The sequence below is a fragment of the Anastrepha ludens genome, chromosome 2, assembly GCF_028408465.1.
Source record: "Anastrepha ludens isolate Willacy chromosome 2, idAnaLude1.1, whole genome shotgun sequence".
Lineage (NCBI taxonomy): Eukaryota > Metazoa > Arthropoda > Insecta > Diptera > Tephritidae > Anastrepha > Anastrepha ludens.
This window is the reverse complement of record NC_071498.1, coordinates 18,024,366-18,146,685: the sequence shown is the minus strand read 5'-3', so window position 1 is coordinate 18,146,685 and position 122,320 is coordinate 18,024,366. Positions and strand designations below refer to the sequence as shown.

General features: G+C 36.2%; 1 protein-coding gene across 1 annotated transcript; it reads left to right on the top strand.

Moving 5' to 3' along the window:
• The first annotated feature begins 11,494 nt into the window (after positions 1-11,494).
• Positions 11,495-106,687, top strand: LOC128854707 (uncharacterized). Its single transcript, XM_054089416.1, has 6 exons — positions 11,495-11,530; positions 19,866-20,122; positions 57,746-57,887; positions 63,675-63,785; positions 96,237-96,359; positions 104,824-106,687. The coding sequence occupies exons 1-6, from the start codon at positions 11,495-11,497 to the stop codon at positions 105,502-105,504; spliced, it is 1,350 nt and encodes a 449-aa protein (XP_053945391.1). The 3' UTR covers positions 105,505-106,687.
• Positions 106,688-122,320: the final 15,633 nt, after the last annotated feature.

Below are 122,320 nucleotides of genomic sequence, written 5' to 3'. Positions count from 1 at the left end.
ATAAAGGTGACAAAACACCACCTTGGGGGCATCCTTTTAATGCTTTGACTGAGACTGATACATCTCCTAGAGATGAGCTGATTTCTCTGCTTTCCAGCATTGCCTTTACCCACCCTATGGTCGGCTTGTCAATGTTTTTATTTTGTAATGCTCTATCAATCGAGCGATAATCTGTATTATCAAATGCACCCTCGATATCTAAAAATGCGCATAAGGCGATTTCCTTAGAATAATGAGCTTTCTCTATCTTTGATACGAGAAAGTGAAGAGCTCCTTCTGTAGATTTCCCTTTATTATATGCGTATTGCGATTTATGCAAGGGTGTGTTCTTTTCTAGATTTTCTCTAATGTGAAGATCCACCAATCTTTCCATTGTTTTTAGGAGAAACGAAGTTAAACTAATAGGTCTATATGACTTTGGAAGTTCACTGGACCTCTTGCCCGTTTTTGGAATAAATATCACGTTGACCTTACGCCAAACGTTTGGTATGTATTCCATACTAAAGCTATTCCTAAAAATGGCAACAAGTGGTTTTATTAGTATTTCTATCCCTCGTAAGAGGAGGGCTGGAAAAATACCGTCTACCCCTGGTGCTTTAAATGATTGGAAGGACCCAACGGCCCACCGTACTTTGTTTGGGGTAAAGATACGTCCTGACAGACTCCAGGATTTTTTGTTAGCCACGACCCCTTGGTCTGGTGTTAACTGATCATCCCTCACTGTCGATGACGTATCTATAGATCCCGGGAAGTGTACTTGAAGCATATATTCCAAAGTATCTTTCCGATTTTTTGTATACGACCCATCTGGTCTTTTTAAAGTTGTAACACCGTTTGAGTGTTCCTTGCACAAAGCTTTATGGAGCCTGGCGCCCTCTGGCGCCTCGATAATACTTTCACAGTATCTTCTCCATGACTCGCGTTTAGACTTTCTCAATTCTTTGTTGTAATTTGTTAGAGCAACCCTGTAGTCGTCCCATGTTTACAACGATTGAAAAGTTGTCTTGTTTCTTTACGCATTTTGGCAAGCTTATCATTCCACCATGGGACCTTTCTAGTCACATTACGTGTTTTGACTACGTTGCTTTCGTGGTATGCTGAAATTATTGTATCACTTAGTTGAAACGCTGCCTCATCTAGTTCACCAACAGAACTTATGTTGATAGGCAGTGAATCGACCTTTGATTCTAGTAATTCCTGATATCGTTTCCAAGTTGTTCTTTTAGGATCGAAGACCTCATTTCTGAGATCACTTCTACCTGGTAGATCAAACCTTATGCGATGCCATACGCCCATGTAAAATCAGCACCAGAAGAATTGAAAAACATTTAAATCTGCGCATGCCCTAGGAATCGAAGCATTCACCGTAGTTGGTTCTCGAGAAGCCAATTTTAAAGGTTTCGTACTGTCGGAGTCTCATATTGGGTATATTAAATTGAATTTTACTTAAAAGGGAAGGACAATCAATAGATCCAGAAATGATACGAATAATAAATGAGCACGATAGAATAGATCGTCTGCTATCAAGTGGTTTGGAAACTTGGTATTTATCGAAAATATTATGGACCGATATGGTTATTTAAATATTTTGAAAATAAATTTAAAAGAAAGCGCTACGAAATTAAGCCTTGGAGGAACGCTTATCTTCCAGCAGGATAATGACCCCAAGCACACATCCAACATTGTACGATAGTGGCTGTTATACAAGGTGGCGCAAAAGTAACCTTGCTATGTTTTTTGGCTGTAATTTAAAAAGAATGAAAAACTTTGATCTTCTTATGGAATATTTTTATTTGATCTTTTAATTTTTTTTACATCAAGTCGAGAATATGATGTCATGTAAATGGCCGCCGCCACAGTTGATTGCCATTTGAGCCCTTTTTATGGCATTTTCCATCACTTTGGCCAAACCTTCCGGCGATAAGTGCTCACATTCTTGACGGATATTGTCTTTAAGAGCTGCAAGAGTCTGAGGCTTGTTGACATAAACCCGCGACTTCAAAAAGCCCCACAAAAAGAAGTCTATAGCGGTCAAATCAGGCGATCTTGTTGGCCAGTGCAAATCGCCAAAACGGGAGATTAGGCGGCCGGGAAATGCATTCTTCAGCATATCGGTTGTGGCACGTGCAGTGTGTGCCGTTGCACCGTCCTGTTGGAACCACATGTTTTCCAATCCCAATTCATCAAGTTGCGGCAAAAAGAACTCGTCGATCATTGCTATGTAGCGCTCACCATTCACAGTAACCGTTTGGCCCGCGACGTCTTCGAAGAAAAAAGGTCCGATGACTCCTCCAACGAAAACAGCACACCATACAGTGACTTTGAGCGGGTGTAATGGCTCTTCGTGGGTTACACGCGGATTTTCAGTGCCCCAGAAGCGTAAATTTTCTTTATTTGCGTACCCGCTAAGATGGAAATGGGCCTCATCACTCATGATTATTTTTGATGAAAAATCATCTTCCTCTTGGGGGTGATTAAGGATGGCTTGAGCGTATGTTAGACGCGATTGGCGGTCAGCAGCTAACAGCTGATGCACCGACTGGACTTTGTACGGAAACATCTTCAAATCTTGGACCAAAATTCGCTGTAAAAACCGTCGACTGATACCCATTTGCGTGGCACGTCGTCTGGTCGATGTCGACGGCGCTTCCATGACATCCTCGGCTACAGCAGCAATATTCTCTGCAGAACGGCTACTCCGGGGTCTGCCACGCCTGGCAGCATCTCGTGTTGTGCCAGTCTCTTCGAGGCGAGCGCCTAACGTCGCAGTCTTTCACCAGTAGGCGTTGGACGGCGAGGATATCTGCGACGAAATTCACGTTGTGCCAAAGTCACCGACCGATTATTGGTCAAATAAATAGTCAGCAATATTCCGCGTTCTGGAGCAGTGTAGCGTAAGATTGTTTATTAACGTGTATTTCGCATGTGTTTACTACACAAATGTCAAAACAGAAGTGACATTAGGGGCCAATCGCAAAATGTATAGCATTTTCTGAAAGGAGGATTACTTTAGCGCCACCTGTTATAACGTGCGAAAACAGCTGAAAACACCGCCACAGCCCCCGGATACCAACCCAATCGAACATTTATAGGAACATTTAAAGCGACAAATACATACGTAAACATCCGATTAGGAATAATGAACAACTGAAAAACGTCCTTCAAGAGGAATGGAATAAAATACCACCAGCTGTTACTGAAAACTTGGTGAAATTAATGCCATCACGACTTAGAGCGACTGTAAAGTCTAATGGTTATCCTACCAAATACCAGGATTTGATTTTAATTATGTTTTTGATTTCAGAAATTAATAATATGATGAACTGTATACTTATATTAGTTTGAGACATGAATTTTTATAAAGTTTAATATAAAAAGCTATAATTTTGTTCCTTTTTAAAATTTTGCCATTATTTGGATTAAATATGGTTTTTGTATTGCTTTCATGTAAATAAAACACAATTTTGTTATAACTTAGGTTATTTGAAGGAATCGATTGGGGGGAAATTGAAAACGTATCCGGTGTATACTTACTTCTGTTACTAACTGTAAGTAATATAATTGCGGATTTTTTTTAGAAATTCAAAGACATTTTTTTCATGGAACTAAATAACTGTATTCTGAAATGTATTTCCCATTTTGATCAATGACCTTTTGCCATCTTGCAGACAGCATCATGATCCCACGTTCATAAAACTTCTGGTTTTCATTTGCAAAAAACTGAATCAGGTACGATTTGACATCATCATCATTATAGAAATTTTTACCATTCAAGGAGTTTTGTAAAGATCGTGCATGAAGCTTCTCTGCAATTTCACGTGTTGTACTGTGACGATCCGAATCTATTATTGCTTTGATTAGGGTGTCAACAACTTCAACTGGACGACCAGAGTGTTTTTCATCTTTGAGTTAAAAATCACCAGAACGAAATTTGGCAAACCAATTTTGACACTGTCGTTCTTTTAAGGCTTCGTCACCATAAACAGCACTTAACTTTTTATGAACTTGCGAAATTCAACTGAAGCCGTATTTCACTCATACCGCAATTACTTAGTTGCCAACCCAATAGTAAAGGGTCTCTCAAAAAGGGCGCTTAGATGTCAGTAGTGAATAATTCCCAGACAGTACCAAAAATACCCTCGAATCGCGGATTGTAGGTGCAAAGCCCAGACAAAATGCAAAACTTATCAGAAAGTTGTGGCCCACCTACAACCTCAAGCAATCGTCGACATTAATAAACATGAAACGACGGGACGCCTGGAGGCTAACGGCAGTCATAACTGGCTTTTGGTCTATCGGAGAGCAGGCAGCCAAAATGGGTACACCTCACAATACATACTGTCACAGTTGTAAGCAACCGGAGAAAAAGGAGACAATCTTCCATTTCCTCTGTGAATGCCCTGCCCTATGGAAGGACAGAATGTTAATCCTGGGCCGACCGCTGTTCGAAAATCTCGAACAACTGTCGAGCTTAGACGTCAACAACCTAATAAGGTTCTTAAACCGCACAGACTGGATATAGTCATGCTGTAAATAACCGTTAAGCAAGTTGGTAGCGAGGATGTGGCAACAAAATGTTGCGGAAGCGCTAGTTGGATTCTGGAAGAATCACCACTTTAACGAACCAACCAGCCTTAATTTTACGTAACTTTTGACATTTGCGAAGTAAACAGATGTACAATTTTACACGATAGAGCAGAGCGTTAAAATTATTGAAACTTATTTTAAACATGGTCGATCTTTAAAAACAACTTATCGCAAAATTCGTGACTTTTTTGATGGAAGTAATCATCGGAATGAATCGACAGTTCCAATGATTGGGGAAAACATTTCAAGAAACTGCTTCTGTCGAGCATAGAAAAGGGACTCGGAGACCACACACTGGACGATCTGTTGCGGTTATTGCTGCTGTAGCGCAAAGTGTGACTGATTTACCTTCAACATCTCGACGTTCTCAGCAATTAGGTACTCATGAATCGACAGTTTGGCGGATTTGAGCTGTAGACGCGCTCATTGTCCAAATTTCCATTAAATTTGTTAATCACTATTATATTATTTTCGTGATAGTTTACTTAAGTGGTTTCCCGTTGCCTTCTAAATGGTTTATAGTTTTCCTTCTTCAATGTACTGCCGCTCATTCTGAGTCAGACGCTGACCAACAGCCGCTTATTGTAAGACAGACAGTGAATGGATTTATTTTTTTTTTTTTCAACTCGATGACAAAAATTGCAATATTGCAAGTTGATATTTGCCTGTTTTGGTACGCGGGTAGTATTTTATTTCCCACCTACCCTACATATCTGTCGAGCCACCCGGGGATGCGTCCGATGGGAGACTGGCAACTCCACACGCAAGTTTAAATGATGTATATTAATTTTTCACATATAATTAAGAGCAGTATTTTGAATAAAATTAAAATTAAATAAAATAAAAATTAAATAAAAATAATTGAAAGCTGAAGAATCTAAATTTGTGCATGTTTCATTTTAAAACAGCATCTAGGCGGATCTTTTGGAGTCTTTTTATCTAAATTGATCACGATTCCGGTTTGTTAACATATATACAATATATATATGTGCACATATACACACATGAGTCATATTCTACTTGCATAATAGCAACAACACCTGTCAAAGGACAACAACTACTTGCGCTGTTAACTTGGCCAACTGAATCGGTTTGACGGAACACATCAATCAAAAATTTGCCAAATCTCCCCTGTCACCAATATATAGTGAGCACATATACATACATATGTATACATGAGTGTGTACATATCCATGAGTGTTGATAGAAAACAAACCTAAATCACTAAAAAAATGACACTAAAAAAATGTCAAAACAGACATGGAAAATACCGAAACGCTCACAATTTATGATTTGCAAAACGGACACAAACTCCTAATCACGTCTCCATGCAAGTACGAGTATATCTGCATGTGTACCTATATGTGTGTGCGTTAACGCTTGCATACATGAACAAAAATCATGTGTATTAGTACATAAATAAATCGGCTGCAATTTCTGACAATTTCCCATGTGGGAATTGCTTTGGATTGGCACATAAGCCTAATATAGTGTCACCAGTCTTGTTATTTCAAAAGTCATTGTTGGCTTGGGTGGAGGCATGGGAGGCATGTGGCGTGTTGTAGATCGCTTCTGTCATTAATTGTCAATATTTCTTGTTTGGGTTAAAAATAGCATCTCATAGACTCTGCCATAAAAAGAAGAACCAGCAGCTGGTGCAGCCCATTTCTGTGTGCTCCAGAAGGGATGGGCTTAAAGAGCGTGACTAGTAACACACACAAGCTCCACTACCAACAACATACATACATGCAAATTCATATCATCTTATGTACATATCTATGCGCGTACATGCTTAGCATCCTGAGGGGTAAAATACTATTTCCCGGCTGGTGGGGTTCTAGGGAATTTGGAGACTTAACTAATTTGCGAAACTATTCTTTCTCTTAAAGTGACTGGTGGAAATAACAGTTTTACCACTCTTTGAAAAGTTAGACAATTTGTCAGTTTTTAATTTTATATATTTTCTAGCAAAAATTGGTTTAAATTTTTTTTTATAATTATATTTTATTATAACTATGTAATTCAAAAGTTACAGCCCTAGGTAACTGCCACTGCTCCTTCACAGCTTCTGCAATGGGGGTTAAATGGTAACCCTAGCTATTCCGCGTTTGTGTCGATCGTCCAGTGACCGGTAAACAAAGCCACGAGTTTCAAAATTGCATAGCGAGGAGTCAAAAAGATTTTCAGAGTCCTTCGTACATATGTTGTACTGGTGTCAAAGGGTTTTCGAAATAGCACATGAAGAAATGGAGCTCCATCTTTTCTGCGCTTTCCTGAGAAATAATTTGTGTAGTTCCCCTTTTAACCACTGTCGGGTGATGCCGGTGACTGGTTAGGAGGTTTCTCAAGCAAACTCAGTCCCCTTCCTCGTAAGCTTATCAGCAATTTCACTTCCCTCTATGTGCCTGGGTCCTGGAACCCGGATCAGAGAAATGTTACCTGCTCTCCCAAGAGATTTGATCTCCTCTTTACAGGGCTTAAAGGAGTTTACTAGTTTCGTTCTGCAACATGGCGTCGTCAGAGCCTTAATCGCGGCTTGTCTATCGGAGAAAATTTAATATCTCCCTCGCTCCCGCGTTCTCTAAGCATTTTGCATGTCTGCAGGATCGCAAAGTCTTCTGCTTAAACAACACTAGCAATATTCGGCAGTTGAAAGAAGATAGATAAATTGGCTGATTTAGAGAAACCCCCAGACGCCCGATTTCATCTTAGAACCGTCAGTGAAGACAGTGGTGCAAGCTTTGGGACAGATTTTCCCTTCGATCCAATCCTGTCTACTTGGAAAGATTGCCCTGGCACGACCCACAAACTGCAAAAGGACATTCAGGGCAGCACCGGGGCCAGTTTTACATGCTCCGGTGTTGCCAATGCATGCAGTCCTTTGCACCCTTCCCAGTTTAGTGATATTATAGTCCTTCCGAAGAGCTTCCTATCAAACTAGGCATCAATACGTTAAAATTGGCAAAACCACTGCGTTGTACATCAACAGCCACGACCTGTGGCTTGAGTCCCCATTTTTTACCGAACATAGATTTGCATGAGTACAAGGCTATACTGGCCTTCTTTACCCGATTTTCAATGTGTAGCTTCCAATGGAATTTGGAGTCAAGTATCACTCCAAGATACCTAACTTCCGATGAGAGCGGGCGAACGCGGTTGCTTAATTTGGGAAGTCGAAAGGGTGCTCGTTAATATTATCTGGTAAATAGCACCAGCTCCGTTTTGTCAGAGTTGACTCGGAGGCCGCAAGTGGCATCTCAGCGACTGAGTACAGCCAGTGACCTTTCCAAAATCTTAGCCATGACTGAGGGAAACTGTCCCGATACCATCAGGACCAAGTCATCGGCGTATGCAACTACCTTAACCCCACCCCCATTTAGCATTATCAGAACTTCGTCAATATCAACTGGCCAAAGTAGGGGCGAAAGAACACCCCTACTTACTATATTTTTACTGCGAGAAAACCACATTATCTCTTTATCCAGAAGTGAGAATAGCGATTTTGTGGGTTTACTGCTCTTTGACTTTTCTTTCTTCTTTTCTTTCTAATGCTCACCCAGAAATTCGTATTCATCTTAAGTTTTTCCTACGTGGTACTTCCACAGTAGATGCTTACGATGCAATTGTCTGTTACGATAATTGGGTTAAAGGCAAGTAAAAGGGGTTCTTGATGGATGGCAAAGAAGTCAATTCGAATTTAAGAAAACAATTTTCGGGAGCTATGCCGCACAACTAAGAGGCTTCAAATATGAAATCTATGTCACTTTGACAAGCAAATGTTACTTTAATCAAATATTCGCAACAAATAGAAGAATAGAATAGAAGAATAGATTAGGGAGTTCAATTTCGCAGCACAGATGTGTGCAAATGAAAAGCGGGTTTTAAATTTGAAATGTTGAGATTTTTTGAGCCGATGATGGATGATTAAGTGATCATATTCGATCTGTGTACTATAACTGTTAAGATAATCAATTTTATTTCAATTATTGCATTTAATTAATATTATTCAATTCACTTTTAAAGATATTATCGGCAGAGCCGCCTGTGTAAAAAATATTAAAAATAGGTTCGCCGGAAAAAATTGCTGAATAGTTGCCATACTGAAGGAATTTCATTAACATATGTCAACAATCATTAAAGAGGTCAAGTCTATTTTTGAAAGTACACAAGTCAATGCTCCCCGAATTTAGTGGACTTATTCTGCACCGTTTCTGTGCGCAATTCCTTTCCACAGAAACAGAAATCTCACAATGGATTTTTGTAATAGGACTATGAATAAGTTCGTGCGGTTTTACAACAGATGGCGTAACTTGATTATTATTCCATCGATCCACATTTCCAAACATTCATTGGAGAGCTACTGTCATAAGGCACAAACGTCAGTATAAGTTTTTTATTTGAAGCGTAAACAACAATATTTTTACCACACTTGAAAATGTCGAATTTCGTGCCAAATAATGTGTTTTTGCGGGGAATTCTTCTTCATTATTTTAATATGAAGAAAAAAGCAGCCGAAAGTCATCGTATCTTGGTGGAAGTTTATGGTGAGCATGCTCTATCTGAGCGAACGTGCCAGAAGTGGTTTGCACGCTTTAAAAGTGGTGATTTTGGCTTGGAAGACGAAGAACGCGAGGGTGCGCCGCCAAAGTTCATGGATACCGAATTGGAGGAATTGCTCGATCAAGATCCGGCTCAAACGCAAGAAGAGGTTGCAAAAACTTTGGGAGTTGATCAATCAACCATTTCCAAACGTTTAAAAGCCATGGGAATGATCCGAAAGGTAGGCCATTGGGTGCCGTATGAATTGAAGCCAAGAGACGTTGAACGCCGTTTTATGGCATGCGAACAACTGCTTCAACGGCACAAAAGAAAGGGTTTTTCGCATCGAATTGTGACTGGCGATGAAAAGTGGGTCCATTACGACAATCCAAAACGTCGGGCAACGTATGGATACCCTGGCCATGCTTCAACATCGACGTCGGCGCAGAATATTCATGGCCTGAAGGTTATGCTGTGTATCTGGTGGGACCAGCTGGGTGTTGTGTATTATGAGCTACTGAAACCGAATGAAACGATTACGGGGGATGTCTACCGACGACAATTGATGCGTTTGAGCCGAGCACTGCGAGAAAAACGGCCGCAATACGCCGATAGACACGACAAAGTTATTTTGCAACATGACAATGCTCGGCCACATGTTGCACAAGTGGTCAAAACATACTTAGAAACGCTCAAATGGGATGTCCTACCCCACCCGCCGTATAGTCCAGACCTTGCGCCATCCGATTACTATCTCTTCCGATCGATGCAACATGGCCTGGCTGACCAGCACTTCCGTAATTACGATGAAGTCAAAAAATGGATCGATTCGTGGATTGCGGCAAAACCGACCGAATTTTTCACAAAGGGAATCCGTGAATTGCCAGAAAGATGGGAAAAAGTAGTAGTAAGCGATGGACAATATTTTGAATATTAAATTTGTAACCATTTTACGTCAATAAAGTTTCAAATTTCGAAAAAAAACCGCACGAACTTATTCATAGTCCTATTACATTTTTTCACATTTATTTTTCTATTGCATATCTCCATTAAGAATAAATTTAAATTCTTAAATATTTCCAAAATATTCTCCTAGGAAGACAATACACTTCTGCACTCGCCCGGACCAATTTTCAAAGCACTTTTGCCACTCAGAAGTGAATACTATCAAAACTGTTTTGGAGAGAGGCTTCAATAGCTGCTTCAGGCGCTAAAAAACGTTTCCTACAGCAAATTAAGGAGCTCTCAGACATTGAGATAAAGGAACGATACTGTTATACTTGGACGTCACTAAATGGATCTGACTTGGAAACAAAAAAAAAAAAGACATCATCACACGAGACAGTGGTAGTAAAACGGGGCTGGTCACTAATTAGGAGTTTTTCAGTGGAAATATTCAACCACTTCAACCACAACAACAACAACAACCCATTAATTCGATCTTTTGAGTGCTCAGAAACTCTGTTGTGTAAGCCGATACGTGAGAATTCGCATTATCTTGGCCAAAGAATATTCATCTTCGGCGGTTAGGTTAGGTTGAAGCGGTTGTTCACTGTCCTTCCTTCCCCGAAAACTTCTGGCAAACAAATATTTGTGTAATACTCAGAATTGGCAACTTTAGCGAAGTCCTTAACCATCTGTGCGATCCTTCTGGCTAAAAAATGTAAAACACAGATGGCGCTCCAAGCAGTAAGAAGGCGTTGTTCATAAATTTAGGACTGGTAGCGGCAGGCTAATCACCCACCCCGTCAGAAATCAAAGAGATTAACGTAACCAACGCAAGACAAATATCTCGTCGAGGCTCCCGAGAGAAGTGAACAAGAAAAAAAACCAAACTCAGAATTGGTTATTTAAGTGTCTCTGGCGATACAGTTGCGACATCATCATATTTTCCGAAAAACAGGCGCCCATTTGCTTTGAGGTGCTTCTTTCTCGAACAACTTTAGTTAGATTCAACTCGTCTTGCAATATCCATATAAGCGATTGCTGTTTTGTGTTCAGCTCATATGCAGGGATCCAATATTCGTCACCTGTTGCCACGTCATAGACGTGCTCTCTTTGAACCACGGCTGAATTTCTTCAGCGTTTCTTTACACCAATCGAAATGAGTGCTTTTTTGGGCAATTCCCAAATTATGCGGTATCCAATGAGAACAAATCTTCTTAACGGCTAATGTTGAATGTATGCTGATTCCACTAATACCCAAGAACCACTCTACCTCGCGATGTGTCACGTGACGATCCTGCATTAAAATTGACACACAGCATTGCTTTTTTCTGGCAGAACAACCGTTTTTGCGCGGTCTTTACGAAATTTATCCTGCAAGGATCGACGTACTCGTTTTCACTCGTTGCACCAGCGTTGCGCAATGGCTAAGTGCGGCGTTTCAATGTCAAAAGTCGAAGTAAGTGGATCAATGCACGCTGTCTCGAAAATTTTTACGAACTACAAAGTGAAGTCTAAAACAACCAAGACTGAGCTAAAATAGAAACGACAGGAGCTTTGTTCTTATAACTTCGGGTTTATTTTTTCAAAATAGTCCTCTCTGACCTCGATGCACTGTTTCGAGCGATATGAAAGCTTTTCGAAAGAGTGTTTCAGGTCATTGACCGGAATCCGGAATGTCCTTCAGGATGTCGGTACAAGTCTTTTGGATGGCCTCTATGAACGCAAAACGTTTTCCTTTCATAACCAAATGCAATTTTCCGAATAGGTGCAAGTCACAGAGAGCCATATAAGGCGAATACGGTGAGTGATTGATCGTTAAAATGCGATTTCTAGTCAAAAATTAAGTAACAAGAGTGGATCGATGAGATGGCGCATTGCAATGCAATGAGCGCCAGCTTCCTCCTTCGCGGTATTTAGGGCGAATTTGATAAATGTGATGCCTCAAACACTTCAAAACGTCAAGATAGGAAATTGCATTGACGGTTTGGCCCATTAGCATGAACTCCTTGTGGAAACAAATGAGCATCGACTTGTCTTTTGACTTCTCCAAACGCGATTTTTTGTGTGGTGGCTCGTCTGGGGCCCTCCATTGGGCATTTTTGATGCTTAGTTTCAGGCTCATTTTGGAAACTCCACGTTTCATCATCATTGCACTGTTGTAAAGGAAGTTATCGTCTTATCTCGCCTCTTTAATGAAGTCTTTCGAATGTTGAATTCTGAGCAATTTTTGGTCCTCAGTTAACTTGTGCGGAATGAATCGCGCACAGGCCTTTCGTAAGCGCAAATGACCAGTTAAAATGCGATAAATCGATGTTTTGCTGATATTCCACTCCAATTCCATGAATTTGAACTATGATTTCGGTTCTTTTTTGATGAATTTACAAACAATTTCGATGGAGTTTTCGGTGATTACTGATTTTGGGCGACCCGTATGTTCATTGTCATTTATGCCCGCACAACCAACAACCATCTATGAAACGTGTAAACCACTCATGAACTCTGGCACGAGATAGACAATCATCGCCATAAACTTTTTTCGTCAATTCAAATGTTTCGGTAAACGTTTTACCAGTTTTAAAACAAAATATGGTATTAGCTCTTTGTGCGAAACTCATTTTTGTACCGATGACACAAACACTTTAGACGCAATAACTTCGCTTTCACTCAACCGAATGTCACCAAGCTTTCACTGGAAGTCAGCTAGGGTTGTGTCTTCCAACGCACTAACTCACTAAAAGGATGGCGCCATCAAAAACAATATTACGATGCCCATCTTGTTTATTTTGGACTAAACCTCGTAATTCGATATTTTGGGCGAGCTGAATTCTTCAGCTCACTGAAAAAAGAGCAAATAAAGCTCGTAAATGAAAATGTTACATGTAAGCTTATGCAAAAAATACCAAACTTTGATAAAAATATCGAATTATAGCACATCAAAAGTAATGTTGTAAAGGTGCCAAATATAAAAAGCAGCCCTCGTATTTTGCATTTAAGAATATGTGTTTAAGAGAGCAGCATTCTTCCCAAGTTGGAGTACCCGCAGTATTATAATGTTTTCCTGATCCCTCTCGCCTTCCCTCCTCTTCAAATAATTTGTGTAAAATTTTCTAAGATTTTTGTTTTTTATAATAAGGGTTACATTTTTCACTAATTATGCTCTGGAATTCCCCATCTAAATGGTTATGTCTCTTAACTGAAAATTTATATACCTGGAAATATAAATTTATATTTACAATACATAACGGGTGTTTTCTAAATCTGTTGAATTTGTGTAAATTCCTTACTTCATTCGAGTAAAAATGTGTAAACGAATGTACTTATATATATTTACGTATGTGCAACCAAATTTTTACTTAACTGTCGAATACATGGAAATTTCGCAAACTATTCTATAAGCATATTTTTTAAAGCGTAAAATGAACTATGCGCCCGGAATAGACTAAAATGCCTTAGGAAGAAATAGTTGATGTTGATTTTACTACTTAGCTTTATGATACCCGAGCGCTCAAACTATTCCTTGCATTGTGAATTTTGCACTACGCCAAGTTTTCACATAAATTGTAATATATTGTATTAGCATATTTAAAAAACTTTTCCAACAACCCTTGGCTATTAAACAGTAAACAACAACTTAAGTGAGCGAGAAACGCAATATTTCCCGGACAAAAGCAACTGCCTGCCCCTCTGCTCAACACTTTACTACGCCAACTTATTCCGATGTAAGTATATATATATATGTGGATGTGATTAGAAGATTAGAAGCAGTAAGAAAAAATGTACCAGATGCAATATGAAAATTGTATAATCCAAAACATTATTTCTTTGCTATAATTATGAAAGCATTTTCTTCGCATCTTCATACGCTGCAGCAAGTGAAATATGGAGTGTTTGGTTGTCTCTGATACTAAATAAGTTCACTTTTGCTGATTTTGGTATTAATCATATCATTCAATCAATCATTATTTGTGTATTAATCACAAAATAACTAACTCGCAGGCTATGCTTGCATTTACAGGAAAAAACTCTTCTATTTTCTGAGACCCACATACACTTAAAATGCTACTGCGGCCTTTTTTCGGTCTTAGTTAAAATATTAGAAAGAATGCTACTATTTTCTCGGTAGATGGCTGTAGTGATCGATATCTGGGAAAGTATCGATCAAACAATTTAAAGTTTATGCTCGTTGTCCAAGTAACATTTCACACTAAAAAAATCGTTGCAGTTATTTGTTTCTTCCATTCCGTTGTGAGTTACAGGGTGTCAACAAAGAGAAAAGTCGGTACATTTTACAGTTTTTCTTTGATAAAGGCGAAAATGCAAGGCAGGCCACTGTGAATGGTGTTTATGTCGCCGATACTGTACGGCAAATTGCGTGCACTTTTGGTTTCACCGATTCCGTTCAGGCATTTTTGATGTTAAAGAAAATGTCCGTAATGTCGGAAATATCGGCGGTGTAGCACCGCCCCGAAACCAAAGATCGTCCATAAAACAATTTTAAACTATTTGGAAACCGGCCTCGGTAGTCTAGCATAAATGCACTAGCTTGCCATCCCAGAGGTTGTGGGTTCGAATCCCACGTAAAGCACGGCCCTCGCACTTTTCCAAACTTACCTACTTTCCTAGTTTCTAAATAAAAAACAAAAATTTCATTCCTCAACCCCAAAAAACCTTATCCTTTCCATCCTTACTCCCGGACTATAGTCAGCGCATTATTTGCATTGCGGCTGCTAAAACAAGCAAAACACAAAGAAAATGACACAGTTACACATTGCATCAGTGGCGCCAGCAAGAGAAGCGGGCAATCACACACCAATATTTAGCGAAGTCCTCAACCGTCTGTGCGATCCTTCTGGCAAAAAAATGTGAAACACAGATGACGCTCTAAGCAGTAAGAGGCCGTTATTCCTAAGCAACGACAGGTGGACATTCCCACTATTTAGGGCTGCCAGAAAGCAAAATAGATTAACGAAACCAACGCAAGACAGAGTCTTGTCGAAGTCCTATGCTCCCGAGTGGAGTGAACAAGGGAAAAAAACCATTTGGCCAAAATAAACAATAAAAATAATGGATTTCTTTTTTCCCGAACATGTTAACAAAACAAAAAACAAGATCATATAAAAAAAAAAAAATAAATAATTGACGCGTACACTTCTGTTAGGTGTTTGGCCGAGCTCCTCCTCCTATTTGTGGTGTGCGTCTTGATGTTGTTCCACAAATGGAGGGCCCTACAGTTTCAAGCCGACTCCGAACGGCAGATATTTTTATGAGGAGCTTTTTCATGGCAGAAATACACTCGGAGGTTTGCCATTGCCTGCCGAGGGGCGACCGCTATTAGAAAAATGTTTTTATTAATTTTGCCTTCACCGAGATTCGAACTAACGACCTCTCGGTGAATTCCGAATGGTAATCACGCACCAACCCATTCGGCTACGGCGGCCGCCAAGATCATTTTAGGTTCATAAAATCAGTCAATAAAATGTCCATTACCTGCAGTAACTTCTTCCATCCGGGTCCGGAAACGATTGCATGCCCGAATCAAATACTCCTCATTCATATTAATCATAACGGTATTACTTGCAGCCTTCCGAGAAGAAATGATGTTGTGAGAATGCTTTGTTTTGCGATACACGACGCCCACGTAATAGTCCGGGATACCAAGGTCTGGGGAGTGAGGCGGTCATAAGTTCAGTGTTATGTGCACGAGCAGAGTATTACTGAAAGATGACGGACGGACTATCACCACGTACACTATCGATCCAGGTTTTCACTACTGTCTCCAGAACCTCGACATATGCAGCAGAATTCCTCGAAATTTTTGAGTGAAGTGAAGAAGTGAGGTGCCATGTCCAACATGTCCTTTGTTGCTCACAACACCTAAAGTCATAGCAGTGGCTAAAAACTTTGTGTGCACGACAACAGGAACCTCTATAGGATTGAGATCTAGCCATCTGTTATTCTGTACATTTCTGCCATTGGTCCTTTGGTTTTGGTTAAAATTTCTTTCGTCAGAAATGTAGGCCAAGAACCCTGAGTTGGATGTACATCATGATAATAAGCCCACGGTGACATATTGAGCGGTCGTTTGGGCATCGAACGCTACTCTCTCGACAGTGTGGACAGCGCTAATTAAGCTTCAGCGCTTAGCATACGCATGGGCGACGCGGACCTGCCCTACAGCTGCAATGGCTGCAATGGAGGTGATGCTTGAGCTGACACCGCTTCATATAGTTATTCAACAATCAGCCAAGCGTATCCTGCCGAATATTACCAGGGAAGGCTTTGGTACAGAAAAATGATGCCATCTATAAACATGGAAGTGGTGAGGCTGCAGCTCCCACTTACCCAGCTACCCAGAGATGATCAGTAAGTCATCAAATTAGAAAAGAATTGAACTGGGCGATAAGTTAAACAGGAGTAGACCTGCATTTGAAAGGAAACTTTAGGAGTGTACCCTGCACTGGTACACAGATGGCTCGATCTTACGGCCACACAACCAAACGTTTGGTGCCGATGGTTAGTTTTCCAAGCATCTTCCAAGCGATAATATATAGATGTATTAATTTATTTTTGACAAAACTCTTAAAAAACTATTTACAATATTTTTAAACTTCATTTAAATGAACATACGACAATGGCTTTAAAAATCGTCTGTCGAATAAATTTGATAGATTTTAATTTACAAAAGTATTCATATATATAATAATAAATTGTCTGTATTTTAAAGCACCAGTAAAAAATATATTTATTACTTTTTTCCATTGAAAATCATTTACACCATTTAGAGCTTGAACTCTGTCGGTATTAATAAGGAAAGTCTTACCAAAAAAAGCGCAGCGGTATTGTTTTAATATTGGGCAGCACCCAAGAAAACGTTGAACTGTTTCTTTCTCATTTAAGTTACATAAATAGCAGTTTTTAAATATAGACTTTACTTCTGGCTTTAAAAATCCGTGCAATTTTACATTTTTCTATGTCATCTTTAAAATAACATTGACCTACACTGTGGTCCAGTTCTTTATATTCTCTCCGTACTGCTTAGTGCGCTATTCCACATTTTTTGCCTGTGTCAAGACTCAGTCTTGCGTTGGTTTCGTTACTCTGTTTTGAGTAGTTGATTAGCCTGCCGCTACCAGTCCTAAATAATAGGAATGCCCACCTGCAATTGCTTAGGAATAACGTCTTCTTACTGCTTGGACCCGCCATCTGTGTCTAACATTTTTTTGGCAGAAGGATCGCACAGATGGTTGAGGACTTCGCTAAATTTCGTGTGCCTGCGCTATTACCGCGGTCGCCCGCTTCCTCTTGCTGACGCCACTAATGCAATGTGTAACTGTGTCTTTTTTTTGTTTTTTGTTTGTTTTAGCAGCCACAATGCAAATAATGTGCTGACTTTTTATGCGGGAGTAAGGATGGAAACTGGCATAGACGTCAACAGCCTAATAAGATTCCTAAACCGCACAGATTGGATATAGTCTTGCTGTAAGTAACTGTTAAACAAGTTGGTAACGAGGATGTTATGAATCACCACTCTAACCAACCAAAGGATGGAAAGGTTAAGTTTGTGGGGTTGGGGAATGGAATTGGAGGAACTTTTTTTTTTGTTTTTTGTTTAGAAACAGGGAAAGTAGGTAAATTTGGAAAAGTGCGGGGAGCGTGCTTTACGTGGGATTCGAACCCACCAACCTCTGGGATGGCAGGCTAGACTGCCGAGACCGTGAGTTGATAGAATAGAAGTGTTATACAATTTAAAAATATTTCGCTTTTTTTTCCCACTTGCTTTTTCTAACACCATTTCGTCCCATTTCAAATTGTAAGCCAATCCAATTTGATTTAAAACCTTAACCTAGAAAATATTCCTTTTCAAAACTATTTACGTTAGGAGACATGGGAGTATCAAGGCTTCATATGCAAATATTGTTTTTGGGTATAATTTGAGTGTAATGCCAGGGTGTAAATGTGAGCCACTATAAATATTTGGAAAACTGCTCTCTTAATTCACCTGCGTATTTCGCTGAAGAAATGCGCATAGCAACGGTAGCTAACAGTAACAAATAAAATCAAAATACATATATTCATATTTACCAATACAAAGTCGCATATAAGCATTTTCACAATTCAAAAACTAAGTTTTCCAAATTCTTGGACACTAAAATTGGTAGCAGAAAGTATTTTCATGGCAGAGAGTTTATTGGCAAATTTATCAAAAACAACATTTTAAATGTTTTGACATCTGCTTACAATAAGCCCGTTGAAATCAGATCAGCAGTAATAAAAATTCACCCTCGTGCGCTTCTAATTGCAAAATTAAGGTTGCTTTCTACTGCATTTACTTTTTATTGTCTTTTTGTTCACACAATTCAATTAATAAAGAAACAAACCAGAATAGAGACTCTATGTATAAGAACATACATACAAATTTATACGACTTCTAAGAGTTCCATTAATCTTTTCTTCCTCTATGGACAGAGGTCCTAATTCCTACAAATCACTCAAACTGTGCGCCTTCAGTTAAAGTAACTACACCCAAACTACATATCAATTGAGTTCCAAGCATCTATCAAAATGCATAAATTTGTAAATTGTGGGCGTAAAAACATTATAAGAATATAAAATTTATAATTGTATCGTTACAACTCAAATGGAGCTAAGATTTTAATAGCACCCATAGCTCTTTTTATGCACAAAGCACTTACATACTTAAAATCGTTGGCAACATGCATACATATGCACATAGGCGACAGCAAATCTTCTTCAACCAAATGTATGAGCGATTTTTGACAGCCCTTATTAATGTCGCAGCCGCCATAAAACAAGAATTGCGCGCTGATGAAGCGTTAAATATGCGAAGAGAAATGACGAAAGTCTTGCTGACAGCAACGTAATTAAAAACTCGCCACAATATTGGCGTTTTTTGCGTTGCAAAGAGTGAAGCGCTGTCACTAGTCTGGCTGGACGCCGGGGCGTATGCGAAACATTGTAGCGCTACAGCTCAGTGCGGCGGGGCTTAAGAGAGGAAAGGTTAATTGTGCATAAAAATGAAAGTTAAGCGCATTGAGTTGTTCGTCGAGCTGGTGTCGACTGATTGAGATGGCATGGGAAGCGAGAACAAATTAAATTTTTTAATAATAAATTAAACAAAACGAGTTGCACACACACATGCACATACATACAGACATACATATATACACACATGATGGATGCCTGTACATATGCGCTCAGGTGAGCAACTTGGGCGCTAGATAATCGAAAATGTCAATTCGCATCAATCGCACAACGCTTTGGTAAAATTATTTCCATATGCCAGGGATTTAATTGTTTCTGAGGCGCTTAATAGTAATAAAAAATAAACTTACTTTTAATTGCTTTTTACCGCCTTTTAACGTTTATTTCAACTCATTTGGCTATCCACTCACTGGCACAAATACAAATTAAATTCCAGTACGCGCCTTACCAACCCCTACCCCTCCACAAGGCGCATTCTTCTTAGTGGCTTCTGTAAGCAGGCTATTTCAATAAACAGGAAAAAGCAAAAACATTACCTGCGTAAAGTTTTTTCAAATTGGAATTCCACTGCATTGTGTTACTGTTGCATGCAACAGTCTGCCGGAGTCACCAATTTATCTCCTAACCATGTTGGTTAATGAATCTTTGTGAGCAGCATGGGACGGATGTACGCATGCTCACGTAGGGCAGCAGCCAACAGTTGTAGCGGTACAACTAAACGACCAATGCCAATAACACCAGCCCAGCACCCACACAAACGCATGCACACTGCCGTTGCTTGCGTATAGCGAGACGAAGCGAAGCAACACGATTCCCTACTATCGAGCCGCTCGGCTACCTTCGCGCTGGTCTCGCCCGCTAGCACAGCCGTTGTTGTCACACGTTTTATGGAATATAAAAACCAGCAACAGTCCGCAAGTTGTCCTGAGTTGCTCATACGCCGTCAGCCTGTTGCTTTGGTCGCATCCATTAGCAGCATTTTACTTGAATCATTGAAATTACCACGCAAGGCAACGCAACGCAACGCAAAGCCAAATAACGTAAAGTATTTTCCGTGTCGCGATATCAAATAAAGTACAGTAAATCCGCTCGTCAGACGCGCAACGCCTAATTGAATCGCATTGCATAGTTTTAGGTAATTCATTCAATTTGTGTTTGCAAGTATAACTGAGTTGTCACGAGTGCACCTAACTGTGTGTGAGTGTGTGTGTGTGCATGTGCTATATTACGGTAGAAAATTCGAACATCGAAGTTTCCTTAATCCTTGGATACTGCACAATTCAAATTTAAATTGATTGGAGTCGTAGTAAATTTGCTACGTTACAACCAACCGCACGCGTTTGTCACGTACCGCCGATGCGTTCATCACGTGCGTGTAGGCTGTGTACACAAATTGCGAAACAAATAACGGTTAACACCATTCAATTCAAATTTATTGTGCTGCCAAAATGAAATAATAAATAAATTATAAAAAAAACATCAACGTTTTGCTTTTGCTAACCGCCGCAGTGAAATTGGACGTTGCACCCAAGCTCAAAAATTAAATATAATAAATACATATATTAACACACACATATACATACTCTGTGTTGAAATTCATACTGTTGTGTGTTGACTAGTGAAATATCCACTCGCTGTGAGCTGAGCAAGCAAGCCGCGCTTTTCTCATAGACGCCGCATTAACTAAACTCAAAACTTCTTTTGGATTAAGCAGAACAGCACCAACGAACGGGGTAGGTATACTTCTAGGTGTTGGAAAATATGTAGATATTTAGTTTGAAAACTTTTTTATGCGAGATGTCATTGCTTTAAAGCCAAAGTAGACACAAAGGGAAATGCAAAGTTAACTACTCTTTAAACAAGCGAACAAGAAAACTTGCGCTTCTTAAAGCAACCGAAAAGGGGACCTTGCTAAGAACTTTACACACACTTGTACCCTAAGGCACTTAGCTTATTTGTCCTTAAATCAACTCACAAATATTAATCTTAAAAGGTTGTGTGGTATCAAGTATCAGACAAGGCACCTAATGAATTAATTCTCCTTTAATAGACAATAAATAGAGGCGGCCAATTGGAAGACTGCTTTGTGTTGACAGTGCACAGTTGGGCATGCAAATCCCATGTATGCACAAACAATACAGCAAATGCTTTTATTAAATTAAAAATCTTAAGCCCTTAAGCAAGAACGCTAACTGTTGCGAGCAAGCAGGTGAAGCAGGTGTCTTACATACAGACACACATAGCGGATTTTTAAGAAGAGTCTAGCTAATTGTTTAAGCAATATCACGTCACTCAAGATTTGCATTTCTAGCAGGCTGCAGCTCACGAATAAGCAGCCTGTGGAATTAATCAAAAATTACCATCGAACTTCTGTTTACAATTTTCGGTCAGAGTAATCGTTCTACCAGACAGGCGCTGCATGCGGATGCAAATAAATTCGAGCTAAAATTTTCACTTTGCCATGTTTCTATGGCTGTGAGACAATCGAAATGCACATAATCGAAAAATAGTTATTGAAATTTAAGGGGACAGATACCAGTAAACGGCCATATTTTCCCTGATTTTCATTAAAATTATTTAAAACGAAGAAGTCAATTTTTTTTTCACAATTGGCATACAGTTTATGTATACATTAAAATAAAAAAAATTTTTTTTGAATCATTTAAAATGGCGGATGTACACTCAATTCTTCCAGGAAGGTCGCAACGGGGCTTCTCAATCGGCGGGCATTGTGGCATCCGCATCAGTGACCTGAATTCAAAAAACCAAAATTTGTTTGTTTATTAATGTCATAATTTCTATATGAATTAAAACCAAATGGAAAAAAATTCGCAGCATAAAATGCTTAAAAAAAAATGAATTTTAGGGCGAATTTTTCTACTATTTTTGCTTCGAAAAAATTATTTTTTCGAAAAATGTTCTAAAACTTTAAATTCACATAGAAAGCAATATCGTAAAACAGATGTGTGTACGCCAATTAAAAAAATAAAGTTTTGAGAAAAACGCGTCTGAAGTTTGAATACAACGTATCTATATACCTCTCCCAGCGTTCGAACGCAAGCAATAGAGTCGTCAAGGTTGACGATCTATAATATAAGAAATACTTAAATTTACGTTTTGAAAACTTTTTGACATATTCTTAATGGATTATACTACTGTGGGCAAAAAGTAAGGTCAATTTATTTATCAAACTTCGCGGGATTAATAACATCTGGGTCAACTTTCATGTGAATGTCATTATCAGTAATATATTTACGCTTGTGTTTACCAAACGACCAAGAGTGCATTTTTCGATTTTTACAATGTCTGATTTGATTGAGCAGAGAAGTGCCATCAAATTTTGTTTGCGGAATGAAATTTCGGCTGCGTAAACGTTTAGCATGTTGCAGAAGTCATTTGGTGATTCGACCATGTCGCAGAAAAATGTTTATAAGTGGTACAAAGACTTCAAAGAGGGTCGAGAACGTGTTGATGACTTGGAGCGCTCCGGATGACCATCGACTGTTAAAGACCTTACTGATATGATCGGGATATCAGAAAGATCTGTGAAAACCATTTTGAAAGACCATTTGGGCCTACGAAAAGTCAAATCTCGTTTGGTACCGAAAACTCTCAATTTCTTGGAAAAAAGTCGTCGCGTTGATGTGTGTCAAACAATGCTTTCAGACTATCAGGACAAGCTCAAATGCATCATTACGGGAGATGAGACTTGGATTTATGCTTACGACCCTGAAACAACCGACCAATCAAGCGAATATCGTGCTAAAGGCGAGGCCAGACCGAAAAGAGCACGTCAAAGTCGTTCAAAAATAAAGGTCATGATGACAGTTTTTTTCGATTTTCGTGATGTGGTGCACTATTTATTCCTTCCACCTGGCCAAACTATTAATAAGGAATATTATTTGAGCGTTATGCGTCGTTTACGTGAAGCAATTCGTCTAAAAAGACCAGAATTATGAGACAACAACTCTTGGTTTTTGCATCACGATAATGCACCGTCTCACACTGCACTCGTTCTTCGTGACCATTTCGCCAAAAATTCCACGCATATCGTTCCGCAACCACCGTATTCGCCTGATTTGGCTCCATGCGACTTCTGGCTATTCCCAAAACTCAAGAGACCACTCCGGGGAACGCGTTTCGAGTCGATTGAGGAGATAAAAGCTGAATCGAAGAAGGCTCTGATGGCTATACCGGAAATGGACTATTTGGCATGTTTCGGGGATTGGAAAAAGTGTATTTCATCGAGAGGGGATTATTTTGAAGGGGATGAAAGTGATTTACAAGAATAAATAAAGATTTTTCATTTTACAGCCAAATTCTCCCTACTTTTTGCCCACAGTAGTATATATTAACATTTTATGAAAAAAAAACAAATTTTTTTTCGAAATTTTATAGGTATCTGTGCCCTTAAAAGCGCTTGAACTTAAAATGAATAGAATCAGTCAGTTCCGCAAACTTTGGTTTGTTTCAGTTATCATTGTGACGGCTACTGCATAAATATCTTGGCCCGCACTAACAAGTCATGAAATTGACTCGAGAAAGGGCACCTCTTAATAATTTGAAGCGCCCAAAATTCTTAAATTTGAACCACCCTTTACAAACACATACTCATATATTTTAATATTTAGTTTTTGAACGACTTGGTCTGATTTGTTTGCATTCACTTTGCAACTGAAAGTGTTTCAGTTCATAGGCAAAGCTTCCAATTGCATAGTTTAATTTTAAACCAGACCCCCCCAAGTGTATTTCTATCATGAAAATTATTCTATTCTAATAAAAACTATCTACTTTTATAGGGTACCTTTTTCTAAAGTATTTTTTTTTGTAGACGCTAAGCTAAACATCACAAATATGAGAATCAGCTTCGAATAAATTTCAAGCCCTAATTCTATTATTCCTCATTTTAAGTAGTAGCACTGATGCTTTTGAGCCAATACCACACTTTGAAATATCATACTTTTTGGGTAGTGATTTATTAAGAAGCAAAAGCTTATCGTTTATTCCGTTTGTTAGACAAAAATAGGGCAAAATAGACGCGCTTATAATATTACTTTAGGTTAGTTTAGTTTAGTCAGATTGCTTGTCTAAGACAAGATACTCGGTGGCCTTAAGGTGCCTTGTGATACCTGCACTTTATTTCCATACCCTAAGTAAGTAGCCATTTAGATCTTTTTAAGCAGGTAACCAGTCCCTCTAGTGAGACATTTTGCAAATTTCCCAGGTCTTCAAAGAAATAATCGCCAAGATATTTCACACGATTGCTTTGAAGTGCAGGACATTCACAGAGGAGCTGTTGTAGCGACTCAATTTCTTCTTCATCTTTACAACTTCTGCAAGTAGTCATTGGCAGTTACACCCACTCAACTGGCTAGGGTTCCAATAGCGCAGTGAACCGTTATAACAACTATGCGGATGCTGGTAGCTGATCTATTGAATCCAAACAGACATTTTGTGCTTTTAAGATTTCAGCGCTTTGGAGACACTGCAGTTAGTAGTCAGAGACCTTATATTGGTTTTCGCGAATACGCTCAAGTCAATTGTAATCTACAGTTCGTTTAGAAAAATGCTTATGTCCGCTACCACTCGCTGAAAGTCAAGCTCAGAGCCCTTCCTTACACACTCATCCTTCTTTCATTTTGCCTCCACTCCAAAGTGGCCGTTGGCCCAACAAAGTGGGGTGTTGTTGTGATTTTGGAACTAATTTCAGTTACATTTACAGTGTCGAGTCTAAGTCTTAAATTAATTGTTCACCGCAGAGAAAAGTGTCACTACTTCATTGCTGGATTGCTTCTTGCGTATTTAAATAATAGTCAGTGGGATTTTCTGTTAGTTCCACGCACTTCAGTGACGTCTAGGTATACAGAACGCCATCCCACACAGTGCAAGTCTAAAGCTTTGTGAACTCTAATGAGCTGGCTATGAGTGAGAGTAAAATTAGCTCAAATATAAATCTGATAAAAGTTGGTCGAATTGTACGTTGAAAAATAGCAAATTTGTTGGAATAAGGCACCAAAATTACTTACCTCTTTTTATGTTATCTAACTTGAGCATATGGATGACTTGGACATCTGTTTGGCATTCGATTGAATCGGGGAAGTCGAGTGATTGTCCTTCTCGTTTTCCGTCACGATAATGCACCACCTCACGCCCCAGCAGTTGTAGTCACAAAATTAATGGAAATAGGGTTCCAAATCTTTTCACATCCCCCCTTGGCTCCCTCCCACTACTATTTGTTCGCCAATTCCAAGAAATTATTATTATTTGCTAGAGCGCCGGCCGGGAAAGCGCAAAGTGCCAAAACAAATAAGTTACATGTTGGTCGATTTTCAGCTTTTAAATTTATATGCGGCCACGTGAGCGAATCAACAGTCGTGGTTTCATTAAATAGGCTTTGCCTCCATGTTCCTCTTGGTCGGTTTCTACAACGAGCGCCTTGTGGGTTCCAGTCCAACGACATATTACTGATGTCATTAGAAGGTCTACGGGTTGTGTTACCAATCCATTTCCATTTTCGTTCACGAATCTGATCTTTGACCACTTCGAGCAAGGAGCTCGTCATTCGATATGCAGTTAGCAGGCCACCAGATACGCAGAATGGCTCTAAAGCGGCGATTTATAAAAGTTCGAATTTTTTTTGGAGTATCAGATGCTGCCGTATCTTACTGTAGTGCAGTTGTGAAGGGGGCTCTATATTCCTCTAAATAAAAAACTGCAAGTCGTTGTAAACAGCGATAAGGCGAAATTTTGCCGCCTTTAAGTGAGCATCAAGCCCAAAAGCTTTCCGCAGCGTCTGTTCCATAATGGACGGCTGCAAACCGTGTCTGACTTGTAGCAAGCGGCTGATATGGAAATGCCGCTTCTTCCAGCTAAATCTAAGATGTCAGCCCCATCGAGTGGATTGTGACCCTGGGCTAACAACCTATCGCTCCTCAAATGCCATTGTTACTGAACCGATTCAAGTAGCAGAATATGAGATGCCTCCTGTTTATAATTTCTTTTGTTTTCATATCAAGAAAATAAAATCAAATTATTTACCAAAATTATTTTTTATAAATAAGTTGTCTGCTAACAGTTTAAAGAGTGAAAGCTTCAACTATCTAAAATAACAAATATGCAAATCTTAGCAAACATGATGCACTTCATTTAACTAATAAAATATAAAACATATGTTGAAGCAGGCAGGTGCATGCCACAGAGATGCTCATAAAGTCGAGCTTTCACGCAAAAACTTATGCTATATGAAAATGATATAATAAACCCGCGTCATTTGTGTTAATTTCGCCCTTAAAAGTGAACAGTTTACATTTTTTAAATTTGGTTCCATTTTTAGTGTTTAGTTTCTTATGTAATTTTGCTTAATTTACTTATATTCTATGATCAAAAAGTACCGGGAATGTTTAAATAAAACAAAACAAGTTGAATTTCAGGTAAATTTATTTTATTTCCTTCAAAATATGGCCCGTCAGAAGCAACACACATGTGCCAACGTTTACCCCAGTTCTCCATGCACCCTTGGTAGGCAGACGAAGGAATGGCTTTCAGCTCACTCGCCGCATTCTCTTTGATCTCCTCTATCGAATGAAATCTCCTTCCACGAAGTGGTAATTTCAACTTAGGCAACAAAACGAAGTCGCACGGGGCCATATCAGGTGAATACGGTGCTTGCACGATGGTATTCGGTCAAATAATCCTGCAATTTGGGCTCGGTGCGATGGCGGGTTATCCTCATGCAAAATCCAAGAATTGTTTGCCCACATTTCCGGCCGTTTGCGACGTACAGTATCTCTCAAACGCTTCAAAACGGATACATAATATTCTTTATTGGCTGTCTGGTCCGATGAAAGGTACTCATGGTGCACTACGCCTAGGCAATCGAAGGAAACAGTTATCATCACCTTCCCGGTACTTTTTGATCATAGGGTATATATATATTTGTAGTTATAATTCGCGCTTAAACCTCTTATTGGGTGTTTGGTGGTTTGCGTACGGTACAGAGAGACCTACAGTTAAGCCGACTTCGAACGGCAGATATTTTTTTATGAGGAGTTTTTTCATGGCAGAAATACACTCGGAGGTTTGTCATTGCCTGCCGAAGGCTGACCGCTATTCGAAAATAATCTTTCTATCATTTTGGCGCTTGGTGTTTCAGGCACGGAAATTCGTGTCTATGCACTTCCGAATGGTAGTCGCACACCAACCCAATCGGCTACGGCGGCCGCTATTTGCTTCTATAGTTAAGTGAAATTCAGATATTTAATACGAATTTTCATAATTTGATTAGTCTTCTAGCACCGACAGATTCCGCATTGTAGTTTTGAGCTGCAAAAGAAAGCAGCACAGAAAACTGGTGGAAGTTTTCATTTGGCATTATTTTTATTATTATTAATTCTTTTCTTTTTGTTTATTCAGAAGTTACAAAACAAGTATATTAGGGAACAAAAAAAATCATAAAAACTCCCATTCAACGCTATCAAATTTCAGAGAATAGAAATTGTGACAATTTATGCCTGAATAAATATTGTTTAGTAACAAAAAAATGCCAGTCGATATTCATTTGACACCATCGAATATCTAAATTACTGTCAAAAGTTAAAGTTGCACCAAAATAGAACTTTTGATAAATAAAATATTCGTGTAAAAATGCAGATGAAAAAGAAAGTGTTGAACAAATTAGTTTTTATTTTTTTAAAGGCAGGCTAAAACGGCCTTCAAAGCATACAAATTTCAAATCACGCTCTGGTGTTCGATATTTCTATGCAGAATTGTGAGCTAACAAGCAAAAGGCTGTTTTACTGTATATAGTAAGCCACACAAAGCTCAAGGAAAACTTTATAGTTGATTACGATATTCAATTTCAAACAATTATCAACAATCAGCTAAAACGAAACCAATGGACACACTTCTGCCATAGGCGTGCATTGTATTTGCAGGTACTAGGAAACGTAAATTGTAATTTAGAAGAATTTTATTGCTTGTAATAGACTGACGGCGATGGAACGATGAGCTGTATGAGCTTTACGACGACATAGACATAGCGCAGCGAATAAAGATCCAGTGGCTACGTTGGCTGGGTCATGTCGTCCGAATGAATACAAACGCTCCTGCTCTGAAAGTATTCGATGCGGTACCAGCTGGTGGTAGCAGAGGAAGAGGAAGGCCTCCTCTGCGTTGGAAAGATCAGGTGGAGAAGGACTTGGCTTCACTTGGTGTGCCTAACTGGCGCCGGTTAGCACGAGAAAGAAACGACTTGCGCGCTTTGTTAAACTCGTCCAAAATCGCGTAAGCGGTTTTAGCTCCAATTAAGAAGAAGAAGAATAGACTGTCGTATTTATGCTTTAAATATGTCCAGGCCAACCTGGTTTCGCAATTGGCAATGTACCCCTTGTACCCCCTAAAGTTATATGCCGTCCCCGCGTGGTGGATGATTTTTATAAGAAGTTTTGTAAAGATAGAAATGCAATCGGGAATTTGCAAGAAAATACCGGTATTGGGTTATAAACGGACAAATGGAAGTGAATATTTCTATATGGAAGGCGGGAAAGGTTGCTGTCCAATTTGATGCCCAATATGATGGCCTTTTATCCAAAATGAAATAAGTTCAACACAGTTGGGTAAAGTAATGATGAAGTTCTTTTAGAAGCTCGCACGTTTACTTAAAGATGGGCAGTGCCGCTCTCATTTTACAATATTAAAAAATAATATATTTCTATCTTTGACATCATCACCTATGCAAAATTTAAGCAAATTATTATTATTTGAAAAAGGTGAGCTAAGAAGCTCCGAGAAATTGGTACTTCTTAAACAGTCAGGCTAAAAAGACCATTGTATTCGTGCTCTGAAGGCTAAAAGGGTATAGATAATCAAGAAGGAAAAGAGGAAAGTAACAGGAAGAAAGATATAAAGGGTTTTCCAATAAGAGGTGTTATTTTGATATTTAAAGAAAACTGTTATTTTTTAATATAAATGATCGGATGTTTATTTCATTATAAAGTGGAAGGTATGCCGTTAATAGTGAAAAATAACATTAGGCAAATGACCACCACGACCACGCTTACAGGACAATAACCTTTTCATGAAATTCTCCATAACCGAATTTCAAAGAGGCTGCCCTATGTCCTCGGTAGCCTCACGAATTCCATCTTTGAGGTCTCGAATCGATCCTGGGCTGTTGACGTAGACCTTCTCTTTCAAGTGGTCCCAAAGAAAAAAGTCACAAGGTGTTAAATCAAAAGATGTCGGTGGCCAATTGTGATCACCTCTTCGAGAGATAACTCGGTCCGGAAACTTTTCCCGTAAAAGATCAATGGTTTCGTTGCTTGTGTGGCACGTAGCGCCGTCTTGTTGAACACAAACGGCCAATTCCGGCCATAAAAAATTGTTAATCATCTCGCGATAGCGCAATCCTTTCACCTGTAATACCTGTTATTGGAAAACCCTTTAGAATAGAACAGAGACAGAGATATCTATTCCTGTGAGAATTTTCCAGATTCTTCGGCAAATCTGAAAATATCGTCCAGTTTGAGAGAACAAATATTACGCATTCTCATGACATCGGAACCCAAAATCCGTAGCTGTACTTTATCAAAGATATGACCCTCACGGAGAAAATATTCAATGCTATCCGCCTGCTCTAAACAAGACAGACAAATCGGGTCCTCAATGATTCCAATGGTGGTCATACGAGTATGCTGATATCATGGGTTGTGTCCCGTAACAAAGCCAACCATCAACCGATTGTCTTCTTTACGAAGTTTTAGAAAAAGTTCGACAGTTTTCAATTCGGGGTTGTCACAAAACACTTTGCAGTTCTACAGCGTTCTAGACTGAACCATCGCACTTTATGCAAATTGCATATATTGTATAATCGCTGATGCAATTCATGATTCCTGTAGAACTGATTCCGTTTATTGGCTCTAGTCCATGTGGGGTTACCGCGGCTATACAGTTCGCCAAGTCATCGACAATTTCATTTCCTTGAAGTCATATGTACGCACCCATTATATATAGACGAGTACCTACATATTTTAATGCATACATAGTTTCATTAAATCACCACAATTGTCTGAGCGTCTTCGATTTCCGACTTTCGGTCGTATGTCGCAAATGGTGGAACTGATTTTAATTTGCAATGCTTCAATGGATTTCAGTTGGTTCGTGTGCACCAACAATTTCAAATCGTGAAACAAAAGGTAATCAGCGGCAACAAATTGCATGAGCTTGAAGTCAGAGCACAATCACGAGCTTGTAAGTAATCATTCCTCTAAAAACAGTAATCTTTTGGACGTATCCCCGAAGAAAAAAAAACGTTGAACTTGGCTGCTAAAAATGTAATGTTCTACTTTTTTGATAAAGTGAAACCGAATCCGCCATAGGAACGGGGCCAACCTTCGCGTATGAAAATTTTAATAATATGAAGAGTCATGCAGACTCAGTAAAAAGTTGGTATGAATTGTCAAATTAACTCTCAGTATCTCTTAAAAATTATACACATAAATTAATTATAAGCGTTTTTCACAGTGTTTTTATGACACGCAGTGTTGCGCTTAAATAAGAGAATTAGTACTTAGCGAGGTGATAACCGTCGGCCTTTTGTTTCCCAAATTCTGACATCTGACAACTGACTTAATAATAACCTTAATTCTTAAACGTAAGCTAGCCCTAAGCTCCAAAGTCGCTGGTCTTGCACCTTATTGCAAGGAATCGTATTTGGTCGCGAGGCATAGCTCGCAACATTTTTGTGAGTCGACGTTTCCGTGCCAACTGTTATTTTTTGCTAAGCTAATCACTCGTGTTAACTTATACGTATAAATGCAATCTTAATTATAGCAGCAGAGGAAAGGTAGCTGCTCTCTTTTCTCAATGCATTGCTCACAACAACTTTTAACTCGCATTGTTTGTCAAACTAACAGGAATGTAGATAGCATGCAATATTCAAGCTTCGTTGTTGGTTTTATACTTAAATCGTAGGTTTACATTGTTCTCTAATTTAGATATTTAAATGAGTATGCAAACATACACTCATTTTTTGAATTCTCAAATTACAACAATAAAGCATTGATCCCACGGCAACTTTTACCTAACCAAACAGCATCGAATATTAAATGCCTTAAATTTTGAAGCGAGTCACACCAATAAGTAGACCATCTGCCTGTTACTTTTTGAATGGCATGTTGTTTAACAGCAACACCAACTTCTCTCTTGCGCTCAAAAAAATGGCGGTGCGGTACGAAATTAATCGCTTTGTGCTTAACCAACGTTTCGAATCATTAACAACCTACTTTCAAATTTGATTTGTTAACGCAAATATATTAGCCGCTTAAGACTCTGAGGAAAATTCTGCATAAAGACTTCCACTTATTCACGTATAAGTCGACATTAACTCAGAATTTGGTATTTTCGGCAGCTCACCATCACTGCATTTATCTATTTTTATCGCATGAGACAAATTTTCATATCGGAACCAAATTGCTACATATGTTTGGAGTGTTAATAGTTTTATAGTGTGTTCTCTTCTTGGAAAAAATGCTATCTCATTATAAGTCGACCATACCAAATGATATACAGCCTGTGAAAATGTTTCATATTTCATATGAAAATAGAGCAAAACTATTCAACACCTCCACAAATTATATATTTTACCTTTATAAAATATATGTATATTAGGCCGGGTCGATTTGTGGGAAGGCAAAAAAATCGCCCATTGCTCTGTGAAAATCATATTCTAGGGATCAAAATAAGAAACTTTGCCGAAGGAACCATACCTCTAAAACGAATTTTAATGTCCCCCAATTTGGGTCGAACTTTTTAGTTTCTTTTCTCATGTAAAGGCCAAATGGTGGTATTTTGAAAGGATTGTATGGGGAGCCCCCCAGGGGAGTTCCAGGGGGTGTGCCACTGGCATGGGTGGATCGGCCGTCCAAAGTTAGTGGGTCGGTCATACATTTGGACTCGATTGGAGCACTCTAAATGGGTCAAATTGGGATTTTTCGTTCGACCCAAATTGGGGGACATCAGAATTCGTTTTAGAGGTATGGTTCCTTCGGCAAAGTTTCTTATTTTGATCCCTAGAATACGATTTTCACAGAACAAAGAGCGGTTTTTAAATCAACCCGCCCTAATGTAATATATATAAATATATATGTATATACAGCTTACTTGCATTTTTTTAACAATTGAAGTTTTCGCCCAACTATTTGGACGAACTTATGTACACAGATAAGCAAAAATCCGCAAAAAAAACACGCATTCTCACTTTTTTATAGAGTGCAGAAAATGCCACACATTCGCCTGGTGAGAGTATACATAACAGTTTAAGAACAAAAAATAGGCAGCTCTAGAGCAGGGGTAATGAAGCCAAAGTCTTAGAAGCCAATAAATTTTGAGCAATTTACTGGGGGTGGTGGAGTTTTTAGCGCGGCGGTATTGTTGGCGCATTTTTCTTCGAAAATGAAGGCGCAAACTAATTTGCAGTCAATAGTGAACCACAGAAATATTTACTATAAACTTTTTTCGGCAGTACATTGACGAATTGGTTGTGGGCGAGTTCAGTAAAATAACCTTTTAATGCCAAACAAGTTAATGCCTTTAACATTTAGAGGTAGGAATATGCAAAATTTGAAACCCACTAATTTTTCATAATTTCAATTTTCTCATTAAATCATAATTTTTCGAATTTTCCGACAATTCGTCATTGGTTTATGAAAAAACATGGAATGATGTGGAATTCCGGTAAAACTCAGGCAAAAAAACGCTGCTCATATGCAAAGTATATATTTATACGTGTGTGTGTATATAATATATTAATAATGAAGAGTCATGTAGGCTGAGCATGACAAAACTCAAAGGCAGCGGCACTAGGCCAACAACAACATATTGCAGAGAACTTTAATGAACGTACATACCTACATGAGAATGTCGCGTCAAAGTAGAAAAAGGAGATTAATTTATGGAGAGCGAAAATAGAAAAAAGAAGAATCAATTTATTTGACGTGTTGAAATTTTTTTAAAATGTTCATAATAACTTGTGTATTTAAATTCGTTACAAAATTTTAATTTTCAAATTACAAATTTGAATGTAAGTAATAATTCGTTTCGTAATTCAATTTTGTGCTGACATTCGAACGGACACAGCGAAAGGAAAAAGAAAATAAAACAAATCAGCTCGCCTAGCAGCTTTAATAGACTCGCCTTGAGACTGAGTGAAAAGTTGCTGTGAATTGTCAAATTAACTGTTAAATAGCATAAAACGAACAAAGAGAGAAAATATAAAAGCGAAATTAATGAAATTTTGATAAAAAGCACTTTTAGTATGATGTCAGTTAGCCACCCCAGCATAGATGCTATTTAAAACCATTAGACATTTTTTGTTGATACCCGTAAATATTGGATTTCGGCTAATTATTCAGAAAAGACTCAGAACAATGTATTTAAAATATGATAAGCGCTATTGCTCAAATAGTGATCAAAGCAAGGCGAATCTAGTAAAGGCGATACCACCTCAGCTGATTTGTTTTTTTTTTTTACTTTCGACGCGTCTTTGATTCAATTACTAAAGGTTTGTATACTTATGACATTAGATTTTTGGTAATCCCTTACAAGAGGTTGCATTTGAGAAAGTGGAAAACATTAGAACCTTTTTGTTAAAAATTGTAGCAAAGAAGTATTTTTTTACTTGAATGGAAACAAACTGCGAACGGTTTAAAAAATAAAATTTAATTAATATTTGAATGTAAATAACACATTCTAAGGGCAATGTAAATCTAGATATGTCCATATTTATATGTATTGTATAAATACAAATATGGTAAAAATAGAAGTTATTAGCGGAAATTGCCAAGTCTGACTTTAAAACAAAAAAATTGTGTCTCTTAATCCAAGATTATGTTTATGATTTAATTTTTAGGTTGTCAAGCGGCCGCGAAGTAGCGATATTTCCCCAATATGAAGCTAAAGGGTGATTTTTGGGAGAGCTATAGGAAAGTTTTTCAAAAAACACACGTAAAATTCATAAAATTTGTATTTAAATCGATAGTACAGTCCATATAATTTAATGTTTGAAGATTATTTCATGCAAACGTTGACCGCGATTGCTCTTCAAATGGTCCATCCGCTTAGTCCAATTTTGGCATACTCTTTTCAATGTTTCGGCCGGTATCTCACACATAAATGCTTTAATGTTGCCTTCCACTGCGTTAATTGAAGCAGGCTTGTCTGAATAGACATGAGCTTTAACATAGCCCCACAAAAAATTATCTAAAGGCGTTATATCGCACAATCTGGGTGGCCAATTGACAGGTCCCGAACGTGAAATAAAATGTTCACCGAACTCGCCTCTCAACAAGTCCATTGTTACGCGTGCTGTGTGGCATGTGGCACCGTCTTGCTGAAACCACATGTCATGCAAGTCAAGCTCTTGCAATTTGGGCAAAAAAAAGTTGGATATCATTTCACGGTAGCGCTCACCATTCACAGTTACGTTACGATTCGCAGCATCTTTGAAGAAGTACGGTCCAATGATATCTCCAGCCCATAAACTGCACCAAACTGTGATCTTTTCTGGATACATTGGTAGCTCTTGCAATTCTTCTGGCTGATCTTTACTCCAAAGTCGACAATTCTGCTTATTTACGGACCCATTGATCCAAAAATGAGCTTCGTCGCTGAACACAATTTTTCGATAAAAAAGTGGATCTTAAACTTTCTTAACAGGACACGCATTTTTATAATAAAATTCAATGATTTGCAAGCGATGTTCGTTGGTAAGACTATTCATGGTTAAATTAAAGACCAAACTGAAGATGTTTGACAGTAAAACAAAACACGAAACGTTGGTCAGCTGTTTAAACCAACTGTTCAAAAAGATAATAGCTAAAAAATCACCCTTTATTATGTTAGCTAAGCGAAATAGGGTCATAATGAATTCTTTCATGGAAGAAATGGATTTATCATACATTTATAATAATTGACTAAAACAAACTTTGGACATATTAATACATCATTTTACTACGATTTGTCCACGTAAGCTTGCAGTTTTGACTTCCAAGTCACGATTATTATACTATTATCAATTATATTCCTACATTCCTGTTTTGAGAAAAGCTTTTTGTCAATAAGCTTTCACCAGTAGCTGCCACATGCCGAATTGTTGTAGCTGGTACTATTTTTGTTAAGCCTCCTCTGGACACGTCATCCACCCATGTGAAGGTAGGTTCATCGGAAATAAGTGCCGTTAATCCCAACTTCCTTGTAATGAAGCTTACAATATTATCGATCGCGTCGGGACTATCCAATTATTCTCCCTGCTGTAACTCTTTGAGAAATGCCAACTCTATGCAAAACATGAATTCGTTCAAAATCACCACATCATAAGAAATAAAGCTTTTTAAATTCTCCCTTAATATATGTATGTACATATCTCCTATCATGTCCTGACTTAAACGGTATGTCAGGGTGAATTCCATATCATAATAGTCCGGGACTTACCGATACAATTTCTTGAGCGAGTTGTTGCTCGTAAGTAGACTATTTTGAAAATGAAATGTGTTTTCTACGAATTTTACTTTTCCTCCACTTTTACTCAAAATTTCTAGTGCTAGCAACCCAGTGTCTTGCTAAGGGCGCCAATTTGTCAAGAGGGAACGCGGAAGCTGCTTACTGAGCAAACATTTTATCATTGAATCATGGCCGTGTCCATGTGGCTGTCAGCGCAGAGTGAAACAAGGCGAATTCATTCTTTATTTTCTACTTTGCCTGTACTTTTCTTTAACAATCAAACAAAACATTGTTGTTGGCCTAGTGCAGCCACCTTTAATGAATGCGCCTTGGATCAAAGCAATCAAAAATGTGCGGCAGAGCTTGGCTGGCAGGATTGTCTACCGCTGGGCTAGCCGCGGAAAGCCACGAAAAGGAAGTTATATTCTATAATTAATCGGAATGATTACTTTTTTTAATAAAGAAAAATAAAAAATAAATAATAAATAGAAATAACGCAAAAATCTATGGAAAATAATGTGCGCTTGTTTCACCAACATTTTTTAAACGAAAACCAGCGTAGTCTCCACACTTTGCTTGGAAGCAACTCGTACTTTGGCCTTCCGATATAATTAATTTAACCAAATAGGTACATATATACATACGTATATTTTCAGCGCAGCGGGTGGTAAGAGCAAAATTTATTGCTTGTTAAATTCTTTATATACTAAATTCAGCATCTGCAGCCAACTGTTAGTTGATTTGCAGAATGCATTATTGTCAAGTGCAAAATATGGTACTAAAGTGTTCAGGCAAATATTGGTGTACGCACACACTTATACAACTTAAACAAAATTTCAAATATATAGTGAAAATGAAGGCAACTATACAGCATTCACATATAATTATTATGACTACATTGTTTGCGCAATTAGTTGAAAATGTTTGTATGTATGCGTGTCGCTATAATTTAATGCTTGCATGTTGACTTTTGTATGCGCACACTTTGATCGGCAGCCGGAAGTGCGCCAACTGAGTTGCGTCAGCATTGTCCCTTTGGAACCTGAAGATATGCATTTCATTAACGAGCAACAATTGGCATGCGCTCGGCTGCAGCAAGAAGAGGCTGCATTGAATAAAACGCGCAGAAAGACAGAACAACGGAGGAGAGCGTAAATTTTGCTAAAATTGCAGAAATTGCATTGAAAGAATAGCACAAATAACTATGTACGGGTGCTGTGTAGGCGTACAACTGTACCCAGATTGGGGTTGTACTGCAACTAGCTAATAGCCAGCTTTCAGCTTTTCTTTGAGCAATCAAATTTAACAGTGACGAGCAAGTTTAATATTAAAAGTGAGGGTATTTCATTTTAAAACAGCAACTAGCGCAATTTTATGCAATTATCCGAAGCATAAAGTGTTGTATAATTTCAGGAAATGTTATGTCAACTTGTTGCCAGTAACTTTCAAGCAAAAAAAAAACAACAAAAAAATTGCAAAACCTGGTATTTGCAACTTTTTAATAGCGAGCTGCTCAGCTCATCCAGTGTAGCATTTAATATGCAAAGTTGTTATTCATTAAATTATAATTTAACTATCAAGCGGCTTTGATCGCGAAACGCTACCTCAAACCTACTTACAGTTAGCATAAAATGGTATAAAATCAATTGCGTAGATTTCCCTTAACGTTTGCTAAAGTTTCGGTTTTCGATTGTTCACTCCTTAGAGTTAATGTTTGCAAAACCTGCAACACCAGCAAAGTAAATATATGTAAATGGCACAAAGTGTGAGCACCGCCATTACTGGCGTAACGTGCAGTCAATCACAATTTAATGTTATTTGATTTGCGATTATGCTAATCCCCTTTGGACTTTGAATTCGAAAGGTACAGCCAACCTTTTGGGCAGCACTGCCACTTTGGGCATTCTATCAACCCATAGAGATTTTTCTATCCTCAACTCTGCTGGCTTATCGTTTTCTCCAAACTGGACCACGTATTAATGCCTCTAAGCTAAATGTTACAAGCACTCACACTCATGCGTTACATACGTATGCATGTATGTGTGTATGTATGCACGAAGATCCCTTCAATTACATACATTGAAAAAACGTTGTTTGCATATAATTTTGCTTCATAGGCATAAAGCAATATTTATAAGGGCAGTACCATTTGCATGCTAATAACTGGCGCTTTAAGAATTTTCGTTTGTTTTTGAAAATCAATATTTGTAAAATACACCAAAAGTCTATTATTAGCAAGTGACGCATTGCTTGCTTTTTCGTTTCTTGTCTGTGCCAAAGTATCAACTCTGCCATTAACATGGAAACAACCGCCATAAATATTTAGACATAAATAAAATGAATACAAATATATGCACGTGTATGTGTTTGGTACGTGCCGCCGGCAAAATTTCATGATTCTCAGTTGCCGATTGGTTGCTCTTTTCACTTCCCACGATAGAGCAACTGATTTTTTTTTTAAGCCGCTTACTGAGAGTCAATCTGTTGGAAATTTAACATGCACAGAATTACTGTTGCCATCGCAGTGCAATGAGAGCATAGCGACACAGCTTTGTAAGTATAAAAGAGTTGACAACAAAATTCAAAGTATTAAACATTTGCACGCTCAGTTTTCCCGCCTAAATACTGAAGAAATTTAATATTGCAGCAGAATGAAAATTTAAACAAATTTCAACCCTATTTTACTAGGTTAGGTTAGGTTATGGTGGTAGTCGGTCTACACGACCAACTCACTTAGACCTTACAGGTCCGTTGTGATACCACTGTGCTGCACGGGAACCCCATTTACCTTTCTTCGTGGAACCATTTTGTGGCTCTTATAAGCGTAGAATTGAACCCAACCCCACACCAGACAGCTCTGTGAGAGAATTAAAAAAGGATTTACCTACACAACCTGCTCTGATTTTAGCTAGGGCTGGACAATTGCAAAGGAAGTGCTCAACTGTTTCTTCCTCTTCGCCATCTCTACAACTTCTGCAATATTCATGGGAGAAAACGTCGTCTTGAGGAATGCCTGCCAAATAGCCAATGACCGGTTATATAAGCCACGACCTTCGAGATATCATCTCTTGAGAGACTAAGCAATTCCTTTGTTCTTTTTTTGTTTATTTGCGGCCATTGTAGCCTAGCTTTTACACATGTTTCTTCATCTCTCCATGACCTATTGGCCTCTCGGATTATGTTGTTTTTTATTATTAGTTTACTTGTAGCCATGACCAATTGTACTTTTATCACTGAGCAGTTGGAGAGCAGTACCTTTTCTGGTAGCTCATCAGCTTTACAGTTTCCCTCAATATCTCTGTGCCCCGGAACCCAAATAAGGCAGACCTTGAATACGACACTAATATCATTTAGGGCTGCCCGGCATTCCTATGCAACCTTCGATCTGAGTATAACCGCGTTCATTGATTTGATGGACGAGAATATATTTATAGTCGTTTTTGTTACGTCTGTATAAAAATTTAATTCTCCCCTTCTCCATGACCTTGGTGTCTTCGAAGGTGAGTCTAAGAGTAAAGTAGTCTATTTCTTGTTTGTGACTATTCAGAGAGTGCAAAATGGAAGCGTGGCCAAACCACCGGTCTCTCCATAGCGCCATACTTTTGAGTCTGAGCGCCGAGGCGGCGGCCACATGTTTCCGTACCAGATTTAGGGCAGGTAAATTGATTAGCACTTCCAGCGCTTATTTTTACTAAGATATTATATATTAAATTTCTTTGCAAAACGGATTTTTGTAACGGCCTAAAGAAATTTATGTAGATGTGGTTATGTAGCGGCAAAGTAACGTAAGACTGAGTATTGTCGAGGCCCTATGCTCCCGACAGGAATGAACAAGGAAAAAAGTTTTTGTTAGTTTGTTTGTTAGTGACGATCTCTCATATTCGTTGAACAATCAAATGAGTGGCACTCTACCTTATATTTTTTGACTTTGCAAAATCATTTGATTCCGTAGAACGCAGCTTAATGCGGAAAGCGATGAGATGCAGCGGCAAAGTCATCCCACGCTAGATGGTAAGCGAAAGAATCCCAGTTGAAAAAGACATACGCCAGATACGACCCTTACCACATAACATCGTTCTTCTAGCGGTACTGACATCGGCACTCAAAATGTAGAGAGGTATACGCTGGGATCCAGCAGATCGTCTAGAAGATTTAGACTATGCAGATGATATCTGCTCACCAGCGCATACTCATACTGATGGACAAACGAATTTGAAGGCAGTAAAGTGGATTTGAAAATAGATAACGCAAAAAAACAAATATCAGATGTATTTGATATCTATTGGATGATATTCGTTTTTGGTAAAAAATTCATGAATAATCTTAGAACTGTGCGTCTGTGCGTTATCAGGGTGTAAAATCCATGAGTGGTTTTTCGCAAATCTTTTCTTTTTTGGCGAATTGCTTCACATAAACCTCTCCTATCGCCCACACTTTGTTTATTTATTTAATGATTCGATCCTAACACAGCAAGGATAAAAATTATAATTATTAGCACTAGTCACAATAGGTCACAATTTTCATGGTAAGATTTACAAATAATGGCCTTTATTAACTGTCTGACAGTACTGTCTGTTGTAATCCCCAAAACCGGGAGCACCGTTTTTTTGACTGAAAACGGCATGCTTTTTTAGGTATTGGTTCTTTCGGAGCACTCCACTCACTCGCTTGATGTCTGGATTGCGTGTTGTACTCATAAACCCACGTTTCGTCTCCAGTAATGATAAGTTTGAGGGGTGTTGGGATGGATTCAGCCTTGGAAATCATAAATTTTTTGCATGAAATTCAGGTGCTTTGGGACCAACTTTGCAGCAATATTAAGCAAACCCAAATCATTAACCACAATGTCTTGAAGTTTCCCAATATTTCATTTGATTGAATACGCTTTTAACGAAAAATTTAATTCGAACTCATTGTCAATAGAAATTTCAAGCAATTGCGATAAAATTTGGGAGGAGTGTTAATCACAGACGTGGCAAACCTAACAAAAGGAAAAGAGCACTCAAATCAGTTGACGTAGAGCGTCACCTCACGGTTGCTATGCGAACTTTTTGATCAAGCTGGTGTATGAGTAAGAGAGTATGAGGCAAGAGAGAGAGACTGAATTGGAGGAGGATTGTTGATGAAGCTATGGTCCACCGCAGACGGTAAAGCTAAGAGAGAGAGAGAGAGGTGTATGAGTATATACTTTCATTTACATAGAATAGAATAATATAGAATAGAAATTATGAACTTTAAATTGCCACCATTTTTCCGTTACACAATAATATTTTAACATAAATTCGTTTAATTAATTTTGAGCTCACGACCGATTTAAATTTCTTTGCCTAACACCTTTACGACAAACTTAAATTTTCAAATTTAAATTTCACTTCCATATACAGGCAACTTCGATATGCATTGCAAATGAGTATATGAATGAATTTTCAACACATAAACACCAGTGAACGGTGAAAATATAGTAATACCTACATATGTACTTATGCAACAGGCAAAACAAGCACTGTGTTTGGCTTACCTCTCCGGAAATATCCATAAACAAAACAAAAAATGTTTTATCTTTTAGCCAAAGGCACACTCAAAACTGACAAATAACAACTAATATTTCACTTTCACTTGGAAGGTAAGATAAAACCTGGCATATCCAATCCACTCCCACTGAGCATATGAGTATTCGCTTCTAGATAGTCACACATACGCGTGCAACTACTCATATACATACCTACGTGTGAGTATGTTGTACCTGCAATTATTAAATGCCGACCATGGCGATAAGTATCCGTCTTCCAACCTTTTTCTGAATGAAAAAAGGCGCAAATGAAGTGCTAAGAGAAAACAATTGGAAATGGCCAATAGTTAAACGCACCAAAACGTTTCTAGAAATGACAAGGGTGTCACATTCTCACCTGCAGATACACAATTTTTTCTATATTGTCTATTTATTTTCATGTGGGCTTAACACATTCATACTTGCATACTCACATATACAAATGCAATACGAAATGTTTGTTTAGTGTGTAGAAAAAAGTAACGTCTTGGGTAATTTTGCCACGCATACAGAGCCTACATTTGTCAAAAGAATGAACCAAGACACAAACTACAAGGAGGGCAAGTAAATAAGACATAATAAAATATTGTCATATATCAGGTAAATATGACGTAAATTGGCTTCAGAAAAGGTGTGACCGCGGTTTTTGGTGCAGGCATTAAGATTTGTTCAAATATTCAAGACGAGTCACAACAAAATGCGTAGATGACTCGACGACCCTTCTGTTAATTCATGGTTTTACTTGAACTAAAACCTTACACAACTGAATTAACATTTTCTTGTTCAAAATTTGCTAAAAAGAAATCAAATACCAAATAGTTTGTTTCATAATTAAACTAAAAAAAATCAGTAGTTCTAGGACTCCTCAGTGGTGTGGGCCAATCAGATAAAAATAGTAGTATTTTTACATACATACATACGCCTTACTTTATTAAGTGGTTATATACAGTAAGAAGGCCGAAAAAAGGGAGTAAAAATGTTTATTCGGAAAGGAGCTACAGCTGATTCCAGAAGCTCCTCTCAAAAAAGACGTTTTACGGTGACCGCTATATCTCTGAACTGGATCCTCTGAAATTAAAAAACCAAACAGATTTCGTTAAAGTAATTTTAAATCTAGTACAAATTTTTTTGACAAAATGGCGGTTTCTCAAAACAGAAATCGATTTCTGACCAAAATTTCGACCTTAAATTGTTTATAAAAAAAATATTTATCGGTGCGAAAAAATCTTCTATTAAGGGGGCAGATACCTGTAAACGGGCATATTTTCCCTGAGTTTTATTAAAATTATTTAAAATTAAGAAGTCAATGAATTTTTTTTTTCAAAATTGGTATACAGTTTATTTATTCATTAAAATAATATAAGTTTTCGTTTTTTTTTTAATCATTTAAAATGGCGGATGTACACTCAATTCTTCCAGGAAGGTCGCAGCGGGGCTTCTCAATCGGCGGGCATTGTAGCATCGGCGTCAGTGACCTGAATACAAAAAACCAAACATTTTTTTGTTTATTAATGTCATAGTTTCTATACGAATTAAAAAAAGTGGAAAAAAATTTCGCGGAATAAAATCCTTCAAAAAAAATTAATTATGGGGCGAATTTTCCTACTATTTTTGCTTAGAAAAAAATATTTTTTCGAAAAATTTTCGAAAACTTGTAAATTTACTAAGAAAATAATATCATAAAAAAGATGTATCCAAATTTTAGGGAGATTGGTCAATAACTTTTCAAGTTATCGTTTACGTCAATTCGGAAAATATGGTTTGGAGAAAAAGGCGTCTAAAGTCGGCAACGTAACTATACCTCTCCCAGCGCTCGAACGCAAAGAATAGAGTCGTCACAGTGACGATCTATAATATAAGAAATACTTAAATTTACGTTCTAAAAATTTTGTGACATATTCTTAAAGGATTATATTAAATTAAAAAAAAATTTTTTTTTCGAAATTTGACAGGTATCTGTCCCCTTAATTACTAAAAAATATATTCAAGAAGCTCGTATTAAAATTTTAGACTAATCGGTTTAGTCGTTTTCGAGCAATGTTGGCCACCGACTTTGAAAACACCATTTTGAAAAAAAGTGTTTAAAGTTTGAAAAGCACTTTACATAGGTTAAAACCACCTACATATCTTTCTAATAAATTCTCACTGCTTAGATCTGTATAAATCGGAGGTATAGCCTGAGCAACATCTTCTGGTTATGGCTCATATTCATGTTCCAAAGTGGATAATTGATTGACAGCTGCACCATGAGTCTGAGCACTTATCGTGTTGCGGTTTTTCGTCAGTTGAACAATATATATGTATATATATTTTTGAAGTGAAACTTCTTAGCATCCATGGACCAGCCAGAATGGGGAGTAAAATTTAAAGGCCATGCAACGTTTTAGGCATTTTCGTTCCGCGAGAGAGAAAAAAGATATTGCGTAGAGGAAAAGGAAAGAGAGAGCTATACCTTATATATATATCTTAGATACACCATTCCATTTCTCCTGAGTTGTTCCTTGCGGTTTCTAATTTTTAGTGAAAATAACACTGCCTTCTTTTTGGCGCTTTTTTGTTGGTGCAAACTTGTAGGAAATATATTTTTGGTGCCTACTTTTTGGCGTTATATTTCCTTGATGCCTACTGTTTGGGGCGTTTTAAGGGCCCAAGTTTTTTGGAGTTTTGTTTTTTTGCTGAGTACTTTTTGGCACTTACTTCCGTTTCCTGGCTAGTGCTTGTGCGTACTATAAAATGCTATCCATTCCGGTGTCGAATTTATTGGTATTGCCTTGCGGTAATTTGTGCCGTTGCTGCGGTCCTGGAATCGTTGCGTTTGTGCGGGTAATAAACGCTCGGAGTAGTGCGCGTTGTTGCCACGGCTTGTGTCCGCCGACCCGTTGTTTCCGTTGTTTGTAAATTTTGCCTATTTGTATTCTCTGCAAATGTTGTGAATTTGTTTAGATATATATTCTTTCTCTCTCTCTCCCTCTCATTCTCTCCCGGCTCCCCCTCTTTGTTTATCTGCCTTGAAAGTTTCACTTCTGTTATGTGTACTACGCTACACGCACTTTTTATTTCAACGGAATAACAATTTCTCCTTATTGCTAAGCCATAATAAACTGTCAACTTATCGATCATCTTTCCAGTAAGTTTGCCTTTTCCACCGAGAGTTTTTTTTCCTTTTTTGTTTTCAACTGTTTAAACATTTTTTTTAACACAATCTCGGAGTCGCGTGCCCATTCGTTTCTGTACGTGTCCAATACATTTTTTTTCCCCTGGAGTCACCGTCTACGATCTAATTTTTGTACATGACTCCAAGTTTTTCCAATGAACGTTGGAGCATTTCGACAACTGAATCTACTTCCACTTTCCCAGAAGAACCAGAATGATTTGCAGTAGTTTTATGTTCTGCATATCATTCATCGGTATCGAGTTTCTTCCTCCAAGTTTCCCACTGTTTGCAGTAGGCACTTTTTACAATAATATCAATGATTTGCCAGAATAGTATCCGATCAATGATGTCACACCGTACAAGGAAGTAAACCCTCTCTTTTTCCATGTGTCATCGCCAGATTCAGTTAATTCTGTCGAATGTTCATCACCTTGATGTTCGGAAGTCAAATTCTTTTTCTTCAGCCTGTTGAAAAAGTTTTTCAGTGTCCGTTTTTACACTGCAGTGAATATTATTCATTATTAAATCGTAAGTGGGCTGTGACATAAAAGCTCGAATGTCCATTAATCTACAAAATTTTACTGCACCTTTTAACCCTAATCCGAGAACTCTCATGACTCTCAAAAATCGTCGATGTATTTCATAAGAGTGCTCGACAAAAGGACTATAATTTATGTTACGATCTCCTAACTTATAACACTGCAAAACAATTTTAAAACCAAGTCCTCGTTCAGAAGCAGTTTGAAACTTAACATTTCCGTCAAAGATCTTACATTTCACATATACAGAAATTGCTGCAAACACTGTTATCAAATATAAAATACGATACTCAAGAGACGGATCACGCGGGACTGAGATTGCCGCTTGTTCTTTAAGTTTTTTCGCCGAGGCACTGCTGTTTTTGGATTAAAAATATTTTTGCGCTTTTTTGTTCTCGACTTGCGTATGTTAAGAGATATTCTCATTTATCTAGAAGACTTCATTTTCACGAAAAAATTAAATAAAATAATATGAACGAACTCACAAGTTTACTGCTTGGCTTAGTTGCTTATACCACTACCACTCTCAAATATATTCTAGTTTGGGGAGAGCAAATAAAAAATTTACTTTTCAGGTATAAAAAAAACAATAACACACTGTTGCTTTACGCATCTAAATACATTACAAGGTAACATTACAATAAGCAGGTGCATAAAAGGGACAGCGTTCCAGGTAAGCGCTGGCGCTCTGGCCTTATACTTTCAAGCACTTTTCAAATTTGCGTGTAACTTCGAAAATATCCACTGGAACGATATTAAATTTTCTGTGTGTATTCTTAAATATATGTAACTTAAGAAAAAAAAATAAAAAAAATCGATTTTTTTCATTCTAACTGTACCATATATAACCCCTTAACAGCCCGATTTTTGTATTGTATTGAAAAAAGAAAAATTGTTGCGAAGTAAAAGCAATGTAGTTGTTAGACTTTGGTTGCAGCTAAAATTCATTCATCCACCGATCCCTAACTATGCCACATAAGAGTGCATAGTTAACTTAACCTCTAAAAAAATATTTATGTTTGAAATTATTACCATGCGCTTGTGTTTTTACCCATTAAATGTAGGGTTAAACGCGAAGCAATCCAACCCTTCTTGCACTTTCCCTCCACAAATTACGCTATTTTATTCACTTACCACATTTTCTGTTGACATTCACTAATGCTTCACGGCACTTCACCACCTTTTTTATTAACCAATTTTATATTATTAACATATTTTTCAAGTTTTCCTATACAATTCCATTTAAACAGAAATATCTTCTTACGATAATACACTCCCAACCTCGACATGTGCTATGCGTAGTAGTTGTTTTTTATTATATAAATGCGAACGTGTGCGGGGTGCAAAAAATGTAATCAAAATGTAAGACTTGTGCCACCACCCAATGTGCATTAACTTAGTTCAGTTCATTTCATTCATGAATTCCCGTCTTGCTTTAATGTGCTCACAAATATACAAGGTACAGGGTGGTCCGCATTAAGGAATAAACATTAACGGTATATAAACACATAAAAACCTACTGCAATGGATTCGTGTAGCACTTTTTTTTAATTTTTAAGCTGGATTCAATATCTTTAGTTTTCCTTGTTCACTCCTCTCGGGAGCATTGGGCCTCGACTAGACACTTCCATAGTACTCGTACACGGTTCGGTGCTGTTGTTTTTGCCCCGTCCCGTGAGATGTCGGCATCTGCTAGTTCACGCAGCATCGACCTTCTCCAAGTGCGTTTTGGTCGACCGCCACCTCTGCTCCCTTGCGGGTTCCAGTCCAGTGCCATTCTCGTGATGCTGTCTGGTGGTTTTCTCAATGTGTGACTTATCCTTCGCCACTTTCTGCATTTGATTTGCCTAAGGATGAGTTCCTCGTTCGTTCGTTCGTTAATCTCCACAGTGCGTCGTTACTGACTGTGTTTGGCCAGAATATTCTGCAGATGATGCGAAGGCATTTGTTGATGAAGGATTGTAGCCTCTGTGTGATGGTGTTAGAGACCAGTCATGTTTCGCTTCCGTACAACAATACGGACTTCACGTATGAGCCGAATATTCGTAGTCTAGTGCGCCTGGATACTTGCGAACTCCCCCATACCGTATGCATTCGCCCGCTTTGTTCAGCCTGCAGTTGACATCTTCATCTGCTCCACCATCTGCCGTGATGATGCAGCCGAGGTAGCAGAGGCTTTCGACGAATTCTATCGGTCATCCTTCGACCAATATCTGTCTTGCGTTATTGTGATTAACTCTCAGGGCCTGGGTCTTGGCGATGTTGACCTCCAGTCCGACAGTGCGTGCCAGCGCGACTAGTTTGTCCGCCTTCGCTTACATGCCAGAGAGTTTGTGAGAGAGGAGGCAGATGTCATCGGCGAAGTCGAGGTCCTCAAGACGTCTGGTGAAACTCCATACGATGCCTTTTTTGTGCAGGGTCAGTTGGCTCATGACGTCATCAAGAACGATGGCGAAGAGAAGGGGCGACTTTGCCTTACGCCTGCGTAATATCTTACCACAAACTTAATGTGGCATTTAATAATGCTACGCATTATGTACATGGGATTGGTAGATATGAGCCTATCTGTGTGGCGACCAAAGATACTGTGTTGCAGAAATTGCATATTTATGAGCAAACTTCCTATATTCAAATTACTTGCCTATCTGTTAGAGAAGTTGATACCAGCAAGCTCTCGGAGCTACAACAGTTTCATTGTTCCAAAATTTAATTACCTGAAGTCATCTAGACTATTTTTCATTTACGCTGTTGAAGTATGGAACTCATTACCTGGCACTGGGAAGACTGAACTTAACACATTCAACTACAAGGCACAAGTCCATGATTATCTTAAAAACGTTTGATTGCATGGAATTAGGGAAGTAAATTGTTCTCTTTATTCTCTGATAAATAATTTTGTAATATTTGCCTTCTTAATCTACCTTTTTTTCCAACTATGAAAGCCGTATTTTTATTCTTTATTTTTTTATATTTTATTATTATTATTGTTAAGTTATTTTGTGTTCTGCATCTGGGGATCTCCTTCCGTTTACGGCTTCCCGACTAGTGTAGTGTCTTTCAGACTGAACTGATGTCAATAATGAAAGCCGCCACACTGGTGCGGTGCGAAGCTATACCTGGAGATGATATCTACATTTTCACTGATAGCCACATGGCGATAAAATCCCTCACCAAGCAGTCGACAACCTCCCATGAAATGTCGCACATCTTTGAGCGAGCTGTCTGAGTCATTTCAACTAAAGGTAATATGGGTTCCTCGCCATTGGTACATTGAGGGTAACTGCAGAGCCGATGAAGTAGCGAGACTTGGCGCCAAGCTGACCGAAGCATAAACGAATAATGCCATAAACATACCCTTACAGACGTGTAAGCTACTTTCTTCTTCTATCCTTGAGTAAATCGTAAGAACAGCGAATGAAAGATGGCGTAATGAAACACCTACAGAATCGGCCTACAATTGTGGCTGCCTCTCAATGCTAGACGCACAGAATCTTTGCTAAGCCAAAATAAGCACAGTCTGGGCACACTGATCTCATTTATAATAGGTAATCATAGTTTAAGCAAACACATGACTTCGGCAGAAGCTGTCTGGATGAGGGCTAGGGCCTGCTCTATCCAGACGTAGCGTAACTATTTTAGGTAGACAATTTTTTTATAAATCGGAAGAACTCAGTTCTGCAGAAATCAGGAATATTCTAAGATTTTTGAAAAGCACACACTAGTTTTAGGAGAGACAATGACAAGATTAATTTCACCCCAAATCTCCTGTCTCTCTTTCTCTGTTGTTGTTGTTAAAGCAGCATAAACAATCTCCATACATATACTGTGGATGCTGCTGAAATGACAGTCCTTGGCCGGATATAAATCCGGGTCGTTCCGGTTACGTAGAACCGACTGCCTCTGTCTCTCTCTCTCTCTCTCTCTACCTCTCCCTACGTTTACACTAGTTTCTCGACAGTTACGTCCAAACTGACAGCCGCTTCAATGAAGAACGCCGAACGCATGAATTAGTCTTGAGAGAACAGCTGAGTCCAGACAGCGTAACCAATAACATGTGTGTATCAAAAGACTGTTGGAATGCAGTTAAAAGCTTTGCAAATAGGCTAATGCTGCACCTGCAATGCGCGGAGTGGCAACGCAAAACGCAGAGAAGAACAAATCAGCTCTCGATAGGAGCTGGACTGTCTACGAACTGACGACAAATCACAGACGGTCGAGTCATGTGCTCACAACGGCAAAAGACGGTATAATATTACCGCAATATCTTTGCGGCAGATGTAAAAGAAACCTAGATGGCGTATAACATCCAAACGTCCATGTGAGAGAAACCTGAGAGCATGTCCCACATACGACTGGTATGAGACGAGCCTATAGCATAAAGCTGGCTACAAATATGATGGACCCAGACGTGGGTGAATAATATTGGTCCATTTAATGGACACCATTCTGACGCTTCTCGAACTAATGCAAGGTAGTTCCTTGGAGGGAGTCTCCAGAGAAGAGGAGGAGGGATTGTTTTAGTGCCTACACCATTCGGCGCAGTTGACGACGGTCGCTGTAAGTGCGAAGGCATTTTGACCCACCCACCTCACCCTCCAAAAAACAACTCACAGCTGCAACAGTAAAAATCGCCTCGTGAAATATAATAATTTAAAAAATATATATATTTTTTTGTTATATATTTATGTACCATTATTTTAGGGGAAACATTATTTGGAACTGTTTTATTTAGTGATAGTTTTGGTACCTTCACTGACTTATTTTCCCTCTCTCTATCTCTTTCGCTCTCTCTCTCGCTCTCTGCGTATGCACTAGTTTCTCAACAGTCACGTCCAATCCCAGAGCCGCAAGGATGAAAATCATTTTAAGAAACGTAAAGTTTGAGGAATTTGTAACACCATTCCGTTTTGAAATAAGTTTAGCATTGCCCTCCAACGTGTTTCATTCAATATCAGACTTGGAGCAATATAAAATCTATCAATTATCAAAAAAATTTGACTCAAAGCTACACCTGGATTTGGACTACCCTGTGCATATCTATACGCGCATATAAACGTGAGCTTCACACAGATATTCAGCTTGTGTGTAACCGTGGCATTACCAGAAATGTGAAAGCACTTTGCAACTTGTTCGTTCAGCAATATTCTTATGACAACTCTAAATCCCATCAAAAACGCTATGATTAGGTAGCTGTTTTATCTCTTTCGGTCTGCCAAGTGCGATTCGCTTAAATCTATGTAAGTGCCAAGACTTTTTGCTGTTCTCAATAGCGAAAAATAATTTTACAACAGTAAAATGCATTTCCAATAACTGCGTACGGCAGCAGCTTTAAAATATGCTCAGATATGTAAATATGTAAATGCTTGTAGTTGTGTAACATATATAAGTACGTAGGCATAAAGTCCTTCCATCTGCAGCAAAAGCACTGTCGCCTCATGTACGGAAAACAACCTCAAGCAGCAATTTTTTATGCATTTTTTAGTAGTTCGGACATGCATAATCCTAATTTGAAAAGTACCTACACGAGTGACAACACCAGAATTTACAACACCCGTTCCAACTTTCATCAGACAACACATCTGATACACAAAATACGCATAAATATTTTAGTAAAAATTTTTGACACAAGTAATATTGTAGTTTTGTTGTGGCATTTCTAGTGTGCCTTTTTGCATGTATGTAGGAGTACGAGGTGTGTATCGCGAATTTTGAATTTTCACAGGTCCTCATATCCCTCACAGCCATTTTGAATGTTCAGTTAATGGTTGACAGCTGCTTTGCTTGCACGTGTTTCGGGTCGAGTTCGATTTTTACCTATTCAAAAAGATGGAGCAAAGAACCTGCATCAAATTTTGTGTAAAAACGAATTTAAGTGCGCGGTTGCATTCCGAATGTTGACTCAGTGCAGTGTCATACGGAGAAGATACTTTGGACCAAAGCAACGTTCATCGGTGGTACAAAATGTTCTCTAAAGGCCCAGAAGATGGGAACGACGAAAAGCGTCCCGGACGCCCGAGCATTTCAACAATAGACGAAAAGATTGATAAAGTGTAGAAAATGGTATTGGCCAATCGTCGAATCACCGTTAGAGAAGTTGCTGAGGACTTAGACATATCGATTGGCTCGTGCCATTCGATTTTTTTCAATGATTTGGGCATGACACGGCTCGTCGCAAAATTCGTACCAAAACTGCTCAATTTCGACCAAAAGCAGCATCGCATGAACATTGCTAATGAGATGTTGGTATCTAAACTCTGTCCGCCTCGACCCAAATTTGCTTCAGAGGTTCATAACTGATGACGACTCGTGGGTGTATCTAAACCAAAGCTCAATCATTTCAATGGAAGCTGCCGCACGAACCAAGACCGAAAAAAAACGCGCCAAGTTCGGTCGAATATAAAAGTTTTGATTACCGTTTTCTTCGATTGCAGGGGCTTTGTGCATTTTGAGTTCTTGCCACAGGGTAAAACGGTCAATAAGGAATATTACCTGCAATCCGCCAGAAACGCATCGTTGCTTGTGTGTGACTTTTTGGCCAAAAACAACACACTAATGATGCCACAGCCACCGTATTCCCGTGATCTGGCCCCCTGTGACTTTTTCTTGTTCCCGAAACTGAAGAGACCCATGACAGGACGACGCTACGCTACGTTGACGAGATAAAGACGGCATCGAAGGAGGAGCTGAACAAGATAAAAAAAAAAGATTTTTTGAAGTACTTCACAGATTGGAAACAACGTTGGCAGAAGCGCATAATATCTCATGGGGATTACTTTGAAGGGGACAAAATAGATATTAATGAATAAATAAATAATTTTTGGAAATTCGCGATACTTTTTGAACCCATCTCGTATCTACGCCGAAATTTAGTGGCATGTTCTGGTACGTTTTCTAAAGGGTGGTTGAGTTTCAAGGGCCGGTGTAGATTTTGAATAAAGTACAATTTTTTTAAGAAATTATTGTCATTTTTCTTTATTATGATAATACTGGTACGGCTCAAACACGAGTGTAACAAAATATCGGCAAAATGGCTGTCGCGACTTCGACGGCACACCTCCATCCCATAGTCCAAATTTTTAATGACGCTGAGGCATAATTGAGGTTCTATGCCGTTAATATGCCGAAATATCTCATCCTTTAGCTCTTGAATTGTTGCTGGCTTATCGACGTACACCTTTTCTTTCAAATAACCCCAAAGAAAGAAGTCCAACGGTGTCGTTGACGTTTAGGTGTGGTTCACATTCAACATCGGCAATTGAAATTTAACCACCCTTTATTACATCTGTCGTTAGCAAAAATTGATGAATGCAAAAAAAAAACAAAGAAAAAAGAAACTCACGAAATGGAACATAAATGTGGATGAAAATTGACTTTGAATGTCCAAAAATATTTAATCGTAACAGGAATGCCTACTATGCAGTTACAAATAATATAAATATTAAAGCTAAATAAATATGGCAATTTAACTAACCATCAATAACGGTATATTTATTGCTAAGCAATTATCGTTGATAAACAGAAGCCGATGTATCATAGAAATATAATATTTACCTCGTTTGTATGTACGTACGTGTATATACATATGTATGTAAGTGAATAATCCACGGAGCAACTCACTAAGCAGCCCACGACTTCCGAACTGGTGGCCTTTCAATGAATTAAAGCTATGAGTGCGGAGTTCACAATATTTATTTTTTCTACATAAGGACCACTCTGCCATTCTGCAACCCCCTTTCTTGACAAATATAGCAATCTTTTTGAGTAAAAGAATAAATAAATTATTTAAGAATATTTTCGCATTTATACATAATTTGAACACTTCTACACCTTGCTGTAAATGCAGTCACTACCAAACCAGTTCAAAACGGCCAAATAGTACCGGTTCTCATTTAGAAGTTTGTCTCACTTTTACAGCGCTTTCCTGCGGCGCAATTACCTGGAAAACGATTAAAAGCTAACGGACGTCAACGAATATTTACTGTTGTGTCAATAATAGATACACGCGAAATTTGACAAATCAACTGAAATTTAACAAAACCACAAGCAAAACACAAACCTGTAAGCGCTGTAGTGTAAAATTGGTAAATGTTTCGTATTTGACATGAAAAATTGAGAAAAAAATTCAAATACACTTTTGGCGAGCTCAGGTGCATGTAAGTGCATAAACGTGCATGTGTGCAGTTGTACTGTAAATGGATGCATTGAATGGGAATGAAATTGACAGTACGAATTGTACCAATACTCGTGGCAATTGTGGCCTTAAACACCCTCTTCCCCTTAAACACTTACACAACCCGCTCACACACACGTATGTAGGTGTTTGCGGGTCATCCATCGTCAATGATCAATGCAATATAAAGAGATATTTTTTTTGCACATACACACACACAAATCGGTTGACGTTTTAAGGACAACGAAAACTCATAAATTCATTTTAGTGCGCACTGGTTGAATGACTGTCGCGTATGGTTGACTGATGAAGAACAATATTTAAATATTTGGCTCCAACTGGGCGTCGTGACGCATCTGTGAGGGCACAGCTTGAACTAAACATAAATAAAGTTATTTTAGCTTTGGAAGTTTTAGCGCTTCCACACACACATACGTGCATATACTTGTGCATACATATATAAGCTCTAACATAGATTCTGTTTTCGTTTATAAATACAAATAGAGAATATCAGATTTATACAGAGTTTCTCCGTCTCGATTAAAAAAAAAGAGATGGTATTACATCTCCACACCGCGCATCGAAGCGCAGATTTCATGATGGAATACACCCTGGAATGCACACTGGAATACACTACTTGTTGTTGTATAGTGGTTGAGTATTCCTGCTGAAATATTCGTAACAAGCGACTAGCGCCGTTTTATTACCACTATTCTCGTGTGATGACGTCTTGCTTTTATTCTTTTTAAGTCAGATCCATTTCGTGAGATTCAGATATAACAGCAAACTTTTTATCTCTATGTCTGAGATTTCATTAATTTGCTGTAAGAAGGGCTTGCCGAAAAAGCGAAGTCTTGCTCTAGCTAGACCTGGACATTCGCATAGGTAGTGGAAAATACTTTCTTTCACCCCTTCCGTTTCACAGTTTCTGCAGATGGGATTGAAAAGGAGGATACGTCTTGCTGCGTGATCCCCTACTTTCCAGTGACCTGTAAGGGTTGCAATTGTACGTGAAGTGTTTGGCCTAGCGCATCTTAACAGATAATTCATCCTTTGGATGTTGTACGACGGCCATGTTTTTCTTGTAGTGCTACACGTATTTATTTGCTTCCACCTTCTTTCGACTAAAGCATAGTAGTGCGAAGCAATGGATGTTTTTATTGTGTTAAAAGGAATAGCAACCGCCACCGCCTCTGTTATGTCTAATGCCGAACCTTTCCTTGCTAGCTCGTCTGCTTTCTCATTACCCTCTATATTCCTATGACCGAGAACCTGTATCAGAGTAATTTGACCAAGCAATTCTAGTTCCTTTCTGTACTGTAAAACTAACTTGGATGAAATGGAATTGGAATCTAAGGAAACAATAGCTGCTCGACTGTCTGAAAAGATAGCTACTCTTTTACCAATTTCTTTGTAGTATTTTAGTGATTTGCATGCTTCTCTGATTGCAAGTAGTTCTGCCTGGAACACGCTGGCATAGACAGGATGTTGAGCGGCTCCGAACAGAGGCCAGCGTAGTTCTCGCTGAAACACGTACCTGAAAGTCATTCTTGAAGTTAAGGTCGGGGACTATGTAGTCTGATTTGTTTTTGAGCAGCGCGGGTCCCTGTAGAAGGATCTTCCTGTGACCGTAAGATCTTGTTGCCCAGCGTCCTATGTCTCTGAGTCTCACCACACTGCAAGTAGTGAATGTTGTTTGTCTAAGGTTGCAAACACAGTGCACGCTGAGACAAAGACGAATATGAAGACGAAGCTGAAGACGAAAAACAGTGCAGAACAAATCGTATGAATTCGGTCGCTCGTACGCATAGTGCGCGCTGTGACGAAGATGAAGACGAAACGCAAGCAATCAGCTTCAAACGCTGCTGTACTGAATTTGAAGACGAATCGCTTGCTAGTTACCGTGGTTTTGGTTGTGCTTTGGCACGTTAATTAAGTTAAGACAGTCGATAAACAAGTAATTAAATAAGAAGTAATAATCAATAAAAGGCATATAACTAAATATATTTTAAATTATTTTTTACCTTAACGTCACAATTAGCCTTTCAGCACATATAATTGGCGTTTTATTAAAATTAGTCCAATTTTTAATAATAAGTGGCTCAATTTTAATTAGAATATAATCAAATGTGCTAATTGTCATTCTGGTATATTCCACAAATTTCTTTTCATCGTGGCGCAGCTCATCATACAAATGATGAAATTCACCAAATGCTTCTCTTCCCAAATTTATAGGGTGTACTTTTTTATTTACTTTTATACGTTTTAATTTAAAATATAAGCTTTGCTCAATCAGCAGGTCATCATCTGATGAGGAATCCATTGCGGCTAACATAACAAAAGCGCAACCAATTCGTCTTGCACTGTGCAACCTATTCGCTTACTCGCAACGCAAGCAATTTCTCTTCAGCTTCGTCTTCATCTTCGTCTTCGTCTCAGCGTGCACTATGTTTGCAGCCTAATGTTAATAGATGAGTTAGTACATTGAGCACTTCAGTAGGACTGGTGCTAAGCGCTCCTAGTTAAGATACACGCTGTTCTTTGTATCTTGTTCAACTTGGTTTGGTTGTATTTCTTTTCTATTGTGGGCCACCAGACTAGTGTCTATCCATATGTTAGTATTGGCCTTACAATGGTTGTGTATGATTAATTGGAAAGTTTCGGTTGCAGACCCCATTTTCTGCCCAAGTAGGATATTTATAGATTTACCAAAGAATCTGGAAAATTGTCACAGGACTAACTCTGTCCCTATTCTTTTCTATCTCTTTCTCTGATACTTCTCTCCTTTCTTACTTGACTATCTAACCTCTTTACAGAGTTCTAGATTCAATGGGCTTTTTAGCCTGAGTGTTTTAGGAGCCACCAAATTTCTTGGTGCTCCTTGGCTCGACCAATTCAAATTGCAATTTTCAAGTTGTATGAGCCTTATAAAAGTGGTCGCCCAAGGAAAACCTGGATTTATACAGTTAATTACGACGTCAAGATATTTGGACTGCAAAACTGGAGAATGTCTGCAAAGGATCGAGATTCTTGGTCGAAGTTATTGTATTATCAATTCAACCCGGACCGTCACACCACCAATGATGGTGATGTTGGTTCATACAGTATAAGCATCAGGAGTTAAAATTTAATTTTCAGTGCATGGCAGCTCACCTTGACATTTCCTAGCGAATCTTGAATGAGCATTCAAATCTGAAAGATTCGCTCTACTCACATTCAAACTCTTGTTTTTGGATATAAATTCCAATATCCTCTTGTGGTCACCGCTTGCTTGTCAGAAATGTTCACAACTCAGGTTGAATTTAGAAAATAGTTTAATGTAAAAACGTATAGGCCACCACATACAGCCACCCTCAACGTGGTCCTCCGATCAAATAAATTTCCTGCCACATGCATTTCCAGTTTTACTCTTAATGCATTTCGCTTACACGTATGAATTCCGTTGAGCGTTCGACTTTCATCATCTGAATTCTATAAAATATTACATAAATAACCAAAAAACAATTTGCGGTCAGTGTCACCGAAAGTCATAAACAATCCTATACAAAAAACTCACAACAATAAAAAATGTAATAGGACTATGAATAAGTTCGTGCGGTTTTTTTTTCGAAATTTGAAACTTTATTGACGTAAAATGGTTACAAATTTAATATTCAAAATATTGTCCATCGCTTACTACTACTTTTTCCCATCTTTCTGGCAATTCACGGATTCCCTTTGTGAAAAATTCGGTCGGTTTTGCCGCAATCCACGAATCGATCCATTTTTTGTCTTGTGCAACATGTGGCCGAGCATTGTCATGTTGCAAAATAACTTTGTCGTGTCTATCGGCGTATTGCGGCCGTTTTTCTCGCAGTGCTCGGCTCAAACGCATCAATTGTCGTCGGTAGACATCCCCCGTAATCGTTTCATTCGGTTTCAGTAGCTCATAATACACAACACCCAGCTGGTCCCACCAGATACACAGCATAACCTTCAGGCCATGAATATTCTGCGCCGACGTCGATGTTGAAGCATGGCCAGGGTATCCATACGTTGCCCGACGTTTTGGATTGTCGTAATGGACCCACTTTTCATCGCCAGTCACAATTCGATGCAAAAAACCCTTTCTTTTGTGCCGTTGAAGCAGTTGTTCGCATGCCATAAAACGGCGTTCAACGTCTCTTGGCTTCAATTCATACGGCACCCAATGGCCTACCTTTCGGATCATTCCCATGGCTTTTAAACGTTTGGAAATGGTTGATTGATCAACTCCCAAAGTTTTTGCAACCTCTTCTTGCGTTTGAGCCGGATCTTGATCGAGCAATTCCTCCAATTCGGTATCCATGAACTTTGGCGGCGCACCCTCGCGTTCTTCGTCTTCCAAGCCAAAATCACCACTTTTAAAGCGTGCAAACCACTTCTGGCACGTTCGCTCAGATAGAGCATGCTCACCATAAACTTCCACCAAGATACGATGACTTTCGGCTGCTTTTTTCTTCATATTAAAATAATGAAGAAGAATTCCCCGCAAAAACACATTATTTGGCACGAAATTCGACATTTTCAAGTGTGGTAAAAATATTGTTGTTTACGCTTCAAATAAAAAACTTATACTGACGTTTGTGCCTTACGACAGTAGCTCTCCAATGAATGTTTGGAAATGTGGATCGATGGAATAATAATCAAGTTACGCCATCTGTTGTAAAACCGCACGAACTTATTCATAGTCCTATTAGTTGACAAGCCTTTAACGTTTATTTTTACCCCCTTTTTTATTGCAGAACTATGAAGGCCACAACGCGAATTTGCTCGATTGTCGTACTGATCTGCGCTGCGCGACTCGTCTGCACCGCACAACAACGGTACAACAACAATGATGCTGTCGGCTACCCACTCGACTATGCGGACACAAAGTTAATACAGGTAAATAGCAAAAAAAAAGATGTTCAGTGCAAATATACTTCATACAGTATGTTTCAAAAGTACGCATACATATTTTTCTATTATATTAAAAAAAAAAAGTTATTTTTGCCCATTTTTTAGTTAGAATAAGTTTCACATTGACTAACATACAAGCTTTTTGTATGAAGTAGCTTCCCTCATAGTTGATCGGTGAATTGATTTCTAGCCATATTCCATTGGTTTTGTTGCCAAAAATGTAAAGACTTCACAATGTTTCGTCCTCTTGAACACATAAACTCGTACCTTCCTCGACAAACTAACTGTATCTATGTGCCACATATACGCTCATATGAGGAGCTTGTACTTGCACGAGGAGCTGTTAACTTTCTGCCGCACTAAAAATGTACAATTTTGTACTTGGCAGTTGCTTACAAATTTATACCACATGCGCATGTGTGTGTGTGTGTGCGAAAATACTTTTGAAGGCGTGTGGCAGTTTGCTGAGATTGTCAATGATGTGTCTGTCCACAAATAATATTCCTGCTTTAGTGCAGGCGTACGCACGAGTGTTCGAAATTAGCAACAAAACCAGACTGGAATTTTACTGCAAACTTTACAAATATTTCCTTCTGGTGCCTGCATTATGTAGTATTAGTTTAAAGCTCATACATGGCTTATAGTGCGTGCTGACACCAGCGTATCTACGCACACGCACACATACACAATACACATATGTATTTGTGTAAGAAACCACCTAAATTAACGAACTTGTGCCCATCAAGCATTCAATGGAAAATTGGATTAAAGGATTGCTAATTTTGATGAGTGCGCCTACCCTACCGCTCCACGCTTCATATAAAAAGTTAACCTTTTAAGCAAAAGGCGTCCTTGCAGGATCATTCTACTTAGGACTATTTTGTACAAAATTTTAAAGTTTGTGGAAGAAGTGAGACGTCGCAGAAGAAAGACTATATCAAAAAAAAGTTGGTGAATTTTTCCTGAATTTTTTCTTGACAAATTTAAAGAGTTTCCGCACAATTGGAAATAAATATTTGTTAACGGCTTAGGTCAACGTTCGGCTAATATTTTATTCTTTTTGATTTCATTTTTATAGTCTATAAAAACAAGAGCGAAGCAAAGTTAATACATCAGCATCAAACGTTAAGAATTCTTTGCACACAAATGTTGCTCGTGCGTGTGTATGTATGTGTATGGTGCACATGTAGTTGCATATATTGCACATTCTCGCTTATATACTTATAAATGTGTCAAAATATACATCGCATATGGTTACAAAAACATTACAATAGATATTCACAGCCACTTTAGTGCGTATCTAAAAATTCTTCAGTGGTACTCTGTGCTGCTCTACAGCTGTAGTCAAAATAATAGTAACATGCAAGAGGGAAAACAAAAACAGGAAATATTTGTATGTAATATCAATCAGTGGCAAAACAACCTCGAGTCGCATGGGCTAAAAAGACAGGGGTTATGCGCTGCAAGTTTTCCACCAACTTGACAAGCTTAACACTAATTTTGTTGGAGGACTGCAGTCCACTAAATTAAATCCTTTTTTTTTTGTTCGGGACAGACTAGCAAGTACAGCACTCAGACACAATTATGTCCATTGTACGCACTCAGATTCCCTTTTTAATTTTCTTTAAATCTACTCGACCTCCGAAGAAATCTGAGTAGATCTTATGGTGACAAGGAGCCAAGGTGGTTGCTTCTATCCACGGATCAAACCATTTTTTGATGGCTTCATAAGAATGGAACTGCTGGTCAGCTAGTCCATGTGCCATCGATCGGAACAGGTGATAATCGGACGGCGCAATATCTGGAGAATATGGCGGGTGGGGTAGGATTCCCCATTTCAGTGTTTCCATGTAGGTTTTAACGGGTTTGGAAACGTGAGGCCGAGCGTTGACGAGCTGCAGAATCACTTTTTCATGCCTCTCCACTTATTGCGACCGCTTCTCGAGCAGTGCTCGGCTCAATCGCATCAATTGAAGTCGATACCGCTCCCCAGTGATGGGTTCGTTTAATTTTAACAGTTCATAATAAATAACACCAACTTGGTCCCACCAAATACGAGTATATAGCATAACCTTCCCAGTGTGAATATTCGGCCGAGGCGACGACGTAGAAGCATGACCGGTCCAGCACGATCAGTCCACATGATTTTCTTTTCTTTGTATTGCTGTAATGAATCCATTTTTCATCACACGTCACGATGCGATAAAGAAAACCCTTCCTTTTTTACCGCTGGAGCAGTTGTTCACAGGCGAAGAAACGACGTTCAACACCACTTGGTTTTAACTCATAAGCTACCCAAGCCCCATGTTTCTGAATCATTCCCAAAGCATGCAATTGTTGGGAAATGGATTGGCGGGTAACTCCTAATACTGAAGCAAGCCCTTCTTGCGTTTGACACGGATCCTCATTGAGCAATGCCTCCAGCCTCCAATTCAGCGTCTTCGAAGATTTTTGACCTGCCTTCACGCGGACGATCGTCAACATTAAAATCGCCGTCTTTGAAGCGACGGAACCAATCACGGCACGTTGTTTCACTTAAAGCAACATCTCCATAAACTTTTTGTAGCTTTCGATACGCTTCAGCCGCCGTTTTTTCCGAATGAAATAATCAGACATTTTCACAAAACCAAAAGTATTGATACCAAAACAAAATCACTAATGTGTCGAAGCAGTTTGTTTACCATATGTCTAAGCTTGGTTTATGACGTTTAGGTTATGTTAAAATCGACTAGCACACACTGCTGGCGGCATCTATTGACAAACAGCAGGAACTTAGTTGTGCATCTATGTAATAACATCAGGCAAATGACCACCACGACTACGCTTACAGGGCAATATCCTTTTCATGAAATTTTCCATAACCGAAATGGCTGCCCTGTGTCCTCGATAGCCTCACGAATTCCATCCACGAATTGGCGTAGACCTTCTCTTTCACGTGGCCCCAACGAAAAAAGTCACAAGCTGTTAAATCACAAGATCTCGGTGGCCAATTGTGATCACCTCTTCGAGAGATAACACGGTTCGGAAACTTGTCCCGTAAAAGATCAATGGTTTCGTTACTTGTGTGGCACGTATCCGCCGTCTTATTGAAAATAAACGTTGTCAAGATCAATACCTTCCAATTTCGGCCATAAAAAATCGTTAATCATCTTTCGATAGCGATAGATAACACCTGTTATTGGAAAACCCTTTATTATAAAAGACTAAAAAGTCTTAAAAATTGAGTCATATTTTAATAAATAAAATAGTGTCCTTAAAGCCATACCAGTACCACAAAAAATTTCAAAATTCTTGGAACTATGCAGACCATTTCAATACCTTAATGCTTTTGGGGTCCCGGTGGTCTTGAGCTCGAAAATTTAGTGTATTTTCAATAATTTTTTTTACAATAAAAAAATGTAAAACGATATTTAAATTTTTTTGGTTTTTTATTTAACTTATTGTAAGATCATATACTATAATATGTTAAGAGCGACCCTAATGTATATGTAAGATTATATACTATGTTAAGTACAACCCTAATTCTCCACTAGGTTTTTTCCGTTATCACTTTCCAATATGATACTGTAACCTTATATTACATTTTAATAAATCTTGAACCGCCTAACGCTAAACAACGTGCTTAATAGCTAACAGGGTTATGGGCCCAGAGTGTGTCGCTAAAAATATTTGTGGAATCAAAAAAGAAAAGAAATACGTTCTGTGTGAACAATAAGTTCTGTGTGAACAAAAACATTTGGTGAACAATAAATTTTTGAGTGAACAAATAAATTCTGTGTGAATAAAAAATGAACGGTATAAACATCGAAAAGTTAGACGGTGAAAATTATTCCGTTTGGTGCGTCCAAATGAAAAGTCTGCTAATTACGCTAGACTGCTGGTATCCGGTTGAGACTATCTGCGTAGAAAGTTGGACGGCACTCGATAAGGCCAATTTCAGTAAATCCGATAAAAAGGCGTTAGCCTTAATAACGTTAAATGTGAAAAGTTCAGAGCTCATCTATATTAAGGACTGTGAAAATTCGAAGACGGCTTGGGATAGGCTCGATGAAATTTACAACGCACGTGGACCAGCAAGGAAGGTGTCATTATTTAAAAATCTGGTTCGTTTCCAAATTCGACGTTGTGAAAAGTTAAGCCCACAAATCAACAATTTTTGTTCAATCGCTGAAAGCCTACGTGAGCTTCAAATATCGATTCCAGACGACCTCTTGTCTATTTTGTTGCTGTGTGCGCTACCTGAGGAGATGGAAAATTTTGTTGTTGCGATCGAGGCGAGGGACGAACTTCCAACATTGGTACAGTTAAAATCTAAGCTGCTGGAAGAAGAGCATCGTCGTGCATCAAACGGTGTAGCTGAAACAACATCAACCTAGAAGCAGAGCGCGTGTTGTCCGTTAATTCAGCGAAGCAGAAGTCACATAGAGGTCAAGAGAGGCGTCGGTGTTACATATGCGGTATGCAAGGTCACATAAGCACTCAATGCAAAAACAAAAGCAAAAGGAAAGACAATTCAGGTAATGCAGTATTGGGGATAGGCAGTGCGAAAAGTGACAAAAGAGATAAATTCATACTCGATAGCGGTGCATCCAGTCACATGTGTTGTGAGAAACATGTTTTCTTCAAATTAAGAGAATGCAGTGATGAAGTTATGCTGGCGACTGGTGAGAAAGTAAGAGTTGAAGCTATTGGTAATGTAAAATTAAAATCAGAGTTCTCTGACATTACTTTAATAGACGTGTTTTATGTTCCACAATTACATTCAAATTTTTTGTCTGTGGCAAAAATTATTCAGAGAGGTCATAAAGTATTATTTATGAATGGCTGTTGTTAAAAATAAGTATAATGAAATATTGTTTAATGTGCCATTGAAAAGCAATATATATGAAGCTAAATTATACAAGCCTAAAGAGAATTCAGCCATGCAAATAGGTGGAATATTAAATGATAAATTAAGAATCTGGCATCAGAGATTTGGTCACATTAACTGTTGCGATTTGCTTAAGCTCTTTAATGAGAATATGACTAAAGATAAAGAGAAGCTAATTAAATCAGAGTTTTTCAATTGTGAGATTTGCGCTACTTGTAAAATAAAGAAAACAAGTTTTTTGAGTTATAAAAGGGTTTTGTCAAAGCAACCATTAGAAATTATCCACTCAGATTTATGCGGCCCGATGAGAGTTAAGTCGTAATGTTGAGAATCAAACCGGGAAGAAGATAAAAGTTTTGAGAACTGATAACGGCCGGGAATTCGTAAATGAAGGCATGTTGAAATATTTAAACTTTAAAGGTATAATTCACCAAAAAACGATTCCGTACACACCGCAGCAGAACGGCATAGCAGAGCGTTACAATAGAACCGTTGTTGAAATGGCACGGTGCATGCTAGAGCAATCTAAGTTATCACACAGTTTATGGTCAGAAGCAGTCAACACGGCTACTTACGTTAGAAATCGTTCTCCAACGAAAGTTTTGAAAAATACCACTCCGTTTGAACGTTGGACAGGTCGAAAGCCTTACGTTGGTTACATGAAGGTGTTCGGTTGCGATGCGGTCGCATTAAATAAGAAACTTGGCAAATCGAAATTTGAACGAAAAGGTGATATTGTTAAATTCGTAGGGTATGCACGAGACTGTAAGGCATACAGACTTTATGATGTTCGTACGAAATCTATTATCGTGGCGAGAGACGTTATATTTTTTGAGCAGACGTTTACTACTGTTAAAAATGACGAATTATCGTACAATGATACATTACTATTGTTTAATCAGCAAGACAAAGATAATATAAGTGAGGTTCCTACCTTTAGTGGTCATGATAAGGAAGATGAGGTTGTACCATCTGAACAAAATGAAGATGGTGATTCTGATCCAGAACAAATTGTGAATCCTCAAGGGCGTATCAAAAGAGGAAGGCCGAAGATTTTAAGAAATGGTACTGTTGGAAGACCACGTAAAGTATTTGCAATTGATCCATGTGTGAATGTTTTAAATTCAGTTTCTTGCGTAAAGAATGATCCGATTACCACAAAACAAGCTTTAAGCTGTGAAAATGCATTGCATTGGAAAAATGCTATGGAATCGGAAATGTCAACTTTAATGAAAAATAATACATGGGATTTAGTAGACCTACCAGAAAATAAAAATGTTATAGGTTGCAAATGGGTTTTCGCAACAAAGAGAAAGACTGATGGGAGTGTTGAGAAGTATAAAGCCCGTCTTGTTGCTCAAGGTTGTTCTCAGCGAGAAAATATAGATTATTTTGAAACGTACTCACCTGTTGTGAGACATGCTACTATTCGATTAATATTAGCTCTCTCAGCTTTTGGTTCACCACTTTGATAATAGGACTATGAATAAGTTCGTGCGGTTTTACAACAGATGGCGTAACTTGATTATTATTCCATCGATCCACATTTCCAAACATTCATTGGAGAGCTACTGTCGTAAGGCACAAACGTCAGTATAAGTTTTTTATTTGAAGCGTAAACAACAATATTTTTACCACACTTGAAAATGTCGAATTTCGTGCCAAATAATGTGTTTTTGCGGGGAATTCTTCTTCATTATTTTAATATGAAGAAAAAAGCAGCCGAAAGTCATCGTATCTTGGTGGAAGTTTATGGTGAGCATGCTCTATCTGAGCGAACGTGCCAGAAGTGGTTTGCACGCTTTAAAAGTGGTGATTTTGGCTTGGAAGACGAAGAACGCGAGGGTGCGCCGCCAAAGTTCATGGATACCGAATTGGAGGAATTGCTCGATCAAGATCCGGCTCAAACGCAAGAAGAGGTTGCAAAAACTTTGGGAGTTGATCAATCAACCATTTCCAAACGTTTAAAAGCCATGGGAATGATCCGAAAGGTAGGCCATTGGGTGCCGTATGAATTGAAGCCAAGAGACGTTGAACGCCGTTTTATGGCATGCGAACAACTGCTTCAACGGCACAAAAGAAAGGTTTTTTTGCATCGAATTGTGACTGGCGATGAAAAGTGGGTCCATTACGACAATCCAAAACGTCGGGCAACGTATGGATACCCTGGCCATGCTTCAACATCGACGTCGGCGCAGAATATTCATGGCCTGAAGGTTATGCTGTGTATCTGGTGGGACCAGCTGGGTGTTGTGTATTATGAGCTACTGAAACCGAATGAAACGATTACGGGGGATGTCTACCGACGACAATTGATGCGTTTGAGCCGAGCACTGCGAGAAAAACGGCCGCAATACGCCGATAGACGCGACAAAGTTATTTTGCAACATGACAATGCTCGGCCACATGTTGCACAAGTGGTCAAAACATACTTAGAAACGCTCAAATGGGATGTCCTACCCCACCCGCCGTATAGTCCAGACCTTGCGCCATCCGATTACTATCTCTTCCGATCGATGCAACATGGCCTGGCTGACCAGCACTTTCGTAATTACGATGAAGTCAAAAAATGGATCGATTCGTGGATTGCGGCAAAACCGACCGAATTTTTCACAAAGGGAATCCGTGAATTGCCAGAAAGATGGGAAAAAGTAGTAGTAAGCGATGGACAATATTTTGAATATTAAATTTGTAACCATTTTACGTCAACAAAGTTTCAAATTTCGGAAAAAAACCGCACGAACTTATTCATAGTCCTATTATAACTGCAGCCTATTTGAATGGTGAGCTGAAAGAAGAAGTATATATGCGCCAACCGATAATGTTTGAAGACCAAGAAAAACCGCAAAGCGTTTGTCGTTTGAAAAAGTCGATTTATGGCTTAAAGCAGGCCGGCAGAGATTGGTCAGAAAAAATAAATGATATATTAATGAAAATGGGATTTAATCGGTCGAAGTCAGACTGCTGCGTTTTTTATAAAATAAGTCTAAAAGATATCAATATAATAGGCGTCTACGTCGATGATTTAATAGTTGCAAGTAGTTCGAGAGAATCAATTGAGAATATTCTAAATAAATTGAATGAAATCGTACAAGCTGTAGATAGAGGTCCAATACAGCACTACCTTGGAATGCAAATCGAAAGAGATGGAAGTCGGGGGGAAATTAAAATTCATCAAAAAATGTACATCGAAAAATTGCTCGATGAATGGGGTATGTCAGATTGTAAATCTGCAGTTACACCGATTCCTAGTGGGTGTGTATTACAGAAATGCCCGAATCTTAACTGTGTCGTAGACTATACTAAAAAGTTTCAGTCATTAATGGGTGCCTTAACTTATTTGTCAATTATTTCAAGGCCTGATATTTTGTTTGCTGTTTCGAAGCTGTCGCAATTTTGCAGCCATGCTCACCACGAACACTTTCTTGTGGCGAAGCATATTTTACGTTATTTAAAACACACTGTTAACATGAGTTTGCGATATTCTAATTCTGATGAGTTTGTATGTTACTCAGATTCCGATTGGGCATCTGATGCTTCAGATAGAAAGTCATGCAGTGGTTTTGTGTTTATGTTTGGAAATGGGCCGATACAATGGGAATCTAAGAAGCAAAATGTAATAGCCTTAAGCTCAACTGAAGCTGAATACATTTCTATGTGTCACGCGGCGAAAGAAGTTATGTTTCAACGAAATTTGCTAAGAGAAATAGGATTCAAGCGGTACGTCGAGTTTCCAACGGTCATCTACTGTGACAATCAAGGAGCTGCGTTTCTGGCGAAGAACGAGTCAACTAAGAAAAGGAGCAAACATATAGATATTAAGTTTCATTATATTAGAGAACAATGTAGTCTAAAAGAATTAAGAATTGAATATGTTTCCACTACAGATAATGTAGCAGATGGTTTTACGAAAAGTTTAAGTAAAATCAAACATGAAAAGTTTTGTAAAAAGTTATTGACCAGTATAGATATAGAATTCAATGAAATTGTTTAGTTATACATTTTTTCAAAAATGGTGTGAATTATGGTTGAGCCGGAGTATGTAAGATCATATAAGTAGTATGTATATTCCGGGCTACAGGACAATATCAAAAATGTTAAAATTTTAACATTTATTATCATTTTAACTCAAAATTTTAACATTTTTACCATTTAACTCATTTTTTTAACTTACAGTTACTCAAAATTTTAACATTTTTTAACATTTAACTCATTTTTTTAGCTTATATTATCTCAAAAAAAAAGTTAAAAATTTTGAATTGGGTCGATTTAGTCCACCCCTAAATTATAGTTACTCGTAGTTAATATTTTTAAGATATTAAAGATATCTATTTTTGATGTACTAGTAATCAATATTTAGGTTGGTACAGTTAAAATTTTGTGTTGGGTCGATGTCTATTAAGTGAAAAAATGTTAAAATATTTATTACAAAATATTTAAAGTAATCTATTCAAACAAAAATAAAAAAAAAAGTTAAAAATTTTGAGTTGGGTCGATTATTATTGATTGATAATTTTAAATATTTATTACAAAATATTTAAAGTAATCTATTCAAAAAAAAATAAAAAAAAAAGTTAAAAATTTTGAGTTGGGTCGATTATTATTGATTGATAATTTTAAATATTTATTACAAAATATTTAAAGTAATCTATTCAAAAAAAAAAAAAAACAAAAAAGGATACATTTATTTTTTAAAGTACCTTTCAAAAAAAACGACGAACTCCTCAAAACAAGAGTCTTTGAGTCAGATTTGAACTTGCAACAAAATTATTGTTATAATTCCAACTGCTTAACCAACTCATCTAAACATCATATTCTGAAGTAATGTAATTACAGCTGAGTAGTATGCAAAGCAAGCAATGCTGATCTTATTAACATTGCTCACAATCTATAAATAGAATAAGCATAAGCACAAACCAAAAAAAAAAATGAAATACTGTTGAATACGAGTCACAAACTGCAAGATAAGCATAATATTTGATAAGCTTTTATACATCAACACATGTTTCGACTCTGTCGAAACCGTTTGACTTTGTCAAACATGGTTACAAGTGCAGTATGTATTTAGCGTTAGAAGAGGGTGGACGCAAAATAATTGAAACTTCAAATTTGAACTCTTTGAAGTTCAAATTTATAAAATTTACCCAATATTGGTTCATAACTTAAATCTCTTATTAAATATGTTATTGGATTAGATGGATAAATTTTACTAATATAAAATATTTCTCGAGTCCAATTATTTTTATATTTGTTTTCAAATTGTTTTTTATGTGATTGAATTCTTACTTTTTCTCCAATTTTAAAAACTGGTTTTTCTAAATTGTTTCTATTAATTTTAAAACAATTATCAAAAATTAATTGTTCATTTTTTTCATTTACTTCACATGGTTTCATACCAATAGTTCTATGTACATCTTTGTAATTATATTCATATAATATTTTATCAATTACATCAATCCAATTAGTATTTTTCTGAATTTCAAATCGTATTTTTAGTTTTTCATTAATGGTTCTATTAAATCTTTCTACAATTGATGATTTCTTTTCACTAAATGTTTGATACATGTTAATATTGTATTTATCTAAAACTTCTTGGAAATGTTTATTTAAAAATTCTTTACCAGAATCTGTATGAAGTAATTTTGGTGCACAACCTGCTTTTTTAATAATATTTAAAAATGCTTCAGAAGTTGTTTTTCCATCTTTCTTTTTTAATGGTTCTATATAAGCAAATTTAGAAAATGTATCAATTACATTAAGCATATATTTGTATCCTCTATTAATTCTAACATTAACTGTTGTCATAATTAGTAAATCTGCTGCCCATAGTTCATTTATGCCTTTAGTAATAATCTTTCTTCTTTCAAAATTTTTTCTTACTGGTTTATGCAACTCTTTTGCTATTTTAAAATCATTATTTTTAGTATCAATAAATTCATCTTTATCCATTTCAAAAATATTTAAAATTTATTTTAATTAAATAACAATGATATCAGATAAAGTTTTAAAAGAATATATTAAAACACAAAAAGACTTAAAAAATAAACTTCAACAATTTAATTTAAACAAAGTAATAAAACAAGAAAAAATTAATGAAGATCTTCAAGCAATTATTCAACCATTAAATCAATCAGTTATTAATGTTCACAATTTAAATGATAGCTTTAAAAATTTAATAGTAGATTTAAATCAATCAAATCAATCATATAAAAAAACAATAGATGGACATTCACAAAGTGAATATGTTTCAACGGAGTCGAAACCGTTTGACAATAATATGAATTTACAAACTAATGAATTTAACGAAAAGCAACTATCACCAATTAGAAAAACAAACAAACAAAAATTAGTTGAAAGTACACCAACAACTAGCACATGTTCACGAAGCGAACAGTTAACTCCATCAACATCAAAAGACGCTCTTTTGCGTAGTGCAAATGAAACGTTATCTACACCAGTACAATTTATTTCAGACAAAATTGGAAATATGGCAATGAAATATTTAAATTTAAATAATTCTGATATGAAATTATGTGACAATATTTTTGGTCTAAGATCTGAAGATGGAAAAGATTTATGGATTGGTAATACTGAAGTAAAAATTAGTAATAATGATATTATTTTAAGTAATAAAACTTATAATGGAACAAAAGGGTTATGGGAATTAATAACTTTAAAAGAACCATCAACAGCTGTAACAAATAATGATTTACAAAATTATGAAGAAATTATATTATCAACATATGCTTACATGCAAAATAATGACAAAAGTTCTAAACGTATTAAATCTAGCGTTGGAAATAAATATATGAATTTTATTAGACCAATATTGATTAAAAATAAAATTATAAAAGAAAAAGTAGGATCTGGTTTAAATTCAAAAAATAATCTTTCAAAATCATTACAAAATTTTAAAATTAAAACTAGTTTACCTACTGAATATGTTCGTTTTGCGAATCGTTCACAATGTGAACGTGTTTATTGGAATGATATTAATGAATTAAAAGATAGATTAAATTTGTTGTTAGGAGAGTATAATGCAGGAAATGATAGTCCAGAAATACATAATGAAATTATGAATATTATTGAGGAACTAAGAGAAGAAAATATGTTGACTCTCTCCGAAGGAAACGTATTAACTGTTTAATTAAATTACATATAAATTTAAATAAATTAAAAAATTTTTTTCTAATAAATGGGAATTGATAAGTTTGGACAAAAATCTTTTTCAGAAATAAATTCATCTAATGAATATTCTCTTAATAGAATAATATCATTAGAAAATGAAGTTGAAGAAATTCGTTCAAATAGTGATCAAATGAAAGATATTATTAGTAAATTAATGGAATTAAATCAACTACTTCAAAAAGAAGTTGAAAAACAAGAAAAAGATAATGTGGTAGCTTTTGGTGTTGTATATAAAGAAATAGAACAATTAGAAAATAATTTAAATCAAGATATTATTAACATAACTAAACAAGTAGATTTTATAGAAACAAATATTGAAAATTTTAAAAACAGTTTAGAAAAACAATTGGATAGTTATTCGGAAAAACAAATTTTAATTGATAATTATCTTAAAGATTTAGTTTTACAAAATAAAGACAATATTAATCAAAATAATATTACTAAACAAAATGATGAAACTAATAATAAGATTGATAAAAGTATTCAAGTAGATGAATATATAAAACAATTAAATATTGAAGAAAGTGAAACAGATATTGAAGAAAGTAAACTACAAATTGAAACAAATATAATTCAAAAATAATTTAAAAAATTCATACATATATAAATGATAAACAAAAATAATAAATCAAAATAAAAATTCAAATATTCAACATCGTTGAAATATGTTCACATCATATTTCATTTGAAATTAAAAAAAAAAACTTAATCTAATATAATTAATAATTTAATGTATAGTAAATAGGAGGGGTTCGTTTTAGTTACCTACATTTCCTATTTCATAATGTCCCCAGGGTAATTTGTAAGTCTTATTTAACTTATCGTTATCATTATTATTCAACTTTTTATTGAAATAAAACTTATCATCATAGGGTGACAATCCTATTTTATTCTCTTCTGTAGTATATAGTTTATTATCATATGATCTAATATTATGAACAGTTTCATTTTTATTTTTTAAATTAATTAAACAATTCTTATAATCTTCAATTGTTAACTTTTTAATATTATTTTTCTTTATTCCTTTACAAACTTTTTTATCACAAACATCGGTCTTAAATGCATACATTTTACTTCTAAGTCCACAAAATTCTCTAATTGGTATTCCATTATATTCATCTTTAAATTTTCCTGGTACTTTTTTATTAATATTAGATTTTAAATCTTCAATTGGAAAATTATCTATATAATCACTGGTATCATAATTATCTAGATCATCTTTCATTTCAGAATAAATATCAAAATCATCATCAATATGTTTACCTTCAAAATAAAGAATAAATGAATCAGTATCTGTTCCTAATAATTTCATTCTATTACCATATTTAGTTTTAAGTTGTACATACATTTTAAACATTAATAATTTTGATAAATCTAAAATATTTTGACCTCCAAAGATAGGTTTATTTAATTTAATATTTGTATTTTTACCAAACACTACACACATATTATGATCTATTATTTTTCTTGATTGATATGTATTTCTACTTATTAGTTTTCTCATAATTTTTTCAGTTTTAACTATTCTAACATTAAGTCTATTTCTAACATTTTCCATTTGCTTACCATATACACTATTATTCATAAGTTTGAAAAAATCTTTTTCAAAATCGTTTTTAGCTTCTTTTCTAAGTGTTGTATTTTTTTCAATATAATTTTTTAACCATGCTTCTTGTCTACATTTAATACCTCTATGAATTTTAGTTAAAATTACACCATTATTTAAATATTCTTTTAATAATCTTATATCAATTATATAATTTTTCTTTGGTAACAACGTACACATTAATTTTTTAATTTTATCATTTGGTTTACTACCAATCCCTTTATTAATTAAGTCTGTTTGATTTGGTGATAAATCTTCAAATTGTGGAACATAATGATGAGGTGCTGGAGCATAATCATTATAAAAGTTGTGTAATTCCGGAGGAATACTTATATCAACTTCTAATGTATATCCAATATCACCATCATCAAAATCTTTATTTAAAATATTATCAACATTACAAAAATATTTAATTTCATCTTCATTTAACCATTCATGATTACCAACACTTAATTTTTGTGACATGGCCCATCCATATAAATTATTTGCATCTAAATATAAAATATAACTTGTTAATTTTTTAGAATCGTATATACCTTTAAGAGAAGCTTCCTCTTTACTTAATTTATAAACTTGTTCTACAATATCAGCATGTTCACTCTGTGAACCGTTGACAGAGTCAACATGTTCCTTTCGGTAACCGTTGACATGGTCAATATGTTCACTCTGTGAACCGTTTCCTTCGGAAATGTAATAATAACAATTATTAGCTTTAGCATAGTTATGTGCAATTTGTGATATTCCACCTCTAGTTCCACTTTCATAAAATTCATACATATCTTGATCTGTTAATAATTCTAATTTTTGTTTGGTTAATTTTAAAGCAGATGAATTACTTAAATGTGGTGAACTTATATAATGTATAGGATCTAAATTATAATTTTTAAAACATTCTTTTCTAAAATTATCAAATACATCACTTAAAAGTATAACATCTAATTTCAAATACCAGTTATGATAGTCTCTAAATGTTTTACAATTAAAATGTTTCCAAAATTTATTTGCAAATTTATAATCGTTAATATTAATATTTCCATTTAATGATGAATGAAAATCTTCAAGATTTGGAAATTCTGTTATACTTAATTTTTTATAATCATCAATAAATTCATATGGATATACACCTTTTCTAAGTAAATAACATTTATTTTTTAATGATAGATTTTTAAAAATATTATTAAAGTTTTCTAAATGATCAAAATTAATAGGTTTTATATTTTTAGTATTACAAACTGAACAAATACTACAAGCATATATTTTATTCTCAGTATTTTTACCAACTTTATAAGATACATAATCTATATTTCTTATTTTCTTACATGTTACACAATATATATCATTAACATCTAATAAATTTTTAACAGCTTTATCTAATGAAGTATTTATAAATTCCATTGAATCTATAAATCTTAATTCTATTTTTTCGACAACTGTATATAATTCTAAATCTGTTGAATTACAATTACGACAAGTGTTTCTTGTCTTTAAATTATATTGATATTTACATTTTTCATTTTTACATTTTAAATATTTAGTTTCACCTACAATAACTGGTTTTTTAATTTGTTTAAATTTTTCAGTACTCGTTGCTAGAACACTAGTTTCAGTTTCAGGATGAAATTCATCTAAATATTTTAGAAATAATTTTGAATCATAACCTTTTAAATTATGAATAATAATTGGTAAAAATTTTGGCATCTTTAACTTTAGATTACATTTATTACATAAAGCCATTCTATATTTACCAGTTGTATGGTCATGATCCCAACATTTTTTATTTTCTTCAGAAAATGGAATATCACAAATTTCACAATTGTTAGTATTATCAAACTTTAATATCGATTCTTTATCCTGAATTATATTATTCAATTTTCTTACTTCATAATAATCTTTAGCATATTTTATTAAATTATCTAAGAATGATTTCAATAGCACTTTTCTATTAGAAGTATTCTTTGAAATATATTGTTTGTTATAAGTGTTATAAATACCATAACTATTTGGAATGTGTTCATGAAGTAATATTGTATTTTTACATTTGTCAGATTTTTTTTTATTAATTTTTTCCAAAGTACATTCAAAATCAGCATATAAAGTATATGGATGAAATAATTCTGCACCATTAGATTTATATTTTAAAATATTTTCACCCTCTTTAGGTAACTTTATATTTTGTATTATATTATTATCATCTTTTAATAAATAACATGTTTTTATATGTTCTTCTAATTTATCAGATTTTTCAAAATGTTTAAAACATTTATTACAAATATGTAGATGTTCATGCTGATGATGAATTTTACCACTTAAAAATCCAGATAAATTTTTAAGTAGTACAAAGTGAGATTTGTATGTTTCTTCTGTAATATTTTCTTCTATATATATAATATTAACATGTTTTTTTGGCAAACCATTAACGAAATAATGAAAAGAGTTACTTTTATACATTAATTGAATTTGGTAATATTCATCATCATTTTTTTCTGAATCATAATGATAAAAATTCATGGTAATATTAAAATAATCTTCTAATTTTTTAACATTTTCTTCATTAATTATAAATGGAAATTCTAAATTTAGATTTTTAAATTTATCATCATTTTCTAAATCTTCAAGATATTTTTTATATTTTGTTGGTCTTTCTGGATGAATTTTTAACACATCTTGATAAATAGAATATAAGATACAATATAAAATACATTTATTATCAGTATTTTTAATATTAACACAATTTCTATTAGTAAATGGAATATATGATCCAGCAAGAATTTGAGACTTATCTCTACTAATATGTGTTTTTACTATTCTAACAAAGCTAGCTGTAGATCCTTTTGTACATTTTTCTGAGAATTTATTATTTATTTCCTCTATCATTAAATAAAATTCTTTTGTATAGTTTAATTTATTAACATAATGTATTTCTGATCTATACCAATATTCATAACTTTCTTTAATTTTATTAGTTTTTTTATCAATAATCACAATATTTACCGCTGTTCCTAAAGACACTTTAAAATTACTATATTTTTTAAAACCTTTGAAAAAATATTTGAAACAATTTCTTTTTATTAATTCTAAATGTCTTTTAATATTAAATTCTTCATTATTTGTAAACTCTAAATCAGCAACCATATTGTTAAAACATGAACCATTTAATTGTTTTTCTTGAATATCAATAATATCAAAATCATAATCATCAAAATTTTGAAATATATTTTGAATAACATCATTATTATGCTTTTCTATTAAAACATTTATTATGTTTAATAAACTATTTTTATTTTTATTATACCAATATTTTGGCAATTGAAAAATATGTTTATTTGCTCTAATATATTTTTTTAAATTTTTTAAATTTTTAGATTTCAATTCTTTAATATTAAATGAATTCATTTTTATTTATTTGATATTTTTACTTAATTTTTCCTTATTTATATAGAAAATTTTTTTTTAAATATTTTGAATTATCGCCAATAAATAATATTTAAATATTAAATATGATGTGGTGTGATGTAAATTAGAAATTAATTTTATTAAACTTAATTGGATATTAATTTTTATCATTAATTTTTTCATTATTTTCTTTATTATTAATAAATTTAATATGAAATTGAGAATTACAATGACGTTTTTTATGTGATACTGTATACCACATTCCACATTCACACTTTAATCTTTCAAATCTTGATGGTAATGAGTTATAATATGCAATTTTTTGATTGTAACAGTTTTTACAATATCTCTTATTCGAAATAAAATTAGAAATAGGTTTCTCTTCTAAACATGAAAAACATATTTTTTTACTATTTATAATAGATAAACATATTTTTTCACCATTTACTATTTTATGATATAATCTTTGTTGTTGTTGTATTATTTCACCCATTGTTTCCAATTTATTAACAAATATTTTTTTTAAATTTATGTTAACTTTGTTAACTATTTTCTTCGAAAATATCAATTTACATTTCTAATATTTAATCTTATACTAATTTTTTCTTTTCTAAAATCAATTAAATTATTATCCTGATCAACAATATAAATAGTTATATTTCTAATAGTATTTGTATTTACTGGATAGTATATTAAATTTTTAGGTATTTCATTTATTTTTTCACCAGGTTTATCATTGATAAAAAATTCATGAATAATATTTGTTTGTTTATTATTTTCATAACTACCTCCTACAATATTACATTTTATTCTAATAGAATTAACATTCATAATATTTACTGGTAAATCAGATGATACTAATGTATTAGGTTGAATAATTTGTTCACTAAATCCTAGTAATGAAGCTATGGAATTTTTTTGTGTAAAATCAATAATATAATCACTTTTAATTTCAACTTTTAATGTTGTCATATTTGGTTTAATAGTAATACCCTTTATTTTCTCTTTTATAAAATTGCTTATATCATTTATTTCATATGAACCAGTTGGGAATGTAATTATTTTGTTAACACTGTTAATTGTATGTAAATTATCTTGTGAATCATTTCCTTCGAAAATATGTTCACTTTGTGAACCAATGACAGAGTCAACATAATGTAAAATATTATTTTTTAATTTTTCAGATATGTTCGGTATAGAATTATAAGTAGAAAAATTAAGCAAACACATTTCAAAATCATGTTTAACTTCATTTGACTCTGTTGAAATATGTTTATTATCTAAAATTATTGGTTCATCAAAATTACATGAAATTATTGAAGTATTTCCATCTAATGATATAGTCGGCATTATTTAATTAAGTAAAAATTTTAAACATAATTAGATGACCACAAATTATTTCATTTATTTCTTGATCAATATTATTATTAAAAATTACAGTATTTTCATTAGTTTTGAAATATTTTTCTATTAATATTGGTAATTTATTTATAGCAAAGGAATCATAGTAAAAAATATGATTATTCTATTTTTTATATGCTACCCAGTGTGTACCATTACCATCATTATTATCTAAATTTATTATTCCACATTCTTTATCTTTTATCTTTTCTGGTAATCTATCTTTCATGAATACACCCCTAAAATTTGCTATATTAAATTTTCTAGCATATTTTTTTAAATCATAATTACTTAATGGTTTAATTGGAATTAATTCAAAATCAAATTTTTTTTAAGTAACATACCATTACCAGATTTTTTAAGTAACATACCATTACCAGATTTTATATTTTTTTCTTCTAATGCTTTATTATGACGTATTTTTTCTTCTAATAATTTATCGTTAGTTTTTTTATCATTATATGCTCTATATAATGTTGTTCCTGCAGTAACTGCAGCTCCTATTGCTGGAATAAGTGGTAATAGTGCTGGTAAAAATCCGCCAATTTTTTCATTATTAAAACTTTGTAACTGAGACATAGATAATTTTAATATAAAAATTTTAAAAGTAGTTTTATTATTATCTAAATGTTTTTTTATTGAATTAATTTGTTTTCTAGTTAATGGTAAATATGTTTCATTCATTACACTTTCTTTAGTTCTTTGTAATTGAATTGGTTCTAATTTTATAGTAATATCTGTTTTATTTTTCATAGCATCATAAACTTGTTTTTGTTGATCCTCATTTAGAGATATTGGATATTTAATATATCGTCCACATTTTGGAATAAAATTAATTTCATTTTCATTTGTATTATGTTCACTTTGTGAACCGTTAACAGAGTCAACATTTATCAATTCTTCAGTTAATGAATTGTGAGTTGTTAAACCCATACCCATTTTTCTTTTAAATTTCATAGCATTAGTAGTTAAATATGCATTTACTTTTTCTGATAAACTAGCATCTTTTGCTGAAACTCTTGACCATGCTTTATCTTCTAAAATTTTATCAGCTTCATGTCTTTTCTTTATATCGTTACTTTTAGAATATGCAATATCATGTTCTTTAGCTGCTTCATCTAATTTATTAATTGGATGTATATCTTTTTCAAGTTTTAATTCAAGATTAGTACCAGGTCCTAAATAATTATATCCTGGAGAATGTAATTCAAATGGAAGATTATTTATAAGATTATTTATAATACCACTACCATAATATCGCACCATTTATTATAATAGAAAATGTGATGTATTTATTTATTTATTTGGATAATTATTAATCATGAACTGAAGGTAAACTTGAAATATCATCATCAACTTTTTTATTAATATTAGACAATTCGTTTTTATTTTTCTTATTTATTTTAGTTACATTCTTTAAAAGTTCCTCTGTTAAACTATTTGATTTAGTCTGTCGAGAATTGTATTCATTTGTCGAGAATTGTCGAGAATTGTCTTCTTTTGTCGAGAATTGTCGAGAATTGTCTTCATTTTTAGTGTTTTTGCCAATAATTTCAATACCAAGTAATTTAAGTCCATTATTAAGAGAATCGCGTGAAATATGATTTTGTTCGCAAAATTTTACTTTAGTTAATTTTAAAGTACTAGCTTGTTCTAAATAATTAATAGCTAAATTTCTTTCTCTAATTTGTTTAAGTTCATTAGCATTTTTTGGAATATGAATATTTTTTGAATTTCTAAAACTTTTTGTTTTCCCTTGTAGTGATACAAGTGGTGAAACAGTTTTAGTAGAAGGGCTTGGATGATTGTATAAATTAGTTATATTCTTATACATTTTATTAATTTTAATTTATTTATAAAAAAATTTTTTAAAATAATTATATTTTTCTTAGTGTTTCAATATAAAAAAATATTAAAAATTTTTATTATAATAAATGTCGAATATACATACAATTGAAGAATTTAAAACAAATACTGATGTGCCTATCTTGAAATTAAGAGGATCTAGTATAAAACTATTAAATAAAGAAGAAATAGAAAAAGAGGTTAAACAAACACAAGAATTTATTAGGCAACATAAATCTCAGTTTAATAATAGAAGTGGTTTTGTTCAATGTTTAAATGATGCACTTAAAAATAATGATCATGTATGGCATGAATATGCTGTTTGTATTATGAAAAGTGTTAAAAATATTAAAGATTATAATATTGAATTACATTCAGAATCAAATAAAATATTAGTAAATGAATTATTAAATGAGAAAGCTATATTAGAATTTAGTTTAATGAGTTATGAAGAAATTATTGGCAAATTAAATGATGATATGTATGAGTTACAAGTAAATTATGATATTCTTGAATCAGAACATAATAACCTTATAAATAGCATTGAAAATAAAAACGCTGCATTAGCTGAAAAATATAAGAACAATTTTATTAAAAGACAAAAAGCTATTGAAGAATCTAAAACAATGAAGATTGGACTAGTAAATAAAAAAATTACAACACAAAAACTCAATGATTTATTGAAAAGTGTAAGTAAAATGAAATAAAAAAAAAAAATATTGTTAATAAATGAATACTTGTGTTAATATTATTCCATATCAAAATGATTGTATATCACAGTTATACATAATTGATGCTAATAATAAATATAATGGAGGATGTAGATGTGTCATAATGGATCCGTCTTTATTAAAATTAATTTCTATTGTAATTTTTATTGTAATTGCAATTCTTATATTTTATGCAATATATTTAGATATACAAAAAAAGGTAATTGAAAATGAATGTAAAAAGATTAACAAAAAAAAAAATATTAAAAATATTTAGGATTTTTTCTATTGCATTAAATGAATAATTGTAAAAACAATTTTGATAAAAATAATCAATTATCAAAAATAGATTTTATTATTTCAAATGGAATAGATAAAATAATGCAAAATGAATACATTTCAATGGTACTAATTATTATTCTATTAATAATGTTTTTTTATAATTTGATAAGACAATTAAATACAAGACTACAATTATTTTAAACATAGGTTTCGACCTAGTCAAAACATATTAGTAAATTTTTAATAATATTTTTTAGTTAAATAAATGAAAGAAGAAAAAGGTATCGAATCTTATGACTTTTATGAACATTTGCCATCTAATTCTACACTATTAAATGAATATGGAAGACCAATAGAAATAAATATTAATAATCAAGACATTAAAACGTTACCATCAAAAAGTTTACTTAATATTAGAGGTCAAATTATTGCTAAAGATAAAGATGGTAAAATATTAGATAAACTTAATCCTGATAAAATAAATTTTGTGAATAATGGTATAATAAATCTGTTTAGTAAAATTACATATTTTATTAATTCAGTTGAAATTGATAAAATTGAAAATCCTGGAATAACAACAACAATTAAAGGCTTAGCATCATTTTCTAATGATTTATCATTAAATAATGCTGGTTGGCAAATTGTAAATAAAGGTAGTGTTTGTAATAAGAAAGGTTATTTTTCTGTTAGCATTCCATTGTGTATATTAATTGGGTTTTTTGATGATTACAAAAATTTCATTTTTAGAATTAATCAAAAATTAGAATTAATAAGATCAAATGATGATACAAATTGTTTAATTATTGATAGTAGTTTAAGTGATCATACTTTTTCTATTGATATTAATCAAATTATATGGAGAATGCCTCATGTTAAATTTTCAGTTGAAGTTGATCATGAAATTAATAAAAAAATTTCAAATAATACAAACTTTCAAATGTATTTTAGAAATTGGAGATACTATTGTACTACTGCAATTCCAGCTGTAAAGACTTATACCTGGAATATAACATCATCTAGTGCTAAACCTAGATATTTTCTTATTGCATTTCAAACATCAAGAAATCAGAATAATTATGAAGACAATAGTAAATTTGACCATTGTAATTTAGAAAATGTTGTAGTTAAATTAAATACAAATAGATATCCAAACTATGATATGCAACTATCTATTAATCAAAATAAATTTGATACATTATATAATATGTTTCTAGATTTTAAAAATTCATATTATGGTTCTAGTATAAATAATTTACCAATAGTTAATTGTGATACATTTTTAAAAGAATATCCAATAATATGCATTGATACATCTAAACAGAATGAGGTAATTAAAGAGGCTGCTATTGATATTAAAATTGAATTTAAATGGACAGAAGATTTTCCATCAAATACAGTCGTTCACTGTTTAATTATTAGTGATGATAGTTATTCATATAATCCACTAACAAATCAAGTGATGCATGTTTGACTTGTTTTTTTAAATTTTTATAAAATTAAAATTAACTAAAAATTAATTGAAATAAATATGTAATTAATTATATTAATAGATTAAAAAAATTTATCTAAAATTCTAAATTATGGATGGTCATTTAAAAGTTACTAAATTAGATAATAAAATTAAATTAACTATTCAAAATTTTGATACTCATAAACCAATAAAAAGATTAAATGAAATATTTCCGAATATTATTAGAGCAATTATTTGTGGACCAAGTAATTGCGGAAAAACAAATGTATTATTAAATATATTATCAAAGATTTATTATTCTGATATAATAATTTGTTCAAAAACTTGCTATCAAGAAAAATATAAATTTTTAGAAGATATGATAATTCAATTCAATAAATTGTGTGTTAAAAATGATTTGGAATCTAAAGAAATAAAATGTTTATCAATTCAATCTCTACCAACACCTGAAAATATTAAACCATATTCTGTAATAATATTTGACGATATCTCTACAGAACAACAAGATAATATTGCCAATTATTTTGCTTATGGTAGACACAATAACATTTCTTGTTTTTATTTATGTCAAACATATTCAAAAATACCTAAACAATTGATAAGAGATAATGCAAACTATATAATTTTATTTAAACAAGATAAGACTAATCTGAAACACATATTTAATGATCATTGTAATGATATTGATTATGATATTTTAAAAAATATGTGTATTCAATGTTGGAAAGAACAGTTTGGATTTTTAGTAATAGATAAAGAACAAGAAACAAATGATGGTAGATATAAAACAATGTTTGAATTTTTCTTTACAATATAAAAAAATGTTTGAATTTTTGTTTGAATAAGATTTTTATTTTTTATTATATCCAGTTATTTTGGAAATCTTTATATTTTTCATTTTTTTCATCAAAAACTATATCTAATATTTTTCTATATTTATATAATCCATCAATGGTGGGCAGCAGATTTACTAATTATGACAACAGTTAATGTTAGAATTAATAGAGGATACAAATATATGCTTAATGTAATTGATACATTTTCTAAATTTGCTTATATAGAACCATTAAAAAAGAAAGATGGAAAAACAACTTCTGAAGCATTTTTAAATATTATTAAAAAAGCAGGTTGTGCACCAAAATTACTTCATACAGATTCTGGTAAAGAATTTTTAAATAAACATTTCCAAGAAGTTTTAGATAAATACAATATTAACATGTATCAAACATTTAGTGAAAAGAAATCATCAATTGTAGAAAGATTTAATAGAACCATTAATGAAAAACTAAAAATACGATTTGAAATTCAGAAAAATACTAATTGGATTGATGTAATTGATAAAATATTATATGAATATAATTACAAAGATGTACATAGAACTATTGGTATGAAACCATGTGAAGTAAATGAAAAAAATGAACAATTAATTTTTGATAATTGTTTTAAAATTAATAGAAACAATTTAGAAAAACCAGTTTTTAAAATTGGAGAAAAAGTAAGAATTCAATCACATAAAAAACAATTTGAAAACAAATATAAAAATAATTGGACTCGAGAAATATTTTATATTAGTAAAATTTATCCATCTAATCCAATAACATATTTAATAAGAGATTTAAGTTATGAACCAATATTGGGTAAATTTTATAAATTTGAACTTCAAAGAGTTCAAATTTGAAGTTTCAATTATTTTGCGTCCACCCTCTTCTAACGCTAAATACATACTGCACTTGTAACCATGTTTGACAAAGTCAAACGGTTTCGACAGAGTCGAAACATGTGTTGATGTATAAAAGCTTATCAAATATTATGCTTATCTTGCAGTTTGTGACTCGTATTCAACAGTATTTCATTTTTTTTTTTGGTTTGTGCTTATGCTTATTCTATTTATAGATTGTGAGCAATGTTAATAAGATCAGCATTGCTTGCTTTGCATACTACTCAGCTGTAATTACATTACTTCAGAATATGATGTTTAGATGAGTTGGTTAAGCAGTTGGAATTATAACAATAATTTTGTTGCAAGTTCAAATCTGACTCAAAGACTCTTGTTTTGAGGAGTTCGTCGTTTTTTTTGAAAGGTACTTTAAAAAATAAATGTATCCTTTTTTGTTTTTTTTTTTTTTTGAATAGATTACTTTAAATATTTTGTAATAAATATTTAAAATTATCAATCAATAATAATCGACCCAACTCAAAATTTTTAACTTTTTTTTTTATTTTTTTTTGAATAGATTACTTTAAATATTTTGTAATAAATATTTAAAATTATCAATCAATAATAATCGACCCAACTCAAAATTTTTAACTTTTTTTTTTATTTTTGTTTGAATAGATTACTTTAAATATTTTGTAATAAATATTTAAAATTATCAATCAATAATAATCGACCCAACTCAAAATTTTTAACTTTTTTTTTTATTTTTTTTTGAATAGATTACTTTAAATATTTTGTAATAAATATTTAAAATTATCAATCAATAATAATCGACCCAACTCAAAATTTTTAACTTTTTTTTTTTATTTTTGTTTGAATAGATTACTTTAAATATTTTGTAATAAATATTTTAACATTTTTTCACTTAATAGACATCGACCCAACACAAAATTTTAACTGTACCAACCTAAATATTGATTACTAGTACATCAAAAATAGATATCTTTAATATCTTAAAAATATTAACTACGAGTAACTATAATTTAGGGGTGGACTAAATCGACCCAATTCAAAATTTTTAACTTTTTTTTTGAGATAATATAAGCTAAAAAAATGAGTTAAATGTTAAAAAATGTTAAAATTTTGAGTAACTGTAAGTTAAAAAAATGAGTTAAATGGTAAAAATGTTAAAATTTTGAGTTAAAATGATAATAAATGTTAAAATTTTAACATTTTTGATATTGTCCTGTAGCCCGGAATATACATACTACTCATATACTATAATATGTTAAGAGCGACCCTAATGTATATGTAAGATTATATACTATGTTAAGTACAACCCTAATTCTCCACTATGTTTTTCCGTTATCACTTTCCAATATGATACTGTAACCTTATATTACATTTTAATAAATCTTGAACCGCCTAACGCTAAACAACGTGCTTAATAGCTAACACTTATTTTACATACAAAAATTTAATGTAAAAGTTTTTTTAACATTTCTTTAAAAAAAATTTAATTAAACACATTTTTTTCATTTTCGTATAAAAAAAAAAAATTTTAATTTTTACATAAAATTTTTTTTTTAATTTTTATAATTTTAAAAATGTCGCTGAAGTTGGCATTCCGAAAAATTAGACCTGGACGGTTTTGTCCATTTCTCTTCTTCTATCTGAAACACAAAAACCAAAAAAGTTATTAATCAGTACTAGTCCCGTACTAGAATAAAAAAAAATTGACAAAATGGCACGGTTTCGAATTTGACACCCTAAAAATCGGATTTGTTCAGTTTTTTAATCAGAAAAATACGAAATAATTGTAAAAATAATATGATTCTAGTGCGGGCGATAGCCATTGATGTTGTGAACAACAAGTTAAAATTTCACCAGACAACACCAGACCGAAAAAAGTCGTTTCGAGATAGATGAGTTTAAAGCTTGAGGTACAGCAGCGGACGGACTGCTATCTATCGGAGGTTTGCCATTGCCTGCCGAGGGGCGAGCGCTATTAGAAAAAACTTCTTCTTCATTTTGGTGTTTCACCGAGATTCGAACCAACGTTCTCTGTGTATTCCGAATGGTAGTCACGCACCAAGCCATTCGGCTACGACGCCGTTGGTTGTGTTGGTTATTACTCTATGGAAAGCTCAAATGTGGTGCCACTTCTTCGTATGAATGTAGCAGGCTAATAGCATCCATCAATACAGCAAACGGGGGTACCGATTTAACATTTTTAATAAACTTAAGTCTACATTTTGTCTAGTCGAGTTTAAGTCTACTATTTTTTGAACGCAACTCTACTTGTATAAATATGTATGCATTAGTGTGCACTTATCGTCATAAATTAAGCTCTTGGCATTCCGTTTATTTAATTAACTACAATTAACGCTCCAAACCATCTGGTCAATAAAAGAATTCGGACATTGGCATATGAAGAGGAATATTCAAGCGGTAGGGGCAGACGGGTATTTAAGGAATTCACAATCTTACAAGGAGCAACTAAACATCGAGCATCATTTCAGACAAATTTTACTGAGCAGCACAATTAGATTACAAACTCACGCTCCGCACAAGCACACAAACTTTTCCTATTATCCGATTTGAAAATGCATACACACATTTTCATATACTTTTAAGTCCGTATTTGCTGTCTTACTTTCTTTGTCATTTAAAATATTAACTTTAATTTGTTAGCTAATTGTTCGCACCGAGTGGACCAAGCCACTGCTTTGGCCAAGGGCTATTTAGATGCAAACGAAATTTCATGCAAATTACTCGAAGCTAAAATTTACCGCCACCCCCATTTAACAGCTTTTTTCTTATTGCCCAGACTTTGCGGTATTGTTAGTTATTATTTTTCTATTAGTTATTCAATTTAAATTTTTTTCATTTATTTTTTCAAAATTATTCCAAACGTATAAATTGCAAAGTCCATTTGAGTCCGAAATCAAGACGCACGCCACAAGCAGGAGGAAGAGCTCGGCCAAGCACCTAACAGAGGTGTACGCGCCAATTACTTATTTATTTATTTTTCTTTTTTTTAAGACGCAAACTTTTAATGATGTATACTTACATGGTAGTCACGCACAAGTCCACCCGGTTACGGTGGTCGTTACTTCCCTACAGTCGCATGTAAATATGCATTAATGTTTTCACACACACACACATGCGTGTTTCGTACACACGCGTTCATTGTACGTGCGACATTGAGCGAAAAATGGGATTTCCTTGTCTTCCTCCAACATTTAGTTTTATGTGATCTTTGTTTGCGTCTTCAGCTCACGTGTCGTTTATTGTATTTTCAGCGAGTATTTGATAACGTTCGGACTAGTGTGTTTGTGTGCGTGTATGTGTGTGCGAAACAACTGTAAAAATATTTATTTTTTTAAAACCAAAAAGTAAAGTGAAAGTTTGTTTTCCTTAGTTTCTCATGCTCGCGCGCGCCTCCACCCACACATACAAACAAACGCCCACAAGTGCATGATGGTGACAATCTGACTTAGCAAAGAATTCAAACACCAGAAGTTTTGTTGTGAAAAACCTCATTGTTTTCGTTTGTAATATTTATCTTGTTACCTTCGGAGATTACAGTAATAAGCTTTGCGTGTTTCCCACCTCCTCTCCGCGTAATGATGTCCGAGACTGTTTTTAAGAGTCTTCCCAAGCAGAAGTTGTCATGCACCACACACCAGATATGCACGTACACATACTTACAAATAACTACACATGAGCCTGAAAGTTCCCCATGCACGGACAAGCGAATACTCACACATACACATACGCACAACTGCAGGTAAATGTTTTACTACCTCATGAGGCTCGCATTGCTTGCAAAACCTGCCACAAGTAATTCATTTAATTATACACCCGTGCATGTGCACCTGTATAGGGTGTTTCTTTGCGGCATGAAAACTACAATATCAATATCGATAACTGTGGTTTGATGGCGGAAAATGACAAGGTTAGGTTAGGCAGTGCTGGCTGATCTGTAAAAAGATTTCCCATAGAACTCTAGGGCCCATTGTGCTACCAGTGCTTTGGATTTGAAGTCGAAGACAATATTTTATGTAATTCTTGATTCACGTCTTCGCGAGTTTTAACAAGCCACTCAGCCTTTTGTCAACAATATCGTTCAAGGACGAGAAATAAGTGGATCTTAGTACCATTTCTCGAGCCCTACAAGCAGCAGAGCAGTGGTAAAGTAGGTGTTCCAAAGTAGCGTACCTCTAGCATTTGTTTCGTTGGATATGTTAGACGCATGGCAAACTGTGTTGTCATTTCTGTTCAGTAAAATTTGGCAAGTTATCAGGAGTCGTTAAAGCCAGAACAACGTTTCCAAATGGCAAAAATTTATTTTGAAAATACAAAAAGAAAAACTACAAATCTGTTCGCGTAGTTCATTCAGCACTGGTGATATCATCGGTCTTTATTTCTTTCGAAATGGGGAAGGAACTGCCGTTACCTTGAATGGCGAGCGCTATCAAGCCATGTTGGCTGAATTTTTGTTTCTAAAAATGAATCAGCTACACATCAGTTAGTTTCAACAAAACGACGCAACTTGCCACATAGCGCGCTTAACAATCGATTGACGCCGAGCCACTATTGACATCATACGGCCAGATTTATTGGAAAGAGTAGTCAAAAATGGGGCTGATCGTATGGGCCATGTAAATCGTAGTCACGGCAACCCTATGCCGGATATCGTATTCTAAAAATAAAAGCCATGAAACTATCTGCCAGATTATAAAGAAAAAAATTCATTCCAACAATATCTCTGTTTTTTATTGGTAGTGGTATTAAAGGGTGATTTTTTAGCTATTATCTTTTTAAACAGTTGGTTTAAACAACTGACGCACGTTTCGTGTTTTGTTTCACTGTCAAACATCTTCAGTTTGGTCTATAATTTAACCATGAATCGTCTTACAAACGAACAACTTTTGCAATTTATTATAAAAATGCGTGTTCTGTTAAGAAAGTTTATCGCGCGCTTCTTCCATTTTATGGTCAGTTTAATCGACCCACTGAAGCGCTATTCGAGCTATTGTGACTAAATTTAAAACCAAATTTCCTTTATTGGACATCAAACCAACACGCTTACGTAGAGTGCGAACTGAAGAAAATATCGCAGCTGTATCGGCTAGTGTTAATGATGATCATCAATTATCGATTCGTCGCCGTTCGCAGCAATTGGGCCTCTGTTACTCAACAACGTGGAAAATTTTGCGAAAGATTTAGGTGTGAAGCCTTTCAAAGTACAGCTGGTGCAAGAATTGAAGCCGAACGACCTACCGCAACGCAGAATTTTTGGTGAATGGACTCTTGGAAAGTTGGCCGAAGATCCACTTTTTTATCGAAAAATTGTGTTCAGCGACGAAGCTCATTTTTGGATCAACGGGTACGTAAATAAGCAGAATTGACAATTTTGGAGTGAAGATCAGCCAGAAGAATTGCAAGAGCTACCAATGTATCCAAAAAAGGTCACTGTTTGGTGCGGTTTATGGACTGGAGGTATCATTGGACCGTACTTCTTCAAAGATGCTGGGAATCGTAACGTAAGTGTAAATGGTGAGCGCTACCGTGAAATGATATCCAACTTTTTCCCCCCAAAATGCAAGAGCTTGACTTGCATGACATGTGGTTTCAGCACGACGGTGCCACATGCCACACAGCACGCGTAACAATGGACTTGTTGAGAGGCGAGTTCGGTGAACATTTTATTTCACGTTCGGGACCTGTCAATCTGTCAATTGGCCACCCAGATTGTGCGATATAACGCCTTTAGATAATTTTTTGTGGGGCTATTTTAAAGCTCATGTCTATTCAGACAAGCCTGCTTCAATTAACGCATTGAAAGACAACATTAACGCATTTATATAAGCGGATGGACCATTTGAAGCGCAGTCGCGGTCAACATTTGCATGAAATAATGTTAATCTTCAAACATTAAATTATATGGACTGTACTATCGATTTAAATAAAAATTGGATGCATTTTTCCGAATTTTACGTGTGTTTTTTTGAAAAACTTTCCTATAGCTCTTAAAAAATCACCCTTTAGTAGTAATATATATTTATTTTCGAGAAATTTTTACAGTTTATTTTTTTATAATATAGGGTGCGCTATCTTTTATGTTGGTATGAAAACATTGAATAACTTTGAAAAAAAAAACTAATTTGTATTTTATTTGGTTTGGTTATTTACAATTTATTCAAACTATTTTTTGAATGCAATATCAATCAAGTGGCCACCTTTATCAATGCGATCGTTTTTCTGCGTTTGTCATCACCTCGTCCAGCATTTCGGGTTTTATAGCGTCGCTTTCGGCACGAATGTTTACTTTAAGCTGGTCATTAGTCTGCGGCTTGTTGGCGTAAACCTTGCTTTTCAGATAACCCCACAAAAAGAAGTCTAAGTCAGGAGAAGGGCTAAGTCAGAAGAAGGGCTAAGTCAGGTGATCTGGGGGGCCCCTCGATGTCGCCTCTTTTTGGCACTAGACGTTCCAGGAATTTTCGTTGCAGAAATTCAATTGTTACATTCGCAAGTTGGCATGGCACATCGTCTTGTTGAAACCAGTAACCGTCTAAACCTTTCTCACGCATTTGCGTGCAGACATAATGAGCCAACATCCATCGATATCGGTTTTCATCGACCGCTTTGTTTTCTCGGTAAAAATATGGGCCAATGATGGTTTTGGCGCAAATGCCAGCCCAAACAGTTACTTTCCGGTCATGCAATGGCGTGTCATGGATCTCGTGTGGATTCTCAGTTCCCCAAATGTGGTAATGTGCCTCGCCAGTCATTAAAATTTGCTTCCAAAATTGGGTTCAGTGTCAACCATTCGAGCGACTGTTTGGTCGTATTCCAAGCGACGTGAATGGTCTTTCGCAAAATTCTTTGTCTCATTTGCACTTTATACGGAAACAAATTTAAATCATCCTTTAAAATGCGTCGCACTGTGGTTTCACTGACGCCAAAATGTTGAGCGCGACGACGATACGACACTGTTGGCTCCTGGGCAATGCTCTCCCTCACTGCTTCAACAAGTTCATTAGAACGTCTTGGTCGTTGATGAACGGCAAGTTGACGATCTCCTACTGTTCCGTGCTCAAAAAAATTCGACACTAAACGACGAATAGTATTGTCAGACGGTGTCTGTTTGCTGCGATACTTTTTGCGATATGTGCGTTGAGTAAGGACAATAGAACGACTATTTTCGATGAACAGCGTCACTATTTCAGCGCATTGTTTCGGTGTAAAGCGATCCATGCTTGAAATTGTACTGAATTGACGTATCGAAAACATGTATGTTGAAGTCGATCGGTTGGTAAATGACAAAGTTATTCAGGGTTTACATACCGGCATAAAACGTGGCGTACCCTGTATCAATACAATATAACTGTATATTCATAAGGCATGACAATTTGTCAGCTGTCATTTGCCTTATATAAATACAAATATGAATAATATGAATAAGTTCGTGCGGTTTTTTTCGAAATTTGAAACTTTATTGACGTAAAATGGTTACAAATTTAATATTCAAAATATTGTCCATCGCTTACTACTACTTTTTCCCATCTTTCTGGCAATTCACGGATTCCCTTTGTGAAAAATTCGGTCGGTTTTGCCGCAATCCACGAATCGATCCATTTTTTGACTTCATCGTAATTACGGAAGTGCTGGTCAGCCAGGCCATGTTGCATCGATCGGAAGAGATAGTAATCGGATGGCGCAAGGTCTGGACTATACGGCGGGTGGGGTAGGACATCCCATTTGAGCGTTTCTAAGTATGTTTTGACCACTTGTGCAACATGTGGCCGAGCATTGTCATGTTGCAAAATAACTTTGTCGTGTCTATCGGCGTATTGCGGCCGTTTTTCTCGCAGTGCTCGGCTCAAACGCATCAATTGTCGTCGGTAGACATCCCCCGTAATCGTTTCATTCGGTTTCAGTAGCTCATAATACACAACACCCAGCTGGTCCCACCAGATACACAGCATAACCTTCAGGCCATGAATATTCTGCGCCGACGTCGATGTTGAAGCATGGCCAGGGTATCCATACGTTGCCCGACGTTTTGGATTGTCGTAATGGACCCACTTTTCATCGCCAGTCACAATTCGATGCAAAAAACCCTTTCTTTTGTGCCGTTGAAGCAGTTGTTCGCATGCCATAAAACGGCGTTCAACGTCTCTTGGCTTCAATTCATACGGCACCCAATGGCCTACCTTTCGGATCATTCCCATGGCTTTTAAACGTTTGGAAATGGTTGATTGATCAACTCCCAAAGTTTTTGCAACCTCTTCTTGCGTTTGAGCCGGATCTTGATCGAGCAATTCCTCCAATTCGGTATCCATGAACTTTGGCGGCGCACCCTCGCGTTCTTCGTCTTCCAAGCCAAAATCACCACTTTTAAAGCGTGCAAACCACTTCTGGCACGTTCGCTCAGATAGAGCATGCTCACCATAAACTTCCACCAAGATACGATGACTTTCGGCTGCTTTTTTCTTCATATTAAAATAATGAAGAAGAATTCCCCGCAAAAACACATTATTTGGCACGAAATTCGACATTTTCAAGTGTGGTAAAAATATTGTTGTTTACGCTTCAAATAAAAAACTTATACTGACGTTTGTGCCTTACGACAGTAGCTCTCCAATGAATGTTTGGAAATGTGGATCGATGGAATAATAATCAAGTTACGCCATCTGTTGTAAAACCGCACGAACTTATAAATAGACCTATTACAATTCTCAAAAAATAGGTGGTTCAAAAAGCAAACGCTATATGGCCCACCCGTTATATTAAAGAATACACACAAAAAATTTAATATCGTTCCGGTGAATATTTTCGAAGTTACACGCAAATTTGAAAAGACGTTTCAGAGTAAAGTAAAGTAATATAATTTTCAAACTTTAAGCGCTTTTTTCTCAAAATGGTGTTTTCGAAGTCGGTGACCCACGGCTAAACCAATTAGTCTCAAATTTTAACACGATCCTTTTAAATTAATCGAAGAATTTTTCTCACCGATACATTTTTTTTGTTTTTTATAACCAATTTAAGGCCGAAATTTTGGTCAAAAATCGATTTTTGGTTTGAGAAACCGCCTTTTTGTAAAAAAAAAATGTATTTTGCCTGATCCTTCGATTAATTACTAGATTTAACTTTACTTTAATGAAATCTGTTTGATTTTTTAATTTCAGGGAATCCAGTTCAGAGATATAGTGGCCACTGCTAAACGTCTTTTTTGAGAGGAGATCCCGGAGATCAGCTGTAGCTCCTTTCCAAATAAATATGTTTACTAATACTAAGGCGGCCGCCGTAGCCGAATGAGTTGGTGCGCGATTACCATTCGGAATTCAGAGAGAGAACATCGGTTCGAATCTCGGTGAAAGATCAAAATTAAGAAAACGTTTTTTTCCAATAGCGGGAGCCAGGTTTTGATTTTAGACTGCGTTTTTATAAAGTTAAATTCTTGACTATACTTGTGATTTAGCTTTCATGCACAACGAAAGTGAACGTCAGCTGGCGCACCCGCGGTGGGTGTGATTGTGGGAGGGTACGAAACGTGTCGAAAAAAAATTTCTACCAACTAATTTTATACCGGCTGAAATTTTTTTCATATATTGTTGAAATTTAGTAGAATAAAAAGAAAATAGTCAGCTGCGCCGTAGAGGGGGGAAAATACGTCAGCTGAATAAGCGAATGTGTAAAATAAATTAAAAAGTAAAACTACTTTATGCCGATTGAGATTTGTTTACATAATTTTGGACACATATGAAAATATAATAATGATGGTCAGCTGCGTTTATAGCGGTGGGAAGACCGTCAGCCGAAGCAAGAATGTATCATTGCGTTCATACATCTCGGCGGCGCGCGGAATGTTCAATGCTTCGGCTGACGGTCTTCGGCTGCGGATTCAAGATATCTCAATAATTTTCAAAGCACGATGTGGCCTGCTCAAGTTAAATGCCAATAAATTCGGAAACGTGTCAAAAGTGTGCAGCCTTTGCAATCTGAATGAAGAAGAAAATATGAAGCTTGCTATTGGAAGTTGTCCTGGATTCGCTGAGCTTAGAAATATTTATTTAGAAAAATAAAAATTAACAGGAAAAGAGATTATAGCGCATTAAGTAGAGAAAATTATGAAAATTGGAGAAAAATTTAAGTTTTTTTTTGTATGCGGCTTTAAGCTATAGAAATTATTTGGTAGCGGAGTTTAACTAACTATAGGACTATGAATAAGTTCGTGCGGTTTTACAACAGATGGCGTAACTTGATTATTATTCCATCGATCCACATTTCCAAACATTCATTGGAGAGCTACGGTCGTAAGGCACAAACGTCAGTATAAGTTTTTTATTTGAAGCGTAAACAACAATATTTTTACCACACTTGAAAATGTCGAATTTCGTGCCGAATAATGTGTTTTTGCGGGGAATTCTTCTTCATTATTTTAATATGAAGAAAAAAGCAGCCGAAAGTCATCGTATCTTGGTGGAAGTTTATGGTGAGCATGCTCTATCTGAGCGAACGTGCCAGAAGTGGTTTGCACGCTTTAAAAGTGGTGATTTTGGCTTGGAAGACGAAGAACGCGAGGGTGCGCCGCCAAAGTTCATGGATACCGAATTGGAGGAATTGCTCGATCAAGATCCGGCTCAAACGCAAGAAGAGGTTGCAAAAACTTTGGGAGTTGATCAATCAACCATTTCCAAACGTTTAAAAGCCATGGGAATGATCCGAAAGGTAGGCCATTGGGTGCCGTATGAATTGAAGCCAAGAGACGTTGAACGCCGTTTTATGGCATGCGAACAACTGCTTCAACGGCACAAAAGAAAGGGTTTTTTGCATCGAATTGTGACTGGCGATGAAAAGTGGGTCCATTACGACAATCCAAAACGTCGGGCAACGTATGGATACCCTGGCCATGCTTCAACATCGACGTCGGCGCAGAATATTCATGGCCTGAAGGTTATGCTGTGTATCTGGTGGGACCAGCTGGGTGTTGTGTATTATGAGCTACTGAAACCGAATGAAACGATTACGGGGGATGTCTACCGACGACAATTGATGCGTTTGAGCCGAGCACTGCGAGAAAAACGGCCGCAATACGCCGATAGACACGACAAAGTTATTTTGCAACATGACAATGCTCGGCCACATGTTGCACAAGTGGTCAAAACATACTTAGAAACGCTCAAATGGGATGTCCTACCCCACCCGCCGTATAGTCCAGACCTTGCGCCATCCGATTACTATCTCTTCCGATCGATGCAACATGGCCTGGCTGACCAGCACTTCCGTAATTACGATGAAGTCAAAAAATGGATCGATTCGTGGATTGCGGCAAAACCGACCGAATTTTTCACAAAGGGAATCCGTGAATTGCCAGAAAGATGGGAAAAAGTAGTAGTAAGCGATGGACAATATTTTGAATATTAAATTTGTAACCATTTTACGTCAATAAAGTTTCAAATTTCGAAAAAAAAACCGCACGAACTTATTCATAGTCCTATAACACAAATGGCATGTCAAATGTGTTCATAATTTACTTAAAGGTTTGACATTTACGAAATGGGACGCTATACGCTTGATCAAAATTGAGAAATATTGAAAACCTATTTCCAAAATGGTGAGTCTTCTTCTTCTTCCGCGGTTACAGTAAATGGGGAGCGTTACCATGACATGCTCAACGAGTTTTTGTTTCCAAAAATTGAAGAGGATGACATGGACGACATTTGGTTTCAACAGGACGGTGCAACTTGTCACACTGCCAAAGTTACACTCGAACTTTTGGCTACCGTTTTTGAATTCCGATATCAATTGGCCGCCTCGGAGCTGTGAGTTAAGCCCGTTGGATTATTTTTTGTGGGGAGCCGTTAAGGACAAATGCTATGCGAACCATCCAGAGACGATTGATGCTTTAAAACACGAAATCGAAGTTGCCATTCATGAAATTGGAGTCCAAACAATCGAAAATGTGCTTAAAAATTAGGTTGATCGAATGGCCTACTGTAAAGCCAGTCCTGGCAGTCATTTGACTATATTATTTTTCACTCATAAATGACAATGTTCAATCTTCAAAATAAAAAAAAAGTTGGAAAAAATATTGATAAATTTTTTATTATAGCCGATTCAAAAAGAGAATTTTACATGGCCCACCCTATATTTACATTAAGAAAAAAAAATAAAAAAAATCGATGTTTTGAAAATTCTAACTGTATATAACCCCTTAAAAAACAACTGATACAAATATAGGGTTGTTCAATAGGTGCGCTTCAACTTTTTTCCGATAGGGAGGGCGAACGACGCAATATTTTTTATTTTTCGCTTGTCATTTGTAAACTTCATTAGCATACATTTCATCATGGAACGCTACACACTTGAGCAACGATTGCAAATCGTGCAAATTTTTTATGAAAATAATCGTTCTGTTGCTGCTACTTTAAGAGCATTACGGCCATTTTACGGTCCATTTAACAAGCCGTCCCGTTTTGGGGTTATGTGAAGCCATTGGTCTACAGTAACAAGCCGGCGACGATTTGTGAGCTCAGAGCCAATATTGAACGCGAAATTGCTGGAATTTTGGCCGATTTATGCAAAAGAGTTATCGAAAATTGGGTTCAACGATTGGACTTCGTAAAACGTGCACGCGGTGGTCATGCAAAAGAAATCGAATTTCATACTTAAATGTATATGTTCAAACTCGATAATAAAAAAAAATTAGTTAAAAAAGTCAAACCGTTTGTGTTTTATTCAAAAAAGTTCAAAAGTTGAAGCGCTCTTACTGAAAAAACCCTATATATGTGTGCTATCTCTTTATTGCCCGACACAAAGCACCAGTGCGTATGAGTAATAAATTATTTACGCACATCTTGAACTCGTAACATGCAATCGAAGGCAATAATTACCTTCGCATTTCTCCCGATTCCATACGTCATCCACATTTCTAAATATGAATTTATATATATGTATATTTGTTTAAGATTTTAAATTTCTATTTGTTTAAAACCAAATAAGCAGCAGCATAGTATGAACACCAAATTATGCATTCATATGAGCACAAGTGTGTATGTATAAATGCTCGTATGCACAAATGTGCGTTGTTATGTTTCAATTATTTGATCATTGCAGCCGCACTCGACGGGTATACAAATTATATACATCGATCTTGTTATACGTGCACGTTACGCAAAGGCAACCACCAACAGCGGCGACCGCAGCCACAATGCCACAGCCGAAGTCACATAAAAAGCGGCAGCAAGTGCAGCACACACTGTGGTTAACGGCAGCAAATGCTCGTACAAATTTGCATACTGCCACATACATAAATTAAAAAAACAAAAATCCAAGTGGCTCGTAACAGCGGGAGAATTACCATTGTTTGTGGCGAGTGACTGTAAAAACATCAGTTATCATTTTCGAAAATTTCATTGTTTCATATTAAAGCCTACCACACGCATACGTGCATACATACATGCGCACATATTGTATAAATTTATACTTAAATCGGTTTATAACTGTAGCTGCACAAATATGCGTAATTTCAGAAAAGCTTTTAGATATTTTTAAATGCCAACAGCTCTGCACCGCAGCCAAAAATATTTGTATCATATTTATGTTATGTGTGTTTGGGTGTGTGGGTAGTGTTTATCTGATGATTTTCCATTTGCTACTTTCGCTCGTAATACACCATAAATTGTAGCACAATATGCGCACTCTCCCCGAGTTATCCGTAACTGAAATATATTTCATTGTTCTAGAATTATTTAATATTCAACAGAGCATTAAACAGCCACTTTATTATTTCTTCATCACTTTTATTTCTTTAAGGCACATCTTTGTTTTCTTTCAAAAAATGCATATAAACTTTTGTACACTTAAACCACAATACAATTGAATCTCTGTTCGCAGAATGATTATTTGCTGGAGAAACGAAACAAACCGTCATTGTCAATTGTGAATCCGTTGGACGTGCTGCGCAAACGATTGTTGCTAGAAATGGCTCGAAGGCAAATGAAGGAAAATACGAGACAGGTGAGTGAACGAGCAATGGCTTAAATACAAACATTTTCACATTGTGCAATACTAGAAATTCCAAAAATTCCGCGCTAAAAGTTGAAAGAAGTACATGAAACATTTTTTTTAAAAAAGCGAACTTAGCAGCCGCAATCGTAACGCAGTTTATTGCCTAAACTCTTGCAGCCCCTGTACTGTCTTGTCAAGTCTTTAATCATCAAAGCGTAAACCGCTTTACGTAATTTTGAAGGAATTCTGAACAAACGCAGTAAGGAAATAGCGCCACTTTGGGCAATTCAGCAAAAATATAGCAAATTACTTGAATTACTAGAAAATTACTTTGTTCAACTCTAAAGCAAAAAAGAGAAAAATATGATAATTTAAATCATGGCAACAATCATTCTGAGGGTTGCTGTCTTATTTACCAAAGCCCATAAATATCGGTTGTGTTCGAATTAATTCACAGTGCATATTTACCAAAATAAAACAAATCTGAAGCGCTTAAGTAGGGGGATTTGAAAATGCTTAGCGAAATTGTTTTAGTCAAGCTGATGGCCACATTTTTTTATTATTATTATTATTTGTTGGCGCTTTATGCACAGCGACCTGAAGAGATCTATTGTGCAGCCATGCAGCCGACTCAAACAGTTTTAGGCTGCTAATAAATCCTAAAATTGCTGTATACTTAATTTCTACCAGGAGGTTTGGATCTATGGCTTCATTTCCCAGCTAATTTAGTCTGCGTCGTGCCACTGGTGGGCAGTCGCTTAGAACGTGTTCTGCTGTTTCTTGTGCCTCTTTGCAGATTCTACACGAATCTTTTTCTACCACACCTATCTTTTTCATGTGATAATTAAGTGTCCTGTTAGTAGTTCAGTGTAAAGTTGTATGTCCTTTCTGCTTAGGTTAACGATTGCTTCTGCCTTTATCCGTTCTGGATCTGTGAGTCTCTTCGACTGCCGCATGCCCGATTGGGCTCTCCAGTAGTCGATTAGGCCTCGTTGTTCCTGCTCACGTAAAAGGCACTTTTGAAGCTGTTAATTACCCCGCACAAAGGGTAAGGACCAATGAAGGGAATTTTTGTCCCCTTTTTCGCTAAAGTTTCCCTTCATGCTCCTCATGTCCCGGAACCCACATCACGGTAACAAAGTTTCTTGACTGTCAGAGAGAATGTTAATATTGGCACAGCACATTCCTCTCCGTAGACATTCTCAGGCACACAGCTCTAAAGCGTGGGCCTCCGTCCAGGAAAATGAAAGTGATTTTTCGCATTAATGACCACTTTAAATTTCTTGGAGAATTCTAGTTTCCTTTCCATCTTGTCGTGGGCTTTCAGGCACGGAGAATTCAGGATTTAACAAGAATTCTTAATTGTCCTGTAAAATTGCCTTCTTTGAGATGGAATAGATTAGGAAGCCTTATGGCCACGTACCTGAGTTTCTGTTACTAGATTTTCATACGAGTTGGCAATAGCAATTTTTACGCTCAACCATTCAATATTTTATTTATAAGTCAATTCCATACGCCATCTATTATGACACGCATGACTCTACTAAGCATACGGAAATTGCGTTATAGTTCGAAATTCATCGGCGTAATCTCAAAGACTTGTAATACCACAGTGGCAGTTTATCTGCTACTCCTCGTTAAACCATTTTGTTTCTGGTGCAAGCCCTTAATTTTTTTATTTATTTTTTTTTATTGCTTTATTATTTGGCTTGGGAACGTAGGGCTTCAAAAAAAATTTAATTTTATTCTGTTAACCGTTATGCTCTTTACGACACCCCACGTTTGGTTAAGTGTTTCTATTTCACGAAGGTTAGAACGCTCCCAAGTATTTCGTGGGTCGTCTGTGTCCTTGTTGGTTCCATTCCAATGCTGTTCTGCAAATGCTTTCTCTATCCTTTCTGAGATTGTGCTCGCCATTTACGACCACTTATCACCTTTTGGATGGGATCTTGCTCGGTGGTCTGCCATAAGTCCGTATTTCGGATAGTGTTCGGCCAAAAACTTTGCATATTATCCGAACGCATTTATTTGTGAAGCTTCGTAGTTTCTGCGTAGTGCTTCTCGACACCAGCCACATTTCACTGCCATATAAGAGTATGGATTTTACGCATGAGATGAATACTTTTGTTTTAATTTTCTACGAGATTTGTCTATTTTTCCAAATTGGCTGTAACCGTCCAAAGGCTGACCTAGCTTTACGCAGACCGGTTTCTGCGTCTTCTTCAGCTCCACCATTCGTTGAAATTATGCTACCGAGATAACAGAAACTTTCAACATAGTGCACCGCCTCTCCCTCGATTACAATTTTGTTGGGATGTGTATTGTTGATTCGCATTGCTACCGTTTTCTTGCTGTTTATTTCCAGGCCAACGTTTCGTGCAGCGGTGACGAGAAAATCTAATTTGGGCTACATGTCGGAACGCCTGTGTGAAAGCAGGCGAATATCGTCAGTATAGTCGAGGTCGGGAGAGCGTCCAAGCGATGTCTTGGCTCCTTTTTTCAACATACTGCATCACTTCAAGTCAAGTGTGGTCGGGAAAGGAAGTGGCTACAGGGGGGCAGCCCTGTTTCACACCGGATGTTGTTCTAAATGGAGTGCTTGTGGCGCCATTGTGGAGAACTGTTAGCTCTGTAGTACAGTATAGTGCCTTTATAATCTGCAGAATTTTTGTAGGATCTCTTTTTTTTCGAGCGAAGATCATATTGCAGTGTGCCTTCTAGAAATCAATGAACACCATATAAAGTGGGGTGTTCCATTCTAAGGATTGTTCAATAATTATACTCAGAGTATTCGGTTGATCTACGCAACTCCAATGGGGACGGAAGCCTGCTTGCTCATCGCGTAATGAAATTTATATATCCCTAAGGTCATCAGTATATTTTAAGAACAATGAACCAAAGTATCTAAAGCTAGTGGCACGCCACGTGGAGAAGATATCTGACAGACTCTTCCTCCTCATTCTTGCAGATTCTGCAATAGTCGAAATGACGTGTGTTCAAGTTTTGAGCATGTCGACAGAGGAAAGAGTGGCGTGTGGTCAAAGCAACTAACATAGATACCTTTTTCCTTGACCCCGACTAAGGTGCACCTTTGATCGCCTGACGTTCCATTTTAGTAAAATTTTTTTTGTAGCATGTCTGACATGTCATATTTGGAATTTTGAAATGAGCAGAAACGTCGAAATGAAAATTGTACAAATATAACCAAATAAATTTATGAGCATCGCCCAGCAGCAATTGGCAAATTTTGAAAGTGTTTTTAAAAAATAAAATAGAACCAGAAGAAATTGCACTTCATCGATACTTCTGTGGTACTTTTCCACCTTCTCGTAGGCCATTTGTATGAAATTCGCCTCCAAAATATCGCCGTACTTTGCGGCAGCTGCTACAGAAGTCACTAATAACTACTGAGCCATTTCTTCTTTTCTCAACTCCGCAATACTATTCATTTGCTCCATTTGGCGACCCAATAAGCCTATTCTGCCGTGGAAATCAAGACACTGCAGAGCACTTTCTCTGTAGCTGTATACTCTTAATCTTCCCTACCTCTTAAGATGCAACAATGGAAACAAAAGATTCGCAGAAGAGTGACTTAAAACCAATTTTTCAGTCTTGCCATCCATATAATATCTATCCTGTCTCTCTATTCCTTCCACTCTAATGTAACTTGGTGTAGTACAATGGTCATCCTGACTGAGTACATGGACCTACCTAACAGTTCACAAATCTAATCCATATAATCTATATTAAAGCGGAGTGATCGAATTTTCGTCGAAGCTGGTTACCCTTGAAAACGTTCTAAAACACCCAAACTAACACACCCAAACTAACACACCCAAAAAAAATTTAGCGAAGATTTACTTACACTCTTCGCAAAGACGTTCGCTTTAAAAAGTCATGCCTATGGATTATTCGAACTCAGCCACTTTGAACCAACCTGTGGCTTTAATATATCTACCAAGGCTTGTTATTTTTATATTGGCTACTTCTGCCAAGTTATTCAGGGAACTTTTTCCAAAAATATTGAACCTTCTTCTATCCAAAGCCTTGCACCCGCATAGAAAGTGTGCTATAGTCTCTTCTTCTCCAATATCGTTACAGCTTCTGCAATAGTCGTTATGGGGTGCTCCCAGTCTACTGGCATGCCTGCCAATCGGACAATGCCCTGTTAGAGCTCCAAGAAGATTTCTCATGTTCTTCCTGTTCAGTTTCAACAGTCGGTTTGTGCGCCATGTTCCATTCTGATCACGTCGTTCTACTTGCAGCACAGGTCAGCGGGTCCATAGCCTGTTGGTAGCTCTGCGTGTGTTTGTCTAAAAGCATCTTACAAGTTGCTAAAGCTATAGGTATATTCGCTTTGTCTGGTGGGATCGGTAATATGGTACCCAACCTGGCGAGTTCATCTGCTTTGCAGTTGCCTTCTATGGCTCTGTGACCCGGCAACCAGGGCAGGTTTATTACAAAGTACTGTGATAGTTCTGTCAAAACGTCGATACATTCTTTTACTGTATTCGAGTTAATATTAGGTGATTATAAAGCTTTCAGGGCCGATTGGCTATCTGAATATATATTTATTTATATCTCTTGTGGATTCATTTGCCCAGAGTGGCGGCCTGCGCCTACTTGTGTATTTAGCTTGGAGTCATCAGTATAGATACTGATTCCATTTCTATCGTCCATTACCCCATTGACCCAATCTTCTCTAGTTCATGCAGTTCTACTGAGTTACAAAAGTCTAACTTAATACTGTGCTTTAGTGAAAAATTCTACTAATTAAATATAGAGTATGTACCTACATACAAGAATTTGCCTGTTATCAGCCCACGTAAGGTACAAATAAAGCATAGGAAGACTCTTGGAAGGCTTCGTCTGTTCTATGCAAGAGTGCTGGAGACAAACAACTCAACTTTAATTTCATTTAAAAAAGCTAAAGTTTGTTTCTGAAGTTGTACAAGATGGTGTCAGCCGTTGTTGTTGTACAGTATTACGCTTGAAATTAAGAGTATAAATGTGATAGTTAGAATACAGAAGAGCTAAAAAAGATAAAGGTGGCGTTTTAAAAAACCAGTATTGGAATACTGGCAAGTATTGCCTGGAGTATTTCAAATGGCAGTAAGTGAAAACGTAGACTAAATCAATGTACGGGCAATGACAACTATCTCACCGACCTTTCTCGCAGACAGTCAATAAACGACATTCACCGGAAGACCGTCACCACCTTCTTAAGCTCCCGTCCTGTGAATGCCGTAATCGGAGTCCAACCACCACCTATTACAGATGAAGAGTTCCAGCTTCCCCGTAAGATACGCGTAACACTGGCATAATTACGTTCTGGATATTGTAGCAGATTAAACACCTACTTATCCGGAATTGACCACGACATACCAAACATATGTCCGGCATGTGAACGTACCCCGCACGACACTAACCACCTTTTCACATGCCCTTTAAAACCCACTCATCTAACACCCCTCTCAATCTGGACCCAACCCGTCGAAACAGCATGTTTCCTGGGCCTACCTTTAGATGAGCCAGACGAAGATGACCGCTGATATACCCTACACTGACGCGGCTTCTATTACTGTTAAAACAACAACAACTAAATTAATGTAAATCTAGTACAGAATTTAGCAACAAACACAACTTTTCGGTAGTGATCAATTTCCACTGATTTCTTAAAGTGTGCGGAGTCGGTAGTGAAAAGTTGTATATCTATGTAAACAGGCACATATGTATATGTATGTGTGAATACCTATAAATGTACGTTATCCTATATTTCCTTTATTTCACAAGCAACTTCACATGTATTCTCACATGCGCGCCCTGTGCTTCACTTCTACTTAGTGGCCTTCCCAACCGATGGCAATACATCAGACACACTCTACGAGTCGCATGATAAATTGATTTGTCAACTCATCATCAATGTCAGCTTGCATCTGCATACTTGGAAGAAAAGTGTTGATGTAAATTCATACGAACAGGCAGGTTCAAATACAAGTATTTTCCTTTTTAATAAAATAAAATTAACATATGAGCCGCGACTCATTTAGGCAGATGTCTTGGCTGACTCCACTGCAGCGCAAGCTGCCAATCCTACTTGTTGACGGCTCATGGTTTCACCTCACAAATGGCTCAAACAATATTCCGCTTAAAGGTCTCAAGCGCTTCTATGATAACAACACAAAAATTTGGTAGCTATTGCTCTGTAACCGGAATATTATGCCCAACAGCTTTGGCGAAATAGGCATAACTGTGGCTCTGTGCAGATGCAAACACTTTTCAAAAACTTCAAGCGGGTTTTCTGACTCTCAAATGTTCCAATTTTATTTGCTCACATAGTTCCTTTGTAGAAATCGATCGGCTTAGGAAACAGAACCAATTAAATTGGAAATAAGCGTTTCAGGTATAGAAAAACTCACTTCACTGCATGGAGACAGGTTACTGACTGACAGAGAGTATTTGAAGCGTGAAAAAGTCGCCAGTGTCAAAATTACATGATTTGCAAAGACACCTCTATTTGGAGCACCCTGTATAATTTTCTGTCATGTATGTGCGAATGTAATTACGGGAAAGTGCAGCTAAAATAAATAAATTTCTGCGTGACGCAAAGTGCATTGTGTCAGGTTCAGATGCACAGAATCAGTCAAAGGCAGTAGAAAATTTTCTTTGCTCAGCAGTTTCCTCTTGTCATACAAATCGACAGTTCATTATTTATATATATATATATATATATATAAAGGGTGATTTTTTAAGAGCTATAGGAAAGTTTTTCAAAAAAAAAACACGTAAAATTCAGAAAAATGCATGAAATTTTTATTTAAATCGATGGTACAGTCCATATAATTTAATTTATTTATTTTTTTTATTTATATAAAATTAGCTTACAACATAAATCTTATAAGCTATTTTAAGTTAGGAGCTATAGCAGCGAGGCCTTAAGCTCGATAATTTTATATACATATGCATACTTCCATTCTTAAACTTAGTAGATACAATTTTATTTTAAATCTTATGGTAAAGATTGGTTCTTTTGAGGAATTTTGTAATTAATTTAATGTTTGAAGATTATTTCATGCAAATGTTGACCGCGACTGCGCTTCAAATGGTCCATCCGCTTAGTCCAATTTTGGCATACTCTTTCCAATGTTTCGGCCGGTATCTCACATATAAATGCTTTAATGTTGTCTTTCAATGCGTTAATTGAAGCAGGCTTGTCTGAATAGACATGAGCTTTAACATAGACCCACAAAAAAAAATCTAAAGGCGTTATATCGCACGATCTTCACTCCAAAATCGACAATTCTGCTTATTTACGTACCCATTGATCTAAAAATGAGCTTCGTCGCTGAACACAATTTTTCGATAAAAAAGTGGATCTTCGGCCAACTTTCCAAGACTCCATTCACCAAAAATTCTGCGTTGCGGTAGGTCGTTCGGCTTCAATTCTTGCACCTGCTGTATTTTGAAAGGCTTCACACCTAAATCCTTTTGCAAAATGTTCCACGTTGTTGAGTAACAGAGGCCCAATTGCTGCGAAGGCATCGAATCGATAGTTGATGGTCTTCATTAACACTGGCCGATACAGCTGCGATATTGTCTTCAGTTCGCACTCCACGTAAGAATGCTTTGTTGTTGGTGATGTGATGCCCAATAATGTAAATTTGGTTCTAAATTTAGTCAGAATAGCTCGAATAGCCACTTCAGTGGGTCGATTAAACTGACCATAAAATGGAAGAAGCGCGCGATAAACTTTCTTAACAGAACACGCATTTTTATAATAAAATTCAAAGATTTGCAAGCGTTGTTCGTTTGTAAGACGATTCAGGGTTCCATGGTTCCATTGTCTGCCAAGGGGCTACCGCTATTAGAAAATACTTTTTCTTCATTTTGGTGTTTCACTGCGATTTGAACCTACGTTCTCTCTGTTAATTCCGAATGGTACTCACACACCAACCCATTTGGATACGGCAGCTGCCATTTCGTTATTTAGAGCTTTAAATTTTATTAGACAAAATCTATAGATTCACTGAGTCAGATCATTAAAGACAATCTTCTCTATCACTTCAAACCCAAAGATCTCCAATATATTTTTTTCTAATTTTCTTTCCGACATCAAGTATTTATAGAAAAAGCGCAGTTCCCTTTTGGTGCAGTCTGCAATAGAATTCTCGTGATAAATGCATTTATCAATATTTAAAAAAAATGCATACACGCAATAGAAGAAAAAAAAATATTTTTTTGTAATTCAGTTTCCTTTCAATTGCATATCCCCGTGTATAAATGTTGCCAGCACTCTGTAAATAATTTCAAATTCAATTAACGCTGCGCTAAAAGAATAACATTAGACTCTTGGTCAAGTGTATCGTCTGTTTGCCCGCCCCTCAAATACATTATATAAATGCATACAAATTTCCCCAGAGCCTGCAAGTTCCTCATGTAATTGTCCTTTCATTTGGTCACATTACTCCAACAGGTGGAATTGAATCGTGCCATATTGAAGAACGTCGGCAAGCGTATGCTCCCAGCGCAAGCACAACAACAACAAAAGCAATTGGAATACCTCCTCAACCGCACACCATACCATCAGCCCACATACTATTACAACACACCACTCCAACTGCAGGAGCTGTTGCAACCACACTACACCAATCAAATGGAGTACTCGCCTGATGTATCCATCTACGATTACGTACAACGACCAGCCTACATGTACGATAGCATCCTGCCCGCCATCGACCTTGTTGGGAGCGAGAGCGTAGGTGAGGCAGCCAGGCACACTCCGTGGTACATCAATGCGCTTGAGATGGATGCCACAGATGGAGACACAACTACTTACAAAGCGGTTGCAAATGAAATGACCAACGAAATGGCAAATGACAACAAAAACTCAAATGGTGCCGCAGATGGGAATAGAGGCACTGCACAATGGGCTCGTGGTAAGGACGCTGGCAGCAGCAGCAGCAGCAGCAACGTCGACGCTGTCGGCAAAAGTGACGCACTGACCAAAAACTTGTCCGGCAACGAGCATCGCACAGCAAAGGTTGGCAATCTACTAGTAGATGGTGAGCAAGTTGAAGGAAATGACGGCAATGCTGATTATCAATTGCGGTACTTTTATGGTATGCATAAGAAACACCACAACATGAGAAAGTAAGCAGTGAGCAGTTTCCTAAAAGCATCCAGACACTCCGGCACACCAACGACATTATTTGAACCACTCCAGTCCAAGGATACACGTATTTCGTTGAACACCAATTAACCAAACACACAAACATACAAACAAGGCGAAGTTCTCCGTGCGATGCGCTTTGCTTTGCTTGGTTTTTACTTCAGTGTTATGTCATAGTTTTAGCATACATATGTTGCCACATATACATATATACATATATATTTATAATCAAAACTATTTTAACTGCATATATTTTAGTGAAATTATAGTGATTTATACGACATTTGAAAATGGTGTCGAATTGTAACTGCAACTAAAAACTAAATATGATGAAATCGTCTTTAGTAATGGGGGTCTTAAGAAATGCATTAAATGTTGTTTAGTCACAATGGCATAAGCCAAAGCCCAAACGTGTGCAAAATAAAAAGTAATAACAAAGAATTGAATGAAAAATCAAAATCATAAAAAGTCAAGCTCTGTTAATAAAAGTATTTAATAAACATATTTACACAGATCACAAGCGATTATTTACTTTGGAAAATAGAAATTGAAAATTGTAGTTTATTTGCATAGATTCAACTACTAAACGCTCAGATGGTGCCAAAAAAATAACAACTAAAAAGAGTCGACATGGAAATGATTATGTTTAAAGTTTGACTTAACAACATTTCTCATTCATGTATGACTGTTAGAAAGCGGAGGGTAACCATATTAAGAAAGGTGTATATTGCAAAAAAAAATAATTTTTACGCTCCAACAGGTTATAAACTGAGAGTTACAGCTTTTATTTCTGTAAGTATTTTATTCTATTTTTTTCAATCCCTTTAACCATTTACATACCTGGGTGTATACCTGCGAAGGCGGATTCGTAAAGAAAAAAATCATTGCACATTCCCCACGCTGTATATGGGCATGCTGTGTTGGCTGAGGGGAACATGCCCATGTACGTATGTACATGCAAAGGTACGTTCGTTATGGTTATCGAAGAGAAGAGAACAAAACTGAACATAATTAGCAGAGCATAGCAAATGAGCAAAAAACGGCATTCTTGTGAGAAATTTTAGTTGTATTGAACTGGCCTTTGCTAGCAGTTATCCAATATTGTTGTTGTTGTTGTGGCAGCAGCATAAGCATTCCCCATACATATACGAGGAATACTGCTGAAGTGATAATCTTTGGCCGGATATAAGTCCGTGTCGTTCCGGCTACGTAGAACTGACTGTCGTGGGAAAGCAATTATAAAAACACTTGGTTGATTAAGTTCAAAATTTCATATATTACTTACCTACATATGAGTCGTTTTCTTTGAAAGTTGTGTACGTCCATTTTATATTATATGGAGATATTTAAGGATTTGCATTTGAATGGTTTGAAAAATATTGGAATATGTTAAAGCACTGAATTTATGTTTTTTAAATATTAAATTGATTTAAATTAATAATGTAATCATTTTTAAGTGTGATTAACAAAACTGTATACTTTTAATGGCTTCAGAAGAACTAACACCTCTTTCAAAGTCAACAAAAAGTGAAAAAGTGAGCCGTTTTCTTTGAAAGCGGGTGTGTAAGCCCATTTTGACAAAAAATTAGTTAATGATAAAAACAATGAAAATTTTAACAGATTTTTTTGGGAAAAGTTTATAAATAAAAAGTTTAATTAAAAAGTTAAATTATAAACAAAAAGTAATAAATAATTGTATTAATTTGTATCATTAACTAATTTTTTGTCAAAATGAACTTACACCACTTTCAAAGCAAACGGCTCATATGTATGTACATCTGCAGCCAGCTGTGTGTGTGAATTCCGGTTTCACAGACATAGGCCAGGTGCGTGCACTAAGTGGAATAATTGGCATAGTTGGATTAACACCCTTTATCTCAATGGCCCACAAGTAAATACGAAAATTTAAGTCAAAATCAAAAAAATTAAGCACTCGCAAAATTCAAGTCGTTTCCATTTCTTGAAGCGCGAGCAACCTAAAGCAAGAAATCCACTTTATCCATATACATATGTACGTATGTATTTACCACTCAAAGGCGAGTATACACTAATATACTTACGTGTAAAAAAAAAACTTTGTAACACTCTTACTTACATAGGTATTGTTGTAGTTGCATGAAGTTTACTGTAGCTACTTACTGCTCTCCATACCCCTCTCACTCTCTCACAAATCATCATTAATGAGCACTAAAATCGTATAAGTAGTTAGAATTATGTCTGGAATGAGTTTTTCTGCGCTTAACTTTCAATTCCACGACTTCCGCGGGCGGAAACGATTTTTCATTCATCTGCAACTGTTTTCAGTTTATTTTTTAACAAAACCTGCTTTAAAGAAAACTAAATAACTCAAGTTATAGTAGAAGCGTAAGATTTTTTTTTGAAAGGCTAATAGAAAATTATTAAAAAATCTTTCTCAAATGAAAGTAAAACAAACTACTAATCAACTCTTAAAACGAAATACTTTTAACGCATTGAACTTAAGATAATGGCAGCTCGTAATTTTAAGCTATAATTTATGCATATTTATTCGTATTTTACGAAAAGAGGAAAAAGAAAAAAATGTTTATATGCTTCTCTTTTGGGCATTGATAAAAATCTAAATTTTACTAAAATAAAATTTCAACACAAACGAAACATATATAATATTACAAAAACAACTTAAATAATTACTTACTAATACATCATAAATAATCCATCGATTTCGTGCAGCTGTTGATCATCTCCAAAGGTCGGCAGTTTACCCACATATTCCACTAACAATTACAAAGTACAAACGTGAAGAGAGTGTTGAAATGCTACTTTATAAAAGCAACCCTAGCAATGCATTTGTTCATGTTCGAATTGTCGAACATAAGTATTAATAAGAAAGCACATTAATTTTAAACTTTTTTTCGAATGTAACCTACACTTGCGTTCTGTCAATAAAAGCAACAAGTCATAAGTGCACGCATAAAACTAACAGGTTATGGGCCCAGGTACAAATTCCTGGAATCCAAGTAAAGTGTATTGGTAAATTAAAAGTGTCAAGATGAGTTCTTCGCTTTTTAACATTGAGAAGTTGGACGAATCCAACTATGACTCTTGGAGTATACAGCTAAAGAGTGTGCTAGTTCATCAGGAACTATGGTCAGTAGCGTCGGGGGTAACACCATGCCCAGAAGCAGCTGAAGATGACAAGAATGTGGTAGCATGGAAGGTCAAAGACGAAAAGGCCACAGCGACAATTATATTGAGCATAACACCGATGCAGATAGCGTATGTAAAGAACTGTAAGACGTCTAGCGAGGCATGGAATACTCTTCGTGATATTCATAGGCCAAAGGGACCTGTACGCAAAGTAACTTTATTTAAGCGTTTACTTGGAATGCGTATGAAAGATGGTGAGTGCGTTCAAGAATATGTGTGTAAGTTTACATCATTGGCTGAAAAGCTAGAAGAAATAGGAGTTGGTCTCCAAGAAGAATTTTTCGTGATAATGCTTCTTGCAAGCTTGCCAAAATCCTTCGAGAATTTGGTTGTAGCATTAGAATCTCGTGACGAATTACCCAAGCTTAGTGCTATAAAGATAAAGTTAATAGAAGAAGGAGAACGTCGTAATTCTAGTAGTGTGGAAAACACCGAAAGTACCGTGCAAGCATTTATGGTTCGAGAAAATTCTAGCAAAATGCGTAGTTCGACGAATTCAAATTCAAACGAAATCAATATGCGGCAAGCATTTGCAGCGAAGTCGACGCAGGGTAGCGACAGAGAAAAGAGAAACGTTAATTTCAAAAATGTTACTTGCTATGGTTGTGGGCAGAAGGGCCACATAAAAAGCAATTGTCCGAAATCAAACAAGTTCGTGAATTCAACGAAAGAAGATTCAGCGAAGAAGCGTCAACAACAATGTTCGTTCACTGCTTTAGGTGCAACAGACTTCGACACGTTCGGCAGAGGAAAATGGTGCTTAGACAGTGGTGCGACTGCGCATATGTGTTGTGACCGTACGTTGTTTTCGAACTTCGTGAATCATACAGAATCGATCGCATTGGCAGGTGACAACAGCATTCGTGCCGAGGGTAAAGGCGATGTTAAAATACAAACTGGCATGTGTGATTTAACATTGAAAGATGTTTTGTACGTTCCTTGTATGGGAGGCAATTTTATATCAGTTGGCCGTGCCGTCGAAATGGGTTGCGCAGTAAATTTCAGCAAAAAATATGCAACGGTGACAAAGAACGGTGATGATATCTTACGACTCAAACAAAGCAACAACTTGTTCATGTTTGAAGGTAAGCACAGCAGTTGTTTTGGTGCCATGCAAAAGCAAGCAATCATATGGCATAATAGGTATGGGCACTTAAATTATACCAGCTTGAACGAACTTGCACACAAATCTTTAGTTCATGGGATGGAAAAAATAAGTTTCTCGGAAAAGCCAGTATGTAGGACATGTATGTTATGCAAAATTCATACACAACCGTTTCCAAATACGAATGAGCATAGATCAAAGAATTTGCTAGATTTGGTGCATACGGATGTATGTGGGCCTTTTGATACACCATCGCTAGGTGGATCAAAATATTTTCTGACATTCATAGACGATATGTCAAGAAGGATATTTGTCTATTTTATAAAATCGAAAGCTGAGGTGTTCAACAAATTTGTCGCATTTTGTACTATGGTTGAGCGACAAACGGGTAATCGTATTAAGGCGGTAAGAAGCGACAACGGCGGTGAATATATAAATAAACAGTTAAACGATTTTTTCGAGAGTCGAGGCATTATACGTCAATTGTCAGTTCCCTACACTCCGCAGCAAAACGGGGTAGCGGAAAGGGCCAACCGCACGTTGGTTGAAATGTCCAGAAGTTTGCTGGTGCATTCGGGTATGCCCGATTCGTTGTGGGCAGAAGCGGTAGCGACGGCAGCGTATTTGCGCAATCGTGCGCCGACCAGAGCGCTTAGTAATGAAACGCCTTATGAGGCGTGGTATGGCAGGAAACCATCAGTGCAGCACTTAAAAGTATTTGGTTCGGTGGCGGTGGCGTTGGACAAAACGCATCATAAGAAATTCCAACAAAAAGGCAAGCAGTATGTAATGGTTGGATATTCTTTGGTGTCAAAGGCATATAGGCTGTATGATGCAGAGTTGCGGCAAGTAGTCGAAAAGCGGGATGTGTTGTTCGATGAGGCAAGTTGCGTTGAAGGATCTGGTAGTAACGGAATAATGTTTGATTTTGAGTGCAAGCGGCAAGTTCAGATAGAAGCCAATAACAACAACAACAAATCTGGTGACACAAGGGAAGTAGTTAATGAAAAAGACAGCAGCTGTGAGAGTGACGCGAATGACAGCGATGATGGTGTTAGAGAAATCAGCAGTGAAAATGACGAATTTCTAAGTGCTGATGAGCAGCAGGTGAAGCGTGGACCAGGAAGGCCGATGCTGGTTCGGACAGGTATGCCAGGTCGTCCCAAGAAGAAATTTAACGTATTGAATGCTATGGACACGAATGAAATCGAAGTACCAGAAACATATGAAGCAGCAATGGCTGGTAAGCAAGCGGATATCTGGAAAAAGGCGATGGACAGGGAGCACCAGGCTCTCACTTCAAATCAGACTTGGTCATTGGTAGATGTGCCTAAGGGGCAATCGGTAATCGGCTGCAAATGGGTGTTTAGCATCAAAAGAGACAAACACGGCAACGTTGATCGTTATAAGGCGCGTTTGGTGGCGAAAGGCTGTTCGCAGAAGTTTGGCGTAAATTATGAAGACACTTTTTCTCCGGTGTGTCGTTTCGAAACGGTACGATTATTATTAGCGTTAGCGGTAGAGCTGAAAATGTATATACATCAGATGGATGTGTGCACAGCGTATCTCAATAGTGAGCTTAACGATGTCGTTTATATGAAGCAGCCAAAAGGGTATTGCAGCGGTAATAATCAGCAAAAGGTTTTGCGGTTAAATAAAGCGATTTACGGTCTAAAGCAAAGTGGTAGAGAATGGAATTCCAAGCTGGATGCGACGTTGCGTGATCTGGGTTTCATTCAGTGCGAGAGCGAGCGATGTCTTTATAAGAAAGATGTAGAAGGTAATCTTTGCCTAATACTTGTATATGTAGATGATCTCCTTCTAGCGTGCCAGTCAAAAGAAGTTATAATGAAAGTCAAAAGTAACATATGCGAAAAGTTTGAGTGCGTTGACAAAGGTTCAGTACAGATGTTTTTGGGCATGCAGATTGAGCGAGATGGAGAACTGGGTGATATATCGGTTGCACAATCACAGTACATCAAAGATTTGTTGCGACAGCATCGTATCGAATCGTGCAGACCGGCATCGACACCACTGGACGCAGGTTTCCAGGTCGCGTGTGACAGCGAAAACTGTAAGAGGGTTGACGGAACGTCTTATCAGTCTATAATTGGGGCGCTGATGTGGCTAGCGTTATCTACGAGACCAGACATCTTTCACTCAGTATCGAAATTGGCGCAGCGTAATAAAGATCCGCATAGTGAACATATGGCAGGTATTATCCATGTGTTACGGTATTTAGCAGCTACGACCGATATGAAGTTACATTATCGTGCATGCAAGCAACCATTGAAAGGGTATGCTGACGCGGATTGGGGTGGTGATAGAGTTGACCGCAGATCTTATACCGGCTATGTGTTCCTTCTGGCTGGTGGTCCGATATCCTGGAAGTCGGAAAAACAGGACTGCGTCGCCTTAAGTAGTACCGAGGCGGAATATTTATCTATGTCATCTGCAGCAAAGGAGGTGTTACACCTGCGACGTATTATCATCGAAATTGGTTGTGGCGATGCGAACACACCAACTGTGTTATTTGGAGACAACCTCAGTGCTCAACACCTTGCAAAGAACCCTGTGCACCATGCAAGGACGAAACACATTGATATTAGATATCACTTCGTGAGAAATATTGTTGAGAGAGGCGACATTAAATTAGAATATGTATCAACTAATGAAATGATAGCAGATATATTAACGAAGAATTTGTCAAAAAAGAAACACAATGAATTTTTGGAATTGTTAAGCCTTAAGTAATGTACAAATGATTTTGTAAGAACATCTGCATTGAGGAGGGCTGTTGAAATGCTACTTTATAAAAGCAACCCTAGCAATGCATTTGTTCATGTTCGAATTGTCGAACATAAGTATTAATAAGAAAGCACATTAATTTTAAACTTTTTTTCGAATGTAACCTACACTTGCGTTCTGTCAATAAAAGCAACAAGTCATAAGTGCACGCATAAAACTAACAGAGAGGCATTTGATTTTAGCAAACGAGTGTTAAACCATTTTAGCAAAATTCGTAAAACAACCTCACCAATGAAATTGATGTCCACTAAAGTATTGTACGTTGCCCACATTCATTTGTACATAAATACTACCTAATGAAGTGACCATGTAAAAAAATAAATAAATGATAAATTTAATGACATAAATGCCGTTGGACACAATAATGTTATCCACACACACCTATATAAATATTTACACAGAGCAACTAGCAACAACAACTACTTGTACATCGCTGTTAGTGACAACACAATTTGTTAATTGTTAATTTCATGTAAAATATTTAGAGTCATGATGTTTTACCTCGATGTTGTTAAAGAAATATTAGAAAATTATTACATAATGCGAATGCTTCAAATATTCAATTATCAATTGAAGTGGCGTCAAAGTCAACTCTTGTACATACCCCAATTCTCCACAAATTTCAATAATGTGAATGGTAATAATTAATTATATTTACATATACATATACAGATATACATACATGCATAAAGTATTAAACAAAAATTAATGTAATATTTTAAATTAAAATAAAAACGGCTTGCCAACTAAACAAAACTTTGATTTTTTCTTCTTAGTGGAATGGAATATTTGAGGTTAAGGGATTAGGGGTAGCCAGAGGCCTGAAAAATGATGATTTTCAATCATTTTTTTTTTTGCTAGTCAATTGCTTTATTTTAGAAAAATAAAAGCGTAGCATTAATACATCATCTTTCGACTTGAATTTAGCAAAATTTCAAAAACCAAAAAAAAATTAATAATTGTAAAAGTTATCGCTGTTTGAGTGGAGCCCGTTTCGCCAGAAGTCCTTTGCGGTGATCATCACAAGTCCTTGGAGATTCATCTAAAATCAATCGGACAAGGGAAATTAGTTTTATTAATAGATAATATTTTGCCTGATCGAAGCATTTCTTTCAAAATTAACTATATGGTGGCCTGAGGAAATATTTTTCAGATTTTCGAGAAAAAACCGACAATTATTTGTTAAAAAAAATAGAAATTTTGAAAAAAAAAAACTTCGATCAGGCACGAGCTTTTTTATGTTTTTCAAAAGCAGTATACATTTCATTGTAATCTACCAAGCGGTTTTTAAGTTACAGTGATCACTAGTTCAAAAAACATAGTTTTGAGAAAAACGCATTTAAAGTTTTGCTATCGATTTAAGTAGAGTTATACGAATTATTTAATTACTTACACTATGTCACCTAATCCTGGGCCATATAATAGTTCTTCAGCTGTCATAGCAGCTTCCAAAATATCGATTTGCTGTTGCCTACGTAGCATTTTACCTTCTCGAGTGTTGTCGTTAGCGCGCTTATTTGCCACTTACATACGTGCATCCATTTTTTCAGTTAGCTACTTGCTCCCGAACGCTCTATGAACTCTCCGGAGCGCCCCAGCGCCCTTTGTTAATTGTTGAATATGACGAAAAGTATTTCTTGGATTCACTTCAAGTTTTCACACAATATTTTTAAGATATTATACTTTAAGAATATGCAAAAAAACGTTTTTTTTTTAATTCTGGCTTCCTCTAACCCCTTAAGAAGTTTCTCAATGCGAGTTTCATTGAAAAAAGTAAAACAGAAAGCGAAAAGTAAACGAAATCTTATTAGGTATGGGAATAAGTTTCCGCCCTCGTAGAAGAGGTGTCGCTTGTGTTCGGTCCAGTAATATACTGGTGATTTGAAGGTGTTTATGTGAGGTCTCGATTCCAGTAGTTGACATTCGTTTCTAGCATAAAGATCCTTCTTTATCTAACGCCAAAAATGTCTACGTTCGTCCCGAAAAAACCGCATTTGCGGGAAGTCAAACTTCGTTATTACCTTTTAAAGAAAAGTGCAGCTGAAACGAGTCGTATATTGATCAATCACGGTAATCACGCTCCATCAAATACAACTTGTAAAGAGTGGTTTCGACGCTTCCAAAGTGGCAATTTCGACGAGAGTGATAAAGATCGCGAAGGCCACCGAAAAAATTCGAAGATACTACAATAATTATTGGATGAAGATGCATGCCGAACCCTGTGTCAGAAGAAAAGAACCGGTTTTTTCCTTGTAACTTGAAGATATATTTCATTGTGCTTTTTGCTGCATTATAGTCCCACTCAAGGGCTACGACGCCAGTGCTAACTCAGGTTAGTGTCGCTCGAAACTTTCCCGTAAACGCAACCAAACAAAAATGAGAAGCACGCGAAGCGTTTTGAGACGGTATTTTTATGCACGCATTCGAAAGGACCGAAATTATCTTACGCCGCGGCTGCAAAAGTAATTAAAAAGTCAAAAAAGTTTGTTGCAGCGGTATAAGGTGTACAAAAACGTTGATGACTTTTCCGAGCGCGGCTTGAAGCGTGTGTCGACAAAACAGCAGGGTAAAGTGATCGTTCAACTTTTTAGGCGGGACCCTTTTTTATGACTTCGCCAAGCACGCACAATTCTTGCTAAAAAGGGAATAGATGTGAGTATCAACACCATCGTACGTTGACTGAAGCAGGTGAATATATCCTACCGTCCCACATCATCAAAACCACCGCTCTCAGAAAAACACATTGAGAAACAACAAAACAAGAAAATGGCGTCACAGTATTGGACTGGCCTTCTCAGTCCCCAGACGCCAACCACATTGAAAATGTGTGGGGAATTATGAAATTGCGTCTTGCCGAAAAGCGCGCCCATGATTTAAAGCAACTCGTGCGTCAAGTTCGCAAAATTTAGTCCTGTTTGTCGACGAGCTACGCAGAAAAGCTGGTTCAAAGCATGAAGAAGATGCCAGGCCATACTCGACAACGATGAAGACTACACGGCCTATTGAGTATTCCTTTTTTCTGACACAGACTGTAAGTCTAAAGAGTTGGATGTTGACAGATCAACCGTCGGGAAACGCGGTTGGCACGCGATGGGAATGGCCCAGAAAGCAGGTAACGGGGTGCAACATCAATTGAAGGAGAGGGATATGGAGAGACGTGTGAGATACTTCTGGAATGGCAGAAAAGAAAAGATGATAATCCTAAACGTCGAAAATGTTGGAGCCTACCAGGTGAACCAGGTCCATCGACAGCGAAAAAAAATTTTCATGCTTAAACGGTTATGTTGCGCGTCTGGTGGGATCAGAAGGGTGTCATCTTTTATGAACTCCTTAAACCACCTGAAACCATCACTGGCGATCGTTACCGAATGTATACCAATATCTAATTTTTCCTCTTCAAAGTAATCTTATACTTGCGCCAATGCCTTGAACTCTTCATCATCGTGACAAAACTCCATCCTTTCATTCGGTCTCTTCAGTTTCAGGAGCAGAAAAAAGTTGCATACTCTCAAGGGTCACCAGTTATGACCCTTTTAAGCAAGTGAGGATCATCAATGTCGTCATTCAACAGCTCCTAAGTAATGGGCATTCATCCAAATTAAGCAGTTTCAGAATAAACTTCGCTAGCGCATGTCTCATGCCCAAAACATCCAAAAAGATTGCATGACACGATATGCAACATCCTCAGCAACTTCTCCAATGATTTTCTTCCTTGCTTCAAAGTTTTCATCTACTTCTGATCCGTTGGGACGTCCACATCGAAGATCGTCATCAGCATCTTCTCGGCTATCTTTGATGATCTGGCATCATTTATACAGTTGTTTTTAGTCAGAGCAGACTTACCGAATATCTCCAAATCTCAAAATTTCAAGTATTTTGAAGCATGTAATTCTAATTTTTACATAAAATTTTATCCATTTTCCTCGACGACGGCAAATTGTAGAGCACACTAAAATATGTCTAACCTATATATCTTGCAAAAACCTACTCAGTATGAACTGTTGAAACTGTAAGCATATGTTCAGGACAGCAAAATAAAGAAATCGAAAATCCAATGTACGTTGCTTCCGAAATTTGGAAAGTCGTCGTTCTTTTTGAGTATACCTCGTATATATGGTTAGTTTATCGCCTTGCTGTCGATACCACGCCGAAGCCACTTGTAGAAGGCTCAAGTTGGAGATCCAAATCATCTGCATAATTTATAACAGAAACCACAGACGAAGTAGGTTTTCCCACAGAAATATTTTAACATTTCTTAGCATCGGCTCCTTTAGACTTGTGTCTCTTGCAATCTACAATATTCCCGAATCTTGAAATATTCACTAAATGAAGCGCTAGCAAATCATGTTTATTTACTTGCATTTATAATATATATTGCATGGATTCAAAGAGGGCCGCATCCTCAAAACAGATGCTCCACGAAATAAAATATAAGACCTTCATAACGAACGCATAAGAAAATCAAAAACTTAACAAAAGGCACTTAAAATTAAAAATAATATGCAAACGAGTAAAATGTCATGTCATGTTTGTACATTATGGTATGTGCTGGGTTCAATTTCTCCGGTGGGCATCAAGCACCACGCAAGATAGATATAATGTCATCACTGTATAATGCTGCGAGACAGGCCTTTTCTACAGAGCATTGCCAAAGAAAACTTTAGCTTTAAAAAATGAGGTCTGACGTGAAAGCAAATTCTCAAAGGGAAAGCTTATTTTGTGCAAATATGGCGCTAGAAAAAGAAAAATAACTTCCTGTAAAGTGATAGTCAAACGACTTCGGTTTACCAGCCTTTAGATCAAGGCGGGATTCGAAATTTTAAAATTTATTATCGAAGCCTTCAAGTCAAGTATAACTTGGTAAACTTACCGACTGGCTCGACTAAAATATTGCAAATGTTTCCAACGGAAACCATAACAACTGTTTCCAAAACGCAGGATTTGACAAAAGTAGAAATGTGTCAACTGAATTCGAGCGCGAAGGAGACTTAAGGCTAGCAACGCTTGCTCCGTTATTTGAATTATCAGAAACCCTTGTGGAATCATGGACGGAACACCTTGGTTTCGATTTGGACTTTGTTACTCTGAAAACACGGCAACTATTGGCGGTCATAGTACTAACACTAAGCGTATTACCGATGAATCTAGTGAAATTTTCAATCTTAAAGCGATTTTGCAGCGATATTTTTACTCCTGACAAGCCACAGCCAATCCAATGTATCTGCTTTTACATATGTAGTTTATTTACTGAAATGTTATATTTATTTTTATTTTCGTTATTACTTTATATGCACTTTTGCACATAAATAAAATATACACTTTTGAAAAAATACATAGGCCAAACTTTTGTTTGAATATCTTTTATTCAACTACATGGAGAAAGTTCTGTGAGGAACTAAACGATGTTCCAGCCAGGTCAAGAATATAAAAATCACTGTCCAAAGGAGTGAAAAATCCAATTGGTTCACTAAAGGCGCCGGATGGTACTTCGACGGAGCACTAAAGCTTCTTCTCAGAACTCATTTCCTGACTGTAGACTTAACGTGAAAGGATGTCCACAAGAGGGGATACTATCGCCATTGCTTTGGTCTATCCTGGCTGGCGATCCGGTACAAACCCTTAACAATAAATGGTATAAAACAATAGGGTATGCAGATGGCATTTCTGTAATATTAAAGGCAACCACGAAAGGAATATAAGGAACTTTATGCAGGATACCTTAAATATAACCTGAGAGTGGTGTAAAAAAGAAGGATTATCAATCAACCCTTCCAAAACCATTACCAGAAAAAGGGTTCTAAATAAAACCACACTGGGAATAAATGGAATAGAAGTACCTCTAAAGGAAGAGGTTAAATATTTGGGAATTATCTTGTTTAAAAAACTCACTTAGGAGGCCCACTTCAACTCAGTATATTAATAAAAAGGGCAACGAAAAACCTTAGGACAACGAAACAACTCTTGAGTAAATCCTGGGGTCTGAACTCTAAAATGACCTTCTAGATCTACACCCAAATGGTAAGACCTATTGTACTATATGGAGCTTTGGTTTGGTAGGTTAAAACAAATCAAACTACTGCTCTATCAAAACTGTGTAAACTACAAAGGCTGGCGTGCCTAAGCATAACAGGGGTCACGAGAACTACTCCAACTGCTGGCATGGAAGCGCTTTTAAATTTACCACCGCTACATTTAGCAATACAACACGAATCTACTATGCGAGCACTTTCTTTTCATATGAAAGAAAAACTTAGACCAGGAGATCTGGTCATCTGGACACCTCAATATCTTGAACAGGATTCAACATCCCAATTTTATAAATAGAACCTCTACAGCACACAGATGGTTCCAAAATGCTCCAAGGAGTAGGAGCAGGTATAGTGGGACCTAGAGCACACAAATCTCTAACACTAAGTACAGATACCACGATTTTCCATGCGGAGCTCTTCGTCATAATGGAGAGAGTGGAAATCATGTTCAAAAGACGGTTCGAGAAAGTAAAAATGGAAATACTTTCGGACAGCTCAGAGCCTTGAATAACTTCACATTCAAGTCAAAAGTCCGAATAGAGTGTAACGATGCACTCAACAAACTGGCTACTCATAATCAGGTCTCACTGATTTGGGTACCAGGACAAGAGAGACACGAAGGAAACGAGAAGGCAGACTTTCAACCCCATTTATCGGCTTTAACAAAAATAATATAAAACACTAACCAAAAACTGGATCCAAACTAAAATTAAGGAACACTGGAACGGCACAAGTGGCCTTAATCACTCCAAAAAGTTTTTGAACTTCAACGCCAATAGAGCAAAATCTGTTCTAACCCTAGATAAAAAGGGTCTCAGATTACTCTGTGAAGCGCTTACAGGTCACTTTGCCTGTAATAAACACTTTAACACAATAGGATTGTCTAGTACAAGATCATGCAGGTTCTGCTGTGATGAAGTGGAGTCACTTAATCACCAACTGTGAGGCATTAGGCCACAGGAGACACAGAATCCTGGGCTCGTACCTACTAGAGGAGGAAAATCTACAATTGCGCCCTCCTAAGGAGCTGGTTCGACAATCATTACAATTACCATTCAAAAACGAAATAAAGAATTAATAATTTTTTTTTTATTAAAAAGTTTTAAAATAATCTCCCCTCCCGTTGAGCGGATACCTCTCGTGGGTGAACAAAGGTTGACTGACGGTGTGTCTTCCCCGGTGGGGGGGAAGTGAAACCTCCCCGTGCGGACACCTCCAATAAGCGGGCACTCCCCATAACCGGACAAAAACTGAGGAACCAAGCTTTATGTTGTGTTTTTAGAACGAATTCCACTCTAATAACCGGACACTCTAATAACCGGACGCGGACACTTTTTCTCATTTTTTTTATTCTAATCACCTCTCGAAAGCGGACGCGGACCTCTCGGTAACGGACAAGCAAAATATATCACTGAACAAATGTGTAAAGAAAACAATAAAACCTCTCATAAGCGAACGCGATACTCTAATCCACGAACAACAAAGATAGTAGATAGACAATAGTTGAAATAACAGATATTAAAAGAATATGGATGGGCGGTGATAACGTCAACAAAAAGAAAAAGGTCTTAAACGCGGATGGCTCAAAAATTGACCATTTCAGTTTCAAATGGTTCGTTAAGGCCAGAAGCAAAAATATACCAATATCGGGTAGTATTATAAAGGAAGAAGCAAAAGAAATCGCTGGCCGATTAGGTATTCAAAATTTTTCTGCGTCAAACGGATGGTTGGAGAAATGGCGTAGGCATCATAATGTGACTTTCAAAAGAATATGTGGGGAATCTTCCGAGGTTAATTTCGAGGATGTGCAGCAATTTAAACAAAAACTACCAAATATTTTATTAGGCTACAGCCCAAAAGATATTTACAACGCGGATGACACTGGACTATTTTTCAGTGCTTTGCCCAATAAATCTCTTGCTCTGAAGAATGAAAAATGCGTGGGCGGTAAGTTATCAAAAGAAAGATTAACTGTGCTATTGTGTGCCAATATGATTGGAGATAAAGAAAGGCCATTGGTTATCGGAAAATCAACGCCCACGCGTCTTTAAAATATGCAATATAGGATGTTTGCCAGTGGAATGGAAGTCAAACCGGAAAGCTTGGATGTCTCGTGAAATTATGTGTGAGTGGCTAGAAATGCTTGATAAAAAAATGGGCTGCCAGAAGAGAAAAAATTTATTATTTTTCGACACTGCTACAACTCAACCTCGAGATATTAAACTAGATAACATAAAGTTGATCTTTTTACCTGCTACTACAACATCCGTTTGTCAGCCCCTCGATCAGGGTATAATACAAAATTTTAAGTGTCATTACAGATGCCATATAATCAAACACATTTTGACAAAATTAGGAGACATTCCAATGGACAGACTTTCAAAAACTTTTGACATTTTGGAGGCTGTTTTTTTTTATTAAATCTTCATGCGACAACGTAACTGCAGAAGCAATTAAGAATAGTTTTTTCGAAAGCCGGGCTTCAAAAAGCTCCACTTGAATATTCTGACTTCGAGGCAGAGGATGATATTGCCATATCGACACTAGCGGCTTTGATAAAGATTTTAAATGAAAATCAGCAAGGTCAGTATACAGAAGAGTTTTTGTTAATCGACGAAGTTGTTAATACAGAAGACAATAATATTGACGTTGTCATTGGCGAAATTAATACTGAGAAATTATCTGACGGAGAAAGCGAAGACTCAAATCATATATGTGTCCAGGATGAATGTCAGATCAAGTCATATCCTGAAGCATTAGAACAACTGCGTCGCATTAAACAGTTTCTAAGAGACGATATTACTGGATTCCAATACGCCAAGACTCTAGAATGTCATCCTGAAAACCGTTTTCTGAAACATAAACAGGAAAATCTACGACAGACTACGGTATATGAATTTTTGAAGCCTAAAATATAAATATGTTCAATCAAATATGTATATTCAAATGTGTAAATATATTCATTGTTCCCAATATAAAAATGTACATACATATATATTTTTCAATAAATATGAAAAAAACTGAACGTACCATAAAAAACATAAAAACATTGTTTAAAGAGGTGGGATAGTAATTTTAACTTAGAGTTTTTTTTTCAACCCCCATAAGCGGGCACTCCCCATAAGCGGACGAAAATTGTGGAACCGTGAGTGTCCGCTTGTGGGAGGTTTCATATTAAACATTTAAAAACTGGCATACATGAAAGAGTATCAACAATTGTTCCATTCTTAAACAGTTTTATTTATTTTCTACACAAAATCGTTACAGCATTTCATTAAAAAGCACATTTACTCCACGCTTTTCCTTCTTTATTATTCGACTATATGTAGCAACACATATACCTACATACATACATACATACATATGACCATCAGAATCAAACGCACAAATAACACACACATACATAATTTACACACACACAAAGCTGCTTTGCAAACCGGAAGCACGTGACGGCAAACTTTACCATCAACATTCTCATCACTTTTCCATCGCTGCCAAACAGCTCCTCCCCTTCTTCGGCATTATGCAAATAAGGTAAACATTTCGTTTATTTAATGTCACACAATAAAGCCACGCCACGCAATGTCCAATGCTTCGGGTTGAAATCCGTCTCAAAGTCAATGGAGCCGACATATTTCGCGTCGGTTCGTTGTGGTTTGCGATAGATCGGACA

Excerpts from the sequence above, each read along its gene's own strand:
- LOC128854707 (XM_054089416.1), top strand. The coding sequence starts at position 11,495 with ATGGCTAAGTGCGGCGTTTCAATGTCAAAAGTCGAA. Across the intron at positions 11,531-19,865 it reads TTTCAATGTCAAAAGTCGAA|CGAGACGAAGCGAAGCAACA; the intron begins GTAAGTGGATCA and ends GCTTGCGTATAG. Across the intron at positions 63,786-96,236 it reads ATTCTGATCCAGAACAAATT|AATGATTATTTGCTGGAGAA; the intron begins GTGAATCCTCAA and ends CTCTGTTCGCAG.